The following is a 118,221-nucleotide window of genomic DNA, read 5'->3' on the forward strand; positions in this document are numbered from 1 at the left end:
ATATTTGTAATCTCTATAGGCATTGTGAATATGGCATTGCTGATACATTTGGCGACGAGGATGGGATGACTTGTTCAAGGTCATATATGTCAATTGGAAAAGGAGCGAACTGTTCCTCGGGTAATAACTGGAGAGATAGCAAGAGGAAAAGTCCCAGCCCAAATCTGGCAAATAGATTATATTGGTCCACTACCACTGGATAAAGGATGCAGATTTATATGTACTTGTGTTGATACCTATTCAGGTATACTAGTAGCTTGTCCTTATAAGAATACAACCCAGAAAAACACTTGTAAAACTCTAGATCTCATAAGCCTATATTATGGAACCCCAATGCAGATTCAAAGTGACAACGGGTCACATTTCAAAGGCAATGAAATGAAGAAGTATTGTATACTAAACAATATAGAATGGATATATCATATTCCATATTATCCAGAAGCATCTGGGTTGATTGAAAGAATGAATGGATTACTGAAAGGACAATTGAGGAAGTTAAGTTCCAATAATTCATATCAACATTGGAAGGATAATTTGTTCATGGCTTTGCGTAATTTGAATAATAGACCATTGGGAGGAAGTACACCTCTAGCCAGAATGATGACCCCCAATCTGCAAATTAAAAACAACAAACACACAAGATCCCAATTATTGAGTATTGGACCTTGAGGCCAGATGTCCCAGCACCGTACCCAGGACCACCTGGTTCAATGGGGTATGATTTACATTGTTTAGAGGACTTTTGGTTGGACAGAAAAGAAATAAGAAAAATCTCCACTGGGATATGCATAAGAATCCCTAAAAATCACTTTGGACAGATTTTACCCAAATCAGGATTAGCAGCTCAAGGAATACATGTATTGGCTGGAGTAATAGATTCTAATTATCAAGGAGAAATTGTTGTAACATTCCAGAATTTAAGTGAAAGGCCCATACAGATTCACAAGAATGATAGGATAGTTCAAGTGATTATTGTTCCTTGTAAAACAATGCCACTTGTAAAAACTGACCCTCCTTCCAAAATAACTGTCACAGGAACTGAAGGATTTGGTTCTACTGATAGAATAAAATCAGGAGCTAAAGTATGGGTAAAACGGAAGCCAGATGATCTTCCAAAGGCTGCAGAGATTATAGCATATGGGAGGGATAACACTGTAACTATTGTTTATTCTGGAGAAGATGATTACAAAATTGTACCCTTAACTCATTTATTCTACCGTGAGTGAGGCTACGATAGTCTGGTTATTGTCTCTTTGCTTTTTCTTGATTTTTTGTTTGTTCACCTTGTTTGTTAGATTTGTTTCCACAGGCTTGGTACCCTCCATCTGTAGATGCCTGATAGCTTAAGCTGGATGTCACCCCCTGTCTGCAACTGTGATGTGTCACCCTTGGACCTGGCATCAAGCATATTAAGAACTGACCTCTCAAATGGGACCCCTTAGGACAGGGACAGCTCTACATCCGATTTCAGCAGCAAGTAGCCATAGAAGAAGAGATCTTCACCCCTTACCACAAGATTTTGGGGCCCCATTTGTTCGGGGTGGGGGGGAATGATGGGGAGCTTGTGCTCAAGCGCCACCCTAAAATATGGTTTTCTGTGTTTATTGTGTGCTATTCTTGTTATATTGTTGTGAAATTTTTTTGACACCAGTTATTCCTACTGTATTTTTGTCAAGTAAGGGACATGAAAGATCTTGGGGCCGAATGTAAGGGTTATGGGATTTAAAGATCTTCCATGCCCCGTTGGACTTGCTGACGTAGCAGGAAGGGGCGGAGCAAGAGGAAGCGGAAGCCAAGCTAGCGTTCCTGCGGTGGCTGGCGGTGGTGGTGACGGCGGCAGCAGCAGAGGCAGTGGCAGCGCAAAGCCCTTTTTGAGTTAGAACTGCTAAGGACTTTCTGCTAAGGACTCCTGCTGAGGACTGCCAGGGGCCGGAGCTGCTGGGAGCGCGCTTCCAGGACGCTGGGTGGTTGCTGTGCGTGGGGAGAGGAGGACCTTTGCCTGAGGTAGCCTGTTCTGTTTTAAAGGCTTGAAAATGTGGGTGCTTTCTACTTTATCTACCTGTGCCAATGTCATAACTGCTCTGATGGCTTTCACTTTCTGGTTTTGGGACTCAGTCTTTTGGTATCTTAATAAATTTTCTAGTTTATTTCCTCATATGGCAAACATGACGTATTTTCTAATGGATAATTATATCAGCATATTTGTAATCTCTATAGGCATTGTGAATATGGCATTGCTGATACACTCAGCAACTCTCAAGAACACCAAATAACATAACATACATAACCACTCAATTGCAGGGGAGACAAGTCAGCAACTGCTAGTATAATATGGGGTAAACAATGGAATAGGAAACAAGTTTTCCTTTGGCACCATTCAATGACATTCACATTACTAATAAATGATTTCCTTTTCCTTCACAAGGAGATTAGTGTCCCTAAATTGTAACAACCAATTGAAAAATTTTCACCATATTTTTCATATGAAGTATAAAACTACAGGTATGGCTTGATAAAAAAAGACGAAAAGTTCTTTCTGTGTAAATCAAGAATTTTAAATGTACTGTGAATGTGATTAAAGGAAACCTAGCAAGTCGTTATCATGAAGTCCAAATAAATAGAACACTGTCTTTAACACTAAGAATTAGGTTCTTCAAATGTTACCAGAAATAATAGCTCACACTCATGTTATCATATCAAGGTTTACAAAGTATCCTCTCTATAACCCTAAGAGGTAGGTATTTCAAATAGCTCCATTTCACAGATTAGAGAACCAAGGTTTGGAAGGGATAAGTGACTTGGCTAAGGTTCAAACCAATTAAATAAACATTTATTAAATTCCTATCATGTACTAGCCACCACCGTGCTAAGTACTGGGGGTAGAAAAAAAGCAAGAGACAGCCCTTGCCCTCAAGGAGCTTACAATCTAAAGGGAGAGACTGAATAAAGAAATATATACAAAGCAGGCTATATACAGGATAAATTTGTCGTTGTCCAGTTGTGTCTGACTTCGACACTCCATTTTAGGGTTTTCCTGACAAAGAGATTGGAATGGTTTGTCATTTCCTTCTCCACCTCACTTGACAGAAGAGGGAACTGAGGCAAAGAGGGTTAAATGACTTGCCCAGATTCATACAGCTAGAGTCTGAAGCCAGATTTGAACTCAGGAAGATGAGTCTTCCGGACTCCAGGTAGCACGTAACTGAGTGGTCCTCCCCCACCCCCCACCCCTTTCCTTATACATAGGAAAAAATAAGCAGAGGGAAGGGAATCAAGGGGGTGGGAAGTTTTACAAAATGCTTCCTGTAGAAGGTGGGATTGAAGTTGGACTTAAAGGAAGCCAGGGAGGACAACAGAGTGGAGGAGGGGGAGAGTCACAGGCATGGGGGACAGCCAGAGATGCCCAGAGATGGAGTGTCTTGTTTGTGGCCCAGCCAAGAGGCCGGTATCACTGAATACAAGAGAGGGGGAAAGAATGCCAAACAGCATTTTGTTTTTGCCCCAGGAGGTGATAGGTTGCCGCTGGGGCTTATGAATAGTGGGTAAGGTAGTGGACCTGCATTTAGGGAAATTCACTTCCTTCAGGTCTGAATCCAAATGCAGATCTCTTCTAGACTCCCAAGTCTGTCCAACACAGTTAAGTTAAATGATTTGCCCGAAGTCAGGCATTTTGCTGATGACGTAGCTGGGTAGAGCTACCCAGCCTGTGCTCTTTTGTGAATTTTTCCATACTGCAGCTATTTCATGGGGAATCTAACGGGGATGGCCAAAGAGAAGAGCAGCCTTTGACATTTCTTTTTGTTCCCCATTTCCTCTTCGTTCCGTTTTATTAACCCTACAACACCTGCAAAATGCCAAGGAATCGATCTACTAACTCGTTTAGTGACAGGCAGGTGATCCAGTAGATCAAAGGACTGGACTCAGAACGAAGCAGATCACTGAGTTCGAATCCTGCCTCCTACTTTTTTTTACTGGTTGTGTGCCCCTTAACCTCGGTCTCAGTTTTTTCATACGTAAAATGGTTAATAACATCTCACAGGGTTGCTGGGATTACACGTGTAATGCGCTTTATAAACCTTAAAACTGCTAGCTATTACTACATATCCCCCGGGCAAGGATGGGATGAGGCAGGAAGAGCTTCTAGTGTCAATTCCCTGATTCAGAAAAACTAGACCCTAGAACTAGACAAACACAGATCCAGACTCCCTAGTTTCCCATTCCCGTTGGCTCTTCCGGTCACGCGACAAGAGTGGCACCAACCACTGAAGGAAGCGGGGAGGACGACTTATTAATTTTGTTCAGGCGTTTCGTAAGCGCCACCAAAGTATTTGGTGCTAGGCACACAAAGACAAAACTCCACTGTGCTCTCTCCTCTTTATATTTCAGATTTTTACTACGGCTAAAGCAGACGAAGGAATGAAACAAGAAGTCTCCAATTCCCTAACCCCGGAAAGTCAATGGAACAACCCAGCGGGCCCCGCCCCCGCCCCGCCCGCGGACCGGTGCCTTAACCTGCTCTTGTTCTTCACTGTCTCCTTCCACGGGATCCAGCTCGTCGAGACTCCAGCCTAGAGAAGCTGTCACCTCCTCCAGCGTCTTGTAGCAGGTCTCCACAAAGTCGCTCAGCTCCTGCTGTAGGTGCTGCCGCTTCTCAAGAGGCGGAGGTCCAACGCTTGGCCTTACCTCCATAGCTGCGTTATGGAAGAGCCAGCCGTGCGCAGGCGCCCAAGGGTGGCTGGGGCGTCGAAGGGGGCGGGGAGAGCTGTGTCACCCACGTGACTGGAAGAGCCAATGAGAAGGGGGCGGGGGGCTCTTGAAGGGAAAGTATCCTCGGGATGAATGAATGAATCCAGGTTCTAGCCTAGAGCATGGGGTGATTGCTTTTCGGTTATATTTTTATTTCGCCTCTAGCGAGGAGGTGGGAGGGGATGCCTTAAACTTCTTGGCCCTCTAGGAGCTTGCAGTCTGTCTATTCTTTTACGTATGCTGTACCTGCTTCTACCCAAACTGAAGTGGATAGGGAAATGTGTGTCCACTAGAGACTATAACCCTGCTGTTTCTCATCTCTTACCCATTTCAAAGGAAAGACCTTGGGCAGAGAGAGAAAAATAATACTAAATAATAATGGGATGTGGAGCTCTGGGCTATAAGGATGTCCGAGAACTAGCTTTTTCGTGACCTTGGGCAAGTTACTCTCTAGGTTCAGTTTACTGTCCCCAGACATTTGGTTCCAAATGCTGTGCTAGGTGCAGGAATTAACAAAGACAAAATGAAACAGCCCCTGCCCTCTGTTGTTGTTCAATCAGTCTGACTCTTCATGACCCTGTATAGCGTTTTCTTGGCAAGGATACAGAAGCGGTTTTCTATTTCCTTATGCAGTGAAGTAAGGCACACCAAGGTTAAGTGACTTGTCTAGGGTCATACAGCTAGTTGAGTGTCTGAGACTGGATTTGAATTCAGGTCTTCCTAACTCCAGGCCCAGGTCTCTATCCACTGGACGATGTAGTTACCTCTTCCTTACCCCCTAGGAGCCTATGTTTTAGTGAGGGAAATAATCCTCACATATATGCATTTGCAAAATAATAGGAATAAACTAGCTATGCTGGTTAACATGTTTTATCAGGTTTATATCCATATTATATACATAACCTGGAATAGCTATTCTCAGTCATTGAGAGGGATATTACTCCCACCTTACCACTAAGAAGCAGCCCCTGTGGAGATGCAGCTCAGCAGCTGCTCCTGCAGATGCTAGTTCATAACATCATTCATTCATCATTCATTCATTTCATAACATCTCATATCCCTATTTTCTCCAGTCACATAGCCACTACCCCTAGTTAAGGCCATTCTCACCTCTTGCCAAAACTGTTATAACAGACTAATTGATCTCCCTGTCTCAATCCCTCACCTCTCTAATCCATCTTCCACATAGCTGCCAAAGTGATCAGACCTAAGGTATAGGTCTGCTCATGTCATTCCCCTGCTCGATAAACCTCAATGGTTCTCTAGGACTAGATAAAAACACCTATATTTAGTATATCATATAAAATTCAACTCCACCCTCTCCTTCCAGGCTTATTATATACTCCCCTTCATGCAGTCTGTGTTCTAACCAAATCTGCCTTCTTGTAGTTATTCACATATCTTTGTCTTTTATGCTTTTGCATAAAATGCCTAGAATATATTCCCTCCTCACCCCTGCCTCTTAGAATTCTTCACTTCCTTTGATTCTCCTATTTAGGAACTTTATATCTTCCTCCTGCTGTTGCCTCCAACCTGAAATTATCTGGTAATTATTTTGTAAATATTATGAATGAATGAATATTGTCTCCATTTATAGAAAATCTGCTCCCTAATAATACCCCATAGGACAGGGAAGCCAGCCCAGTTGAAGCAGCAAGGCAGGCTGAAGCAGGGACCAGAAGCAGCAGGCAAGTCAAACTTCCCCATCTCTACCATTTCCCTTCAGACCCCAGTGGAGAAACCCTAGGATCCATTGCCTTCAGCCCAGTACCCTTAGTCTTCATCCTGAGAAGCAAGCCCTATGGAGATACAGCCTGGAAACTGCTCATTCCTGCATCACAGCTACACATACTGAGAACACAGAAAGGGAGTTCTTGCCACCAAGATCCATGACATCATCAAATGGTTTAACATCAGAAACTGATAGAATTTTGTCAGTGGAAATGACATTCAAGGCATTACCATCTGCTTTATTGTACTGTTAAGGACCATTGGACCTTTATATCTGACTTGCAGTGGAAACCTTTCCTATGTGTTGTCTCCCCCATGAGAATGTGAAGGCTTAGAGATTGAGGGCTGTCTCACTTTTCTGTTTGTATCACTGGCACTTAAAATGCTTCCAACATAGTAAGCATTTAATAAATGCTTCTACTCATTTATTCTTGTCTTGGAATCATCCATATCCAGCATAATGCCTGGGGTATAGTAATAGGTACTTAGGTTGAGGATGCTTTCAGTCACCCAGGTTCACAACCTTCTTTAGCTCCTCAGTCTTCCTCACACCACATATAATTTACTAAATCATCCAAGAAGTGTGGAGGGAATTCTGATTTTTATAATAATCAATATGATATGTGTAATGAATATATTACTAGATTCAATTTTGCAGAATTGCCTTTTCCAGCTTGTGAGTCAGACTCACAATGCGACTTGAACCGATCAAACCTTGACCAGGTGCACAGTCACAGGCATCCTTCCTGTGTACCTGAAGTGAAGGGAATCCAAGACTGTAGAACCTGTTCCTGTCACAGAACACTGGTCCCGTGACCCACTAAGTAACAACTTCAGGAGTATTGCTCCCACATGACTCCAGAATTGTTTTATTTATGTCTTCCATTTGTGGGTTTGTCAGTGGGAAACCATTCTGGCCCTGGGAACAAATATTTGTAATCCATCTCCCTTCCCCCTTGTGATTTATATATATAATCTCTGTCTTCACTTCAGCAAGGCAGAATTCTGATCAAGAGAATTGCCAATTTGTAAATCTGTTCCTCTTGAACTAATTAAACAGCTATCTGATTACTGGCCCTTTGTCGCTGGCTTACTGTTTTGACATTCTCAGGTTAGAGACTGGCTTAGTAAAATCCTGTTAACAAAGATAATACCTGCCTTCAAGGAGTTTATCCTTTGGTAAAATTGGTAAAAGGGGTTTAATTCAAAAGACCAGATATTTGGAGTCAGGGGTTCTTGGTTCATATCCCAGTCCTGCTACTTGCACCTGAGAGCTTGGGTAAATCATTGTAACTCTCTGGGTCTCAGCTTCCTCATTTATAAAATGAAAGATTAGAATCTAGTTAGAGGTATCAGACAGGGAAGCTGAACTCTTGTTAATGCTGCCCAAACAGATTAAAATGTAATTGGGAAATCTTTAACTAAATAAATAAACAATAGAACATAGATAGTGTGTTGCTGGGGTTTTTTTCCCCTCTAAGTCACTATGGGCCTGCAGGGACAGGGATCCTTACATATAGTTTAGTCTTGACACCACTGGACTAGATGACCTGTCATGGCCCTTACAACTCAAAATCTATGATCCTATGAACACACATAATTATAATACAAGTTACCAATGATTACTTGCCCAGGAGAGGCCAGATTCAGAGTAGTGTCAGCTTAGGGGGATGTGGGGGAGCAGCATTTTTTTTTCCTGCTGGCCAGTGTCAGTAAAAACTAATCCATACCTCTAAGTAGGCAATGTAAATTGAAGAGACCTAAAACAGTCCAACCACTTGGAGTTATTTTTCATTAAACAAATGCAACTTGATCCCTTTTGCCTTGAATAATTCTCTTCAGCTGCTGGTACCATCCTATTCGTGGACATCTGATATCTGCTTTGTATGAATCTTGTATATGCTTGTTTATCTGTAGTCTCCTCTGACAGAATATAAGCTCCTTGAGGGCAGGGGGCTTCATTTTTGTTTTTATATCATAGAAGCTTCTTTAAAAATATTTGTTAGATAATTCTTGATATTATATTAACTCATGCCTTCCTTATTCATGCAGAATCCTTTCATATTTTCCTGTGATTTAAAATATAATGCTGTACTTGATATTTTTTACCAGACATCTGGGAAAACTAAAGTTTTCTGGCCACCCTACTTCTCATATGATCAAGAAACTCCCTCAACTTTCCTAAATTTAAATTGAGTTCAGAGTTCTCTCCATCAGTGGTTCTCTAAATGTAGCCCAGATACTATGAGATCAAAATGATTCTCATAAAACAAGATGTTTTCATTTCTAATGTAGCAAATATTAATAAATATATAATGTATCTAAACAAAAGCTCTTTGGGGATGAGGAGTCCTCTTTTTTAAGAGTATAAAGGGGTTCTGAGACTAAAGTTTGCAAACTATTGTCCTGCATCACAATTTATGAATCAAAACAAAAACAAAAGCAGAAATAATATCTAAAATAGACATTCTGAGAAAAGTTAGTACATAATTTAGAAAATGTCTTAAATTTCTCAGATGAAAATGCTTATTGCTACGAAGTATTGTTATTTAACAAGAACTCACTACTAAAAAGAAATTTTCTCACTTTAAAAAATCTGCAATAAAAGAACACTAAAAACTTTTAAATACTCATCCTCTTTCCTCTCTACCATCTCTAGCAAGTTTCATTTTTCCTGTGGCAATTAGATAGCATAGAGACAGAGTGTTAGATTACATACAGTCAAGAAAGATTCAAGTTCAAATCCAGCTTCAGATGCCTAGTAGCTGTGTGACCCTGGGCAAGTCATTTACCCTTTGTTTCCCTCAGTTTCCTCACCGATATAGCACCTACCTCACAGAGTTAAGAGCATCAAATGAATTATAAAGCACTTAAGCACAGCACATAGTAAGAGTTTAATAGATACTTCTTCCTTTCAACAATAGCCTCTAAAAAAATCACCTGGTTGTGAAATTTTACTATGTGTACAGCTTCTGTCTTTAAACAGCTAGACTCTAAAAGGTCAGTTTTCTTAGAGAAGCCTAAGAATCGAAATGGTTGACCATTTTTTATAGCCCACTCTTAGATATATTTTAAGTGATCAAAAAGCTACTCCTAATTTTTCTCAGGTGTACAATCAGTTTTTAAATGAAAACACAAAACACTTTAAAAGTTTAAAAGTTTATTGCCAAACTTGCTGCAGACCCCTTTTTAAGATTACAAAGAAAAAGACAAGATTAACAGATGTCAGGTGAGGTAACAAAAAAGAAAGGCTACTGAGAATCATGCACTTCCTGTCGAGTTACAGCTGTAGCGAACAAATATATTAAAAGTACATCCAAATGCATGTGACAAAAAACTCTTAAGTATTTCATTTTAGGTCAGAGTCCATACTGAAAAACTAAAATACAAAATGCATTCCACGGTGCATGGGCTATTTGTTTGTTAATTTGTTTACTTTGCAGTTGTGAATCTACATTCAAGTTGGAGCTGTAACACAATAAATTGAAAAAAATTTAGATAAGCAACAGAATAAACTGTGATCTGAAAAATCTTAGTTTAATTTTCTTATTCCCAAGATGAGTAGCAGTATAAGGTATATCCAACAACAACAAAACCTTTTTCAGAATGAATTACTTAAAACTCTAAATGGGAAACAAAAGGAAAAATAACTCTAAACTCATAATTTGTGATATTCTTACAAATGATTACTACTACTACATACAGAGTATACCCAAAGCAAATTATGTTCATTTGAGATATGCTGAAAAGATAAATAGCCAGGAGTGGCTTCACTACTTAATTTTAGACATGGCTTCATCTTCTAGTAGGCCATCACCCTAAGAGTAAACTATATTATCACCACTACAAATGTTTTTTTTTATTTAACTTTTTATTTAATAAAAGTGTAGGTTCATACAATCTAAGATCTAGCAGCTACTGCCAACTGATTACTAATGCCCAATGGAGCTACTGCTGAATGTATAGGAATAAGAGTATGATGAATTCCCAGATGCATCAAAGCTTCCTCTCCTGGATCCACTACGTGAGCCAGAGCGAGATCCAGATCGAGACCCTGAACGGGAGCCTGGAGCAGAAGATACATTATATGGGCTTGGCAAACCCTTGGATGAAACTGAAGCTGCTTCCAGCAGACGTAACCCAGTGATATCCTCCACCATGGATCGATTCATAGCATCTTTGTAGGATATTTTCAGTTTGGTTTTGGGGCAGGTCAAGATCTTGGCATAGTTGCTAGTGTCGTGAAGCTTCTGAGCTGCTCGACCATCAATCAGCCCTTTTCTGATAGCTTCTTCAGAACTTATCCTTCCATGAACCTCTGGGTCAACAAGGCCTCCTGTGAGGTACTGGAATTCCAGGAAGCGCTGACCTGCCTCATAGGGTAGCCATTTCTCCTTAACTGCTTCTGCGGCTGACATCTTCTTCTTCCCCTTCACACCTTCAAAGCCAATAAATGCTTTCTGTGCTGGCTTCAGCCTGGTCGCCATATCTTGGTCAATGAGGCCCTGGGAGACTGCATCTTGAAGTGAAAGCTTCTGACCTGTGGTGGGATTGATGATGCCTCCTGTACAGGCTTGAGCTTCCAGCAGCCTCTGACCTGTGATGCTATCTACAATCCCTCTCTCTATACCTTCTGTAATTGAGATTTTCTCCAAGTTTTCTGTGTCAAAGATGGCTGCGATGGGGCTTGTCTCCTCTAAGGCATCAGACCAAGAGCTACTCCGAATGGTTAAATTTCTGATGCTGGAAATGCTGGAGGTCTTGCTTACAGACTCATGTCGAGAACTACTAAAAACTTCATCTCCACCACTACCACTGCCAATATTGCTGTTACCATTTTTTAAGGAAATCATATCAGCAAACTGAGTGAGGCTAAGGCTGCCAGAGCGGTATTGATCAAAGAACTTTCTGTCAACAAGACCTTTATCAATAGCATCTTGAATATCATACTGACTGCCTGTTTTCCTGTCAACCAGGACCACCCTAGTGGACCCATCTGATCCAGTGATGGTTATTTCTTCCCACTCACATTCTTGCTCACAGAGTTCTACAAAAGTGTCATAATCAATAAGACCCTTCTTGTAAGCCTCTTGAACAGACATTTCCTTGTTGGTTTCTGGATCTACTATGACCACTCTTCGTTTCCTGAGTGTATTCTTTTGTGATGTCTGGATTGGTTTCTTCTTTTCCTTTAATGGCAAAAGACAGAGTCCTGTTTCCTCATCCTTCATGCATCTTTCTTTCAGTTGCAAGTAGGTGAGATTTTCTTCTGTATTTGGATCAAAAAAGCCCTTTGTGTCATCACTGGGGTCTGACAAGATTTCACTTAACTCTTCATTAAAATAACCCCTCTTGTAGGCCATGTCGACTGGTAAGCGATGGCTCTCTTTTGGGTCAATGATTCCACCTGTTGCAATCTGAGCCTCCAATAAGCGAATTCCATGACCCTTCTCAATAAGCTCTTTGTTCATGGCTTGGAACAAGGAGATGATGTTTCCTGTTTCTGGATCTTTATACCCAGTAACTGCCCGTTCAGCTGACAGGAGTTTCTCTTTAAATTCAATGCCCACTAACCCTCGTTTGTAGGCTTCTTCTACTGGTAGCCTCAGGTTGCTGACAGGATCCACAATAAAACCAGTGGCTGCTTGAGCTTCTAAAAGTTCAAGGGCAGTACCAGGTCTGACCAAACCAATTTTCATGGCCTCATAAATGCCAAGCTTTTGTTTTGTGGTCTCATTGTAGATGCCCGCTATACAGCTAGAACCTTGGAGGAAATCCTTAATTCTTTCACCAACCTCATCATAGGAAATCTGGCCTGATTCAAGTTCGTTTACAGTGGATGGCCGCAGAATTCCAGAATCTACCAGTTCAGTGACTGTGACAGGCTGCCTGATCCCTTGGAATGACATGCTCCTCTTCTGTACTAAGAGCAAAAGCAAGCCAGTGTGTGGTTCAATTCTGCATCTTTCTCTCAGCTGCATGTAACTGACCTTCTTTTTGTTGATGGGGTCCACAAAGTTCTTCTGACTGTCTCGGGGATCATTAAGGGACCTATACAAGTCTCGGTCAATTAGCCCACGGGACAAAGCAACGTCTTTCGGCAAAAAGACACTGTTTACAGGATCTATCACACCCCCTGAGGCAATCTGAGCTTCTAATAGGCGCATTCCTGTTTCTCTGTCAATCAGATTTTTCTTGATGGCCTCAGAAACACATACTGTCTTGCCTGAAAATGGATCATCAAAGCCAGTAACAGCTTTTTCTGCAGTATAGATCTGCTGCCGGTCATCAAAGTCAATGAGGTCCCGAGCAATGGCACTGTCAACAGTCAGCTTCTCATTCCTATGGGGGTCAATCACACCTCCTGTAGCTGCCTGGGCCTCCAGAAGCATTACTGTGGATTCTGGAGTAATAAATTTCTTCCTCTTGGCTTCCACCAAAGAGTACTTTTCTTTAGGGGAAGCAGAAGCCCCAGCAATAGCACCTGCCCCACGAAGGAAAGGTTGGATTTCAGAAGCAACTTCTTCTACTGACTTCTTCCCCCTCAGCAATTTGTCCAAAGTGGTTTTGTCTATCAGCTGACATTCGTAGAGTTGCATTGCAGTCACCTTTTTCCTCAGTCCATCAAACATTAGTTTTGAGGGGTCAATGGACCACTCGTCTTCAGTCTGAGTCTCCCTATGAGATCCATATGGACGCTGCTTGAGTTTGTCAATCTCTCTCTGCATTCGACAACGTTCCGATTCCATCTGTGACTGTGTTTCCCTGGTGGAGTCCTCCAGCTTTCTCCTGCACCTGTCTTCAATCCTCTTGATCTCTGCTTGCAACCTTTCAATCTCACTCCTTAGGCAGTTCTTCTCTCTTTCACTCTTTTCTCTTTCAGATTCAATCTTCCTAATAGCCTCTTCCTTTCGGGAATACTGACTTTTCCACTGATTTAAGTCATTCTGAATTTGTTGTTTCTCACACTCCAGTCGCTGTTTCACTCTAATCTCTGACTCCAGTGTGGCTTTTGCACGATTCAGCTCGTCTTCTAACCTTTGCAACCTTGCCTTGTCTTGTTCCAGGACTTTGATTTTTACCAGCAGGCTCTCTCTTTCTTGCACAACTTGACTGCACTGATTCTTGGATTCATGAATCCTATTAGATGCCTAAAATTAAAAAGAAAAAATAAATGAAATAACAGTATTGATCATCTCTCTCATAATTCAATCTCTTTGGTGCTAACATTTTCACTTTACATATGCATGCACACCCTTTCCCTTCCTATCTGTGTCCTCAGTTTACTTTTAGCTTGTCATTCTACATGTTTTTTTAAATTTATTCCATTGCCACCCAACACTATTGCTTCATACTCACCACTCTTATTTCCTCAAAGGAAATGGGGAAGTTGCAACCCTAACTACCTTACCTTTATCTCTTATGTGAGTTTAAAGGAAGTCTAATCTTGTTAAAGCTGATCATACCTATTATGCTTACACTAAAATATTTAATATAGCAATGTAAATACTTTGCATTTGCACATTGCCATATATATGGATATATACATACTTCCACTGACATAGACACAGTTCTACCCCCACACAAATATTGTCTATAGCAGTCAAATATATTAGAAGTTAAAGAAATCAATTTTTTTAAATTAGGTGTTAAAAGAAATCAAACCAAAAAACAAACCCAGGAACACTAAAACTGACATGCAAAGAAGCAACATGCTGGGAAGGGTGAAAAGAAAAGAGAGTAATCAATAAGCAAGAAGAGAGAAGAAATATTAAAAACCTGCATAGAAAACAGCTTTATTGAGTGGATAATTTTTAATTCAAGCAAACTTGAAATCACACAGATATGTGTTAAAGATCCCTCTAAATATATAAAAATTTATACATATAAAGCATATGTTCAAATAAAGGGGAGGGGAACCTGTGGCCTTGAGGCCACATGTGGCCCTCTAGGTCCTTGGGTACAGCCTTTTGACTGAGTCCAGGTTTTACAGAATAAATCCTTTTATTAAGAAGATTTGTTCTGTGAAGTTTGGTTTCAGTCAAAGGGCCTCACCCCAGGACCTAGAGGGCCATGACCTCAAGGCCACAGGTTCCCCACCCCTGGTCTAGACTAGCACACAAAGCAAGACAGATGCAGTCCTGCCATCATAGGAAATTATCCCAAATGTCCCACCTGCTCCTGAGGACCCCAAAAAGAGTCACACGCAGGTTATATACATATTAAATTTTGGCTAAGGATCAGGGCATAAGGACAAATAGCACCAAAAGTTCTTGTCAAGCAGTTTTCTGGGTTATGATAGTCATGCTTCAGTGGATACACAGGAAATAAATATAAATTAGAGTTAGTTGGAATAGCAAAAGATTAATTAAGGTTAGAAGACAATATGAGTGAACTATTTGAGAAAGAGTAAAGCCATGATCAAATATTTGTGAATACCTCTATAGCCTGCTTTTGGAATTTTTCAATTTCCTGTCTCAAATTTTCCCTTTCTCTCTGTAAATCATTAATCAGCCCCTGTAGTTCCAAGGTTCGGTTGTTGCTGACTTGTAGTTGGCTTCTTAGGTCAGAGATAGCAGCATTTTTATCACTATCAGCTTCACTCCTTCCTCTTCGTAGCTCATCATATTCCAGTCTCAGGTTCCGTAACTCTTCCTCTAGCATCAAATGTTCCTTGGTCAGGTTCTCTGTGAGACACTGTAGTCTCTCTATTTCTATCTTACTCTCATTCAGACTCCTGCTCTTGTCTTCAATTGCCTTTTGGAAGTGCTCGTTTCTCAGGTGAGCCTGTTTAACATTCTCTTGTTCCTGGACCAACTGCCTCCTCAGGGCTTCTACCTCTGATGCCAGTTTTCTCAACTCCTCTTGAGTTCTCTGCTTCTCTCTCACATGCCCATCCAACACATCCCTTTGCTGTCTGAGGTCATCGTCACTTCTCTTCTTGCTAATGGACGCTTGCTCCAGCTGCTGCGTCAGGTTGGTGATTTTGATCGCCTGCTCTTTCAAGGATCTCCGCATGGACTCCAGTTCATCTTCTAGCTTCTTCCTCTTAGAACACTCATCAGAAGAGGTTTTCTTCAGCCTATTCAGCTCATCTTCTACTTTCTGTTTTTGGAACTGGAGCTCTTTTAGAGAACTTTGGAACCGTGAAATATCTTGGTCCTTTACTGTCCTCTCCTGAGAAACTCTCTCATAGTCAATTTTCAGGCGTGTCAGTTCTTGCTCATGAATCTTCAGTTTGCTTATTGTCTCCGTGGCACTGCTGTTTGCTTTCTGCAGATCGTACTGTGTTCTTTGTAATTTTGCATTTTCATCCTCCAGACATTTTCTCTGATTCGTTTCAGTTTCTATCAACTTTTTGAGTCTTTCAAGTTCTTTGTTTTTATCCTGAATGGTTTTGGCGGCATCATCAAGTGACTGCTTATATCTCATGCTCTCTTCTGAGCGCATCTGAGTGACCTGTTTCAGCTCAAACTCCAGCTGCTGCTTCCTCTGAGTGATCTCAGTGCCAGTCACCTTCTGCTGCTGGACATCTTCTTCTACCCTCCTAAGGTTCTCTGTGGTTTGAGCTAAAGTGTTCTTCAGCCTCTTAATTTCCTCGGATAAACTCCGATTTTCTCTGGTTAGATTATCTATCTGAGTTCGGTAGCCACTGGTGTCTTCTTCTTTTTGCTTGGTGAGCTGGTGGAGTGTGGTCTTGGTGATGTTTATCTCTGTTTCAAACTGGTTCTTTAAGCTAATAATTTCCTCGTCATAATTGTTTCTTACCTTACCTAGCTCGTTCTCATAGTCCCAGCGGCGCTTAGCCTCCTCCTGATACTCAACTTTGAGTCTTTCTATCTCTTTGTTTTTATCCTGAATAGTCTTTGCAGCCTCCTCAAGAGACTGCTTGTGCCTGGCATTGTCCTCTGAGCGCTGCTGAATGACTTGTTTAAGCTCGATCTCTAGCTGTTGCTTTTTTTGCATAATCTCAGACCCACATGCTTTTTGCTGTATAGCATTTTCTTCAGCCCGCCTTCGCTGCTCCGTGGTCTGCAAGATACTGTCATTCAGCCTGACAATTTCATCCTTCAGATCTCGGTTTTCTCTTGAGAGTCGATCAATCTGGTTTCTGAGACCTTTGGTATCATCCTCCTTTTGCATGGATATCTCCTTGATTGTGGTCTTCGTAATATTAATTTCTGTCTCATACTTGTTCCTTAAATTACTCATCTCCTCATTATAGTGGTTTCTTACCTTTGCCAGCTCATTTTCATATTCCCTCTTCCGGGCGCCCTCCTCTTGAAGAAGAACCCTCAATCTTTCTATCTCGTACTCCTTCTCCTTGATGGTCTTTTCAGATTCTAATCTTTGCCACCCAAGGTTTTCCTTTTCGCATTGCCTTGCTTTCTGCAGCTGGTCATAGTCATTCTTCTGTTGGTCAAATCTGTCCTCCACAGACTTTCTTTTCCTCTTTTCATCTTCAATTTCATAAGTGAGTCTTGTGATCTTCTCATTGAGCTCTTTTATCTGCCCATAGCACTTATCTAGGTTTTGTTTGGCTGATTTTCCATCCAGCTCAGCTTGTCTCTTCAGCTCCTCCAGGCTCACAAGTTTCGCTCTGAACTGGGAGCACTCTGCCTGGTATTTTTGCAGATTCTGGTCCAAGAATTTGTTCTTGTTACAGTTTTCAGAATTGGCATCTCTGGCAAGACGAAGTTCTTCTTCTAAAACTTCAATTTTGGTGTTTTTCAGCTGTTGGATTGAAAGCACAAAACATGTTGAAGTAAATGCATTCCTAACACAGGATTTAAATATCTCATTCTGTGTATGTGTGTATACATATGTGTGTGCATATGCATGACATGTTACAGTGGTTAGGGAGTTGACCTCAGAGTCAAGAAGATGAGGGTTCATCTTTTTGGTCCCACCTTTGATACCTACTAACTATGGGATCTTGGCAAGTCAATTAACTTCTTATTGGCCTCCTGGCAACTCCCTCAGATTGTGAATTACTAAAAAGGAGCTGATCTGCTTTGGATGAGGATGTTTCCTCACCAGGAGCTCCTTATACCAATAAAATCACAGATCTGCATAAGTAAAGTAGACAAGAAACAGCTATGTACAATATCTGATATTGTAAAAATTTTTCTTGTTTTGAACTTTCATCATTCATCTATTTTTTTTTTAAAAAGCTCAATTGTAAAATAAGGAAGATATTTGAAAATTGTGCCACATATTTATATGTATATGTATACATGTATGTATAAATGTTTCTCTATTAACTATTGTTACACTTTAGGTGTGCAAACTTTTGTTTATTTATTTGGGGGAGGTTGGGAATTTATTTATTCTTTTCAAATCTTGAACTCAGCAGTCAATCAATAAAAATTCATTAAATGCCTACTACATGCCAGTCACTGGGATACAAAAAGAAGCAAAAGATAGTCTCTGACCTCATGGAACTCCCCACAAATTAACGCCTCCCAACACAGAACCAAGCAGCACACAAGGACTGCTCTGAGATCACACACGTCCCTCAGGAAGTGCTTTCTCTTCCCTTTAAGCATGTAACAAACCCATGTACTTTCAAAGCTATCCAGTGCAGATCTGTGAGTTCATTCGGAAAGGGAGCTCCTGAGGAGGAGAAACTTCCTTTACCACTATAGAAACACTAAGCAAGAAGGAAAATGTATTAGACTCTCAAAAAATATAAAGAATTTTATCAGTCTAGTGCATAATGACTACAAATTTAAAAGAAAGAGATCAATGAATGTCCTTAGTCAAATGTTTTTAAAAATCTTTCTTAAAAATAGTTTGTGACCAAGATTTGGCTAATAACAAATGTAATGTCCTTCATAATCCTGGTGTTAAAGCACAAGATTACCATCTGCCTAAAAGGTGAAATGAATTTTATCAAACTTTTTACAAATATGGTTATATTTGATAAGGACTTAAAACTTTATTCATGTCATATCTAATTCCATGTGATAACAGGGCAACGATGACAAAGTTCTACTGTGTTTTGTTATTTATGTTAAAAGAAGTTATCCAAACAAATTACCTTCAGGTCATCTAAACTCTTCAACATTTCACTTAAGAATCTGTAATAATCTCCAGATCTTGTAAGTAGCTCTATGTACCGAGCATGAATTTCTGCAGCCTTAAGAGGGGAAAAACAAAGAACAAAACATCACATTCCAATGAGCCTTATGAAAAAAGCTTACCAGTACATCTTCTGAAATAATATACTTTAGTTTTTAGAATAGTAAGCACAGTAGTGCAAAAGTCCAGAGTTGTAGCAAAATAAAAGTCTGTAAAGAAACCCTCAGAGGTCATATAATGTAGCTCTATGCCTAAAAGGCTGTAAGGAAACCTTTAGAGGTCAAATAATGTATAGCCCTATGCTTCTAGGTAACCTCCAGGGATCCATGAAATGTATTTTAATATATATTTTAATATAACTAGTTTCTTTTCTAATCCTATGTATTTCATTTTATGCATTTAAACCAAGATGGGTTCCCTGGCCTTCCCCAGATCTGTCAAAGTATTTTATAGCACAAGAATCCTTCCATTATCCTATTTCAGATGTATGTTCTTTTAAGATTTTCTCGAAGAGAGATTCAATTCAGTTACCATTTATTACAAATAAATTTTGTGGACTACTTGTGTGGACTACTCAAAACTCTTTTCAACCGCCCTAATTTAAATACATTTTTTCAGGCTACAATATTATAAATGACAGTTTCAAACAACTGAAATACTTTATATTATATATACTATATATTATAAAAAAGGCTCCTATTAAAGGAGTCAAGGATTGTCAAAAGCAACAAATGTACCATGTCTTGCTTATAATACACCCCCCAACTCTATGTAATAAATTTTAAAGATTATTATAGACCTCTTGCAGGATGACCCCTGAAGGGGACTGAACCATAGTTCTCTTTATAGGTATATTGAGCAGTGTTTCCAGTCCTGAAGTGTATGATGCAAGCTGAAGTTCATAATCCTGAAGAAAAAAAAAAAGAAGAGGTTATGAAAAATAAATTCCTAAAGGATCTCAGAAAAATAATTTGTGTCTAAATTTCCTTAACAATTTGCATCCCTGGGAATAAATGCAAAACAGAGATCACATGAGGTCCTAAGCATGTAAATATGTGATATGACATTGCTTTCTCATAAGTGATATATATCCATCCTAAAATGTATGAAACAAAATTGAATTATTCCCAAGGAAATTGAGGATACATTCAAATTTATTAATAAACATTATAATTTTCTCTCCACCATAAGGAACAAGAACCATAATCTCTATCCTAAGAAATTTACATATGTTAAATATGTAAGTAAATGTAGCATGAGTAACAGTCTTAGTGAAATATTAATATGGCCATAAAGAACAACATACCTTAATGGAATTTGAACAGAGTTCTGCAATCTTCTGTACTTCTTCTGATTTGTCTCGTTTACCAGATATTTCATTATGCAAATTCTACAAAAGAAATGTAAATAATAATAAGGCAATTTTGAAACAGATATCATCCTCTAGCCTTCCTAATTAGTAGTCAAAGACTTTCAGGCTCATTCTTACTAATAAGTCTTTTCAGAATTACAATATGTATATGAAGGAATGTTTTTCACAAAGATATTTGCACTTCTATGCAATTATTTCAATTGATTTTGCCCTAAAGATTTTTTAATTACGTTAAAAAAAATACTAAAGGTTTAATATTTCAGACCACAGAAAATAAATACTCTGAGACCTAATTCCTGCCAGAGCAGATGGCTGTTTAAAACTATTACATCAAAATGGCTTGTACCTTTTGTTCATTCAAAAATTTCATAACTGTACTGGAATCTCCAAATTTCATGGATTCCAAAGAATCCTGACGACGTCTGGCATCATAGATCCACTTGCAGAATGCTTGGTAATTATCACGGTAATTTTTCAGCTGCTTAATTTGTTTTTCTAAATCCCATAGTCTGATGATAAGATAAATTAGAAAATTATTAAAATTTTTTCATTAAAATAGTCCATAAGTTATAATTCCAAAAACTTTTGAGTAAGATAATTAGCATTAGATTTTATTTACACAGGCTTTTTGGGAAAGACTGCACAAGTTTCCTACTACACCCCAACAGTCATATTCAGAACTTAAGATAGAATATAAGAGTATGCTGAATAAATAGTTCACTGGTGTGAGAATAACTATATCTTTCCAAGCACCAGATCAATTTAGGTATGAGGGAAAATAAGGTCCATGACATTTCAGACTAGAGTATGACATTCAATTCCATTCCATTCAATAAATAATTATTAACCAACTGCTATGTACCAAGCACCATGCTAAGCAGTAGGAAAGATACAAAGCTTAGACATGATGTAATCCCAGCCCTCATAGATTTCATATTCTAGATATATCCTTATTTATGATGGACTCCCTTCTAGTCACTTCAAGAAGAGTGGGCCACAGAGAGGAGCTAACAAGTGACCAAGTATTTTCAACATTTACTTACCCACAGAATCACATTAAAAAAAAACCCATCACTTTAAGAGTAATATCTCAGTAACAACCCAACAAAGGAAAAGGCCTCATAAGGAAGCTCAACCAACCTGAAGTCTATCTGTTTATCTATCCTTTGCCAACGGTCTGACAACTGGTTGACTTTGTCACTGAACTTTCCAAGGTCCAAATCATAAAGCGGATACTGTTGGGAAGTCTGGGAGTGGATCTGCAGAGCTTTCTGTAGCTCAGTTTTCATGGTAGCCAGCAATGACTTCTTCAGATTCAAATCATTTTTTATTTTCTGAAAAAAAAAAAATATGAGTATTAGTGAATCTCTTCCTTCAACTCCATGCTGTTGAATTTTGATAACAAAATCAAAATAGAGCAATTTTTAAAAATTATCATTCTAAAAATCTTGCAATCATGCCAATACTTCAATAGTTCAAATAATCTAGGCCCCCAATTTTTATTTTCTAAGGATACCTGCTGATAATGAGTTGACAGACAATATATTCAAATGAATCTAATGATCCTGAAAAAAAAAAAAACCCCAAAACATGGAAACCTAGTGAAGCTACCTTTAGCTATCTTTGTTTTGAGTGGGTGTGTGTCTATACACTCATATAGATGTCAATTTATGTATACATGCCTACATAGCTTTATAAATTGGCCTTTGCCATTTTTCATAAAGTGAAACAAAATACCTTCAGTCCACAGCGGTAAGCCTCCACTTTATCAAGGTCTAGGCAAACAGTTTCCTCTTCAGTGAGCCGGGCTTCATACACTTTCAGCATATCTTCTGTCTGGAGAGTAGCTTGAAGGAGACCTCTCACTGAGCATAAGCTGTAATAAGCAAAAGGGTTCAAATCAGGCTGCCAACAAAGTGGCTTAACGGCGAACAGCCTTAATACTATCACTAATAGCTGGAATTTATATAATGCTTTATAGTTTACAAAGCAATTTCACTTACATTAATTCTCATTTAATAATCAGAAAAACCATTAATTCTAAAAGGTAGGTAATAAAAGTATTTTAGTCCCAGGATGCAGATGAGGAACTCAGGACTTGGAGGTATGCCTTGCTCAAGGTCACCTAACTAGCAAATGGGTAATCATAACTTGAACTTGTCTATTTCCAGTTCTAACTTTAGGGTTCTTTCTATTCCACTCCGTTGCTCCCCAACTATAAATAAGAAATATAGTAATTTTAAAAATTTTACACAATTTATGAAATATATAGCTCATATACTATAAAGTTCTCCCCCCCCGCCCCGAGTGATTCAACCTAATATATTCAGAGGCAGAATTATAAGACCTAATCCTTAAAGCATGATCTCAGAGGGCATCTTCTAAGATGCATTAGGAACTTAAAATAATAAAGTTGAAAATGTGATCTGAAGATACTAAGGAATGTTAAGTAAACCTCTAATAGAGAAAAAGAACAGCTATGCATAAAAAGCAAGTAAAGATTATTTTTGAAAAGGAAGACATCTCAAACTATTAAATTAATAGATTTAACGTTCTTTACCTATTTAAGTAGCCATCTGTAACACCATTAATGTTTTCCAGTTTCTGAAATAGCCCAAATATCTCATTTTGCAAATAACAGTATTTTTCAGAACCTCTGAAATTAGCTAACATATCCTTGAGCTGGTTGAGGACTTCAGCAATTGCTTGTGAATCATTCTGTACACCCTGTCAAAAAAAAAAAAAAAAGGAAGGAATGCCTATGTCAACACATTTCAGGTACCTATGTCTGTTATTGTTCCATCTTTACTTCAAAGAAAGTTCACTGAATATTATTCACTCAATATTAGAAAAATAGTTGGCTTTTTCATCTTTCTTCTTCTAGAAAACTCTAAAAAGCAGCATATAAATGTGTCAGTCCATGGGTAATTTAGGTTATACTGATAGAATGCAGTCTAACTCCAAGAGTTTTGAGTTGAATTGAAAGATTTTGGTTCTAATCTCAGCTCTGTCACTAGATTTGTGACGATATACATATCATTTAATCTCTCTCTCTGAATTCCCTCATTTGTGAGGTGTGCCCTGCAAAGCCAGAATAAGAGAATCTGGATGAGTGTTATAAACTTATACACAACACTAAGACATATTCAGGATACTATAGATTTATCATCACTCTGATCCCCAGTTACCATGATGGTTCTGAGAACGGCTGGTACTTTGACAGCTGACATGGACACAGCAAAGATCTATGATATATGCATGGTGGTACTGTCGAAAGGGCACTGGAACTGGAGTCAGCAAAGACCTGATCTGAATCCCGCCCCTGACACACTTAACTGTTATCCAACCACAGGCCACTCAGTTACACTCTCTAGGCTTCAGTTTCCTCATTTGGAAAATGGAAACAATACTTGTAGCATCTACTTCACAAGGTTATTAAGATCAAATGAGATAATGTATCTAAAGTACTTTTGTAGATCTTACATGGAATGTGACTGTCAGCTGATATACTGTTCCAAAGTCTTAGTGCAGTTTCAAGCTACTGAAGCTTTAGATACCTAGTATTATTTTGATCAAAAGTTGGAAAGCAAAACTCCCAATAGGTAAACTGTCATTTACAGTCCAATCACATAATGAAGGCATTTCTAAACAGCAAATTTTTTAGTGAGCAAAGACTAGCATTATTTATAGAAATGTAGCAATGTGAAAATGGTAAGAGATGGATTTGAAACTCTTACTAATATTAAGTGAATTCAGAAACAGGAATAACATTGTCCCAAAGCATCCAGATTCCTCAGAAGTGGAGATTTGTCATCTTTATTAGGAGATGGCAAAAGGAATGCTACTTTTTTTTTTTGCTTATTGGAGAAGGGAAGGCAGGGCAATTGGGGTTAAGTGACTTGACCAAGGTCACACAGCTAGTGAGTGCTAAGTGTCTGAGGCCAGATTTGAACTCAGGTCCTCCTGACTTTAGGGCTGGTGTTCTATTCACTGTGCCTCCTAGCCACCCCCAGAATTCTACTTCTAATTTTGAAGACAGTTGTGTGCATTTTTTGGAGAGGAAAACATGCCAAATTTGGTCATAGATTAGACCATCCCAAGAACTGGAGGACATGGAAAAGGAAAAATTATTCCTTTGAATAAATTAAATTTATAAATAAAATATGGTAGGTATTTACAAGATATAAAATAACATCTCTCCCATATAAATACTGGCCCTCCAAATCCAGACTAGTATAGTAGTAACACAGTGGACAACTTCGTGTGGCTTTATAAGGTGAAACAAGAGAGAGTAGCTCTCACGAATGCAAGGGTACATATACTATACACCTTAAAATAAGGCATGGCCTGCCTATAACCTGTCATAGAGCAAATCAGTGGAGGTATAAGACTAGTGCTCCTGACATGCAGCTCCTCACCTTGACTAAATTATTCCATAGAAAGAGTTACAGTGCTAGTAAGAATAAATAATTATTATTAACATTTATGTAGTACTTTAAGGTTTGCAAAGCACTTTACATACATTATTATATCTTTTGATCCTCACAACAACTCTGTGAGGAAGATTCTATTATTATCCCCATTTTACAGAAGAGGAAACTGAGGCTAAGTTTAGTGATTTGCTTGTGGTCACAACGAGTAACTAAAAACTGTCAGAGGCATTTTTTCCAAACTGCAAGTTCAATATTCTATTGACTAAACCATCTAGCTGAGTAATCATGTTAATTGCAAAGGAGGCTTCATTATTATTCTTCTCTTTCCTAGTATCTATACAGCCAGAGTATATATGCTTGAGAGGCTAGAGTATTCTACGATGGGGCCAAATTGGGAACTTGGTCAGAAAAGAAAACATGAGAGAACAAAAAACCTTTTTACTGTCTCCTCTTCAGAATTCCCTCCTCATCTTCTCTATTGAAATCCTACCTCTCATTTAAAAACCATCTCAAATCCTCCCTCTTCCACAACTCTCTCCTGACCAAACTAGTTCCAAATTACCTGTCCTTTCTCTATACCCTATTAGCCTTTACTGCTTCAACTACTCCAATGACACTTAGCATATATTGTCTTAGAACAATCATTATATTCTCAAGCATGTCTTATATCTTGGGTGTAAGCCCTTATGCGGAAGAACCAGCTCATACATCTTTGCTCCCCCAACAATTATCTAACACAAGAATATGTTAATAGATATTTATTTTCTGATTGGAAAGGACAGAACAGAACTTTTGCCTCTTTGGCATCTTGTAAGCCTAAGAAGCAAGGAATGAAAGGAAGAAATGACAGAATTATCTCTTAGTGGTTGGGGAAAAAATGAAATAATACTAGAAAGAAATAACCATTAACTTTGAATAGCACTAAACTCCATTGTTTTATTATATAATTTCCTATACCAGTTGTTTTTTGCAATTGGTAACTTTAGAAAAAGAACATTTCTATAAAAGGTTTTATTTACTAAAAATCTTTTTCTCTCCTCTCAGTACTTCAGAAGAAGTACAAAATATTTCCTATACAAAGCTAGGATAACATAAAAATTATGATTTGAAAAAATTCACACTGAAATCACCTAGATTTCAATAAACTTGAGTACAAATGGAATTTACCAGAAAGTTTAAGAAAATGTTTAATATAATTTAACAAACACATACCTTTAGTTCATTTATTTTCATTGTGATGTGGTGAGAAGAGCCTTGGTCAGCTTGAAGGATATTTTTAAGAGTCATTCTACTCTCACAGTGCTCCATCTGCCGACGAACCTTCTGAAGTTCCACCAATATCCATGTTTCTTGCTTATCATTTTCTCTATTGATGTCAATGACTTGATTTTGATTTGGATCTTTGCCAAGATGAGTGATTTCAGTTGTAGTGACTTAAAGGGGGAAAAAATCATGGAATTAAAAACTTGAAAGATTCCAGGAAAAAGTAATAAAATCACTTGAAAGGAGTAAGTATTAGGACCACTCCCTTGTCCCCTTCTAGCAAAGGAAAATGAAAAACTTTTACATTTCCTCATATAAATAAATGTGACACAAAATCTATGAGCCACTGAGGCAGTTAGGTTTTATTGTTTCCTCACTGAAAAATCCATTGTTCTTTGCAAATTAACTGAGCCTAATTTTGAGATTGATATAAAAAAAACTTTTGACAAAAATTCCTTTCAAAGAAGTTTTCAAAATCTCCAAATACCTCCAAGAGTCCAAATGGCTAAGTTATATGAAATATTTCACTTATAAAGAGTCTATTTAGCTCATGAGAGAGAAAATGCAAACCTGTCTGATGCTGGTGGTGACCTGGAAGCTGTATAACCAAGGTCTGGTAATGTTTCTGAGCATCAGTAAACTGAGACTGTATTTTCCGTTTGTCATCATCTCCAAACATCTCTGAGCCTTGGCTATTCCTGATGAATTCTTGGTAATGTAATTCAAGATCAGATATTGTCTTCATGTAATCTTCCTGGCGCATTGTTTTCAGCTGAAAACAAAACAGGAAGAAATTGTTAAACAAGCAATCAAGTACATGGTCAATTCCACTATGCAATCAAGCCAAAGAGGAGATTGTTGAAAAATAGTCCCACTCTACTTGTGACTGAGGGGCTACCTATTTTGTATGCTCAATCTAATTGAAAGGGATCCTTGGTGATTTAGAGATTATTCTGTGGATACAACTGATCCTAAGAATCAATTATTACCCTATAATATGCTTTGTATGTTCTTGAATTTCACAGTTAATCATAAAGGATAAGAAAGTGGCCAATTGGGAGCAAGGGGGGACATAACCTCAGCTCTGTCTGTCTGATATCCAAGATGTATAGGGAACTAAGATAAATAGATAAAACCAAAATCTATTCTCTTAAAAGACAAGTTGTCAAAGGATATGAAAAACAATTCTCAAAAGAACTGCCAACTATTAAAAACAATTGCTCCAAGTCATAATCAATAAGAGAAATGCAAAGCATAATAATTCTGAAGTTTCACCTCATACCCAGCAAATTGGCAATAATGAAAAAAGACAGAAATAGTTTATGTTGGAATGGTCATGGAGAGACAGGCACACTAATACACTGTTGGTAGAGTGTGAATTGGTCCAACTATTGTGGAAAGTAAGTTAAAATTATGTTAAGAAAGTGAATAAAATGTCCTTATCCTTTGATCCAGAAATTCTACTGCTAGGCTCATACCTTAAAGGAAGTCAATGATAAAAAGAAAGATTCCAAAATTAGCAAGCAGTTTTTTTAGTAGAAAAAAAAAACCTGAGAACTAATTGGAGAATTGCTAAATAAGCTGTGGTATCTGAATGTAATGGAATACTATTAATATTGTAAGAAAAGAATACAATGAGTAGATAGAAGTATAAGAGGATATGAAAAGTACAAGATGAAGTAGACCAAGGAAATTAATATATACAATGTCTACAACAATGTAAATGGAAAGAAAAATACCTAAGCAAACAAAACTGAAAGCTGTGAAATTAAAATAATCAATCTTGGCCCCAAAAAAGAAATATGAGTAGTATATCTCCCTTCCTTCTTTGTAGATGTGAGGGCAAATTATGAGTGTAGAACTTGGTATAAAATATTGGATTTAGTTGATACACTCTTTAGTTTGCTGGACAACTAATTTTTTTTTTCCATTTGTGTTCTTGGTTATAGGAAGTGTTGCACATTTTAGAACATATAGGTTCTTTTTCTTTTTTCCTAATTATCTTTGGAAATTGACCTAGTAGTGGTATTGCTGGGACAAAGGATATAGGTAGTTAAATAATTCTTTAAGCATAATTCCAGATTTCTCTCTAAAATGGTTGGATTAGTTCACAATGCCACCAACAATGAATTAGTGTCCAGATTTTTCCACATCCCCTCCAACATTTGTCACTTTCCCTTTCTATCATTTTAAGTACTCTGGATAGGGGAGGGATAGAGATTTATTAATAAATATAAGCAATCCAAAAATAAAATATATTAATAAAACTTTTTAAAAATAAGAATCCTACAACCACTCTTTCTTTTGGTTAGTCAACAGCTCTAAAATACAAAGGTTTAGTCCTCAAAAGAGACCTGGCAATTTTAAGGCAACAAACACAATGGTTTTAATCATGAAGTAGCACAGTGATGAGTGCCTTTGGACTTTTTCTATTTGTAGTTCAGGCTCATCGGATTATTTTATATTTAGTCCCTCTATTCTCACAATTCCCAGGTTGCCTATCTCCCATTAGCAGTGTGCTTAGATCCCTACATCTACCCTGGCCCATCTCATAACAAGGCCAGTCCACATTAGCTTCTGTAATGGTAATAGAAATCTGAAGATCTTTCCTGCCCCTTGGCCCCTTGATAGACTTAAGTGACTCTGAGAACCTTCCCTGATTTGAAAATATACTCTGCCCCCTAATAGGCTGGGGTAACATGGAGCCTGTGGCAGGAGGCTTGTTTTTCAGGAATGCCCACACCTTGTTACTTTGTGATTGGGCAGTGGGTCAAGAGGGTTGTGACATTCTCTGAGCCAGGAGAAGGCTATACATACCCTGATGTGAGGTTTTGCTTTGGTGCTCACTTTGTGAAGAGTTGTGTGATTTGGCCAGATGAGACTCTGGGCAGCCATTGAGCCCCCTGGCTTTGAAAGCCCAGATGTTGGTGCTTCCCTGTCTGGTAACTAACTAGATACAGATGTAATGGTCAGACAGCTGTCTGCTGAATTGTGTTATTTTCTGTTGTAACTTCTGTTTGTATTCTCTGAAGTTCAGGGTGCTGACTTTTTCCCCTGAACTAGGTAAATGATACATGTTTGATTAAAGTAAGATTGTTAACCCATTTTGAGTTGCTTTCCTTTAGAAAAGCAGATCTAAGAACCTGTGCTAGCAGCCATTGCGGGTATGCTAGGGTGCTTGCTGCTATAGCTTCCAAAGCTCTCCAACTAGCCTGATAAAATGGGTAATCTCTTGAGAAGGTTAGGGTCCCATTCCAATCTCTCAAAAATACTTACCTTAGCAATAGTCATAGCTCTGATTTTCTCAATATCAATCATACAGTAATGCCAAGACACCAGACTCTTCATGTTGATATACAACTGATTCCACAGAGCCAAAATGGCTTCATAATACTGCTCAATCCTGGAATTAAAAGGAAAGAGATTTAAACTTTCAAATTTCATAGCAATAGAGAAAATGAAGGAACAACATATAATTAACCATGTAGTAAGATTCAAATCAAAATAATAGTAAATAGGGAGAATATAAGTATACTTTTCTAAATGTGTATCTTATGCAAAATAGGGAAAGTAACAATATTTAACTAACTTTTTAAACTTGGATATGGCCATTAAAATTCTCAAATTATCCATACTAATGGAGATGAGCCATTGCATGGATAATCCAAAAGCACTTTGCTTTGAAATATGTTGCATATTTGTATTTGTATGTATGTATTTTGGTCAACAGATTTTCCTAATTGGCAATGGGAAAAGATAATCTCAAAATATCCTAAACAGCAAAGTAAAATTTTGCCAAGAACAGTCCATTAATTCAATGCTGCAAACATCTGCTGAACAGTTATTTTGAATAAGGTACAATATTGGCCACCTTGGAAAACACAAATAATGACAGTAGCTGACATTCACATATCACCTTCCAGGTTATATCATGCTATATACATGCATTATCTTATTGGATCAAAGTGAATACTGAACATAGACTCTCATTCTTTTCCAGTCTATACTCTGGACCTTCTTCACCATTCTCACTCCAGTCCTGGAATTCACACATCAGAAGGACCCTCCACCCCCGAGGCCTTTTCCTCTGATTTGATGTCTTCTCCCAGGACCACCATTTAAGAAGGGCAACCAGGTCAGGCATGTCTCATTCCTTTCCAGGTTACACTCCAGAACTTTTTCTACCATGCCCCCTCACTGAGTACCTTCATTTTCTCCCCTCTTTTCATCTCCTTTTTATGTCTTTCACCATTAAAATATAAGCTCCTCGAGGGCAGAAGCTATCTTTCTTTGTGCTTGTATTTGTATTCTCAGCACTCAGCACAAAGCCTGGCACATAGTAAGTGCCTAATAAATATTTGTTGATTGACTGATAAGCTGATATTTCATTTGTATTTGTTGCCAAATGAAAAATTATTAATATGCTGGAAATATTCGTAGGTAATTTCTTCAAGAACAGAGTTTTAAAATATAAAAATAAAATAAAATGCTTTTCAAAAGAGAAAAAGAAATTTTTTTAAGTGTAGATGGAGTAAATGACAATTGTTACTGACTTCTCTTTTCACCCATAGCTGGACTGAGGTTTTTTTTTCTTCAGTAGTGTAATGCCTTCTTCACATCTTCTTCCAAAGCCCTACTATTGTAGGTATTATAAAATTTCAACATAAAAAAATCTTTTTTTTTAAAGCAATTGGGGTTAAGTATCTTTCTCAAGGTTACACAGCCAGTTATTTCTGGGTGTGGTGCTAAGTATTAGAGGCTGGATTCGATCCCAGGTCATCCTGACTCTGGGTCCGGTGCTCTTACTCACTGTGCCACCTGGCTGCCCCTAAGCAATTGGGGTTAAGTAACTTGCTCAAGATTACACAGCCAGGTGTTTCTGGGTGGGTGCTAAGTGTCTGAGCTCGGATTCGATCCCAGGTCATCCCAACTCTGGGGCCAATGCTCTTACTCGCTGTGCTACCTGGCCTCCCCAACATAAAAAAATCTTTAAGTTAAAAGCAGAGTTGTCTTTGTGAACTAATTTTTTTAAACTAAGCAACAGCTTCATAAAAATATCTTTTAACTTTTAGAAAAATCCCCAATTCCCAGCTAATAGCTGACCTAAATTAATAAGTGAGAGTCATAGAAAACTTACTTGTAAGAAAGGTCCACTGCTAATGGATTTGGAGGAGGGATAATAAGACCAACAGAGGGAACCAGCATATCTACGCCTCCTGGGCCAGTCACGTACCACTTGCTGCGTTCATTGTTGTCCTTTAAGATACATTCATCTCCCTTGTGCACTATTTTCTGTCACAAAAGCACAGAAGTATTTTTGCCTCTATTCATAGAATAATTTTTTTAAAAAAGCAGAATTGGATTTGACCTAAAAAGGTCATCTAGACCAGTTGTGTCAAACTCAAGTAGAATCAGACCCCTGAGGGCCACAAATTAACATCCATGTTTTACTGTATTTTTATTTATTTTGTTAAATATTTCCAATTGCAATTTAATTTGGTTCAGGCTGTATTCAGGAAAGTTTCAGGCCACATGTTTGACACCTCTGTGTAGTCCATAAGTACACATGACTTTTGTCCCTCTTTGACAAAGCTGTGGGGAAAGGGGGGAGGGGAGATTAAGAGATAAGAGGACAAAATGTTTCAGGTCATATGTTATGTAAGTATGTATGCGGGGGAAGGGTGGATAAAGTGGTCCTCCTCCATCAGTTATAGACATCATAATCATCTCCCTTTGAAATTAGAAATACCACCTTTTAACCCAATGCTAGCACATAATCGGTCCCTAGGTCCTAGAGCAGAGATGATAATTAGCTTTATTTTGATGTATATCAATCTCAAAATTCTTTCCAACTCCTCACCCTGGGCACCATACTTATTAATTTCCAAGTAAGCAGTCAGGACATTTCTGTTTAATAGATTAGCACTAAATTTCATTATTTTATTAGATATCACATTTTTCATACCAAAAAAACCAACAACACTGAAAGGTATTATCTAACTAATTGATTAAAATATGGAATTGCTCAATACTCAGTATCCTTACGTTTGCCAAGTAGCCTACAGAAAAACAAATATATTTAATTACTGCATACAATTTGTGTTAAACGCTCTTTTTTATTCAACTTAATAGTCTACCTCTCTATTACTTCTCTTTTAAGGTAATGTAGAAGAAAACATATATCTACACACACATTCAAGACTAATATTCCCTAAAGAAGTTCAATAATTATGTGCATCAGCAGAAAAAGTAAAACTACTTAGCTTATTTGCTAAATGACCCTTCCAGATATAAAAGCAAAACAATCCATTGTCAAGCTATTTGAAACTTCAGTTAAATGTTGGCCTCTTACTTGTGAATAGCCTATGCAGAAGAGAACTTTTTTTTTGCTTTTTTGGAGGGCAATTGGGGTTAAGTGACTTGCCCAAGGTCATATGGCTAGTTTTTGTGTTAAGTGTATGAGAATGGATTTGAACTCAGGTCCTCCTGACACCAGGGCTGGTGCTCTATTCACTGCGCCACCTACCCACCCCAAGAAGGGAACTTTTTAATCCTTCTCAACAATAGCCAGTCAGTACATACCTGGTCTTGTTTGTAGTCACATAGAGCCCTGAGGATGATGGGTTTATTGCTCCTGTAGTCTGGGTTCCGAGGTTTCAGCTGGACAATCTTCTTGGACTTGTTTACCAAGTTTTGTACCTGGCGCTTATATTCAAGGATCTTCTCTCGTTCTTTCTACAATTGTATTTTTTAAATCATATTTTGAAAATTAATAGCCTAAGAATTTTCTGGAAAAATATTTCAGATACATTAAAATAAAGTTATCATACACTGGCAAAATATTTACATTCACTATAAGATCACAAAATTTATTGTGGGTAGAATGAGAGCCTTTCACGATAAACCATCATATAAGCTACTTACCTGTGAATTAAAGGAGCAAAAAAGAATACCACAGTGTGGAAGGATTGCTTAAACTTCTAAGTATTCTTTTCCAAAGGATTTTTGAGGCTAAGAAATCACTGTTCTCTTTGTTTTCATTTTGGCATAAAACTTGCAAAGGGTCCAAACACTCTGAACCACATGACTTGTTAAAAATTGAACATGCAGAGAAATTCACATAATTTGATCTGTGAAAGATTAGGAATGCATGTATACCTAGGGATCTTATTTTATTTGTCTTGGGCTCTTTTACATATTAGTAATAGAACAGTAATCATGAGTAGTATGCTAAGTGAATGGAAGTCCTACTGCATTGCATTTTTTCTATTGCCAAAAATTTTATATTGATGATACCTCAAGTTCTTTGATCTGTTCCAATAAGCGCTGCAGTGACATATTCTTATCACAGGTATACTTCTTCCTGATGGAATCTTGTAGGCCCTTCAGGTAGGTTTCAGTTGCCTGAGCCTCTTCAAAAAACTGGAGAATGATAATCATAGTTAAATACTTTTTAAAGAGCATGAAAATGCAATAATTACTTTACAATAAATAGGATATAAATAGTTCTATAAGGTAATGTCCACATTTCATAGCATGAGAAAAGCAATTGATTTTTTTGTTGTTTATTCCTTTTTAGTAATATCCAACTCTTTATGATTCCGCTTGGGCTTTTCTTGGCAAAGATAATGGATTCATTTACCATTTCCTTCTCCAGTTCATTTTATAGATGAGGAAACTGAGGCAGGGTCAAGTGACTTGTCCAGGGTCACATTGCTAGTGTCTGAAGCCAGATTTGAACTCAAAAAGATAAGTCTTCCTGACTCCAGGTCTGGCACTCTATCCACTGCACCACCTAACTTCCCCAGAGCAATTGAAAGACAGCTAAAAAAAATATTAGCAAAAGGGGAATTTGTTTCAAGTCTAGATTGTCTACTCCTAATGTCTCAGAATGCCTTCCTTGCCTAAGAATCATTTGGTGACCTGGAAATACATACTCTTCAAAATCAAGAACAATTCATGTGTTTATGAATCATGGGTTTTTTTGCTTTTGCTCTTTAAAAACAGATTCAAGATATGAATCCCTAAAATAAGTTATCTGTTACTGACAAAGTGAAGCCTTACCTGAAAGTAGGCGCCATTTTCCTTGAGATGAACATCAATGCATTTGGTGATCTGAAGAATCCAACTCCACTGAGTCTGCAGAGTATCCATGTATGCCTGCAGAGAAAACAGGAGTGATTTAAAATGTCATTAAGCAGGCTAAAGCTGTTTTTCACTAATAGTGGCCAAAGGAACAAACCAGCACTTTTCAATTTGACTAGAAACTTAGGTAGTTGTTCATGATTTTAGTGCCAAATTAAATGAGCTTTTAAAACAAAAAAGAACTGTCCAACAGGCCCCAAATTTAACTTAGTTTTTAAAACCAGGCTTGATAAAGAGGTATAATATACTGGCATAGAACAAGAATTTAGAATATTTTGAATAGAGCTTTTATGTTAGTACAAGAGAACTCCACATATTCATCTTTTCCTTTTGTGGAGCTTATCAATTAGTCCCAGACACTGCAATATAAATGTCACATAAGAAGTCTACCTCTATTTTGTCTGAAGCAGGATGCTGGTTGAGGACGAGCTGGTCACTTTCTTGCTTAAGCTTGTTGAGTTCTTTTTCCTTAAGTTCCAACTGGCTCATTCGTATCTAGGAAGACAAGACCAACAACAAACAAACTCTTTAAAAGGAGTCATCCTTCAGCATTCCATTTCTATCATTGTTTGTTTGTTTTTTTTAAATAATGGTAGAGACAAACTGAGTTTTCTTAGCAACTTAAAAGCTCCTGAATTATCAATGAACTCTGAGTCAGTTCTTTCTAAATTTTAATAATAATAATAATAGCATTTCATTCACCTCCAGAGAAAGAACTGATTTGAGTTTGAATGCAGATTAAAGCATACTTTTTAGAATTTCTTTATTCTTCTTGGTTTTTCGGTCTGCATTTTCTTTTACAACATGGCTAATATGGAAATGTTTTATGTGCTTACACATGTATAATCTATATGAAATTGCTTGCCTTCTTAAGAAGGGGAATGGAGAAAGAGAATTTGTAACTCAAAATTCTTTTTAAATAAATTAAAAAATTTTTGTATACATGTAATTGAGAGAAAAAAATTAAACATAAAAAGTTCTAGACATCATAAGCGTGAATGGATCTTTCTTTAAAAAAAATAGCATTTAGGGGCGACCAGGTAGCACAGTAAGTAATAGCACCGGCCCCAGAGTTGGGATGACCTAGGATCGAATCCAGGCTCAGATACTTACCACCACACCCAGAAATAACTGGCCGTGTAACCTTGAGCAAGTTACTTAACCCCAATTGCTTAAAAAAAATAGCATTTATATAGCACTTATTACATGCCAGGCAATGTGCTAATTTCTTTTTATAAATATCTCATTTGATCCTCACAACAACCTTGGGAAGTAAGTTTTATTATTATTCTCTTTTTACAGATGAAGAAACTATGGCAATTAAATTTGTTACTCAAGGTCACACAGCTATTAAGTATCTGATGCTAAATTTGAACTCAAATCTTCTCTACTCCAAACCCATGGCTGTATCCCCTGAACCATCTAGCTGGCTAGATTGACTACTATGATATTAACCACTACCTTTTCTACTTAAGTCACCAAAAAGTCACATCAAGTGAATAGCTTTTTGATAACCATTAGTCTGGAATATAAATAGCTTAACCAGAGAGGAAAGGCATCTAGTGTCTATTATTATCAATTATCATATCCTTCTATTCAGCATTTCTAGGATGAAATACTGAGAAAATTTAGGCAGGGTGGGGAGGGGACAGTCAGAGAAGGGAAGTGCACTTACCGAGAAAGCCTCCTGTTTCTGGGCAATATTTGTGTTTTTATCACTCCAATCATAAAGTAGCTCCTCTTCCTCACAGTCATTGATCCACATGATCTCACGGGAAGTGGCCTGGATGATACTTTGAAGCTGACGAAGGTGATCCATCCTTTCAAAGGATGCTTTCTGCAAGATTTCAAAACACATCAGTTCAATGATTAAATGCAGAATTATACAAAACTTTCAGTTGATGACCCTCTTTGGGGTCAAAAACTCATTTAAAAATAACTGTGGCCTCACTCACTAATTTAAAAAATTAAGCTAAAGTGTACTAGGCAATGTCATACCATGGATAGGGTATATGACTTCATTGGTCTAGGGAACTCAGAAGAAGAAACACCCTCTACCAATTCACATGGGCATCTTTTCTACAACTTATAGTCTTTAGAAAGTTGCCTTGAGCACTAAGACCTGCCCGGGGTCACACAGCCATCTGTGTTGCTTATAAGACCACTATAAGTTTTAAGTCCATTATGCTATAACACTTCCCAGTGTCTAATGCTCACCTCAATAAGGAATGATGCTGTGGTTTTAAAAGCTACAAAACACTTCTGTTCAGTAGTATCTTTCTTCACTCATCTAGATTCAGCTACTGGTAAAATTCAATTACCCAGTGAAATACCATGTTTTAAACAACAAAAAGATGAATAGGCTTTGTAATATGGACTTCTCTGGCCATAAAATCACCTGTGGTCACCTGTACCATCCTTTCTCATTGCTAAAGAGGATATGCTGGTGTCACAAGACTGTTGCCATTGAGGAAGTGACCATGAAAGCACAAATAATAAGTACCTGCTTTATGGTATTCTTCAGGGTTTACAAAATACTTTGTATTATTTGATCCTCATAGCTCTAAATTTTAATAATAATAGCTAGCATTTATATAGTGTGTCAAGCACTTTTTATGAATATTATCTCAATGATTCTCACAACAACCCTGGAAGATAGGTGCTTTAAGTGACTTGTCCAAGGTCATACAACTAATAAGTATCTGAGGTTGGATTTTAATTCAGGTCTATTTTATAGATGAGGAAACTGAGGCATAGAGGGGTTAAATGACTTGTCTATGGGTTACATAGCAAGTAAGAGTTGAAGGTTAGACTTGGACCCAGGTTATTATGACTCCAAGGCAAGCATGCTATCCATTACACCATGTTGAATAGTGGGTATTATTGTCTTATAGAAAGACTATGAGAATCAAATGTAAACATTCCCTTCACTGTTAAGGAACATGTCGCTATCATGTAATGATGGTAAAATAAACCACACAGAAATCAGAAACTCTTTAGCTATTTTTTTCCTTTTCTATACAAAAGGACTAGGAATACAAGGCAAAGGTTGAAAAACTTCATTAACTTTATTTCACCTACCCATGGTTAGCAACTGTTTTAATAATCCCTATCATCATATTCATTTATCAAGTACCTAGTTAGAAAGAGAACTGTGTGTGAGCAATTTGCTCAAATTTAATTTCTGAAGTGAATTCTTCAATAAATACAAAATGATAATCTTTTTTTTTTTTAAAAAAAGCAATTAGGGTTAAGTAACTTGCTCAAGGTTACACGGCCAGTTATTTCTGGGTGTGGTGCTGAGTATCTGAGCCCAGATTTACAAAATGATAATCTAATAGAATTGTAAGACATTTATGATGTTCCCAATAGCAATACCCTCTACTGAACATAAACATGATTTACTTGTACTTGAGAAAAACATGTGCTTACCACAAGGTGTTCATATTCTTCCTCCAGTTGATATATTGCAGATTTCTCACGCTTGAGGAAAATAAAAGGAGTTATTATTCAATGCTCCCTGTGAATTCAGTCCTGGCATTATTCCTGATCTCCTCTTTCTCAGGTTTGGCTTCAGACTCTTTCCATCCAACAGAGTGTTGGTTCTATGTGTGAAAAAATCTTTCAACCACAGTTAAATTAGTTGTACCCAGATAATTTGCCTGAAATCACTTTCATGAGCCTAAATGCAATAAAGCACTTAGAGATTTATTTTTTCCAAGGTAGAAAACATGAGTAGGATTGTTTTCTCATCCCCTCCTATCTTAGAAAGAAGATGGACATATTATCTTGAAAGTATAATAGTAGCCAGGAAAGTTAGAATTCAAAATAATAATAATAAAAGGCTAAACCTTTAGTATCTCTTACCCCAAGTAAAAGTAGTAATTTAAATGGTCAAATGGAAGCAGACAAATATTTGTTTTAATTCCTTTTTATCCAATTAGTTTCTTCTAATTTTCAGTGAATAATGGAAAGGAGTTGTGAAAAGAGATTGTTTAGTATGAATACCATAGTCCCTACTAAGTAAAAAATTTGCCAAAGATGCAGAAGTAACCCATCATGCTCACTGTATGTACTTCATTTCCAAAAGTTCTTTCCTACTCATAAAACACTGAATTATTTGCCCAAACACAACAGAGGCAACCTGACTGTGTTTGTGACATTTAAAAAATTCCAATTTAAATGCTATTTGTGCCATGTGATATTAAACAATTCCACTTCCCCATGTGTGAAGTGAGATTCTACAAATACATCACCAGGTCAGAATGGTAATAATCATAAACTAATATTATTTACAAGACTTTGTAGACCTAAGAGACATCACCCACCCTCCCAATAAACATATTTTTAAAAGAAAGCATGTAAAAGGTAGTACCAGATCGGCCTTAATTTTATCCAGCTGCCAGCGGTAGTCTCCAATGGCATTGTGGATGACTCTGTGGCTATTGATATGTTGCTCTACAGATGCTAAGTCGACACCCCATTGTACTAAATCCATCTCCGCCTAGGAAAGAAAAAAAGGAACATGTCCCTTCATCTCGAGCTCCTCAAGTGAAAGGCACATCTTCCCTATTACAAGAAAGTCTCAAAATACATGGAGGAGTGGGGTATAGTAACAGGGAACAGGTATAGTAACAAAAACTTTACATAAAATAAGACACGTTTTTTTCATCCTTGAAGACAAGATACTTTAGAATATAAAATAATTTCTAAAACTAATATATTTAAATATCCCAGAATTCCCAAGGATTTTCAACAGTTACTGTGGGGGCTCCCTAGAACTTCCTAAGACAAACATGATCTCAACTTCTAGGGACTGCCCAGGAAGATCATTCACGAAATTGTCTCCACGGAAGAATACTTATGTTTCTTTGTTGTTGTTGTTTTTATTATTATTAAAATTTACTCTACCACTGATTCAGATATTATTGGTATATAATATAGATATATAGACATATATGGATATATGTAGGTAGAGGTCTATCTATAGATAGATAGGTAATATAGATTAAGTTATTATATGAAGCACAATATGAAGTTTTCCATCATAGCATGTAATTTAAGGTGCTGTCTGGTAATAAATTTATATACCTGTAATATATGAAACAGTGGCAGGCCAAAAGAATAAACCACATCATAGATACAGGATTCTAGTTGATTTTTTTCTAATATCTTCCCCTACCATATATATATAAAATGTGTATATTGTTCAGGCATTTTTCAGTTGTCTGACTCTTCATGACTCATTAGGGGTTTTCTTAGTAAAGATACTAGAAGGGTTTGCCATTTCCTTCTCCAGCTCATTTTACAGATGAGAAACTGAGGCAAACAGGGTTAAGTGGCTTGCCCAGGGTCACACAGCTATTAGGTGTCTGAAACCAGACTCTGGAAGATTCCAGGCCCAAAACTCTTATCTACTGTCCCATCTAGCTGCCATGTATATAATATATATTATGTAACAATGATGTAAAATAACATGTATAATTAAATATATCATATACATGCACAAACATGTGCATACACATATAATATGTAAACATATATAAAATATATACATGAATATGTTTGTGTGCCTGCATACATCATTTGCAAACTATCAAGTCATCATGACTTAATTTGCTATGCAAATCTTTTCAGTTGAGGGCTGAATTTCAGGATTTAGCAAAAACAACTTCCATACCCACTGTGCTAAGCCACACCTGTGCTCAAATAAACCTGGCAAGCTTTCAAAAAGTGGAGCCATTTCAGAGTCCTACATCTAAACATTACAAAGGACTTTGACCCTTTCTCAATGAGCTAGAGAAAGCCTTCAAAAGAGTCTAGCTGCACAATATACTAAAATGGTCATGCAGTGGCCCCATTCCAAGCTTGATCTTCTCAATAATTGCCAACCTTGGGGAATTTAACTGAGCCGCATGGAATCTGAGTCTTCTATCGGTGGAATACCAAATAAAGAAAGACAAAACAAAACCCTTATAAAGGGGAAAACGCCAAGTATGATCTTCCAGGAACTGTGCTGTTAGAGAAAGAGATCTTTAAAACTGGGCACAGAAACAGTCTCTAGGGACTGAAATACAGAATACAGAGCTGTGTTCTTGGGGAGGGACAGGCAAGGAAGTACAGCAAAAGAGAGAATGCTGGGGCAAAGCACCAAGTAAATAGTAAGATAACTTTCCCTTGGAGGTGGGAATAGTCTGAATAGTTATTCAGAGACTGACAGGCTCATTAGGTGTCTACTGATAATCCCAGTGACATTAGCCATTTTAAAAGAGGAAACAGTGTTCATTTGCTAATGCAATTTTCTCCAGCTTATAAAATGGTAGACTTTTGCTACAAGGGTATTTCTATAAAGTTAAATTAGACAGCTTGTAGAGGAGCTACTGCTGACTAAAAACTAAAGAACTGGGTCAGAATGATTATAGAAAATCAAATTTCTGTAAATTTCAACCTCACTTTCTAAGTTATATTCATGATATTGCCCATTACGGGTTAAGAAAAATATAACTAACCTACTTTACAGGGACCGTGGCCTGAAACTGTAATCAAAAACATTAAAATTGCTGCTATAGTCTGCAAGTGACTTAATGCACTACTTAGACTTTGAGCCCAGGGTCAAAGCCATCCATTTCCATGAAGACCCCCTTTGTTACTCTATATCTATTTACTGATTTATGACACTGATTAGTAACAAAATTCTCTTCTAGTTGTACACTAATTATGTTTGCAAGTGCTCAATTCTTCCCCTCCCCTTCTATTTATCACTATATATCTCTCCCTCTTCTGAATTCCTACAGTATTTGCTGCATGTAACACTCATTGGATAGCTGATCATACACCAAGTTATTTAGTTTTTCATGTATGTATTCCCTCTTTTACCTCTTTGTAATCTCCACAGTGTGGAGCACTATGCCATGCATGTTGCAGATGCTGAGAAAAACTGTGTTTTCAGTGGGGAGAGGTTTGACTGGATGAAAAGTTCATCGACCAGAGAGTATCACATCAGAACATTTTAAAATAGTTGCAGGTTGTTGTTGTTCAATCGTGCCCAACTCTTTGTGACCCCATCTGGGGTTTTCTTAGCAAAGATAGTGGAGTGCTTTGCTATTTCCTTTTCAAGTTCATTTTATAGATGAGGAAACTGAGGCAAATAGGGTTAGGTGACTTGCCACACAGCTAGTAAGTGTCTGAGGCCAGATTTGAACTCACGAAAATGAATCTTCCTGACTTCAGGCCCAGAACTCTATCCACTGAACCACCTAGCTGTCCCGGGTGCAGATTAACATCTGTTAAATTTGTTATGGGGCAGAGACAGAGACTGGACCTGTGACTTCATTGGTCTAGGTCACTTTAGGCTACTTAAAGTCCTCTACTCACTCTGGTCAACACCTTCTCTGAAATGCATTGTCTTAGAGAATTGCATAAAGCATTGAGAGGTTAAGTGACTTGCCTAGGGTCACATAATTATTATGGCAGATACAGGGTTTGAACTCAGATCCTCATGATTCAGAGGCCAGCTTTCTATGCTCTACACCATATTACCTCTTATAAATAGTGTCATGACACTGATTAATAACAAGATTCTCTTGTAGATATAGACCAATTACATTTGTAAATGCTCAATCTCTGCCCCATCGTTTCTGAGTTATACACCTATTTCTGAGAATTACAGTTCATCAACAGTAGATTGCCAAAAGAAATCCCCAACACCTTCATTATGGCAACTGGTTGATGATAACTGTGAAAGCAATGAATATTTAAAATAACAAAATACTAACAAGGGTAAAAACTCCTATTTTATAGACATTCCAGATCTAGGGAATGGGTCAGAGTATATTTTAATTTTCATTATTTTACTTCACTCCTACTCTAGTGACTTAATGACTGCATGAAAAAACAATGTCATATCATAAATATAAGGTAATCAACCAACAAGCCCAAACTAGAATATCTGTTTTTAATGCAAACTGAGCTCATCCAATTTGTTAATATCCTAAACAATCCTCTGCAGTTGTTTAAAAAGCAAACTCAAATTTATCATAGAAACAAAGCAAGGCAAACTCTTTAAAAAAAATTAGTGCCTTAAGATATCAGTGGGCATACCCCTATGACTTTTTTTTATCCTACAATCTGTGGTAGATAATTATGCATTAAGTATGATAATAAAATAATAACAATGATTCCATAAGCAATTCACAGAAATCAGTGTTCTCATATTATGTTAATGGACAGATACATACGGATTCTCCATGCATATATATATAAAATAGCAATGATGTAGGCTGATGCTAGGTCTATTTAAGTAGCTACATTTTTTAAAACAATTCCCCACCTTTATTCTTGATCTATAAAATCTAGACTTAATAAAGGGGTTTTAACATTGCATAGCAAAAGTTATCATTAACTATTCTAGATGGAGCTGAGCTAATAGTAAATAAAAATAAATGGAAAACAGGTCTTACAGATAAGACCAGAGCAGATTTTCAAGTTTACTATCCCCCTACATCAATAGTCAAACAAGGTCATTTCTACAGGACTATATAAGACTGAGACTTTGTATATACAAAAACCTCCTATGATTGATTCTGACATCTCTGACCTATGTACAAGAGGACAGATCTAGGTTAATATATTCTTCTTACTGGAAGTGAATTAAACTCATTTATAAATGGCTTGTAAAGGGAAGAATACTACAAGCTATAAACACTAAAAATCCCTGCTTCAGTATACAATCTTGATTTTGCTATATGATCTCAGCATTCATTACAATATATGCATGCACAATGTGGTCTCTGACCCTATTCAATCTCATTTACCAAAAAAATACTATTTAAGGACCCTGCTTTGTGGTTTATAAGGACCAGATTAATAAATTCCCACAGAAAAATTCTTACCCTTTGTTGTCTCATCCATCCCAAACAATCACTGGTGAGGCGCTTGGTAAATTCATCCCACCCGGAGCCACTCTGACAAGTGTATCCTCCACCACCCCTGGAGCTGGCCTTTCTTACTCGGGGAGCACTGATAGCTTTATAAAGGGCACGCATTTGCTCCTGAAGCTGGAGTAATCTAAAAGGAAAAGGAAACAATTAGGCAAGGTCAGGAAGATATTCTAGAGTCTCCTTCCTCTGAGCGCTAGCAATGCCTAAATTTGCCTATCCACATCATGAATACCTGAACTAAACCTTTCTCAAAATATTACAAAACTAAATCCTCAAGATAATCATTAAAGCATGAAGCAATATCACGGAAAAAATAACTGTCACTGGCCAAACTGGTGGAACCTTTTTCTCTTTAATCTCAAGATTCATTCTTTGGTCGTTTGTTCTCATGAGACACAAAGTCAGTCTATAAATCACTGGAATGACTTTTTTCAAATAGAAGAATCTCATTTTGTAAACTTCATTCTCAAGAAGTCAAGAGCAAAGAATGAGAAACAAAGTGTATCCCTTTAAATGGTGGAATTACTAAACAAATTGTGGTAAGTGAATGTAACTGTGCTATAAGAAGTGATAAATGAGGTATACAAAGAAGTATAGGAAGATTTACATAAACTGATGTAAAGTGAAGAAGCAGATCCAGGAAAATGACACACACAATGACAACAATGTAAATGGAGGAAGGAAAAATTAAACTGAATGCCATTTAACCTATGATCAAGCTTGACCAGAAGGAAGAGATGAAAAAAAAAAAAGGCACGTCCATCCTTTCATTGAAGACTAGAGAGACTACAAATATGAAACATTGTAGATACTGTCAGGCTCTGGTGGTGTGATGATGAATTTTTCAGACCTGATTTTTTTTTTCTTTTTCTCTCTTTTAAAAAATTCTTTGCTACCAAGGATGGCTGTCTAAATAGCAAAGGGGAGAGTGATATGTTTGGAAATGAAGGTGATATAAGAACAAATATATCAATAAAGATTTTTTTAATGTAAAAAAGAACTCAAGTACACAGTCAACAGCATCCACTGTCTTCTGAATAAATGTTTATAAGCTCTCTTATTAAAAATTAAACAAAACAAAAAGTGAGCCATTGTTACTTTTCAAATCTAAAAACCAGACTTTACCATTGGCACCTGAATCAAGATAAAGTGTTTGCCCCTTCTGGAGAAGTCATTTTAGTTTTATTTGAGAGTTGATTCACAACTTCACTGAAAAACAGATCCATTCTATGTCTATCTTAGGGGCATTTCAGATGATGTATGTTAAAGACATCCAAAGCAGATAAACATAAGAGAAATACTTCTTTCAGTCAGAATAGCTGTATACTAGAGGTTTTAACTTCCTTAAAGGAAGCATCCCTTTTCACTGAAAACATGTGCCATGGGAAAATTAACTATATAAATGAAGTTGCTAAAATTTCTTGGACTTTTTTAATGAAGGAATCTAGGACTTCTGAACACTCAACATTTGCAATACCTTTTTTGATAGGCATCACAAGGTTGGCCCATTTGCCGCATCTCTCTGATTAGGCTGTCAGTGATTTCCATTTGGTCATTGGCCTGAGAAAAACATTCATCCAATTCTCTACTTCGACCCAGCTGTATGCCATCTCCATATTTCAGCTCCTGAGAGAAAGAATGGACATAATTGATATAAACATCCCAAGAGGAAACTCATGTATGCTAATTTAAGCAGATAGCACTACTTAATTTGTTCTTTATAAGTATTGGCAAATGTCATATATTTTCCCCAGCTAACTGCACCAAATTCTTAAAAGAAAATAATTTTGGTGATTTGATAGGTGGGAGGAGGAGAAAGAAACCCAATTTTACACCATGAAAATTTATTAGCCAGCAACTTTTACATAGTTGCTTGAAGTTTCACTAGCTTTTCAAAAACGACTTATAACTTGAATATCTCCTGTATGTCCATGAGCTAAAGACTCATCTGTCATTCATTAGGATCTCCCACTGAATGAGATGGGGCAGCTAGTATAGAGTGCCAGACCTGAAGTCAGGAAGACTCATCTTCCTTACTCCAAAGCTGGCCTCTGACACTTACTAACTCTAACTCTGGGTAAGTCACTTAACCCTATTTGCCCCAGTTTCCTATTCTGTCAAATGAGCTGAAGAAGAAAATGGCAAACTAGTCCAGTATCTTTGCCAAAAAACCCTAAAAGGAATCACAAAGCATCAGACATGATTGAAAGTGACTAAACAAAAAAGCAACAAACAACATCAAATGAGAAATACACTGGAGTGAGGAGGACAACATGAAGGCTTCCTTGTAACTATGGGTGCCAATTCAACACAAGATTTGTTCATTTACTCTTATTTAGTGATCTTAGAATTCAACTAGTCCAATATTAGCATTCAAAGGGGAAGAAAAATTAAGCTTAACAAGGTGAATTACTTGTTCAAGGTCACACAGACAGTTAGTGGTCACATCAGCACTTGAATCCAGAGCCACTGACTCCAAATCCTAAATTTTTTCTATTGTATCAATAATAGGCATTATTGACAGACTCTTTAGCAGACAAAATCATCCCACTTCACTTTTATTTTTTAAATGTCAATAAGTCACATTTATTGACATCAACCCCAGTGGCTTTGATTCACTATTTATGTAATACAAAATCAATACATAAATCAAATGCGGGTAATTAAACAGTTCCATACATTTCTATTTTGATATCTCTATCCAATTCCTTCTACTGAATGACTTTTCCCCCCTCTCTACTAAGAAGTCATGCAGTATTTTATCATGCCTACAAGCTTTCCTAAGAAAAAGAAAATGTGCAGTGGTGTCACCTATACCAGTCATTTTTTACTTCTTAAACAAAAAAGCTGTCTCTCCCCTAAGTCAAAAGGGCAGACAGTTATGTCATTTCAGTGTCATGAATGACCTTATTTTGGAATTATTCTCTTCCTTGTTTTAATTCATATGTTTTGGACATATGCCAATGATAGATTTGGGGTGGAGAGAGAAGATAAATGAAATTCTTGACGTCCCTAAATGGAAAAGAGAACAGCCACAAAGAACATGTGACTGATTTCCACACAAGTCTAAGTAAATATCACTAGCGGCACACACGGAGACCTCAGTTTGATTGCATACTCCTCCATTCTACTATAAAAGAAAGATGAGCTTATATGTATACATAGCTGGATACATGGAAAAAGTACAATTCAGACTTGGAATTCTTCTCTTTTTTGAACCAAGCCTTACTTTTACATCTTTATTCCAAATTTAAACTTTAAATATATTAGTAACTACAGCTATTCATGATTCCTCCAATAAGATTGGGGGGAAATCATGAAAGACATGATGGCAGGTACATTTTTATTACCAAACACAGTAATACAACAATAATAGTCATGGTGGTTGTAAAGAATTTTTAAAGCTATGCTGTGTGTTCATCATTAAACCATCCCCAAGGACATTAGCTCCATCTAAAGGATAACATTCAGGAGGTGAATTTTGATATCATAGTATTATATTTCAAACTATCAAAGCAGATGCATTAATCAAAGGACAAATCCAAATCCATACCCATAATAGAATTGATTTGCTGCACTTCAAACTGAACCCAAATATTTTTTATGAACAAAACCAAAGCTGAAATAGTAAAAATAAAATGTTTTGTGAATTACTTAACTACTTAATGAACCATATCAATGTCTTAAAAATGTATTTTTTAGGATTTAACATGATCCAGAAAAAGTAAAGCATTCTCAACTGAAATTTCTGAATTCAAAGACATTGCCTGATCCTGAATAGCAGGTTAAATATGAAAAAAAAATTAGGCTATTTCTACAATGTGCTATAAAAGGTCAGGATATTTGGGGATTTGTTAGTTAAACATATAATTCTGTGTTAACAGCTTTTATTGATTCAAAAAAATAAACAATCTCACACTGTTTTGCTCAATCCCTCACCCACGAATGGTTTTGTTAACCAGCCTATAGTTGCTTCCTTCTTATATAGGGATTTTATGCAGAGAATGAATGTCCTCTCCTTCCTCTCTGATTTCCAGCAACCTATTTCCACTGAGGTCAATATATTCATGGGAAATAATGTAAGAATGAAGGATTTTTCAAATAATAAATGAAACCAATAAACCAGAATATCAAAATAGTCTCTAAACTAAATGAATATTTTATTTAAAGTTCTTTCCAGATGTAAAATTCTGTGAATTGAAACTGGTCTCATATTTGTTAGGCAATATATCAAACCTAGCACATATTTAGTTTAATGAGTTAACATGAAAACTTAAGTAAGAAGATACAAATTCCACTCCAGTCTGATCCATAAAAGGGCAGTTTCCTTTATGAGGTCATCTGTAAGAAGTCTGCTGAAATAGTTTGGTAATGTCTAATGGGACAGAGTAACAGAAGTTCCTCTACAGATTTTGGTAAAGATAAATAAAGAGAACTCACAGGTTGAACAATGAGCTCAGCTCGCATCAAGCAGTCAGCACAGTTCTGCAGAAGCTCCTGTATCGTATTCTGGTTCTGGTGTCTGGACATTGTGCCACCAGTTTGACTAATAAAGCAACAGAAAAAGGGAGAAAGGAATGATAGCATTAAATAAAAAAGGCAACAAAATTATTATAAATTATATAATACATATTCCCACATAATAAAGTTCTTCTTGAGATTAGATACCACTTTTCTTCATGGTGAATCATAATGTTGAATCCACAACATCATAAATCCCACTATAAGAACAGAATAGGCTACAATAAATAAGCAAGACAACTTTAGGAACAAAGGAACTGAAGAAAAATCTGACTGATGAGTGAAAAAGTGCTTTCATTCAACAATGGCAGCCAGAAAAACAAGAGTAAAAAAAATTGGGGAAGGGCAAAAGGAAAAGCACTGGCCAATTAAATTTGTCCTTAATGTAGAAAAAGTTATAAAATATTCTTCCAGATTCACCATAGGGTAAATATCTTTCTTTTAAGGGAACACCCACCCAAGTATACATATATTTCTAATTTGGCACTCTTTGGGATCAAATATATTGGAACCTGGTAATGATGCTACCAACTATATCTTTTAGTAAAATGTACCACTATACACAAGAGGCCTCTTTATCCCATTGTATAATTAAGACTATAGGCTAATATAGAGTTTTTACTTTTACAATTATTAAAAGACATCATGAAATAACTGCATCTGCTACAGTTTAATGTAAGAGGAATGCAAGGCACACCCCAAAATGGCTCAAGATGAATGTAGCATCTCATATTAGTAGAGCACAAATTAACACTATCAGAACAGCACCGACTATTTCTATTCACTCTCCTTTATGTTCTGCCCCTCCTATACTCCCAGTGCCAATCCTTCCACAAAAATCACATATACCATATAAAGAAACAGGACTGATTTTTTTCTTCATCACCAGGTTTTTGTCTTCCCCCTGGGGAATATATCTTTCCAACAGACTAGCAATAGTTGGATCCTCTAGCTAGGAACAACTGCACTTCTAAAACAATAAAAACAGACAAACTCAGACTGAGTTCATAATCAATCATCCACCAATAAAAGCCAAAAAGAAATCTCCATTAGTGAAGTGCCATGTAAGGGAATGGACAGGGATATAGCTGAGATTTCAAAACCACTTTAAAATTTTTTTTATTGAAATCATCCTTGATTTATTTTATTTTATTTGCTTTTTGGAGGGGGGAGGGCAGGGCAATTTGGGGTTAAGTGACTTGTCCAAGGTCACATGGCTAGTAAGACCACTTTAAAATTTGCAAAATATTTTACATATATTATTTCACGCAAGCCTCACAACAACTCTCTGAGATAGGTATTACTTATCGCTATTTTATTTGAAGCCTAGAAGGCATAGGTGGCTTGCCCATAGTGAAGTCAAATATGAAGACAGGTTTTCCTAATTCCAAGTTCAGTATTCTTCTACAGATCTTACTTCTCTGTAAATAACGAATAGACTGTTAAGTTTAGCTAAAAGAAAGCATAAACTACTGAAAAAAAATGTGCTCAAAAAATAGTCATGTGAAATGCAATGCTATTCCATTATAATCCAGTGTTACTAGTCCTAAATTTGATTTCTGATATTTTCTGGGGGAAAAAAAAAACCTTTTCACAATCACAATGGTTATCCTTAGCACACCGAAGAACCATGAAAAAACTGGACATCAGTCATGTTGTTTCATGATATTCAAATGACAATTACATCCATTCTATTTTCGTACTGGATTTTATATTATCCTTTTGTATCAATGAAGTCATTCTCCTGTATTCTTAGTTATATAAACTGCCTGGAAAATTTTTATCGCTGCTCAAAGCTAATAAGTCTGCACTTGCTGTCTCAACTTGCACAAAATTCCAACTGACTTCTGAATCATAACGCTTTCTGTTCTTCATAACAAAATAGACCTTTCATGTGAAAATCTTTTTAGTTCTTACAGAGATAAAGAAAACTGTTGAAGCCTGTCTTAGAGTGGTAGGAATCCAAAAGGATTTATGTAATTTCACAAGTCAAAGAATATTTACTTACTTTCCCTAGTAGAATGGGAGTCCCTTGAGTTCAATAATTGTCTCACTTTCTATATTTGAATCTCTAAAAACCTAATACAGTGCCTGGCACAAAATAGAAGTTTAATAAATGCTTGTTGGTAAATTACTAACTGTGGGGAGGGAATAGTGGTATCTTCTAGGAGTACTTTTAGAAATATCTTTATTTCTAAATTCTTTGCCTTATTATTTTTAGTGAATTATACCAGAGGTGCTATTTCTAACCATATAAATCAATCATGGCTGAAAAGACCTCTGAAGTAGAATTCTTCATTTTACAGATAAGGTTGTAGAAAGTCTAAATGACATCCCAAGTAAGATAGCTTTGATTGATCAACAAGCATTTATTAGGTATCTGCTCTGTGTCAAACAGACTCTGACTAGTGACTAAGGACACAAAGGCAAAAAAAAGAAAACAACCCCTCCTCTCAAGTAGAGCTTCCATCTATCCTCCAACTCTGGACCACAGCCCTGTCCACTGTATCATGCTGGGAAATGAAAGGGGGCTTTCATAGACTGGAACAGTCAAGGTCTCTTAGAAGATCAAAAATACTTTACTACTGAGTAAATCTTCTGAAAGAAATATGAGAGGCCCATGTCACTTGGGTGCAAATACTGGTAAAGCACCGGAATTCAATGGCTAAAAGTTTTTGCCACAGAGATAGGAGAGTGGATAGAGCACTGAATTAGGAGAGAGGACATTTAGCTTTTCATGTTGACTCCACCACTAATAATCTTGGAACATTTCCAACCAGCTTCACTCTGGGCCTCTATCTTTTGTCTTTTTAAATTTTATTACGAAACAACGAACACCAAATACAATGGGCATCTCCATTAACATAGTAAAAGAAAAAAAATGATCTCTATTACACACAATTTGCATTTCTTTTTAAGTATGGGATAAATGCAACAAGTAGCTTTCAAAACTGTCCTGTTTGTGCTTCTTTCTGGCCTTTCTACTGTGTGCTAATTTTTTTTTATGTCTTAAAGACCTTTGTCTCTTTTTTCTTTTATTACCTTTCCCCTATACTCTATCACAATTTTACCCCTTTCTATAAGGGAAAAAAGGAAAAAGGAAACAAAAAAGAAAAAGAAACAGGCCTCTGTTTTCCTATTTGTGAAAAAAGAGATTGGACAAAATGACCTTTAAGACCGTTCTGTGTCCTAATGTTCTTTGATTTATTTTACCAAGAGAAAAAGTCTCAAATTATGCAGTTTCCATCTCCCTGAAGAAAAGCCAAGTTTTAAGGTACATTAAGGAAAGAGAGAGGGACTCAAAGCAATTACAATGCTACTGGCTGATGTAGTCTTTCTGGTAACTATTTAAGGATTAGGGAGCAGAAGAAAGTCTTGTTTTACATATTAGCAGATTTTTATTTTATTGCTATTTTCTAAGCAGCTAATTTACTGCCAAAGACTAACGAGGTTTTAGTAAAAATTTTAGTAAAAATGGGGAAACAAACCCAGTTCTATCAGTCTTTATGCTTAAATTCCCAAAAATTCCTCGTGTCTAGAAAGGACATTTATATCTGACAATCCTTAATTTAAAATGCTCAGAAAGAGTCTCTACATATAATGATGTATATGGTTGTTCAGTCATGTCTGCCTTTTCATAACTTCATGGACCACACAGGGTTTTCTTGACAAAGATAATGAATTGGTTTGCCAGTTTCTGCTCCAGTGGATTAAGGCAAACAGAAGTTAAGTGATTTGTCCAGGGTCACACAGCTAGTAAATGTCTGAGATCAAATTTGGACTCAGGACTTCCTGACTCCAGGCCCAGTTTAATGTCATAATATTATATTTCATAGTATGTGTTTTATCCACTGAACCACCCAGTTGCCTGATAATGATGTATGTATGCACCAGTAAGATTATAAATTTAGATAATACTTCCTTTTGCTAGAAAAAATGGGGGGGGGGGAGAGGAAAGGGCCAGTAACTCAGGTTACCAGGAAATATATTGTTAGAACAATAAACTGATTAAGAGTAGAAAAAAAATCAATCATCAAATAAAGGCAGTTGATGTGCAGTGGAGAGAATCTGATCTTGAGAAACAGAAACACCTGAGTTCATATTTGACCTGAAACATTTACTAGCTGTATGACCCTGGGCAGATCACATAACCTGTTCACTTCAGCTTCCTCAGCTGTAAAATGGACGTAAATAATAGCACCTACCTACCAGGCTGTTGAGAAAATGTTTGTTAAAAGTGCTTAGCACAGTGTCTGACACATAGTAGGTACTATACAAATGCTTATTCTCTTCTCCTAAATATAAATTGTATACCTACTATGCACAAACCAATTACTGTAACTCCTTCTATAGTTTTAAAAATTGCTTATGTGGCAAAAGACTTGTTTGTGTCTATACAGCTATGTCTTCCCTACCCTACTCCAAACATATGCTCTGCCTCATCCCTCCATGAACACATAAATTTGTATAATGATGATTATTGATTATTCAGAGTTGAAAAAAGGTTTTCAAGGGCAGGAGTTTTTAATCTGGAGTCTGTGGACTTTATATGTGTATGTATATATAGTAGTGTATAATATTATATAAACATATATAGACAACTTTATTTCAAAATAATTGGCTTCCTTTGTAATCCTACATATTTTATTTCATGCATTTAAAAGCATTATTCTCAAAAAGGGCTCATAGGTTTCATAAGACTGACACAAGGATCTATGATATAAAACAGATTAAACACATCTGGCTTAAATAATGAGTAACCCTAACCCCAATTCAGCAGACTTAAGTGTTTGTGTTTTCTTTAGCTTGGGCACATTATTAACTGTCTGGATTTAGGGAATTAGGGGCAAAAGGTGGAGACAGGGAGGAGGGGAAAGCAACCTAAACTGTTAGAAGATCTAAAGCTGAAGTACATGAGAGGACTTGCTGAAAATACAATGCTGAGTCCACAAAAAAGATATGATCATGTTTACAAAAATTCCAATTTCCAAAAATTCTACCTTTTCAGGAATGGTTCTACTGCAAAAATGAAGATGCAACTGCATTACTTATTTGTCGTGAAGGATACCAGTACAGTTTGGGTTGCATACCAAGAATGGCATACAGGAAAGAAAACACAAACCCAAGGTTAGGAAAGGAACTAAATATACAACTTGGGATCCTATTACATTAAATCAGGAATGAGGAAGAGAGATTTTGATAAAGGGCACCAAAAGCTTCAAATCTTGGAGAAAACAATCAGCCCTTTGTGCATTTCACATTCAAATGTATTGCTTCTTAGAATCAACAAGCCATCATGCATTAGAATTTTTAGCATTCAAGTAGACCGACACTATAGAGAATGGCATGGTATCTATGTGACAGAAAGAGTTAATACTTGGGTTTCAGTCCCCAGTCTGCAATTAACTACTGAATGACCATAAACAAATCACTTCACCTCCCTAGGCCAAAACCTCCTCATCAGTAGAAAAAAAAAATAAAGGTAGACTAAATAATCTTTAAAATTCCTTCCTCTTCTACTAAAAATGTAGTGCTTTCCCCATTCAATCAAGTTCCATGAACCCTTGGGGCACAGCAAATCTCCTGTAATTGACAAATGAGGAAAAGTGTGAAGAAAAATGGTTTTACACAAAATAAGCATGGGGGGAGGGATTTTTATAAAGAGGGAAATTACAATGTGACCGTTTACATTATTAGATTTCAAAAGAAAATAAAATCTTTTTAACTTTCTAAAATTTCCTCAGTTTTTATTTTGGAAAATAGTGTCAAGCTCATTTATTTTAAGGTAAAAATGAAAGCTAATTTAATACTAAAAAATGCAGTGCTCATTCTTCCTCTGTACAACAGATGGCTACTCCAAATTGAAATGTGTACCCAATAATCTTAAGTCTAAAGCTTTTATGTTGTTACTTTGGTGTGGATGCTAAAAAATTCTACTTGATAGCTTATTCATGCCTAAAGATTTTCAGAAATAAAATTATACAGCACACAAATGTGATAATACCTTTTGAAAACTTTTTTATTTTTCTCTATTATGTATATAAACACGTAGGCTGTTAAAACTAAATTTTGTACAATGTTAAAATGAACATGGATTGAAAGCTGTATGAAGGTTAGGAAATAAAATCTTCAAGCTGTTCCATTGGAGAAGCAAATTTAAAATCCATTACTCTGTTTTGTACTTTGAAATAACAAGCTACACATTAGATTATAGGATCACAACAAAACTGGGATTTTGACATAAATCTTTTGAGACTATTTCCAGAGGTCTTTCCACTAAACCATATCATTTCTTCACATCAAAAGAACAGCAATTCATTAGTTTGAGCAAAGTAACAAGAACATGTTAATTTATCTTAAAAACAAAACAAATTACATAGCTATCCTAAAGAAAATAACTTTTTTTTTCCCTTTGGAAAAATGTTCTTTTAAAAATTGAATTCTAGGGGCGGCTAGATGGCTCAGTGAATGGAGCACCGGTCCTGGAGTCAGGAGGACCTGAGTACAAATTCGACCTCAGACACTTAACACTTACTAGCCATGTGACCTTGGGCAAGTCACTTAACCCCAATTGCCCTGCCTTCCCCCTCTGAAAAGCAAAAAAGTAAATAAATAAATAAATAAATATTGTATTCTACATAAGAAAGGGAAAAGGACCTATATGTGCAAAAAATATTTGTAGCAGCCCTTTCCGTGGGGCAAAATATTGGAAATTGAGGGGATGTCCATCAATTGGGAAGGGCTGGGCAAGCTGTGGTACATGAATGTAATGGAATATTATTGTGCAATAAGAAACAATGAACAGGCAGATTTCAGAAAAAATCCTGGAAAGACTTGTTCTAACTGATACAAAGTGAAATGAGTAAAACTAGGAAAACACTGTACATAATATCAGCAACACTGTGTGATGACCAACTATGAATGACTCAACTCTTCTTAGTAACACAATGATCTAAGACTAGTATAAAGGACTCATGAAGGAAAATGCTACCCACATCCAGATAAAGAATTGATGGGATTCTGAATGCAGATTGAAGCATATTTTTTTACTTACTTTTTTTTGTGCTATTTTTCTTTTTGATCTGTTCTTTTACAACTGTGGCTAATATAGAAATAAGTTTTACATGACAGCACATGTATAAACTATATCAAATTGCCTACCATTTTCAGAAAGAGAAGAGTGGAGGGAGGGAGGGAGAAAAATTTGGAATTCAAAATCTTGTAAAAGTTAACACTAAAAATTGTCTTGACATGTAATTGGAAAAAAATACTATTAAAAAATAAAGTTAAAAAAAGGAAAGAAAAAAATGGAATTCTATTTTACCCTCAGGCTCACAAAAGCAAATGATTCATAATTTAAGCAGCCTATACGTGTTAAAATTTTTAAAAGTTCACTTCAAACTTGTTTAAGCAAGGTTCCATGATTGTACCTTTTCTAATTACTAAAAGGAAAACCTACCCTGGAATCAAATCCAGAATGAATAACATGAACATGCATCTGAATTTTAACTACTTCAGAAGTTTTTACTTTTTCATTTTACTCCCTTTAAATGCATCACTCTTGTGTTTGAAAAAAATAAGATTCACATATTGGCAACTACAATGAGGTACAGTAGAAAGAGTGTACTCCTGATTTGGAGTCCAAAGCTGAGCACTTCTACTTGCTACCTGTGATGTTGTACAAGTGACTTAACCTCTCAGTTTTCTTATCTGTAAAGTAAGGAATTTGGACTTGGTGCATGTGTGTGGAAGGTTCCTTGCATATTTAAACCCTATTTTTAAATTAAGCATTTATTTTACTTTTCTTTTAAAAATAACTACTTATTGTTTGTTTTTTTTAATTAACCCTAAGCTGATAGGGCAATTGGGTGACACAATGGATAGAACACTAGGCTGGGAGTCAGAAAGACCTGAATTCAAATTTAATGTCAGTCATTTAATAGTTGCATGACCTTGGACAAGTCACTTAACCTGTCTGCCTCAGTTTCCTGAACTTACAATTGGGATAACAATAGTAGCTACTTCCTATGATTGTTGTGAGGATCAAAGAAGATAATAGTTGTAAAATTCTTAGCATAGTGTTTAGCTAGTAGACAATCTTTGATCCAATCATGAGTTTGCTATTCTAAGTAACAAATATTACAGGCTTGAAGAAAAACATCAGCTAAAATTCTTTCTCCTAATATGAAAATTCCCTCCACTCCTGCAGATTATCAATTTATCTAATACTAAGTCTTACAAAGCTATCTGGGGTGTCAAGGAGACATCACTTTTTTAAAGAGGAACATACAGCATTTTAGATAGTAGTTAAACATAAAAATGGATCTTTTCTCTGTTAAGTAGGCATTGTGTTGATCTCTGGTCTGGTCCAATTACTTCTCTTTATCTATATGTTTTATGCCTCGAATTATATTGTAAACCCCATGAATACAGAGACCTGGTGTCATGTCTCTTTACATCCTGTCCTGAGTGCCTAGGACAGTGCCCACAGGTCAGAAGCACTTGATATTTGTTGATAATAGTAATCATAATAATGATATAATCCATAAGGCACTTGCTTGAAAAATAGTACCATAAAAAGCACAGTTGTTTTGTTTAATGAATTATATATCTCAAAGCAATTTCCACAAGCACTTTCTTCATTTGGTTCTCCTTCTAAAATTCTTCCATTTAAAAAAAAAAGACTCCTAAAATGTATCCCTCGATTAGAGGTAAATTCCAGTTTGGTGGTGGCTAGGAACTTTTTCATGAGTTATCTTGGTTTAGGGGCAGCAGGTAATGGAAGAGTATTGATCAGAATAATTAGCATTACATCGACATGCTTACACTTGGCAAGTTTCTGAAGCTTTCATTTAGTTGGATTTTGTTCTGCTTTTTTTAGTTTCATCCTAATTTATGATTTTAAGCCCATCCTAAATGAAAACACAAGGCAAGTAAATGCCTGTCATTTGGGAGTTTCAGGAGTTTCTAAGAAAACCTAGTGATAGAAACTGGGCCTATGATTCAAATGATGCAGGTAACTTACAGATAAGGAAATTCCCCATACCAATTCAGTAATTTGTAGCCTTAGAGATTTGCCTACAAGACTAAAAAATTAAAATGATTTGCCCAGGGTCACATAATTATTGTGTCAGAACTAAATTTGATCCCAGGCCTTCCTAGCTCTGAGACCAGCTTTCTACTATGTATGGCCTTTGCTAAGTTGTCTCTCAAGAATATCTACAAGATATCAAATCAACTCAGATAATTTAATGAAAGTGATCGATTCAGTGTCAGGGTCTGGATAAAGTTTTAAGAACAAGGGATGAGAAAACTCTGAAAAGTGAGTTTTCTTTCTTTATTTTATGGTAAATCTATAATTATTTGCCAGAATCCTTCAACTCCAACACAACTAAAACCAGGGTTTCTATTTCTGATCACTTCTGTTGCATGAACTTAAATTGCTTTCAAACACTTACATTTTCAATAGACCTTCTTACACAATTATATACAAGCTGATTTTTTTTAATGATGCTTTTCATTAACTCATCCAACAAATATTTAGTGAGTACATGTAAGACATTGTATTTAAGCACCAGGTAAATTAATAGAAAGATCTTATGTAGATCATAAGAACTCTGATCAACACAATGACCAGTCATGATTCCAGAGGACAAATGATGAAGAATTCTACTCAATTCCTTACAGATAGGTGATGGACTAGTTAACTATATACTGAATTAGACACACATTTCTGGATGTGGTCAATATGGCCATTTGTTTTGCCTTACTGTATATTAATTACAAAGTTTATGTTTTCCTTTTATTTATCAGGGGTGTGAGGATATAGAAAGGAGAGAATATAAATACTCATTAATTAAAAAAAAAAAAGAAAGGATCTCATACTCAAGAACCAAACACTTGAAATACAACTTTAACAAGTCTTTCAGCTTGTCAATAAAGTTACATTCTTGTTAGGAAGAAACATATGCACAAAAAAATGAAAGACAAAATGATTTAGGGAGGAGGGAGGTGCCAGCAACTTGAGGATTCAGATATGTTTCAGGAGCTGACATCTGAGTTAAGTTTTGAAGGAAAAAAGGTTTCTATGAGTTAGAAGAAAGAAGTACATTCCACATTTGGGAGGAACAGGAAGATCAGTTTGGCTAGAACTCAGACTATAAAGGAGAGGGCAAAAAGTCTGGAAAGGAAAGCTGGAGTCAAATTAAAATGCACTCCAGGTTACCTAAGTAGGTCCTTAAGACCTAAAATTATGACAAGATACAAGATGGTGTTTAATTAATTAACTATTGATATTTTACTATCTCAAGAAATAAATGATCAAGTAAAATAAGTCTGAGGCTTGGAAATGTTTGTTTTAGTGGGATGCTTGTTGTTAATAAGACTTGACCTCTAGTTTTTAATAGTTTTAAATAGAAATATTTTGAAAATGCTTAAGAAAGGATCCACTGAGAGCTAACACTTGTAGTTTACTGAGTTTAGCTGCAATAGTGTTGCTTTTGAGCCCTAAGACCACTCAGGTCCCTCTCCCCAAATGCTGGTGGAAGAAAAGGAGAAATGGGAAGGATAGCTAGTATGTTCCAATCCAGTAGTGGCTAGCTTAGAACCAAACCTCAGTCTCTTGAAGACAGTGCTTCTAGAACCTCCTAATCTGGAAAGACTGGTTGGTTTACCACTTTTGGGAGGTGGAATCCCAAAGTCACACCCAGTCTCTCCTTAACCCCACCCTGAAAACTCAGCATTTTGGCACTGAGGCATCAGCAATCTTTTTCTTCTTCTTCTTCTCTTCCCAGGATATTTAAATAATCTGAGTAACAATTAGAATATGTCCATACTGAGGGGAAAGCCACTGGTGGAACTCATTAGATAGAATTAGCCCATAATTTAGTATGCTTGTGTAACACCACATTAAACACAAATTGCACTTCTGTCAAGTAGACTGGAGAAGTGGAGGCTGTGGAAGAAGATAACTGAATAAACGGAATGGATTTTTAAAAAATCAAATATTTAATGAAAGATGTAGCCAGAGAAAGACAACAGGAAAAACAGGAGTAAAATGGAAGTTAGGTAACACATTATTTTCAAAACAACAACAAAAACAATCCAACAACTGGTCTGATTTTTGAAAGTATATTTTGATCTTCAACTTAGTAATCACCTAATTGGTACATACTCATCATGAAAGGGTTGGTACATAGTTTTGACCACAGCAACTCATTAAACTGTCTAGGAAAACACAGAGGGGTTTCTCTCTGCCTTGGTGGATGGACAACACACAGATGAAATTGCAATGCTTGTGTGTTTGTATTTCAGGAGTTTGAACACAAAAACTCTTAAGTTTCTCCTGTTTGTGATTTTACTATTTCACTTAAATATTCACTTAAACCATCTCTAATTACGAAATTAAGAGACTGCCTATCTGAAGATCTAAAGCAAGACCGGGTGATATAAGAGTAACTAACTTGTTATGGAATTTGAGTTTGAATCCTAATTCTGCCACTACCTGAGTAACCTTAGACAAATAAATCACTTAAACTCTTTCTCTAGACCTGGGTTTCCTCATTTATAAAAATGAGAGAGTTGGACTAGATGACCTTGAGGTAACTTCTTGCTCTGTATCCATTATCCTATGATTCAGCTAGCTCTGACTAGCTAAGTGATTAAACTTTAGTAAATCACTTAACCATTCTGAACTTCGGTTTATTTAATTTTTTTTTTAATTAGAAGGTTGGACCTGGATGATCTCTATCACCTGTTCTGGTTCTAAGATTCTATGCTTATAGGTCTCATAAATAAGCTGAAATGACTTGTATATACCAAGCTAATAGCATACCTTAGGATTTTGAAACCATGGAAATTAAAAGAAGAAATATCAAAGAGCTACACAGGACAAAACAATTATTAACATTACACATGTCTCAGTTGTTCTGCTTTTAATCTTTGAGCAAATCCATCTTGACATCAAGGAGGGAGTGTGTGATTGAGCTTTCAGTCTAGCCTGGATGGTATTTACTAACTTGTTTTTGTTATGAAAAAATTGCATTGCACATAGTTTTGATTTCTTTTAGTGAAAACAATGTTAATTCTATTTTAAAGGAAGAAAATATTCAAGCAACACTGAATAAATGGAATTCAAAGTTGAATTTTCTAGGCATAGTGCAGTTTTTGTTAAATGAACATTTACTGAGCACTATAGCAATGTGCTATCAAACTATGGTGCAGAGAAAGGGTTATATACAACTCACACAGTCTTCGCTCAACCTAAAGATAGGAAAGGATTTGTTACTGAAATATGCTGCCATTAAAAAGGGGGGGAGGAGGCAGCTAGGTAGCACATTGAATGGAAGACCAGCCCCAGATTCAGGAGAGCTTGAGATCAAATCCGGCCTCAGACATTTGACATTTACTAGCTGTGTAACCTTGGCACTTAACCCCAACTGCTTTGCCTTCCCCACTCCAAAAAAAAATACTCTCTTAAAAATTGATACACGTTATAAAACTAAATTAGGATAAAATGCAATTATTTTATAACAATTGTAGAAGGAAAGGTGACCTTCAGTTGTTTCTACACAAACCAAATTTGAGAAAAGGTTAAATTCTGTTAAGTTACCCATTGTTTTGATAGTCACTAGTTTAGTTCAGTCATACAATTTGTAGTTTTTAAAACTGCAGCCTGTTTAACAGATTCAGCTCTTGATTTTTAAAGTAGTTTCTTCATGTATAAACTATACGTGTAAAACTATACACGTATAGTTTTCTATAGAGAAATATTTTGTGTCAAAGAATAGTCAGGAAAACCCCTAAGAAAAAACAATAGCTTATATTTATTCACTGTTTTATGGCTTGCAAAGCATTTAATTCACAACAATATTCCAAGGGAAGAGTACAGTTTGTATGTGAAAAATGACCTTCATGAAAACTAAGACTTAGAACTCAATTAAGGTCTAACTAAAATATGTTATTATTTACTGTTTTGAGGGGGGAAATTTTTTCAAAAAGATTTTCTAAGCCTGATATTGATACTGCCTGGGAAATACAGTGCTAGTAAAACAAAGTCAGATGTCCACTCTCATTACAGGAGTGAGCTTTACATTTTCCCACAGACTTAGGCTACATACAGCTTCTCTATTAGTGAGCTTTCCCAAATTTGCAAGCCAATGTTTACAGATGTATGGCTGAATCGGCACCAATCCATTGTCACTGCTAGAAAAAAAAAGAATGCCTATATTCACTTTTATGATTATATATATATACATATAAATATATATACATACATAGATAATTTTTGTACATAAAAAGTAAAAGTTCTCATTATTATTGCTTTTGTTGTTATTTGTTATTTTCTATCCTCCACTTTCCCACTCCTAGATAATCCCATCACCACTTCACTCTCACAAATACAAGTTAGAACAGGTCTAAGAAAATTAGATTACAAGGTCTAAAAGAATGAGAGCATGCTAATGCATGTCGAATAAAGCCTGTGATTGTGTGCACATTGAGCCAACTGACATCAAACCAAGCTGCATTACAGGTATCATTTTTTAAAGAAAAATCAATGCCAATGGGTAAAATAACAATGCTGCATGAAAAGTGGGTTGGTATATAGGGCTGTTCTCCCCACTAACAGGATATGTAAATTTTGCTATTATTAAAGGAATTCACAAATAGTTGTAATATAGGGGAAAAACAATACAAAAGAAATTGTTAGGCATTTTAAAAATGAGTTATCTCCCAGAACATTTTTCCATTAACTAATGACTATTAATCAGTATGAAGAATTTTGTAACATAAATAAAATAACACTTATCTATAATATTTTTAATCAGCAAAGAAAATATTATGTTAACATGACTGATTATTTTTTTTTTTTCATTTTAAAGGAGCATTTTCTGGGCTATTGATCTAGAGGAGAAAATTAAAACATTCACTATCTTTCAAGAAATAAAACTTTGCTAAATACTAAATAACCCTGCTACGTTGAAAGACTTTCAAGAACCTCTCTATAAATTTTGACTGAGTGCAGATTCATGGGTAAAAAAAAAAAGAATGTGTATCTTAAATATAGATAACATGACGGAAAAATGAGGAAGAGTGGGGAAGAGCAAGACTTTTAAAGCTGGCATGTTTCTTTTTAAAATTCAATAATCAACATAAAAATATCTACAGGAAAATCCCAGCCTCATTTCTCTTTTGCTTTGACTTCTTTTTCTTCGAAACATCCCTGGTTCATTTTGTTCAGACGATTGTAGTTTTAAGACGATTGACATCTTTGGCCAACCATAAAAATATCTTAGAACAAATTACTTTGAGAAGAAAGCAGACCCAAGTGAAAAGTAGTTGGAGAGTTTTAATAATCCCAATTTTAAAACTACTTTCAAACCAAAAATCTTAAGAGTGTTTTCAGGTTGGTTAAGCTCCACCCCAGCTTAAAGCCACAATGCTAACTACACTGAGCAAAGCACCCCAGATCCTCCTTTTGCTAAGGCATGGAAGGGGAAAAGAGATAGTTCAAGCTGGTAAAAGCGAAGAAATTAACAGAATACTGAACATACTATAAACTTCGCACTCCAAGAAACACATGAGAAACCCCATCACGAAAATCACATTAGGTGAGTTCATTCCCCACAAAAATCCGACTAGTTCGTCGCTTTCCAGCTCTGGAAGTGGCCCTCTCAGAGTCACCAGACGCCATTCCAGGAGTTAACAACAACGCTGGTGGTAGGTGGAGAGGGCCAGCGACCCATCCATTGCCTTGTACAACCATTTCTCAATAACTCTATCCACACTTGCTGGGGAGCTTCTACCGCCCTGGAAACCTTCCTTTGATGACATAGGATCTATGGGTACCAAATAAAAGGCACCCTGTTCACCAATTTAAAGCATTTCTCCTTTTCCTTATGGTTCATCAGTATTACAAAAGAGAATAAAAAGTCACCGCCTTCCCAGGGTGACTGGGACTTCGACTGTCAAAGACCAACTTGCCTCCGACAGCGGAGTTCTGCAGCATCTGGGGTCTTATGCCAGGCAGGGAGTGAGAGGTCCAGGTAACTTCGGGGTTTCCCAATTGTCCTGAAAGTCCCTTACAGGTTCGAGTCTCTCTTAATTTGAACACTCTGGTACATCTCTCCGAACCCGTGAATGGGTCCCGTTTCTTCTTTCAGCAGGGGAAGGGATAGGGGCAGCGCCTGACCCATTCTGGGGTTTATGAGGGGGAAAGGATGTGAGGACAAGCCCCGAGGCCGGGGATGAAGGAGAGGATAGGAAAGACACCAAGGGTTTCCTAGCAGATAGGTAAGGAAAAGACTCGACCACATCTATGTCTCCTACACTGGCTCTGCAGGAAAGCATGAGTGGAGATCTCACCTAAGGCGCTCTGGGAGGCTTCGTTAGGCTTTTCCGTGTGTGTAACAAACTTTTATCTATACTGGGACCAGGCACAAGGCAGATTAGCGACCAGTTACTGTTCCCTAAATCCAAACACCAGAGCTGGAGGGGGGATGGGAGGTGGGGGATCAGGAAACCTCTTTTCCTTTTGCAATGTTTAAAATATTTGCTTATTTTATGGGAGAACGATGAAATTTTGTTTTAATATCAATACCTAACTCTCCTAACAAAGCAATCAATCAACAACCATTTAATAAGCGCCTACTAAGTGCCAGATAAAGCGCTAGGTACTATGAAAACAATGACAAAAATGAAAGACGACCTCTCCAAACACAACCCAGAGGCAAAACCGTGTCTTTCTCAGCAAGTTCCTCCCTCTCCCTCTCTCCCTCCTCCTCCCCAATAGATAGCAAGTAGTTTAGCATGGGGGCGGATTGGATGAAAGATAGTTATTCCCCTCTCCCTCTCCTCCTCTAAACCACAGAAAAAGACAGATCCCCAGATTGTGCTCCACTCGCTGTAGGTAGGATAGGTGAGGAGGGAGCTGATCTCTTAATTTTAAACACCCACTAAGTCTGAACAAAGGCAGGGGAATCTCAACCGAACCAGTCTCCTCTCTAAGTCTGTAGGTGAAATAACATAAAGCGGCCTCCCACACCATTCCCATCAGTCACACTAGCAGGGTAACTAACTTCGCTCGCTTCCTACAAGTGACCCCTGCTTTACTTTCGGTATTCTTTTAATTTCCTTTTCTTTAAGTGTGGAAGGGGAAGCTGTTTTTTTTTTTTTTTATATAATTAGGACATCTAAATCCGTCTCTTAAGATACAGAAAAGATTGAGATCTCTTCCTTAGAACAGAGTACCCACGAGAGAGAAATCAAAGCTCTTTGGAATTATAATGGCAGTTGCCCCCGGTGTGTAACCAGTCCTCAGGCTGGGAAAAAAGAAAAGTTCAGTCCCCTCTCGAAACAGGTATGTGACCCCACAGAAACCCTCCTTCCCGGCCCCCAGCGAGTGCCTTGAAGGGCCAGAGTTCGCCCTTGCTGGTACCCACCAATAGCCGTCGGAGTTCTGGTCGTTCACGGTGCACCTCCGCATGTAATACATCTTGCTGCTGGATCCCCCGCCCACGCCGCAGACGCCACCGCCGCCGCCGCCGCCGCCTCCGCCACCGCCACCGCCACAGAAGCCACCTCCTCCTTGGTAGGTCATTTCACAGCGTAAGTCTGGGCCGGACTCAGCACGAGTCATTCGACCCAAGGTGTTGATCCGCGGATGGGATCCTCCGTTGCAACTCATCTTGGTCAAAAATCAATAGAGCGACTTAGGACTGAGGCATAAGCGAAAGTTGTGCGGGCAAGAAAGAAACCAAAGGAGCTTAATAACTAAAAAAAAAAAAAAAAAGACCAAAAGTTCCCCCAAGACCCTTGCAGGAACGGACAGCAGCTCTTTTGATTCTGGCTTTCTCTCCTCTCCGCCGCTCTGGGAGCAGTGCCAGGTACACTGAGGCGGTCGAAGTGGGGAAGGGAGAGTAAAGGGGGGAAAAGAAGAAAACCCCACCGGGGGGCCGGGCAGGGGTAGGGGTAGAGCTTGGGAAAGGTGCAGCGCCCAGCGGTGGTGGTAACGATGGTTGGCTTCCAGAGAGGAGGAAAAGTTGTTACTCTCGAGTGGATGTTGGAGCAGAGAAGCTGGGTACGCGCTGGGTGTTGGTGTTGGTCGGTGGTGGAAGGCTAGTCTCCTCCCCGCTGGCACAGGAAAGGCGAAGCCACACCTGCCAGGTTTCTTTTTCTTCTACCTCAGTCTTTTTTTTTTTTTAAAGAACACACCCAGGCGTGGAGGACCCGCCGAGCCGCGCCTCCCCCACCTACAAGCCCAGAACTCTCCCCGGTCTTGTTCCAGCTCCTCCCCCTTGCTCCTGGCGGTCTCGCGGACGCGCAAGCTGTCCAGGTCCCTTCCCACCGTTTCTCCCTGGTCCGCCCAGCCTGCAAGCCTGTCCTGGCTTCGTTTCTTCCGTTCTTCTCAGTACCTGAGCCCTGCCCAGGTAGCTCCGCCCTTCGAGATGGTGATTCTTGGAGGTAGGGCTGAAGCAAAAAATCCTAAAACAAGAAAGCTTTTTGCTGGGGGGAGGGGAGAGGCAGAGCGCGCCTTCTGGGGCCTCTCTTCGCCGTCCAGCACAATAAACGGAATATCCCAGCTTTAGAGGTTTACCCAGGGCTTTCCAAAACGGGAGGTGCCCATTCAAGAAGTATTTATAAAATGGAGGGGGGCGAGGGAGGAGGGAGTTCCTCTTTTCAAATTATCCTAGTAGCTGCCTTAATGTGTCTATTTTTCCTTGATTATTTTAGAAAGACACCAATCCCTGGAGAAGTCAATCAGTTTTGGCAATAATAACTAGCTTCCTTTGTGAAGATACTTTTTTTTTTTTTTTCAATAAGGTGCACTAAGAACACAGTGCAATGAGGTTTTTATCCTTCAAGAAAGTTATCTATTGAACATGAACAATGTTGAATTTAATTCTGCCTTTCCTAAGCACTTATGTGGACTGGAAACTGGGGACAGAAAGACAAAAAGGGAAGTTGTCTATACCCTCCGGGAATTTACATGCTATTGGATGAATATAAAGTAGACATGTAAATACAAAGTACATTAATTCCTAGAGAGACCTGGTGCTCTTAATTTGGGGAATGGGAAAATGCATCGATTTCAGAGAGAAATTAAAAAAAAAAACATCTTCAAGTTTTGAAAAGCTTGTAATGCTCTTATTGCAACCAATACCTCTCCATCCAAAGCTACCCATTTCTAAGCCCACTTTTTCTTAATGATGTGTGACCACAGTGGTTTGCAGAAGCATTCCTTCGACTGGCAATAGTGTTTGATTCTTAAAATTGAAGAGTAAGAAAGTATGTTTCTTCCTCTGCTTCTTTGAAAATATTGGACTAGTTGCTGTAAAGTTCCTTCCATTCCTAAAGTTCTGTGATCTGTGATCTTAACGATGTTGTTCTAATCTCATATTTACAGAGTAGGAAATTGAAGTCCCATTCCCCCCCCCCAAAAAAAAAAGAAATTGAAGCCCAAAGAAATTAAATTATCTGCCCACAGTCACTCTGCTAGTTGGTGACAGTAGAGCCCAGGCTAGTAATCCTTACTTTATCCTGGACTGCCTCCTTTCCTTCCATACAGAATAGTCTAAAAGTCCAAGCTATTCACCTTCTGGTTTTGTTAGTTTCATTGTATTTAGTATGTTGGAAAACATCCTAACCACCTGGTAATAAGCCCTAGATTTAATGATCCCTATAGTAATGTTCTCTCCTAAGTAACATTAGTTAATATCTAGATTCCAAGAAGAAAAATACCTATGATGAGTGTTTGTTATTTCTCCTGGTGATAATGTCCCTTTGTGGTCTTCTTTGAATGAGAAAAAAACAACAACAATATGAGTCCTTCCTCCAATAAATCTCAGAAGATATATATATGCAATAGTGTAGCTATTACAATGCAGCTAGAATGTCTGTGTATCAGTGATAGACTCTGCACACTCAGGACAACCCTTACTGAATACCATCTAGAAACCAAAGTCAAGGATTGGTAAATGTATGATCATAAACTCTTAGAATTGAATGTTTTAGGGGTTGACTAATGCAACCCATACCTCACCAACAATCCCTTCTATAACATCCCTAACAAGTGATTAAGCCTTCCTTCATTTGTAGATCTCTAGTGATCTGGGTAGCTAGGTGTAGAAGTGGATAGAATGCAATGACTGAAGTCAGGAAGATTCATCATCCTTAAATTCTAATCTAGCCTCAGATATTTACTAGCTGTGTGACCCTGGGCAATTCACTTAATCCTGCTTGCCTTAGTTTACTCATCTGTAAAATGAGCTGGAGAAGGAAATGCAACCCACTCCAGGGTCTTCGCCAAGAAAATCCCCAATAGTCATGAAGAGTTGGACACAACTGAATGACAACAAAAAAATGATCTTCTAGACCTTCATTTTTAGCCACTGCCTCCTGAGATACCTCATCCCATTTTTGGTTAGTACTAATTGTTAAAAAGCTTTTCTTTACATGATTCAAGCCTAAATCTGCCTCTGCATCTTCCACCCACTGCTTCCCAATTCTCAAGACAATTCAGAAGGAAATTTTCAGAAAAGGATAGAAATCTCCAAACTGTGTTGAAGCAATAAATGAAATATTTTCTACAACTGAATTGGTGCAGGATATCTCTGCAGGTGAACCAGTATTGACAACAATATGAAGTAGTTGAATTTGTTTATTCAATTCAGTATTCTAATAGGAAAGGGAAGAAGCACTAGCTAGGCTGCTTGCAATGGCAATACTACAAAAAAAAAGGATAAACATTGTCAAAAAGATAATAATTCTATTTACAGGTAACTTGCTCTTTTCTCTAAAAAAATCTGGGATGGGGCAGCTAGGTGGCACAGGGAGTAGAGCACCAGCCCTGGAGTCAGGAGGACCTGAGTTCAAATGAGGCCTCAGACACTTAACACAAAAAACTAGTCGTCATGACCTTGGGCAAGTCACTTAACCCCAATTACCCTACCTTCCCCCTCCAAAAAGAGCAATAACAAAAAAAAATCCTGGGATATCAAAAGAATAATTAATTTACAGCTACAAAGAGCTACTCACAACCCTCATGTCTTTTCAGTCTATGCATTTCCAAAGTATATTTGTGTATTGGTAGAACAGAAAAGAAGAAAAGGTAATGAATTGTCATTCAATAATTGACATTCAATAAATACTCGTTGATTAAAAAATAATAACACACTTCTTTGCTACTTTAAAGGAGGAAAAGTTGTTTAGGTAACACCATCCCCATTTTACAGGTGACAAAACTAATGCTCAGAAAGACCAGTCAATAAGCATTTGTTAAACACTTATTTTGTGCCAGGCACTGTGTGCTAAACTCTGGGGATGCAAATACAAGTAAAAAGAAAGATCCTTGCTCTCAACGGGTTATATTCTAGTGGGGAAAAGACAGCATATAGAAGGAAATTGGAAAAGAGGTGAAATAACTTGCTTAAAGTTATACAGCTAGTAAGTGTCAGAACTGGGATGGGAAACGAGGTCTCCTGAATCCAAGGCAGGCACTTGTCCCACTGCATCTCACTGCCTGTAAGTTCTTCTGTGTGATCCATCCTTTCCCAAGCTCATCACACCTCCATCTGCCTCCCTTGAGACTGGTCAGCTTCCTTTAGTATATGTCTCTGCAGAATGACTACTGAGGACCCTGAGATCCTACAGGGCTTTTTATGTGTCTGCCAAGAGTGGTGTAAGAAATGAGAGGAGATAATAAAGAAATCAGCAGCACCAAAAGATGGAATCCAAACCTTTTCATCCAATTCCAGATAGCTGTCATTTCATCTAACCTTCATGTGTACTGAGGCAGATTACTGATAGGTGTGTCTTGCCATACTTATTAAATCCTCTTATATTATCCCTTCTGTCCCTCTTCTATGTAGGTAGTAGTTAACAAAAGAGAGCAGTAAATAAGCAAAAGTGTATACACAAATCTACTGTGGAGTTAGGTCTAGTGAGGAACTTAAAAAAACAAAGTTCTATAGCAGACCAAGGTTGACATATGACAAGTGAGTGAAGACTAACCTATGTATCCCTTTAACTTATTTGAGGTTTAAAAAGTTGATGAAAGCTAGGCTAAAAGACATGTCAATTGTCTTTTGTCCCCACCTTTACCTGTGTCTCAACATCTAAGTGATTTTGGAAAGGAGTCTTATTTTTATAAAGAGGTTTGCATCAGTTTTGGTATTTAAATGTCATTTCCACCCTCATTAGAGGGATAGTAGCCTTTGTCCCTCTGAAAGTGGGAACAAAAAACTCCTCCCAAAGCCCAAATGGACTCAGAAGTCCATCCAACTCTTCATTTCCCACCAGCTACATTCCTTGGATTCAACTCCACCATTATCATGCCACTTTGCCCCAGGTACCTTCTACCACCACCCTCACCGCTACTTTTCAACTTCCTTTTGTGTGTTGTCTTCACCATTAGATTGTAAGGACAGGGATTGAGGACAGGGACTGTCTTTTTCTTATTTGTAACCCCACTGCTTAGCACAGTGGTTGGCACATAGTAGGTGCTTCATAAATGTGTATTGTATTATACTGTATTGTTTTGCCACACAATAATATCAGCAGTCATGGATTGTCTCTTTTCCTTTTCCCTTATCTATCTTAGTTCCACCAAAATATCCCAGGAGTATTCAGGAGTAACCTTTGGGACTTTGTTTTTATACTCATTAATTACAACATAGAAGTTTTCTTCATTAAGTTACCAGGCTACCTCCCAGAGGCATTATAATAGGGGGGTGGGGGAGGAGGAAGGTACAATTTAAAAACATTTGTGGTTTATAAAATGGATATAGTTCAAAAAAAGCATTGTTCTCAACATGACTATGTACATCAGAATGTTCATTCCATATTCTTAAATCATGGGCATCTTTGTTCAACAGCAGTATTCTGTTACTTTCTTATTCCTTGGATTAAATGATTAAAAATAAAATATTTAACTGGACATTATCACCCAAAAATGCATCCTTTAAAAGCACATGTATGCAAAGATATAAAAAGGTCCATGGGTCTTTGCATTTATCATTCAGTGTGCCATATTTAACCTAACTTTGAGTCAGGATGGAATAGTAGAAAGAACACAATTAGAAGACCTGAGTCCTAGGCCTAGCTGTTACTAAGTAAGAAGGAAGGAAACAAGCATTTGTTAATTATCTATTATGTGTTAGACACTATGCTAAGTGCCCTACAAATATTATCTAATTTGATCTTAACAACCCAGGGAGGTGGGTACAGTTTTACAGTTGGAGAAACTGAGGTCAACAGAGTTGAATGACTTGTCCAAAGTCACACATCTAATAAGTGTCTGAAGCTGGATTTGAACTTGGGTCTTCCTGACCCCAGGAACAGTATTCTATCCACTGCCATTTTAACTGCCTCAGTAATTATGTGATGAGTCAATGAGTAATTTTTCTGGACCTCAGTTTCCTCATCTATAGTAATAATAATGTAATAGGTAGCATTTATATATTGCCATAAGGTTTGCAAAGTGCAAAAAAAGTCTGGAAAAACATTTTCTCATTTTATCCTCACAACAACCCTGGGAAGTAGGGAACTGCTATTGTTATCCTCATTTTATAGATTAAAAAACTGAGGTCAACAGAGGTTAAATGACTTGTTCAGGGTCACACAGTAAGCATCTAAGGACAATACTGTCTGTGGGGTTTTCAAGGCAAGGATACTAGAGTGGTTTGCCATTTCCTTCTCTAATAGATTAAGACAAACAGAGACTAAGTGACTTGCCCAGGGTCACACAGCTAGTATCTGAGACCAGATTTGAACTTGGTCTGTAAACCTATAAACTAAGAGGTGTAGAATACATAATTGAAAAGTTCTTTCAGCTCCAAAGTTTTCAGATTCAGTGATCCAAGAGTGGTCAGTTACTCAGCATAAGGTATTAGGGTGTTATTGTTATTTTGGTCTGGACATGTGATTTCATCAGGGCAAGAAAAGTCAGTCAGGTTAGGAAACTACCTCTACTAATGCAAACTGATTACTAAGTGTTTTGCAACTTACACTCTTGCAGAGCTGTCCAGTCAAAAAACTGTAGATGCCTGTAGTTGGACTTGAGTTTGGGTCATCCTGATCCAAGACAGTGGGTCAGGCTGTCTCTCACCATATAGTTTTAAAAGTCAGTGATCTACAGTTTGAAGCTAAGCATTTCTTGACAAGCCACTCTACTAAAGTCAGCTATTTTTTCCACCCACTTATGGTTACCTCCCCTTGTGCTGATAAAAGCAAATCACTGGTACAGTCTCTCTGTTCTTGACTGACCGAAGAAATGACCTTGCTAGTCAGGAAAAAAGAATCAAACATGTTCTGGATTTATTATAGAGACAATATACCTTGAACATAGGAATTCCTTGTCCAAAATTCCAAAGGAAATTCTCTCTTGTACGTGAAGATTTTTGGCCCTAGAATTAACAGCCACTCTGCCTGGGTGGTAAGCATTTTCACAACCTCAAGATTACAAGGTTAGGGGAAAGGGATTGGAATTTAAGAAAAAGAACTATTAAGATTAAAAAGTTCATTCAAATTTTTTTTTTCCAAATGAAAATAGAATGTCAGTGCCTTTGCTTCTAGTATGTACCTTAATAAATGTTTATTGAGTTAGGTTCAATTGAATGATGATGTGTTTAATAGAAATTTGATAGTACATTTCATATCCCCATCACCTTCTAATTCTACCATGGTTATAAATAAATTCAAGTGCTCTAGAGATTATAAAATCCAGTCTTTATATGTCAACAAGTAGGAACTGTCCATTTTATCATTAGTAAAACTAATTATGAAGCAGAGGTTCTTAACCTGAGATCCAAGAGCTCTTTAAAAAAATATTTTGGTAACTATGGTCCAATGTAATTCCTTTATAGTCCTATGAATGTTATTTTATTCATTTAAAAAAAGAATTCTGAGAAGTACATAGGCTTTACCAGGCTGCCAAAGGGGTCTATGACACAAAAATAGATCAATGAATCCTGAATTGAAGGATTTTACATAGGTTGACAAGCTTGATGATAAATATTAACTTTCTTTTTCAGAAATGGAAAACCACTAATGAAACGTAATCAGAAGGAAGTACCCTTTTTCTTTAAAAAAAAAAAAAAGGAAAAAAGAAGGAAGAAAAGAAAGAAAAGATATAGCTGAGCTAGCAGTTTTTATAAAATTTGATTAGCTCAAGTTTCCTTTAGGAACAGGAATGTGGTATTTTGTTTCTTAAGTAACTGTTCAGAAGTTAAATAGTTGAGATGAATTGCCATAGAAATCTTGAAATTTTAGGTTAAATACAATTATTGGATTTTTTAGTTCATACATAGAAGGTGTAAAATAAAATTCAAGAAACATTTAAGCACTTCCTATAGGCAAGAGGCACTGTGGAAGATACAAAGATACCTTCAGGGAATTTAAATGATAGTAGGGTTGATAAGACAAGGAGGAACACATTTAACTATATTACAAATTGGAATGTAATAATTGCATAGGAGAGGTATGAAATGCAATTAGAGATTTGGAGGAGCAAGATCACAAGTGGCATTTAAGCTCTTTTATTCAAAAGCCTATAATATGAAGGAATATCCTCCATCTTTGACTGACTGCATGGAGTAATAGATTGAAGGATGGCATTGGTTTCAGGAAGATCTAAATTAAAATCCTGCATCTAACAGCTATCAACTTCAATGTGACTATAGTCACTTCCTTTATATTCTCAGTTACTTCAGCTATTCTCTAAGACTATAACTTATTAACACAGTGCCCATTTGCATTGGTAAGTTCCCTACACTAATGAAATCACAGATCCAGAAAATAATATCCATCATTAACCATCAACAAGTGTTAAGTAAATACTTCCTATGCCTCAGTACTGTGAACATAAATACAAAAGAATAGTACCTACCTTCAAAGAGCTTACACTCTACTGGAGAAAGATATAACATGTTCACAGATAAATATAGAATAAATAAGAAAATAAAAGGCATAGAGTGTCAGATGTGGTCTCTGTGTTGGTTGACTTAGGTGAACTATCTTTTTATTGTTCTTTATTTAATCAATCACTTTTGTTACAAGGGAAGGTTCACTGGGTTGGGAGAGAAGGGTTATTCAGAGAAGAATGTGATATGAAAGCAAAAGGCACCAAAAAAATCTAATGATAAAGTAAACCCCAAACAAAATAAATACAATATGATGGGGGGAGGGTGACACTAATAATTTGGGGCTTCTAAATAAGTAGGTGCCACTTGAGGTGAGCCTTAAGGGGAGGTAGGGTTTCCAAGAGGAAGAGGTAAGGAGAGAGGGTACTCCTTATGCAAAGACCTGAAAGAGAGAATTTGAATGTCACATAGGGATGGAATCCTAATAAAGCTGTCCCCAGCCGCAGTATTCTAACTTCATTATAGACCTGGCCCCACTGAACAGCAGGCCCACTGTACCTGCCTAGCCGAACCGCCACCCCCCCCACCAATGTCCTAACTTCTTCATATATGTATGTTTCACTGCTCAATGAAACAAGTGTGTCCCTGAACTCTTAGTTCCCACAGAAACAGCAGGTGTGTCCATGTGATGGGAACCTATCTTTTACCTGGTCACTGCCCCCAGACCCATTCCCACAGAAACAGGGGTGTTCTTGTATTCAATCACAATCACATCATCCATCTAGCCAAGACAGGACTGAAATACCTAACTATCTGTCTTAACCAGACAGGACCACAATAGCTAGCGAGTTGGAGGGCAGAATGACCAGAGTGTTTAACCACTGAACCATAGATGAAACCCCTCCTCCATTACCTAATCCCTTAACAAACTCCTCCTGTCTTTTTAATATTAAAGATATTCCTCTATTCTATGTACATTTCTGTTATGTAATTGCATCTTTACCCTATAAAAATCCATCTTGCTTTCTCTAAAGTTGCTGGTTCCTCTTAATTTAACCCACTTAATGAGAGGCGTCAATCTCAATAAATGCCTATACTTGGATTAGAGGTGGTCTGACTGAATTCTTGGAGATGGTTCTACCACAACACATCATGAAACTTCAACAGTTTTTGGGTGGGCAGAGCCCCCATCTCAACAGTTTTTCGTGTCCCTGGGTTTAAACCAAAACAATAGGACTCAGTAGCAAGAAGGATATTTTGACTGGAATGTCCTTACTGATCAAGTCATTGTACAGAATTGAAATATTAAAATGTATTTGCTGTAGAAAGTAACTTTAAATATATATTCCTACCATTCAAATAAAGATGTTGGCTATTTTTTTATCATCTCTACTATCTTTTCTTTATCCTTTTCACTATCATTGTCTTACAAAGTCTGCATTCAGGTTTTATAAGAAAAAAAGCATGTTTGGGAAAAGAATATGTCTCATACTGGAATCTGTAATAGGATGATCTGGAGAGTCCCTAATCAGTTTGATGAGCCTGTCAAATTCATTTGATAAGAATACAGGCACTTCCTGAAGAGCTAGACTTGGCCCCTTACTGAAGGACATGTGCCTTTCTGGAAGTCACCTTGAGTTTTTCTGATTGTTCTTAGTGACTAGAACTGTTTTCTGCTGATTGGCTGACTGAGAACAAGGAGGAGGAACTTTTCAGAGAAGTTCTCCCTCTATGGCCTATAAGACAACCAAGGAGAAATGGCTCCACCCATCTTTAGAGTATTTGTCTTGGACTAATTCTTGCATTTGCTAAAGTCATACTCTAGAAAAGTCTCCATAACGTATCCTATGGACCAGAGGCTTCCCAAAGGAGAATAGACTTGTAGACCTAGATTTGATCTTTGGAAAACTGATTCTTAAAAGAGGTGGGGCCAAGTTTCTCTTTTTTTGGCTCAATACCGTTAGGTACTCCCATAAAAATTTCTAAAAGAATACTCATGTCTTTGATTTCCCCTAAATGTGTGTAACAAGTTCTCTGTAGAAAAGGTACTCAGTGTACAATTTGGTTATCTGATTTAGAACATTACTTATTACTTCCACCATAGAAGCTGGACAAAAATGGACACAGCTGTTTCTCATTGGATCTCTCAGAGAAGGGCAGGTTTCTCCAGAGTCTGTCTTCAGGGACCTTGGTCAACCCTGAATCACAGAGATAATATTCTAGTTGATTTTGCTGTCTCTTGCTTATTTGTTGAAACGTCAGGAGACAGTACCAGTCTCTGGGGACAGTCGAAGCTCAAGATAAGAAACATGCTCCAAATTAAGGGGCCAAGTCCAGTACCATGGAAGTTTCTCCAATATAATAACATTCTACTCTCTGTTGCCTTATCAAGTGGATTTGGGAGACTCATCAAATCACTGAAGCTCTCACCGTGCCCTTCTAGCAAAACTACATGTCCTTCAGCAAGGTGCCAAATGTGCACGCCCACTCCATTGGAGGTATTTCAGTCTCACAAAGGTCCATTCTTCATCATCTCATTAAATGGATTTGGGTGACTCATCAACCTGAGCAGGGGTGCTTCTGATCACTTCTGCTACAAGCCAATATAGCAAATACTAGGATGTTCTGTCCTTCCCATGAGAAAATGACACTAGTTGCCTACCGTGGATAGGGCAAACTTGTTTTACAATTGTACTATTCAACTGTAGTAATCTCCCCCATCTATTTTTCAACCAGTAGTCCAAGTTTGTGAGATGACTGATTGGGCCTAAGTATGAAGTTTGTGGCCATAAAACAGAATGAAGCTACCGGGTTCATATGGGTTCAAAGCTATAACCTCTGCCTTATGCTTTGGTTCTATTAACAAAGTTCTAACAATTTAAGATACCCAATAACACAAATTATTTTTAATAATCAATATTATGTTGTCAAAAAACTCCTTTCAGTTCCAAATTTTATGATCCCTATGATAAATATAGCATGAGCTCATAAAAAAAATTAAATGCAACTCAAGAACCAAGTCAGCTCATTCTTTGCAGAAACAGGGTGAGTTATCAAAGTAATGTTCTATGTTTAGGGGACCTTAAGGAACTTGGAAGCCAAGTGACCAACCTACTAGTTATGATATGACCCTCTGGACACAGTGCCAAGTTGATCTTTGGATAGCAAAGTTTATGACTTGAATTACAGTCAAATTTCTTCACAGAGATATTTAAACATTTTGAAATATCATCAAATAACTAGGTAAAGAACCAAACAATGGATTTAAATCATACTAAACAACTTAGTTCAGAGTTCAACAGTTCAAAATTTGTCTTTGGTTTTTCTGAAACACTTAAAAGGATCTGTGATCCTACCAATGTGAATGTTCCATCAAACAATATAGATTCCCTTCTCCCACTGTGTGACTCTTGTCCATATCATTCCGGAAGTCTGTGAGGTGTGTTACCTTTTTCTTGACATCAGGAAGATACCAGGTAAGCATAGGAGCTATCCATACCAAGCCTATAGCAGAATGATAGAGTAGAAACACATTCAATAAATAACCCAAAGGTCAATGGATCAAGATCATTCCCTGCTAAGAACTTAATTTATTTGGTCAGATATAATGAGACTAATAAAATGAGACATGGCAGAATCCCAGTTTTAAATGCCAGTATTTAAAAAGATGCTAAACTAGTGGTAGTTATTTTTATTTCTGAAGAAATAAGTATGGTAGACATAGAACTTGTTTAAACATTATCATCTTAACAACTAGGAATTATTCCTCAGGAATACCTTTCATATTTGACAAACTCCCTTTTATCCTAGATCTCTCTCTCTCTCTCTCTCTCTCTCTCTCTCTCTCTCTCTCTCTCTCTCTCTCTCTCTCTCTCTCTCTCTTTCTCTCTCTCTCACCTTCTTTGCATCTTCTTGCTCTCATACAAACCTACCTCCTTTTGGAAGATACTACATTCTTCCACAAACAACACCTTTCATACCTGACCTCTTCTCTACGCTCAAAAAGTAAGTCAGGTTACTCCCTATAGTAACTGTTGGGGGTGGGGTCTCTTTGTGTGGGTTCAAGTAAGCTTAAAATGAGGAGACAATTTTTTCCTACCTATTTCAATTCCTACATTTGGCAGCAAATACCTCTCCAAAGAAGGGATTATATGGTAGTTCAGTGTCAACGCTAGAAAGAAAGAAGTCCACATTAAGACTTGTATGTCCAAGAGAGATACGTTAGGGGTGGGGTTTTTTTTTTGGTTTTGGTTTTGTTTGTTGTTGTTTTTTTTTACATGTGATTAGTGAAGAATGGGGAGAATGCTGCTCTGATCCTCCAAATCTGCATCCAGAATGGAGTGGTGCAATGATTTGGCAATATCTCCAAGATGGCTGCCTAGATTTCAGTTTTGACTAGGAAATTCCATCTCTGACATATGTTAAAGACAATCCATCCTTTTTATTATCTATTAATTACCTCCATTTCCCCATCTATGTTTCTGGGTCTCTGAGTACAGTAATTGGTTGAGGGCATGAGGAAATGTGATTGAAATCTTTCTCAATTTATTCAAAGTTGGCTATCAAGGGGAATGTGGAGAGTTATTTATGATCTCAGGTGTTATGAGCTTTTGGGGACCCAGATGGACCAGTTATATATGGAATTATAATTGTTGAAACAGGAGGAGATCTTCCAGGCTGATTTTAGGGGTAAAAGCAAGAAACAATTAAAACCACAAAGGTATACTGTACAGTAGACAACTAGCATAAATATGGGTTTTTCAAGGAGTTCTAAAACTTAAATTGCCTGGCCACTGCCAGAAGAATAGCCTTAGATTATTGTCTCAGTGAGCATCAAACATTTTATGGAGGCCCTAGCGATTTTTCCTCTCAGGATTCTTCTCCATCTGAATGCTAGCTCATGTATTATAGGAGAAGTGGGTTAAACTTCCAGTGCGTAAAGATCCTAACAATAATGGTCCTAACAAAAATAGTCATGAATAATGTGTATTTGTATATGTGTATATAAAAATATATGAATTATATATATATGTGTGTGTGTGTTCCATTAGCTAAGAGCTTCACCATTTTGTAAGAAATTAGGATGCCCATCAACCAATATTACTATTATCAAGATCAATGATTATTTATTGGGGAGAAAAATTGCATGTATACTTACCACTAAAGAGAACAATGGAAGAGGGTCTTAGTGAGGGGAAGGATAGGTACAGAGAAATCATAGTCCCTGCCTTCAGTGATCTTCACAGCTAAAGCAGGACACAAAATGGTAAATACACATCTACAGTGTAATAATTGCTCACATGCATATAGAACTTTACTAATACAAAGCACTTTGCATACATCATTCCATTTGATTCTCAGAAAAACACCTAGTAAATATTACTGGAAATATCATTCTTCATTATACAGATGAAGATACTGAGGCTTAGAGAGTTACTTGATTGATTTGTTCAAGGTCACACTGCTGACTAGTAACAGGCCAACTACTCCCTATATTCTGACCCCAAGTTCACTGTTCTTTCCAGTTACTTTGCTGCTTCAATATTGAACAGATACTGGTAGGACATCTTTCATGGTAAGAACTGGTGAATAGCTATTTCCAGCTTCAGTTCTTTTTTCCCCAATCCCTATGTAAAATGATTTTAGTGTTGGGTTTGGAAATAACAGGTCACACTAATTGGTTTTGGTGGTGGTTGGTTGGTTTTCTTTTTTTATTTTTTTATTCCCAGAATTGGGGGCATATGAATTCAGCTTGCAAATAGGTGTCAAATAAGAATACAAATTAGTACTTTGAACTAAGAGCCCAAAGGTATGTGTCTGTTTTCCCCTAAAAAACCCTAAGAGCCTAAAAGATTTATTTCACTGGGGCAGCTAGGTGGAGTAGTGATTAGAGCACCAGCTCTGGAGTCAGGAGGACCTGAGTTCAAATTTGGCCTCAGACACTTAACACTTACTAGCTGTGTGACTTAGGGCAAGTCACTTAACCACAATTGCCCTCCCTCCCCCCCTCCAAAAAGCAAAAAATAAAGCAAAACAGATTTATTTCAGTGTAGAAAGGAAAATTGCTTTCATTGTGCTGCCTTCACTTCCTTTAAAAAATTTAATTATTTTTATTCCATATTTAAACACCAAAACATGACAGCTCTACTGATGAGATCCTGGGCCTCAAGCAAAAAAGCAAAAAATCTCCACCCATTGGTCAATGATTCATTGGAATGGTGGTGTCCTGTGAGACTGGTATGCACAGCATAGTATAGAGAGGCTCCTGAGAAAGGGAGGGGCTGAGGCAATGGTGAGGCAGCCAGCAATCATCCTGATTAGAGCCTTTAAAACAATTACTGAACCAGATTCAGAAATGCATAGTTGCCCAGTGTGGGAAAAGGAATAGTCAATTGACGTCAACCCACACCCTCTTTGCACATGTTTTTACCTTTTAGCATGTTCTCTTAAAAGTTCCAGCTTCCCCTGGACCATCTAAGTTATGAGGCTCATATATAATGGGGCCAATAATAAATGGAATCAGGAACTTCTTTGTGAGCTCAAGATCCCACCATCGCATAAGGAAACATCCCAATGACTTTTAGAGAGATGTCCCCATGCAAGGAAGAAAGAATGTAAATCGATAAATAATAAGGCATAAAGGCAGTGATCTCAATAAAACCAGGTGAAGAGTCTAAAAGATTATTTCAGTATAAAAAATGAACTACTTTTCATGTGTAGGTTACATTTCTTTTTAAAAAATTAATTTTTTAAGGGATAGCTAGGTGATGTAGTGGATAGAGCACTGGCCCTAGAGTCAGGAAGACATGAGTTCAATCCGACCTTGGACACTTGCCACTTACTAGCTATGTGACCCTGGACAAGTCAGTGAATCCCTATTGCCTTGGCCCCCCCCCCCCCATTCATATTTTTATTCTGAACTTAAATACCAAAAAGAGCGTTTTCATATACAAAGCACAACACAAACAAACCAAAAAAGGTACATAGAATTATGACTATTCTTTTGATATAAGGTATATGGTAAATTCCGTGTGTTACTTTCAGAACACTGTCCTACTTATCTATGCTTCTATCTTTTCTCTTCTGTGCATTTTTAAAGATTTTTAAATGTCCTTCTGTCTCTTTTTGTTTATCACCTTCCTCCCTATTCCCCAACTACATCTTCTATCTAAAACAAATGAAAAACTGGAAAAATCAATTAACAAGCATTTATTAAGTACTTACTAGGTTATAGGCACTATTATAAGCACCAGAGAGACCAAAAAAAAAAAGACAAAAACATACTCCCATTGTCACATTCTCTCACTCTCCTAACACCTCAAAGAACTCACATTCTAATGGGGGAATCATGTTAACATATATGCACATATATATGTGTATGCATATACATATAGTATATACACATAATATAGGTAGGAATGTTTATACACATATATTCTATGTATACACACATATATGTATATGTGCACATAATATGTATTGTGATTAGTGCCATGTCCAAAACTTTCTCTCTGCATTTTGGATGTTGACTTTCCTTTTGGTGTCTGAGTATGAGGAAATAGAAGATGGAAAGGAAATTTTCTGCAGACAATGTCTAAATTGATAGCCATCTCCAGTAATAGAACTAATATTTATCCCAGCATTTTGTGACTATCTTGGATTATCCCAGAAGTAAGAATTTAGCCCATACTGACATGAGAGAGTGACTTTTCAAATTTCTGGGGGGAAAGTGCTAACCAGAGAGGGAGAGCAGTTTCAGTGAACCAAAGAAATGTTCTGTCTTGCAGAGAAGGGTGTGGAGAACTACAGCAGGCTTGTTAAACCTGATTGTCAGCTTCCTAGAAAAGTTTCAGCTACTTAGTAGTTTGGCTTCAGGTGGAGTCAAATAATTTAGCTCATCTTCTCCCACCATGAAAAATAGGGATAGCTATTTGTCATCTCTTAACAACTCTTTATTTTACCGTTTTGACTAAGAAGAAATACATGTGATGATTTACTGTTGGAATTACCATCCTTCTGAAAAAGCAATCAATATTTCCATGTCATGAATTCTTAAGTAAATATATATAATAGAAATGAGATCATTTTTAATTTTTCTGATAGAGAGAAACTTCTCAAAATCATGTTAAGATACAAAGAATCGAGTCATCATTAAAAATCTATTTTAAGATTGTATTCTGAAAATATCTATTAAAGCCACAATATCTCTTCAAGTTTTAAAAACCAATTTTAACCAACATATGACAATATGATAATTTACTGCCTTGAAAGTGCTTTCAGGAATATTATTATCACTTTGATCCTCACAGCAACAACCCAGTGAAATAGGCTAAGGGGATATTACTATGCTTTTTTTTCTCTGTCTCTCTCATTGTCACATTCTCTCACTCTCCTAACACCTTCACCTCTTCTACAAACATGGTCTATTCTTCTGTAGTCTTTAAAAAACAAAACAAAACACTTTCCCTGCTGTCTCAGTCCCTCAAGTCTTCATCCTAAAATTCTTCTCCCTTCCCATGAAAAAGCTCTAGGAAGAGTACTGAAGGTTTGTAACTTCTACTTCCATGTTATCCACTCTGTCTCCAAACCTCAAAGCTTCTAACCCCAAACCTTACTGCAACTTTCTCCATCATCACCAGTGACCTTCTACTTGCCAAATCAGTGACTTCTTCCTTGTCCTCATCTGCCTTGATCCACTTACAACAGTGAACTGTGTCGACCGTTTTTATCATTTCTCTCATGACAAAGTTTTGCATCCAGCCTGGTGCTGATGCTCAGAGGATCTAGGAGTGACCCTTGGGAACTAAGTCCGTGTAGTTGAGATGAAGGTTTTTCTGGCAGCAGTTCTGCTGTTGGAACTGAATTTGGTGGGACTAATGCTATGTAGAAATTGTGTCAAGTCTTAGGCCACTCTCCCCAGACATTGAAGTGGTATGAGAGAATAAGCACATATTATGTTAGAGAGAAATGTTCTGTTATCTCTTTGAAGAAAATATCCTTTTGTAAAGCCTAATTTATATTAATTGGTTCAATGGAATCTGAGTACAAGTTGTTGGATGCTAATAGTAGGGGAACTATCATTTTTCCCTACCACCAACAAGAATGGGGCTTGAGATAATAATAAAAGATGCCCCAATAGCTCAGGGGTACCCTTAGAATATTAAGGAGGAAATATAACCAGCTTGGCTCTGGAATTGTGAGCCCAGAGAATACTTACTAAGGGAAGTAAGAATTTCCCCCAGGTGAAGTTTTTAAATCACTGGAATGAGGAATAAAGGGAAACTGTTTCCCTTTGTGGAATCTCATCTTAGAAGTTGTTAAAATAGGATAGATAACAATCTGCCCGGAATTCAATTCAATTGAATTTAACTGATACAGGGAAAAGCTCACTGACTGCATTCAGAGACCTGGGAATCAAATCCTGCCCCTGTGTTTACCTTGGGTAAGTCATTTGACATTACTGGCTTTTAGTTTCCTCCTCTATAAAACGAGGGAGTTGAATGAGCTAGCCTCTGAGGTCTCTTCTAGATCCTAAGATGTAACTATCCCACTGGAATCAGGAAAATAGACTAAATGGATTCCCAAGTTTCCATTCATTCCTACAGCTCTACAAATTTAGACATCAGTCTTAGCCCCTTAATAATTTCAGTTTTATACTCTTTCGAGTTGACTACCATCTTTTTCTGGTGCCAAAACTTTTAAATACATCTCCCCCAAAAGCCAAATTTGTAGTCAAAGACCCTGATTTGTCAGTAGCCTCATCATTTTCTTGACCACATGGATTTAAAACTTGATCACAATGTTTAATTTTTCCCTCCATAGTGGACAGAGTGCTGGATTTGAAGTCAGGAAGAAATGAGGTCAAATTCTGCCCCAAACACTAAGGAGCTGTGTGACCCTGGTAAAATCACCTAACCTTTCTCAGCCATTTCTTTCATCTGCAAAATAGGAAAATGTTAGCACCTAATTCACTTGGTTGTTGTGAGAAGCAAATGAAATAATAGATCCAAAATGCTTTGTAAATTTTAAAGCACAAGGGGGCTGCTAGGTGGCTTAGTGAATAGAGCACCAGCCCTGGAGTCAGGAGGACCTGAGTTCAAATCTGACCTCAGACACAACACAAAAACTAGCCATGTGACCTTGGGCAAGTCACTTAACCCTAAAAAAAGGCAAAGAAATTTTAAAGCACTATATAAATAATTATTAATATAATTCTCAACATAGAATCAGTCACCAAATCCTCTTCATTTTCTCTAAAAGTATCCTATATCCATTTCTTTATATACCTACTACCACTCCTCTAATCTAGACATTTTGGCATCCTAACATCTCCTTCCTTAGTTCCAATCATTCCTGGAAAGTGGATCCCATGTGCTACCCCAGAAAGTTCTTCCCTAAGCACTGATTTCATTGTATCTGCCATCTGTGCCAAAATCTTCAGTTCTCCCCAAAGATGTAGTAGAGAAAATTCAAACTTCTCAACCTGGCATTTTGGATTCTCTACAATCAATCCCCAACCTATCTATCCAACTTTTTATGTCAGTACTCTCTAATTTAAACCCTCCACTCCAGCCTTATCAATCTTTTTGCCATCCCATTATTATACATATTCTCACCTCCAAGCCTTTGCTCATATTGGAATGCTAGTCCCCTTCCACTTGAAGTCCAGCTCAAATCCTATATGTTCAACAAGGTCTATTGTATACAAATTGGTACCTCCTTTCTCTAATCTCCTGATTATCACTTGCTGTCATTACTTTTTATTTCAGACTTCCTTCAATTGTCTCTTCACCATTTCATTGGTGTCTATATCATTTCACCAAATAGATTGTAAGGAGGGCAGGAACTATGTCTTACACTAATTGCTTTTGTATCTTCCCTCAACACACAGTAAGTGCTCAATAAATGTCAGATGTGATTAATAAAGTAAAGTGATCAAACTAGTTTTCTTCTTGTGGCTTATCTCCTCTTTCTGAAGTTTTCTCCTCTACAGAGGCATTCCAAAACTGAACACTCCTTCAAGTCCAAACAAAATAAGTTTTTTTAAGTCTCATTATTTAATACTGTGTCACACCTTGTATAAAACAATCATATGATTTTGTAGGCACATGTGCTTCACTTTGAATGAATTGATTAATAACAAAGACAGGTTTCCAAGTGCAACCTGCTCAGGTTTGTGAAGAAACACAAGATTCATAAATGTAGAGTTGGAAGGGACCTTAGAATCGTGTAGTTTCATCATCTTCTATTTATAGATGAAGCAACTCTAGAGAAATTAAATGACATGTTCTAGGTTTCACAGTTACAAAGTAGCAGAGCCAGGACATACTCTTTTATCTACTACTTAAAAATAGTCCTTCCACTTTCTTTTGCTGTGGTCTTGTGCAAGTCACACACTTGAAGTCTTAATCATTCCTTAGAATCTTTCAACATTCTAACCTTAGAAGTGACTCCCTTCCATTGACTACCTACACTGTATCTTCTTAGAGTTGCCTTCATCCAGCACTGCCATGTTCAATCACAACTCATTATTTCTTGACCATTTTGTTAATTTCTCTGCATCTTTTCATATTTTACCTTTTGGCCTCACTAGTGTTTCTAATTCTTCCCATGTTAAAAACAAGCAAAGTGTCAAGATGATGCTTTTTGCGAGGGGAGGGGTGGAGGAGTCAATATGGCAGAGTAAAAGCACAAACTTGGCATGAGCTCCAGCTCCCACCACCTCCAACCCCTGTAAAAAAAAAAAAAGTGACTCTAAACAAATTTTAGAACCCACAAAGTGACAGAGAGAAACAAATCTGCTGAAGGCAGCCTGGCAGGCCAACAGGAAGGGTCTATCACAGCACGCAGGGAGCTGAGCACAGTTCCATGTGAGCCACATGGTTCCAAGCCTCAGGGAGGTCCCAACCAGTGGTGGCCAGAGCAGACTTTGGGAGAGTTAATCACCAGAAGCTGTGGCAGTTTCCAGACTGTTCAACCCATAAATACCAAACAGAAAGTAGAAGGTCAATGGGGAACTCTGTTGGAACAGGGTGAAGGAAGAACACAATCTGGCCCCTGCCCCTGGGATGAGAAGTGACAGAGGCGCAGTGACTGCAGCTGCTGCCACATGGCTGCCTCCAAAGCTCCTGGCCTGCAGATAGCAGGGGGACCAAGCAACCATTCAGAAGGTAATCACTCTTGCTTTGACCTGCTTGGATCTGGATCATGGTCTTGGGTGGTGGTTCTGGGGTGTATAGCCAGTATGGCAGAGTTTGTGGGGGCTGTAGAGAGGGCACCCTTCTAATAGCTCTGGCAGCTGCAAAAACCCCAGCAATTTGCGACAAAGCTCTCTCCATTCTGGAAGCAGAGTTCTACCATGGCAAAGAGCTCAAAGGTCAAATATTTAACTGGCAAGATGAAGCAGAGGAAGCACTGTCAGACCATAGAATCCTTTTTTGGGGACAAAAAGGATCAAGGCATAGAGCGAGAGGAAGACAATGAAGTCAGAAGGGCTTCCAAGAAAAATATGAATTGGTTACAGGCTATGGAGGAGCTCAAGAAGGATTCTTTTTTTTAAAGCAATCAGGGTTAAGTAACTTGCTCAAGGTTACACGGCCAGTTATTTCTGGGTGTGGTGATAAGTATCTGAGCCTGGGATTCGATCCAGGTCATCCTGACACTGGAGCCGGTGCTCTTACTCGCTGAGCCACCTGGCCGCCCCAAGAAGGATTTTTAAAATCAAGTAAGAGAAGTAGAGGAAAAATAGGGAAGAGGAATGAGAATGATGCAAGAAAATCATGAAAAAAGAGTCAACACCCTGCTAAAGGAGACCCAAAAAATACCGAAGAAAATAACACCTTAAAAAATAGACTAACTCAAATGGCAAAAGAGCCCCAAAAAGAGAAGAATGCCTTAAAAAGCCAAATTTGTCAGATGGAAAGGGAATTTCAAAAACTCCCTGAAGAGAATAATTCCTTCAAAATTAGATTGGAGAAATTGGAAGCTAATGAGTTTATGAGAAACCAAGATACTATAAAACAAATCCAAACAAATGAAAAAATAGAAGGCAATGTGAAATATCTCATTGGGAACCTAGAAAATAGATCTAGGAGAGATCATTTAAAAATTATTGGACTACCTGAAAACCATGATCAAAAAAAGAGCCTAGACCCCATCTTTCAAGAAATTATCAAGGAAAATTGCCCTGATATTCTAGAACCAGAGGGCAAAATAGAAATTAAAAGAATTCACCAATTGCCTCTTGAAAAAGATCCCAAAAAGGAATAGCCAGGTGGTGCAGTAAGAGTGCCAGCCCCAGCGTCAGGAGACCTGGGATTGGTTCCGGCCTCAGATACTCCACACCCACACAAAAATAACTGGCCAGGTAACCTTGAGCAAGTTACTTAACCCCAATTGCTTAAAGAAAAGAAAAGATAAAGATCCCAAAAAGAAAACTCATAGGAGTATTATAGCCAAATTCTAGAGTTCCCAGGTCAAGGAGAAAATATTACAAGCAGTCAGGAAGAAACAATTTGAGTATTGTGGAAACACAATCAGGATAACACAAGACCTAGCAGCTTCTACATTAAGGAATCAAAGGGCTTGGAATATGATATTCTGAAGGTCAAAAGAGCTAGGATTAAAACCAAGAATCATCTATGCAGCAAAACTGAGTATAATACTTCAAGGGGAAATATGGATATTCAGTGAAATAGAGGAATTTAAAGCATTCTTGATGAAAAAAACTAGAGCTAAACAGAAAATTTGACTTTCAAATACAAGAAGCAAGAGAAACATGAGAAGGTAAACAGGGAAAAGAAATCATAAGGAACTTGTCAAAGTTGAAGTATTTACTTACATTCCTACATGAAAAAAAGATAATTGTAACTCATGAGACTTTTCTCAGTATGAGGATAGTCAAAGGGAATATATATGTATAGGAGAGTGTATGTGTGTATAAATATATATATATATATATATGTGAGTGTGTATATATGTGTGTACATTTATATATATAGACAGAGGGTACAGGATGAGTTGAATAGGATGGGATGATGTCTAAAAAATAAAATTAAGAGGTGAGAAAGGAATATACTGGGAGGAGAAAGGGAGAGAGATTAGGGTAAATTATCTCATATAAAAGAGGCAAGAGAAAACTGTTACAATGGAGGGGAAGAGCAGGAAGGTGAAAGGGAATGAGTCAACCTTATTCCCATTGAATTTGGCTTAAGGAGGGAATAACATACACATTCAATTGGGTATCTTACCCTACAGGAAAGTAGGGAGGAAGGGGATAAGAGGGGGGGGGTGATAGAAGGGAGGGCAGATTGGAGGAAAGGGTAGTTAGAAGCAAACACTTTTGAAAAGTGACAGGGTCAAAGAAGAAAATAGAATTAGTGGGGGTGGGATAGGATGGAGGGAAATATAGTTAGTCTTTCACAATATAACTACTGTGGAAATGTTTTACATAACTACACATGTAGAACCCATATTGAATTGTTTATCTTCCCAGTGGGAGTGGATGAGGAGAGAAGAAGGGTAAGAATCTGGAACTCAAAGTTTTAAAAACAAATGATAAAAAAAATTTTTAATTGTTTTTTTCTTTACATGCAACTGGGAAATAAAATATACAGGCACTGGGGTATAGAAATCCATCTTGCTGTACTAAAAAGTTGGGGGGGGGTAGATGAGGTAGGATATAAGACAGAACAGAATTAGGGAAGGGATATTCAGTAGGCTTGGTATTTTGGGGTGAGGGTAGGGGAAAGATGGGGAGAAAAATATGTAACTCATAATCTTGTGGAAATGAATGTTGAAAACTAAAGATAAATAAATAAATTGAGGGGAAAAAAGATAATACTTTTTGGACCCTGTCTTACACTTAGTGGGAGGATGGGGAGAGTGTTATTTGCATTCAAATATTTTAATAGCAGTTTCATGGAAGAACTAAAAGTATTCTATGAGTAATGGGAGGGACAGCTAGATGGAGCAGTGAATAGAACACTGGCTCTGGAGTCAGGAGAACCTGAGTTCAAATCTAGACTCAGACACTTGACACTAACTGTGTGACCTTGGGCAAGTCACTTAACTCCAATTGCCCTGCCTTCCCTTCTCCAAAAAAAAAAAAAGTACAGAGGAGTAATGGGTCCAAGTTACATGGAGACAGATTTTATTCCTATATAAGAAAGTTTTCTAACATTGAAGAGTTTTCTAAAAAGAGAATGGACTGCTTTTTGAGGTTATCAATTTCTTGATGCTGTAAGTGTTCATGAAGAGTGTCAATCTTTCACAGATTACAGAATGAGATAAGAAGTCAGATAATAATTTCCCCTATTTACATGGCACTTAATTTCTGTAAGGTACTTTATATACATTTAAGATATATGTGGTCATGTAAGATAAATCTATAGGCCTTCATGGGTTATGTAAATGTATGGGTGTGGCTCATGTAGAGCATAGATAAATACCTCTGGATTCTAAACCATCCCTCTCCACAGAGAAGTCCAGGATAACCATAGAACCAGCAAGCTAGTATGGGAGTGGTGGATGGGGAGGAACAGGCAGACTCCAGGAGCTCCCTGAGACTGCATGCTCTTTTCTTTAGTTTAGGAGAAGGATATCAGACTGGATTATATTTATCTCCCTCAAATATTTCTCTCTGGTCTAGAAGTATGATATTTCCAAGCTGTTCCTAGAGTTTCCAAGCTGAACATTCCCTGGTCTCTCTTAGGGGAGTATGAGCTCCAGTAGCTCTGAGTTCATATTCACCAACTAATCAGTCCCACAAAAGACACAATTACAAAAAAAAAATCACAAATAGCAGCCAGCATAATCCCATTTATCTAAGCAAACAGCAAAGAGAAATCAGAAAAGTTACTCTTATCAGAAGATATAAAAGAATACACAAGACTAATGAATTCTTTTGCTGGAAGTGAGATAAAATCTCAGCTCAAAACAAGAGGAAAGGCTTAATGTCATCTTAGGAAAAGTCTCCAAAATGTCTGGAAGGCAAACTGGAAATAAAAGAAGCATTGAGAAGCTGGTTTCCTTTGTATGTCTGCAGTTTTTCTATATCTCTAATTGCCTGTCTAGAACCACACACATCTCTCTCTCTCCCCTAGAAAAACAAAACAGAAACAACCATAGCCCTTACACAGGTACAAGGCCTCAACATTCTCTCTGCCAATCTGGAGTCATGTCTCCTTCCATGCAGGTTAGAAGCTTATTTACATACGACATCCCATTTTCTCTTTACAACAACCTTATAAGGTAGGTATCATTATTATCTCTGTTTTACTAATGAGGATACTGAGTTTCAGAGAGGTTTCGACTTAGCCAGAGCTATAAAACTACTAAGAACCTGAGGCAAGATTTGAAGTCAGGTCTTCAGCTAGGTGGTACAGTGAATAGAGTCCTGGGTCTGTATTCAGGAAAAACCCAAGTTCAAATCTGACCTCAGACACTTAACAACTATCTGACTCTGGGCAAGTCTATATGCCTCAGTTTCCACATCTGTAAAATGGGGATAATAATATTGCCCACCTTCCAGGGTTATTGTGAGGAGAAAATAAGATCTATAATATATATAATAGATGGCTATAGACATATTGTATATGTATCTATGTGTGCCTACATATATAAAATACTTTGTAAATCTTAAAGTACTATGAAAATACTAGCTATTATTTTTCTCTATTGCTAAAGAAGTCTATAACTATCTCTATTCATACACATGCTGTTTCTACATAAAGACAACCTCTAAATCGCTTATATGAATAAATGATTAATTGAAGAAATGAATAAAGCAGTTATGAAAACCTACTATGTGAAAAGCACTATAGATACAAATAGAAAAATGAAACAATCCCTGCTTTCAAGGATCTCATGTTCTACACAATAAAAAGCTCATTTATAAAACACTTCATTTTTCAAACTACTTTCTTTACAATAACATTATTACATAGATAGTACAAGTGTTATCTTAAGGTCTGTTCTACTAATGAAGAAATTGAGATTTTGAGAAGTCAAATGATTTCTCTCTATCTATAACTAGTTAATTTTTTTTTTTGCTTTTTGGAGGGGGAAGACAGGGCAATTGGGGTTAAGTGACTTGCACAAGGTCACACAGCTAGTCAGTGTTAAGTGTCTAAGGTCAGATTTGAACTCAGGTCCTCCTGACTCCAGGGCCAGTGCTCTATTCACTGCGCTTACCTAGGGGCCCCTAACTATTTAAATTTTAAAGCTGAGACTAGAACCCATGTCTCTTTTTTTCCCCCAATTTATTCATTTATTTTTAGTTTTCACCATTCATTTCCACAAGATTTTGAGATACAAATTTTCTCCCCGTCTTTCCCCTATCCCTCACCCCAAGATAGCAAGCCTACTGAATACCTCTCCTTCCAATCTATTCTCTCTTATATCCTCCCCCATCCCACCCCTAACTTTCTAGTAGGGCAGGATGGATTTCTATACCCCAGTGCCTGTATATCTTATTTCCCAGTTGCATGTAAAAAACAATTTTTTTAAACATTTGTTTTTAAAACTTTGATTTCCACATTCTTTTCCTTCTTCCCTCCTCACCCACCCCCACTGGGAAGACAAGTAATTCAATATAGGTTGTACATGTGTAGTTATACAAAACATTTCCATAGTAGTTATATTGTGAAAGATCTACTATATTTCCCTCTATCCTATCCCACCCCCCACTTATTCTGTTTTCTCCTTTGACCCTGTCCCTTTTCAAAAGTGTTTGCTTCTAACTACCCTCTCCCCCAGTCTGCCCTCCAGAATTCATGTCTCTTCACACCAAATCTGATGTTCTTCTCATGACAACACTTCCCATACAAAAATTGCTATAATCCTGTGATTAATGAAGTTGTTCGGTAGGATTGGATTTAAAATTGATTCCTACTCTCATCTTCCCCAATACTTACATAATTTTCCTTCAAACTACCATGTTCGTTATGACTGATGGGAGATGAATAATGAGAAAGAACAAAAGAAAGAAGGATTATGACTGTTCAAAATACTTTTAAAAATTATATAAACATGATACCAATCACAGCAAACGTGAGCAGCCAAATATTATACCTCAAGATCGATGATCTTGTCCGCAAGGTTCCTTCCTCAATCCATGCAACTCACAAGTCATCTATGATTCTCCATAAAACCTCCACAGAGGATGTATCCAATATGCTGGAGGTCTTCCTCTGGGTCTCATGATATTCCTTGGGTGTCAGTAGAGCATACAAGCTCTCTATTTATTAACATTTCCTCTCACCTCGTGCCTAGACCACCTCCTTTTCTAGTCACCTCTTTCCTTCACAGTATCCCTTACAATTTCAGTATAATCTAGGAGAAAAGGTTGAGGCCTACTTTTGCTCATCATACCTCTGTTGTCCTTTTGATCACCATTGACTTTGATTCCTGAGAAACTGTTGTATTCTAAGATTCATAATCATACAACATGGACAAGTTGTGTTTTTTAAAAGGAGGAAGACACAGAGAGAGGAGTCTTTGCACTAAGGGGTAGCTTGGTAGCAATACACTTTCCCAAATGCAACCCACCCCATTCTTTTCCTCCTGTTCATTTCGGGGACTAATTCACTATCCACATTCAACAGTTATTGTTCCAAACGCATGTCCTGATGTTGATTCATTTATCCCCCCCTGTTCTTAGCTTCCTTCTATTTCTGTAGGGATAGTAAGAAAGTGGTGGAAAAGATGGCCAATGGTGCTAAAACAAATAGTTTTGTAGCTGTTAATAAGCTTCATCTTAGCTGTTCACACTCAAAATGTGAGATCCTTGTCCATGACCAGTGAATGTATATAATACTGGAAGAACATAATTGTATCAGCCTTGACATTTTTCTATAGACAAAACCAGAAAAAAGAAGAAAGTTGCCTCTAAACGGAATAATGGCTCACAGTTTCTACTTGGCAAGGCATACAAAGAGCTGGTATAATTTCTTTCATCAATCCAAAAGCAACAAGAAGCCTTATTTCATGGAACATTTGGTCATTTTGAGTTGCAATGCTCATATTAAGCAATTGTTGAAAGACTGCTATGAAAATAATTACAACTTAAGTACCATCATCTATTTCAGAGTATGAAGGGGTACAGAAATGGATAGGCATGGGGAGATTATGGAATAATGAGGGGATACTAAAATACAAAAGACCCCAGATTCTCCAAAGAATGCTCTGTTGGAGCTTAGAGACTCACCACTTCATTAAAAGATAGAATCACCACCAGACTCTTCCACCAACCCAAGAATCCAAAAAGGAAACCCTAGAGTCCTGCAGAGATCCTGAGATAGACAAGTAGGCAAGATGAAGACAAAAGGCTTCCCCTGGAGCCTTCAAGGAAATTCCAGTAGTCCCTGGAAGTATCAACCAGATGAGCCCAGCAGGTTCTAGTTTGAGCCTTCTCTGAATCTCGTGGATGCAGGAAAATTACTTTGGGAAGGTCCAACATGGTGCTCTGAGAATGAATAAAACAGAAGCTAAAGCTAGCCCATTCAAAACAAAATCTGAACTGAGGTCTAACCTAATAGAGATAGGAGCCTCGGGGAATTCCAGGTAGGATACAGTGTGACAACAGTGGCTTGAGCCCACCTATAGGAAAAAGGACCTTTATAAAATCCATCCCAAATGATCCCTGTGATGTGAACCCAACATGGGAGTACTCCCAGAAGTCTGCAGCAGGGAAGAAGGACCCCCAACAGAACCCAGAGCATGTAAAGGTCTCAGAGTCCTCTGGTAAAGAGGGAACTCTAAGAGACCAGAACTGGAGTAGGCCTGGAATCCTTTAAAGGAAGAGCCCAGAGTGCCCTACTATACTCAGGACCATGCAGGTCATTCCTATAGTTAATTAGTTTTTCACTAAGTTGTGGAGATAGTTGTTGTTGTTCAATCATTTCAGATGTATCTGACTCTTCATGACTCCATTTGGGGTTTTCTTGGCAAAGATCCTGGAATGGTTTGCAATTTCCTTCTTCAAACTATACTTAGAACCAGGCAGGCCATGCCTATGCCACCATGGATGTAGACCCAAACATAAATCCCCTATTTCCCACCTTCCCCATCCGCTTACCACCACTACCACCACAACCACCACCACCACCACCACCACTACTACCATTCACCCGATGACCAAACCAAGGAAAATTCTAAGTACCATGAGAAAATACCTTCGTTTAAGAAACACTCAGGAGGTAAACCCTCAAGAGAATATGAACCCTACAACCCCACAACAGAAAGGGGAAAAAATGCCCTGGCCATTGGAATTATTTACTTGAACCCGTTAAAGGAAAATTGAAAATATTTACCAGGGGTGGGGACACATGTAGTGTCCTCAAGTATGACCTTTTGACTGAATCCAAATTTCACAGAACAAATCCCACACAGATTTCAGCATAGAAATACATGAAATTCAAAACATAATATAAATGTATTATAGTTAAATACAAGATAGTTAAGGAAAGAGTATACTAGTAAGAAAGGCTTCATGTAGAACATAGTGCTTAACCTGTGTCTTTCAGGAAGAGAGGGGTTTTATGAGGAGAAAGTAAAGAAGGAGAGAATTTCAGGTATGAGAGAGAACCAGTGAAAAGGTATGGAGAGAGGAGATGGAGGGCCATTTAAGGAACAAAAGAGTCAAGAACACTACAACAACCTAAGAATTGTAAATGAATATCACCCAGATGGCAATGAAGTGCATGGTGGGTATAAGCACAGACATTACAAATAAAGAATGATGAAAATGTGTAAAAAATGTTAACAAAGAAATGCTTGAGTGAAAAAAATGGCAAGAATAAAAGATAACCAATGGACAATGCATATACTCCATTGGTCTGTCTGAAATGTCAAAAGATAGGAATAAATCCCCTAGTATATAGGCTAGCCCCTTTAGTGGTGAGCTTATGGGAAGAAATGGATGAGAGTTGCACAAACCAGACAGATATAGATGGGTTGGGATCTACATCACTGAGGGAGATGAAATCACAGATACAGTTAAGTTGAGTATGTCTCTAAATGTTTTCTTGTTTGAATCCAAGTTAATCAGCTATCAATGCAATCCTGTTATTATTTTCAAAATCTCTATATGATGTTTAATTCTGTATCATCTCTCAGTATATTTTATCTGCATTTAGTTTTTCCTTTAATATGTTATAGTTAACTATTTCATTTTCTTTCTCAGATTTTCTTGGACTATTTCTAACATTGTTTTGCTAATTCCTTTTTGCTGCTTTTTATTCTGCTGTCTTTTATCCAAGATCAATCAGTTTGCTCATTCATTTTCTTATGAGAATGTTTAACAATGTCGTTCCTTTGGAGCATTTCTAGGGTCATTTTTGAAATAGATAATGAGGAGGCAGGCTCACTTGTGGCCTCTCATTCTACCACATCCTGAGAATCTTCTTCCCTTCCAAGTTATTTTACCAAGGGAGATTTTGATAAGATTAGGAAAAGTAGTTAGACAAAATGAACCTGGAGTGCTTGGTCACCTGTACAATTTTCTCTTCTTTCAAGACAAGTTTTCTCTTGTCTGACATAAAGTAGCTACTCAGGTCTTAAGGCTTACTAGGTTAGAAATGACACACTTGATCCAAGTCATTTGGCAATTTATTGAGTCAGGAGTTGTCTCTTTTAGATAAACCAAATACCTCTTGGTTCAGTTTGGTCTATTCCCTCTGATTTTATGAAATCAGAGGAAAGTTGATCATTTTTTTCTAATAACTTTGCAGAGCTATACTTACTGCAGGAATATTAGATATGACAAAACTATAGACTAAATTCCAGGGGTCCCTCATGTAGCCCATGAACCAGATTTAATCTTCCTGGACCTGTTATAAGGATCACCTGAAAATTTTAGCCAAAAAAAAATGTTTACCTATATGACTGTGGTCAAGGGAAAACAAGGGAAAGGGGCCTGTCCAGGACTCATATGCACCAGATTAATTCTTTGTTTCTCTGTCTCTGTGTCTCTTTCTATCTCTCTCTCTCTCTCTCTCTCTCTCTCTCTCTCTCTCTCTCTCTCTCTCTCTCTCTCTCTCTCTCTCTCTCTCTCTCTCTCTCTCTCTCTCTCTCTCTCTCTCTCTCTCTCTCTCTCTCTCTCTCTCCTGACCCCACACCCCAAAGTAAAACTCTAGGGAAATTTCTAAAAAAAACCTGAAGCATGTTTCATGTCTAGGATCTCCCCAAAAAGTAACAAGGTCTCTTCTACAACAGATATCAGACAGTGGTTTATGTACTCCATCACAGAGCATGCTTAATATGCAAAAGAATAAACACAGAAAGCAGAAAGTATCTCAAACAACCCACTGCAGCCATTATACTCACTCCTGAATGACAAAGGCCATTAGTGGGATGATAATAGAGATATCTGATGTTTGCCTCTGACCTAGCAATTTACAAGTTCCAGCTGTGTGACTTTCAGCTACAGGATGATCCTCCCAGTCATCATCTTCTCTTCTGAGAAGCCCTCCTCCATTTGGTTGGCTAATACTCAAATTTAGAACTTTGAAACTCTCAACTCATGAGATTACTGCCAACACTGAAAACATCCTTTTTTTCAGATTCAATGTTCCCTCAGAGAGATGGCATAGTAATAGAGTACAAGTGCTTGGAGTCAGGAAGACCTGAGTTCAAATTTGGCTTCAGAAATTTACTAGCTATGTACCCTGAGCAAATCACTTAACCTCTGTCCACCTCAGTTTCCTTAGTTGCAAAATGGGATAAAATGAGATAGTATTTGTAAAGTACCTGGCACATAGTAGGCATTTAATAAATGCCTATTTTCTTCCTACTTTCCTTCCTTCCTTCAAAAAGAAAGCAGCCAGACACTCAAGATCTCATCTTAGTTTCACATGTGAAAGCACAGACTGATTTCCATTGTCATGTATTTCTAAAGTAAGTCACTATTTGGGAAGATCATGGGAGAGAGAGTGCTAGAAAAGTCCCAATAGAGCCAAGAGCATGGACAAAACCATTTCTGTAGCTTTGTAGCTTGATTAGAGACTATCTTCTTGACTCATAAGAGTCTATCATCTTGGCTCTCAGTGACCAAACACCTTTGACACAATCCCTCAGTCACAGGAAGCAATCAGGAGTACCTTTGTCATCCCAACAAAATGCGTATCCCTCAACTAGAAACCAGTTTATGACTAGCTACATGGGAAATACTCCTTTCTGAAAAAAGCGCAATGTCTTATTATTACATTCATTGGATGGCAGGATTTAACTGATTAGGAGTTCCACTCATCAATCTCTGCTACCCCTCCCCTTATCTTTACTTTTTATGTTTCTTTTTTTCTTTCTTTCTTTTTGCCTTTTTTTTGGAGGGGGGAAGGTAGGGCAATTGGGGTTAAGTGACTTGCCCAAAGTCACATAGCTAATAAATGCTAAGTGTCTGAGGTCAAATTTGAACTCAAGTCCTCCTGACTCCAGGGCTGTTGCTCTATTCACTGCACCACCTAGCCACCCTACCCCTCCTCTTATACCTATAATCCATGAACTGATGGATCAACACAGTCTGACCATTGGCCTCCATGCCCATCATGCACTGCCACCATGTGCATCATGCCACTAAGAATCTTGGTTCAATTAGTAACTTGGATCAATTAGAACAAGAACATAATGAATTGTTAGCTAAATGAATGTAGACCATACAGATAATAGAATTAAAATCATATGGCCTGCTAATTTAAAAAACATGGCACCAAATAGATAAATAAAAATGAAAACAGACACCCTTAGACTAAGTGCTTTGGGGCTTATCATCTATCTCTCCCTTGACATCTCTAGTGTTTAACATCCCCTTCCAATGAAGAACCAGAGTCTGCTCTGATAGGGTGGCTCTGAACATATTTATTTATTCATCTCAGGGAAGAAGGGTAGAAGAGGGGAGGAGGAAAGATAAGATCAAGGTCAGCATTTTTGCTACAGTCATTAAAATTCCTTTAGCTAGAACTTCATATCAGAAATTAGCAATAACATTTATTCTCCTTAAGTTAAATTATTTTAACTCTTGGCACCTTTTCTAACTAGGGAATCATTTATCTTGCTTTCCTTAGCAGTCTTTCCATATTCTTCATCTCTGAGCTCATCCATGGAGCTCCAAATTAGTCAAACTATTCTAGTAAAAAGTTGACAAGTGGGCATAAAAAGAATGCTACTTTGTGGTTCTCACATGGTAGATTTGTTTGACACACACTGCACTTAACCATATTACTTTATCCAGCAGTTTTCATTATTGATCTAGAGTCAGATTTGGGACCACTTTGATATCTTGGTCCCTTTCTACTATTCTCATGTGTAGTCAGTCATCACCTGATGGGCACTAACATAACTTTGATTTACTATTAAAGGGTACAACTCCATACTTTATTTTGTAGTATTTTGGCTTTTTTCTGACTGTTTTCTCTGATCACTCCTGATCTTTGGGGTTTTTACTTCTTTTCTTCACAAAGTTAGCCACCACTCCCCTATTTTAGACACTGATTCAAATGGCTTGGCTCCATGACCTCACAGATGTGAATACTGACTCTCCTCCTCTCTCTGGTATATAGATCATGACCCATCCATACCTTCTTATCCTGCACTATTCTTGCCCAAGTGTTTCCAACAGTCCTACACTGAGGATATATCCAACAAACTGCAGGCCAGCATCTGGTTCTTTTAACATTTCATGAAAGTTAGCACAATACTCCCAGTATCCATCTCTTAGCTCTTGCTTTCACTATGTAACTGGTCAATGTCCTTCTCCTTTACTTCTGACTTTTCATTGAAGTGTTTCTATTATTTTACAGTCATTTCCTACTATGCCCCCCCTCTCAACGAACCTTCTGTTATAACGAAGAAAAACCATGTAATATAATCTATTTTCAGAGCAACCAAATTTTACAACATTTGCTATGTTCTTCACACACTTCTCGCCATTACTCTATTCTCTAGGAAGGACATATGTTATTATCTTCTGTTCTCCCATACCTCCTTTTCTAGTTATACTTTCCTTGATGATGTCTTTTTTTATGTTTTTTTTTCTTTTTGGAGAGCAATTGGGGTTAAGTGACTTGCCCAAAGTCACACAGCTAGTATGTGTCAAGTGTCTGAGGCTGGATTTGAACTCACATCTTCCTGGCTCCAGGAGTGGCACTCTATCCACAAATCACCTTGCTCTCCATGATTTACAGATGGTCAGTACTCCATCTTCAGTTTTAATAGGAAAATGTTCTCTCAGTAACTGAGAGTTTTTAGAAGCATGTTATAAACTGCACTAAGTGAAATATAACTTAAAATAAATCACTGCCTCATCTAGACTAACAGTGATTTTGGTTTTCACTTTTCTCTTTCTCTATGCTTTCTGCTATGTTGACCTGATTTCAGTTCCCTCCTCTTTTCCTAACTTATGGGGCATCCTTGAGTGAATCTCTTACTCTTAGTCAAAAATTTTTAAAATGAAGTAGTTAGAGTAGATGGCCTTAGAGTTCCTGTCCAGCTCTATAATTCAATGATTTTATATACCTGAGCCAAATTTCCTTACCCATTGAAATCTTTCAGGAAATTCCATTACTCTTTGATACTGATTAGTGGTGTCTTCTTTTAGAGATTTAAAACTAAATTAAAGTAAACTTGAAGTTCATTCATTAAAGAGTCAAGTGATTTCACACCTCTCCTCACCTTTCCAGCCATCTTCTTTTTTTTTTTTTATTAAAGCAATCGGGGTTAAGTAACTTGCTCAAGGTTACACGGCCAGTTATTTCTGGGTGTGGTGCTGAGTGAGTATCTGAGCCCGGATTTGATCCAGGTCATCCTGACACTGGAGCCGGTGCTCTTACTCACTGAGCCACCTCGCCGCCCCTACCAGCCATCTTCTGATCTGGCATATTTTAAGGTTTAATTGTTACTTTGACTGTCTGGCCTCTAACATAAGCCAGGGGCTATGTCCTACACAGCTCTGACACGTTAAGGCATAGGCAACACAGCTCTGACCACATTATCAGATGTCCAACCATGACTCTATTAACACATCTGCTATATTTTCCCTGTTCATCAAAAGAGAACTAGCTATGGAGTCAGAGGGCCTGGATCTGAGTCTTTATAAGTTTTATGTCCTTCAACAAACCATTTCACCTCTCTAAGCCTCAGTGTCCTCCATCTGTAAAATGGGGACAGAAAAAACTTGATTTACAGGGCAGCTAGGTGGCACCAGGCCTGGAGTCAGAAAAAAATTCTTCCTGATTTCAAATCTGGCCTCCAGCACATACTAGCTGTGTGACCCTGGGTAAGTCACTTAACTCTATTTGCCTCAGTCTTTCATGTGTAAAATGAACTGAAGGAAATAGTAAAAGACTCCAATATCTTTAGCAAGAAAACCCCAAATGGGTCATGAAGAGTTGGACATGACTGAAAAATGACTCAATAACAACACCAGACTTACAGGATTATGAAGAAAGCAGTTTGTAAACTGCTAAGTGCTATGTAATAGTATTACTAGCTGGTATTTATACAGTGCTTTAAAGTTTGCAAAGTGGTTTACAAACATAACCCATTTTATCCTCACAACAACCTTGGGAGGTAGGTGCTAATATTCCTATTTTTCAGATGAGGAAACTGAGGCAAACAGAGATTAAGTGACTTGTCCATGGTTACACAACCAGTAAGTATCTGAGGCTGGATCTGAATTTAGGTCTTCCTGATTAAAGGCCCAGCACTCTCTCTACTGTACCATTTAGCTGCCATATAAAGATGAGTTATGAGTATCCTAGATTTAACACTCAAAAGGTCCCTAGAGGTCATCTGGTCCAAAACCTCATTCAACAAAGGTCCAGCTACGCGGATTTAAATGGTAGAGTTGGAAGTTACATGAAGCCAATTCTCAGATTCTTTCCACTATACTATGATTCTCTTGATTATGATGATGGCAATGATGATGAATCACTTAAAATGTGGTTCGATTTAAAAGCTATTAAGTGACCATCTCTGTTCTATAAAAACCCCTGCTTACTCAGCCTTTTGCCCTGCAGAGATGGGCATATATTTCTTGTTATTTGATCCATTATGTGGCTAAGTATTTGAATCCAGATTATATGCTGGTTACTTCTAGGCTGATGGTACTTACTTTTTCTTTTCAAAGAGAAAGATAACACATTGGTCTTTTCCCAATATTCCTGGTACTGTATGATTCTCAAAATGATTGTGCTCCAGAGGACTTGACAACTTATTTGAAAATGGGAGTCAAGGACAACACTTAGCTTGTCAGCCTGGATGACTGGGAGGATGGTAGTACTCCTGCCAGTGATAGGGAAGTTAGGAAGAGGGGAGGATTTGAGAGGGAAAAAAAATCATTAGTTTAGTTTAGGAGATGTTGAGTTTAAGATGTCTACAAGACATCCAGTTCAAGATATTCAGTAGGCATTTGGAGATGTGAGACTGGAGGTAGTGAGAGAGATTAGGATTGGATAAATAGATCTGAGAATCATAAACATAAAAAATGAGAATTGAATACATGAGATCACCAGGCAAAATAGTATAGAGGAAGAAGAAAAGAAGGCTCAGGACAGAGCCCAAGGGAACACCCACCATAAGTGGACCCAACCTGGAAGATCTAGCAAAGGAGACTGAAAAGAAATGGTCGTGCAGGTAAGAAGGAGAACTAGGATAGAGTTGCATTATGGAAATCTAAAGAAGAGAGTTTCAAGGAGAAGAAGGTCATCAACAATGTCAAAGACTGCAAAAAAGTTAAAAACAGATGATAGAGAAAAGGGCATCCCTTCTGCCTTCCTTCCTAGCTATACAATTCCTACACTTCTTTCAAGGTCCAGTTTGAGTCTCAATTCTTCAAAACCTACCTTCACTATGCCATCACATAGAAGTTTCTCCCTGTCTGCATTTAGAACATTATGATTTACATTATTCATTTGGTATTTGCACACAATAGGCTCTTAAGAAATGTTTGCTAAATTAAATTGATCATACAATGCTTCATAAGATTCCTGTAATGCCAAGCAAAGGCAACTTCCCAAGGTTCAAAATACCAACATAGCTGCTCTCCATTTTATTCAGTGACAAATTAAGAACAGAGAAAATCAACATATAGCATAATTCAAAATACAGCATTCACCAAGTGTAATTCAATAATTTCCAAGTACTACTCTACCCCCTGGACATTACATTAATTTAGTCAATCACAAAGTCCTTCTTCGAAGTACTACTCCACCTCTAGGCAGTACATTCATTTAGTCAATCACAGAGCACAAATAAGTCAAAAGTTTCCCACCCTTGGATCACAACTGAATAGGCCATCTACCCCAGAGTTACAACAAGCTTAAGCACAGCATTTAATACCCCAAAGAGAGGTCTTTTCTTCATCTTGATCCGAGGCAAGTTCTCAGCAATCTTTGTTCCTGGGGAGACAAAGCTTAGCAAGGCCACAAGATACTTTGCCAGTGTCCTCATTAGTTCATTCTTTGTCTGCAGAACAGTCCTAGGACCCCTAGAAACCCTCTTCCAGGATTTCTGTAAACATACAACAAGAAAATCCTTCTTCAGGGCTTCTGAACCAACAGCAAGGTTCCAGCACCTCTGCAACAACAGCACTGTCCTTCACTAGTGGACGAATCTGGCAAAACAACATCAAAACAGACAAAGTACCAGTATAACAGCCATGTCTCCTCAGTCCTTAGCAGCTCTGGGTGGCAGCTCTCAAAAGTCCTGGGCAGTTCAACCTGGCCCTCAGCAATCCTCTCCATCTCTGCCTCCATGATGCTGCTTCCAAAAATTTTTTCTGCCTCTCTCTCTGCTTGTGTCTATCTAAATTCATGTCACTAGTTCCTCCCAGTTCATCCCTTTCTTTTCACGTCAACAAGTCCATCCCACAAGTGGGATTCACAAGCTCTGGGTTTTAACACTCAACCAAGCCAATACAGGGGATCTTTAAATTCCATTACTATTACAATTTCTCAAATTGTTCTTATGCTATTAAATGTTTTAGTGTTGATGTCTTGTCTCCCAAACTAGCTATAAGCTCTTTGAAGGCAGACATTGCCTTCTAAGCATAGTCATAGTATATCCCACAGCAATTAGATTAGTTCCTGGTAAGGGTTTGGATGAAAGTCCATTTTAGACTCTTCTAGCTTTATATGTTGAATGGCCTCCCTGAGTGACCTATTTTAAGATTAAAGGGTGAGGACACAAAAGTGGCACATTCAGAACTTACAAAAGAAGCTTAAAGTTTACTTCTTTAGGAGTTATAAAAAAAGTTCCTCAATCAAGTTTGATGAAATCATAAGCATTGCTAGCCTTTGATTTGCTGAAAATTCTCTGGTGGCTTTTGAAAACATGAGCTAGACTTGGTGAGCAAAGAGGTTGATGGTGTCAAAGATTGCTTCCAGTTCTAAATCTGTAATCCTATCATCCAAAGCCCAGAGAAGCCTGGATTTTTATAAAGTTGATTGAGAGTCTACAGTTGTGAACTATGTCAGAAATGCGGAATCTATCTCCTAACAACAACAATCCATCTAATATATGTAAGAAAATACCCAAGAACTTAGTTGTTTGAATTATCACCTGTCCTCTGAAAAAAAAGGGAATATTTTCCTGTATTATCATGGCTTAATCCTACAGGTCATTCATCTCCATTATGCACAGGTGACTTCAGAGCATCCACCAACAAGATGCCTGGAAGAAATTATTTGACACATAAAATAAAAACTTTAGCATAATGTAAGAAGGATCTTTATTTTTTGTCTCATAAATATTTAGCCCTTACATTGTACATTAAAGTTTACAAGATGCTTTTATCACAGCAACTCCTCATGGTAGGTAGTAAGGGTATTATTCCAATTCAGCAGATGAGAAAGCTGAGGCTCCAAGAGATTGTGACTTGCCTGAGGTCACATAGCCAGTAAGTGTTAGAGTCACATGTCTTCTAACTGATCATTCTGCTGCATTATGCTCCTGAAAACAATCTTCATAATTCAATCCAATTCAAGAAATATTTCTTAATCTCTTATATACCACATGCAAGACACAATGGGAGACCTTGAAGAAATAGGCAAAAATAAGAGTCTCTGCCTCCAACAACCCACTCTAAGCTATTAGAGAAAGGAAGAGAAAATAACTGTATGTGATTAGCCCACAAAGAAGCTGGTTATTTAGAAGACAAATTCTAGGCCACAGGTGATGAATGACCACAAAGAAAGTGTAACAAGAGAGTCAGGTATATTTAATACGATAATAAATAAGGCCTTTCTCACTGTTCTCAAAAATGTTTTATTAATGTTTAGTCTTTACATTGTAGTTATTTCCCGTATCCACTCCAGATTAAACCCTACCTTGTGACAAAGAAAAACAATGAAGCAACAACATGCAGTACAATAACGATCTAACAATGCATACAATGTTCTGTCCTAATGGTTCTCCACCTTTCTGTCATAAAGAAAATGTTTCATTACCTGTTCTATAGAGCATTTTTTTACTGGTTTTTCAATTACTCATAGTTTGAGAATGATTGTAGTAATTTTATATATTATTCTCTTACTTTGCCTATTTCATTCTGCATCAGTTCATATAAATCCACATTTCTGAGAATTCTTTATGTTTGTCATTTTTTACTGCACAATAATATTCTATGATCCATATGCCATAGCTATCAGTAATGGGACTGCTAAGTTAAAGTAAGAAAAAGTTTTGATTTCTTGTATAGAAATCTGGTATTAACACTACCATCATCTTTGTTCAAAAATATAGATTAAACTTCTTGGAAGTATGGCATAGTTCTAAACATTATTTTATTTTTGGAAAGAAGGAGTCCCTCTGATATGGTGTTCTTGATCCCCCAATGTCAGATCTCTCTCCAGGCTTCCAAACTACCCCTTATCCAAAAAGCTGCTATAAAACCCCTCCCTGTCAGAAACACATACATATACTAAGATACACATTTACTGCCCCATCTTTCAAAAAAACTGAGCCACTCTCCATCCAGCAGGATTTGTAAAGAGTAGCCCATTCAGACAGTGATTTTATGATTTACAAGCTATAAGCCATTTGAAAAAAGGTCTAACCATTTTTTGGCCTTTACTATCCAATTGGGGAGAGAAAAAAGTAGGAGAAAAAAAGTAGAGCTATGCATGAGAAAGACAGAAAGAATCAAGGAACCAGGATGGGTGGGTATATGGTAGAAGTACTCTAGAGATTACAATTTGTGGAAAGGGTAATATAGGAGGATACATCAGCCACTGGCATAATGAAAGGGTGCTGGGCTAGGAGTCTGGGGACTTGAGTTCCAGTCCAACTCTTGTATATACACCTTTAATGACTTTAGACAGGTCATTTATTATTTCTAGGTTTCAGTTTCTTCATCTGTAAAATGATGAGGTATAGCTAATATTTTAGATGATAGAATCAGGGTCTAAAACCTGGATGAATATAATAAGACTAAATTTAATGTAGATAACTGTAAAACCATGCATGTCGGTACAAAAAATCAATTACAAAAGAAAAGGATGAGGAGCGTGAGGTTAAAGAGTATGGAAGATTTAGGGCATTTCTAGCTCAAGGTAAGTGAACACTGGATGTAACGTCAAAGAAAACCTAATTTTTAAGTTGCATAAATTTTAAAAATATAATGCCATAGAACAGGGAAGTGATTGATAACCCTACTGGACATCTTTAGGAAGAGGCTAGATAACAGCTTGTCAAGGACATTGTAGACAAGTTTCATGTCTCAGTCAGAAATTTATCTAGATCACCTCTGGGGTCCTTTCCAGTTCTGGGATTCCTTGGTTTTATGGCTCTAAATCTATAGAGCTTACCAAAAGGTTGCTGTAATTATGATGAAAAAATAGCACTATATAAATGAAATGTATATTGAGCTAAACTCATTTCATGCTAAAAATCTGGGACCTGGACAGTTTGTGCTGTCACATAACCACTGATTTTCTCATTTTCCTTTGTGGTAGTACCTATAAGTAAGCAATGTCCTAAAGAACACACAATGAAAAAAATATTTACCTTATGGTAGAGAGGTGGGAGACTATTAGACTAGAATATCGTTAAAGTTACCATATTGGATGCTTTTGCTTGTTTTTCTTTTTTACAAGGAAGGATAAAATATGAAGTAAGGAAAATGACTGCAATGTAAAGACAAAAGACATTAATGAAACATTTTTTTAAAAGTTGTAGGCACCATATTTGTTATGTCAATAAATATTCTTCACTAATCAAAGTCATGGATTTAATTCAGCATGCATATCATTTTAGACTTATTAATAATACTTCAGTGTATGAGTTCTATGGAATTAGTGGAGTCATGAATGATAAGACCAGGTCAGACATCATTTGGGAAATTGTGTATCATTTTCAGTGCTCCCAAACTGATCTCTGCCATAAAACCCATCTTTTAATATTAGTGTTCCCCCAGTCATATTATATAACAATGTTAAAAGCAAAATACATTAATCTCTCAGACAGGATGTGCAAAGACAACTGAAAAATTATAGGTCTCCCTGAAGAACATGGCAAGTAAAAAAAAAACTGCACACTATCATTCAAGAAATAATAAGAAAATTCCCTAGAACTTCTGATCATAGAAAATGGAGTGCCAATCAAAAGAATCTGCAGGTTTCTTCAAAAACAACAACAAAACCTACCCTGTGCTACAAACTCCAAGACATATAGTAGTTAAGTTAAAAAATGACAATGACAAAACAAATTTTCAAGCAACCAGGAAAAAGACTTTCAAATATAAAGGAAAGGATATTCAGCTTACACAAGACCATTCTGCACCTTCTAGAAACCATAGTGGGGAATGGAACAATGTTTTCCAAAGAGCAAAGTAGTTCAAGTTGCAACCCAGGGATATATAATGCTAACCTGAGCTTAATCATTCATGGAAAAAAAATAGATCTTCAATAAAAAGAAGCATTTGAAGTATTCCTACAAAGAAAGCCAGACTTGAGTAGATTATTTGCTTTGTAATCACAATAGGCAGCAGAAGTATAAGAAAAGTAAACAAATACAGCCATGAAGAAAGACAGAGGTAACAAAATAAATTATCCCAGGGGAAAAAAATGAAAAAAAAAAAACTAAAAAGACACCTATGGGGTCAACAATAATAATAACAATCAACTAAAATAGCGACAGAGACCAATAAGATATCTTTTTCTAAAAATACACAAGGAGACAAAAGTGAAAGTGGAAATCAAATAGAAGTGACAGCAGAGGAACAGGCTTGAAACATCATAAACTAAAACTCGCAACATTGTGCCTATAGATAAATCAGTGGTTTTTTGTAGCACTAAACTGTTGAATGGGAGGATAAATAAAAGGTAAACCAAAAGAAAGAAGACAGAAAGTAACATGTAATGTATCCTAATCCAGTCAAATATTAACGATGAATGGAAAAATAACCTCTGCATTCTCCCAGGAAGAAGAAAGCTTACAGGAGAAAGAGTGAAGATGTAAAAGTAGGGATTTAATCAGAGGAAAGAAGAGGGGAAATCTTGTTTCAGTGATGAGGAGTCCCATGGAAGGAGAAATATACTCTGTAATGGGAAGTAAAGACCTTATAAGGGGTACACTCTGCAAATATTTGGTACTTAGAGAGATTACTCATCCTTAGGAGAAAGAAATCAACTACTGGGGACAATTGCTAACCAGAAGAGTGGGAAGACATAGACCCAGAAAGGAGATTTCATGTTAAATTTGGGGAAATGATCATCAGGTAGGAAAGGGATAGTAATAAACTTCACTATCAGTGGCATGAGAAAATTCTTACATAGGGCAATGCTTATATCCTCTCTATCATCCATAAAACCTGATATTTTGGGGGGGTTTTTTAAATAAAAATATCGGAAATAGTATGTCTAAGACAATAAAAATAATGGAGAGAGTTATATCTTAAAGGCAATAACATAGACACTATTTAGAAAAGGACCTCAAAAATAGTTACCTTAAAAACATTAATTCCACAAGGAACACAAAAACTAAAAAAGCAATTTATAAGCCCTCTCTCTGTCTGTCTCTCTGTCTCTCTTTATCTCTCTCTCTGAAGTAACTGGGGTTATTAAGTGCTGTTTGTTATAAAAAAAAAAAAGTCTAGAATAGACAGAAAGGGAAGAGAAATAATGAAGACAATGAGGGAAAGATATCTATTTTAAAAAGCACAAAAATAAATTTTAAAAGTTAACAAAACAAATCAAAGGGAAGGGGAAAGGGAATTTTACTTAGTTAATAAAGAAAAAAGATGGAAAGAATTAGAAAACTAAATAAAAGGAAGAAGGAAAGTATTTAATATTGATGTTAATAATAATAATAATAGCTGGCATTTATATAGCTCAGACCTAGTAGTGGTCTTGTTAGAGCAGAGGGTATGCACAGTTTTGTCACCCTTTGGGCATAGTTCCAAATTGTTCTCCAGGATTGTTAGACTAGTTCACAATTCTACCAACAGTGCATAAGTATCTCTATTTTTTCCACATCCCCTCCAGCATTTGTTATTTTCCTTTGTGTCATGCTAGCCAATCTGATAGGTATCTGAGGTGGTATCTCAGGGCTGTTTTAATTTGCATTTCTCTAATAAGTAGTGATTTAGCAAAAATTTTATGTGACTATTGTTAGCTTTGATTTCTTCTTCTGAAAACTCCCTGTTCATAACCTTTGACCATCTATCAAGGGGAATGGTTCTTACTTTTATAAATTTGCCTCAGTTCCCTACATATTTAAGAAATGAGGTCTTTATCAGAGAAACTTGCTGTAAATATTTCCCCTAGTTTCTTGTTTTCTTTCTAATTTTGGTTGCATTAGTTTTGTTTACATAAAAGCTTTTTAATTTCATGTAATCAAAATTATCCATTTTACATTCTATGATTTTCTCTATCTCTTATTTGATCATAAAATCTTCTCTTATCCATAGATTTTTTTCTATTCCCCCTAATTTGCTTATGATGTCACCCTTTATGTTTAAATCATTTATCTATTTTGACCTTATCTTGTCATATGGTATTTGTCATATGGTAAGCATATTGGTTTTATGCTTAGGTTCTTCCAAACTGTTTTTCAGTTTTCCCACCTAATCATCTCTTATCTGAAATATGGCTATAGCTTCCTAACTGGTGTCCCTGACTCAGTGCATTTCCCTACTCAAATCTATCCTTCACACACTTGCCAAAACAATTCCATAAAGTTCATGTCTGACCATGTCACTCCCCTACTCAGTAATCTTCATTGGCTCCCTATTGTGGTTAAGATAAACTATAAGCTCCTCTGATTAGCATTTAAAGCACTTCAAAACCTTTGAAGTCCTCAAAACTTACCTTACCAGACTTAATATGCATTTACTCTCTTTCCCACAAGCTGGTCCAACCAATTTGACCTTACACTTCCTTATACTTAATACTCGATCTCTCAGCTCTGTACCTTGCATTGGCCATACCCCGACATCCACCACAGTTATTTCAATGTCCAACTGACCAATGAAACTTCATTCATGACTAAGAAAAGCAATTAAGCAAAAACAAAAAAAAAACCCAAAACATTAAATCTGGATCACTTAGAATAGACAGGAAGGAATGCAAGAGACAAAAATCAAGAAATGATGACCTTAGAGAAAGCAATTATTGCATTCAAATGTGAAACTCATCTGAAAACAGACTGCGAAGTGATAATAGGCTAACATTATGTCAATATTCAGATTCAAATGTAAACACCTACATGGACAGTTTATTTCACATAGGTGTATGTGCCTCTTGGAAAAATCCTAGTGGAGACCTCTGTTCCAAGTCTAGGATAACCTACTCCCCTAGAAGATGGTCATAAGAGTGAATAAGTTGTACCAAGCAAGTCCCAGCTAAAATCCCACCTTTTACAGGTAACCTTTCCTAACCCCTCTTCATTCCAGTACCTTCCCTCTTTTATTTCCCATTTTCCTGTATATAACTTGTTTGTACATAGTTGTTTGCATGTTATCTCCCTAATTAGATTGTCTTTTACCTTTCTGTGTATCCCTATCACCTAAAAAAGTGTCTGGCACATAGTAGGCATTTTTTAAATGCTTATTGAGTGATCTACCTTAATTAGATCCAGCCACATTCAGAATCATGCTGAACTAATTTCAAATTGTGTTCCTAACACTTTTCTTGGGAAGCAGAGCTCATTGCTCACAGAATCATCTGTCCAGTACTATTTGCAAATACTGTAAGGTGTTTTAGGGAAGTGACACACACACAGCTATGTATTTGGTCCATAAAGTAGCATTTTCCTTTGCTGGTTTTGAGCAGGTCACGTTGCTTCCTCTTTAATAAAGAAACTTGCTCAAACTTGAGAAGTGGTTGTAAGAGGCATTTGTCTCATGTGGTGCTCAGGGTAAGGTGGAGCAGGTTTGTCACACGGTTTGAAAGTTCAGCAAGTCCATTTGTGCATTCATCAGCAGCTGGGGATTTTGCAAGACTGATGATGATTGGTGCCCATCTATCATCCTAAGCAAGATTAGATCAAGGAACACTGACCAAAGCTACAGTCCCAACAATCAGGCCTGTGTAGTAGCCATAGCCAGCCTTCCTGAGTTCGGAAGTGAGTTTCAATTCTATAAACATTTCTAAAGTGTAACTTTTGGCAGGGATCTTGGCTAGTGCTAAGAATAAAAAGATGAAATAGGACCCAGCCCCACCCTCAAGGAACTCTGAGCCCATGTGTGCTTGAGATCTTATGTAGAATGCATGTATGAAACACCCTGAGCAAATTTGGAGTTAAAGAGAGGTTGACTGTGTGGATCCCTGTATGTAGGGACTTGTCTAAAGTTGGTCTCCAACAATCATATGATCATAATCAAACTTGTGTCCCTGGTGTGCACACTATTTTTAAGGCAATTTCTAGTGTTCCAAATCTACTGTAAGTTTGTCTTGTTATAGACACTCCAAAGTGTCCACTTGGTGACATAACTGTTTTGATCAGGCCTGAGTTTTATGAATATGTGGGAAGTGCAGTTTGAGACTTTTCAGAGGAGTAGGTGATTATTTTTTAAATAGTTACTATGACTGTAGCTTTTCCAAACCTTGATTCCCACCTTGATCCTGAAACCACAAAACTGCTTCATATGTACCTCCAACTTTGAAGTTAAAAGGAAAGTCATGTTTGAACAAACTTCTGGATGTTGAGCAAGATAAGAAGCAGGCCCAGGCCCAGACGACAATAGTGAATACCTGAATACAGAAATATTGTATTTTCTCCCCTCCCCTCAAACTTGTTTTCTCTTCTACTCAAAATAGAATTTTAAAACCTTAAATCTCAAAAAATTTTTGTCACAGATAGAAAATAAATGCAGAATCTATTTTAGAATTTAATCATGTAAGTGTAGAAAGGTCAGGAAATTCCAAATCCTATAGAAATAGACATTTCTTCCCTATTATCACCTTCTTATCATCACCTCTCCTTCCTTTCCCTGTCCCTCTTTGTAACCTTTCCTACTAGATCCATACTTACTTCTTTCCCTTCTACACCTCATGTATTCACATACTCCAGACTACACAGGTACTTTTTAAGACTTTATTTACCAGAGAAAAGAAAATATACAAATTCAAAAATTACACACTAGAGTAAGGTGTATAATTAGAAATTATACATGTAAAAGACATCTAGCTAATCTCTGACAAAGGTAACCTTAAACCTCCAAAGTTATTATATGATTAAATTCCCTTAGGCCTAGCCAAGACATCCTAATTTCTCTATTGTTCTTGGGCCTGGAGTGGTACTAACTTTGTAGGCTCCCCTTGTGGTTTCAGAAGAGAATGATTTTTCTTCAGATGGATTATGCCCCAATCTGGGACTGGGATTTATCCCCTCTCTGCACCAAACTCATTGGTCCATTCTTCCAATCTTGGGTTTGCTCTCAGACCATCAGTTGGCCTTGTGATGGCAGGGAGGATATTTTTTTGCTTTTTGTTCAAAGGGTCATAGGATCATAGGGCTGCCAGGGATCTTAGAGGTCATTTAGTTCAAAGTCTATTTTACAGATGAGGAAACTGAGTCCCAAAGAAGTTAAGTGACTTGCACAAGAGCCAACTGGTAGTAATGATAGTGGCAGAAATGGAATTTGAACCCAGGTCTTTTTGGTTTTAGGTCCAGAATTCTGTCTACATTAAGCCTGAGTTATTTACCCTAATTGCTTGGGGTAAATATCTATCTAACCACTCCTTCCATATCAGGTGAGGTAAGAAAACACAAGGGATAGAAAAGTTTCTTTAACTTCAAAATCAGATTAATCCATCTTGACAAGCAAGTGCCTTTACATTCACAATCAAAAAAAAAAATACCACCCCCTCTAGCACATAGTACATTGTATAGGGGAGGGACAGAGACAAGTACAGAGGGTAAAGAGGAGGTTCCTTAATTAATTATAATTTTTGTGGGACCTCCGTAATTGGGGAAGCAAAGGGAATAAGCATTTATATATCACCTTCTTTGTGTCAGGCACTGTACTAAGTGATTTTTACTGTGAGCTACATGCTATTATTATCCCCATTTTGCAGTTGAGGAAACTGAGGCAAACAGTGGTTAAGTGATTTGCCCAGGTTCAACCAGCTTACAAATATTGAAGAGCAGATATGAACTCAGATCTTCTTGACCCTAGACCCAGAGCTCTGTTCATTGTGACACCCTTAGTAATCTCCTAAGGAATGAACAATAATAATTTATTTATATAAAACACTTGATAGATAGCCAGAGGTCTTTCTGATGACTGTGGACTTTTTTCAGCTCATAAACAGGGCAGCTCAAATGTATCTCAGTCCCAGTTGCTGTTTCTTACTGAGCACACATTTTAAATCACTGATGATAAGAGACAAATTCAAATAGATGTCAGCTGGGCAAGTGTGGAGTCCTGCCGAGTTAGACTCGTACATATTATCAGAAGACTACTGAAAACAATTAAGCTGCCTAAGGTCAATGGCAAGTCTTACTTACACGCATGTGCAGACATCAGAACCACACTTATTTCTTAAACAACAAGCATTTACCAAGTGCTTCCTTAGAGGTATATAGTTTAGATGTCATAGATGTTGCCCTCATTGAGCCCATGGTATAGTGGAGCACCAAGAAAGGACCAGAAAATCTGCAAATGACCACCTTTATCCTAGCTATCTTCCCTCTGGTTTTTCTTACTCCTAGTGACAAGTCTATATTGTATAAATATGCCGAATGAAAACTAGAGACAAGCATTTGGGGTATATTATACAACTTGGGGACTTGGATTGAGTATGTGACCAAAGGACCATGGGATTTTAGAATTTAAAAAGGACCTTAACAGGCAGGCATCTACTTCAATTTTACAAAGAATCTGAGACCAAGGGAGGTCAAGTGACTAGCCCAAGGCTATATAGTAAATGGTAAAATTGGAGTTGAGGAGGGGAAGAGCATGTCCAGGTCTTCAGATTCTAAATCTAATGTTTTTGTTTTCCACAAACTCCCTTTACTCTTTCTCTTAGGGGAGAGGGGAATTGTTGACCCATCCCATTCTTGTGAGTATCAAATTTTACTTTGCTTCTTACTTTCTCTTTCTTTTCTTATAAAGGTACGTATTTCCTTCCCAACATTTAGCAAACACTTAGAAATAAAATCAAGATACAAATTCAGGAAGAGGGGGAGCAGCTCATTTCAGTTCAATTAATTTTAATAGGAATTGCCCTGTTGGGAAACCAGTTCTGACTTGACTGAGGAGTTTGGCTTAGGCAAATGTTCCATCTGGTATTGAGAACTTGGGCGAAGAGGTGTGGCTTTCTAAAACTGCAGACACCAGTGACTCACACCTGCTTAGGATTTAAGAAGGGCCCCACCCAAAGGCGTGTCCCTTTCTCTGCCTCCCTCTTTCCACCTTCTGTCAGCTTCACTCTCTCAGGAGCTCCTGGCTTCCAAGGACTCTGGGAAACAGACGTTGAGATCACATTGTGATTAGTCATGTACTCTACCTGACCAGAAGTGTCATGGCAGCAGCTTTGTAATGACTCCTAGGGTTTGGGGGTCCCAGGTATCTAGCTTGTAAGTCATTAGTGCTTGGAATTACTTAGTTCCCAGGTCAAAGAGCTATTGTGCACTGCTGTTCAAGAGAAACTGATAACTGAACATGGATGAGAGCCAGTTCCAACCAAGATGCCAAGGAATTTATACTTATTTGAGCTTCGTCTCAGTTGGGTTTGGGGCATATCCTTTTGATTTAAAAAAAAGGACCTAATGTTGAAGTAATAAAATTACAGAATTTTAGAGCTAGAAGAGGAATTCAATCCCTTCATTTTATAGATGGGAAAACTGAGATCCAGAGAAATAAAAGGAGTACACAGGTAGAACTTAGTTCTCCCAGATCCAGTTTCATAGAGTGGAATGGATGCTGAATCCAGAGCCAGGGAGCCTGGATTTAAATTTCAACTCTGGTCTGTGCTACCTGTGTGACTTGAGCAGGTCGATTCACCTTTTTTGAGCCTCAGTTTCCTCAACTGTAAAATATGGGAATTGGACTAGAGGGCCCTTCCAGCTCTAGATCTGTGTTCTCCTCCTTTCCAACTTCCTAAATCAATGGTCTTTCCCCCAAGAAACCCAAAGTGACTCTGGAATAACTATATGGTACTGTATAAAGGAGTACCACACCTGGAGTCAGGAAGATCTTATTTCAAATCCAGCCTCAGACACTCACTAGCTTTGTGACCCTGGGCAAGTCACTTAACCCTGTTTGCCCCAGTTTCCTCATCTGTAAAATGAACTGGAGAAGGAAACAGCAAACCACTCCAGTATCTTTGCCAAGAAAATCCCAAATAGGGTGATGAAGAGTTGGACAAAACTGAAACAACTAAATAACAAAAAGGTATGGGGCTGGGGGGGGGGGGGGGGGGAGTGGGGGGGAGAATGATAAAAGATCATTTAGCCCACGTCCTTATATATCCTTGTACTATAGATACACATGACACCTTGAGGTGACTTATTTACCAAACTAGAAAGGAATGAACTACTTTTGCATCTTTTCTATGTCCCCATCATTATGCAAAATAGTATGAGGTGGGGATTGGGGCAATGGGGAAGTTTACAGGGGAAAATAATCCCTCTCCTCAGGGAAATTACAATCAGTTTGGGTAGACAAATGTTTTAGGTGTGCTAGAAATAGTTGGAAAGCAATAAGAGAGTAAAAATCAAGTGCTAAATTACATAATTCAGATAATAAATTCATTTGGGGTTCAAAGAAAGGACAAGTAAATGAAAATTAGCAGCCAGAGAAAACTTCATGGATGGAGTTGAATTGGGCCTTAAAGGATTGGTATAAATGAGTAGGGAGATGCCATTAAGGTGAGACAAGACATAAGAGTAAAGGCAAAGACTAGAGAGACAGAGAAACAGACAAAAAGACAGAGACAGAGAGGGAAAAAGAGAGAGCACATTTGTTGTGTCAAGTAACTATCCTAAGCTTTGAGGATACAAATACAAGGTAACAAGATTGTCCCTGACTCAAGGAACTTAGATTCTAATAATAGAAAACATGTAAAGGGGAACTGAAAGGGAGGGAGTGCTTTGAAGACCACATGATTTGGAACTGCCCCCTGGGAATTAAGGTGGAAGCCTGGTTCGGGCAAGTCAATGCCAAAGCTTACCTACCACAGCCCAGGGTGATTCCAGGGGCTGGAACCAGTAAGAGAGGGGATCACTGTGTTTGGGGGATTGGGCTGGGACTGGGATTAGGAGAACAATCTACAGAAATTTTGTTTTTGGAATCTACTGAGACACAAGATTAGGTAGGCAAGGTAGAGCTGGTTATGAGTCTTTCAGTGCTAGAGGATTAAGAAAAGTGTGTTTGATACCATGGGCAGTTAGGTTCAGAAGAGTGACATGATGAAAGTGTCATCTTAGACCAGTGAATCTGGCATTGGAATGAAAGATGGATTGGCATTCCTTTTCTTCACTTGAGTGTGGGAGGGTCATGGGAGGGAGAAAATGGAGGCTATTTTAGCAATCCCAGGGGTGAAGTGATGAGGGCTTAGAATAGGGTGGTGATAGTGAAGTAGAAACTATAGAATGGTGGGTGTGTCTAGTGACTATTCCAAACATCTTCAGTCACCTGATTTGTTGGAACACACTGCATTCCATCCTTCCTCAGGTGAACAAATGAGGCCTCTAGGAAACCAAGAGGCAATAGCAACAGCTGTTCATATGAGATGAGCTCATAAGGTCTGGGGCACCTGTGAATTAAGGTCCTCTCTCCATGACTTGGCCCCACCTTACCCAAACAACTTGATTTCCTTCCCACCTGCAATGTGATTGCTCCACTCTAAAGGCTGCCTCCTAATATCCACCAAGCTTAGGTCCCTTCTGTTCATGGCATGTCCCCTCCCAGAATGCCATCTTCTTCCTTCCGCTGATCCCCATCTTATCTATCCTTAAAAGTCCATAGGACCTTCCCAGAATACCTTAGCTCAGGATGGTCATACTTTTCACAGAACTTTCTACATTTATTGTCTATGCTATACTACATAGCCTGAAGCAGCTAGTGGTACGGTAGATAGAGCACTGGGCCTGAAGTCAGGAAGACCAGAGTTCAAATCCAGCTTCAGATACTTACTAGCTGTGTAACCCTAGGCAAGTCACATAACCTTGTTTGCCTCAGTTCCCTCATTTGTAAAATAAACTGGAAAACGAAATGGCAAACCTCTCCATTACTTTTGCCAAAAAAGCCCCAAATGGGATCACAAAGAGGCTGAAATGATTGAACAACAACAAACACTATATAGCACTTCATAGCACATTTTCAGCTCTAAGTGTTTCATTCTGTGGGTCTCATCCCCATTTTCTCCCAACTGCACTTGTAGAGATTGTAAGGTCTTTGAGCACTAGGACTGTACTTTATTCCATACTTTTTTCATGCCTCTGACTATAAGAACAAATAGTTCTTCATTCTGAAGATTTACAAGGTGTTTTTCTCACAATTTTACCAAATTGTTCACTTAAGTATTACTAGTACCATTTTATAACTCAGGAAAAGAAGGCTCAGTACATTTACATGACTTATCCATGATCACACTGTGTCAGACCTGGCCTGGGTTTTGAATGTGAACAGACCATACTGACTCTGAGTTCAGTCTTCTTTCCTCAGTGTACAACATGCTGCCTTGTCACATAACACAGGTGCTCTGCATACAGCAGGTGATCAGTAAATGCATGTTTGTTCCTCATGACTGATGCTGCTTCCCCAAGGAGACATGGATCATGGACAAGCATAAAATGTGTTTATATAGGATTTTTTAAAGTACTGCAACTTCATTCAGAAAGATCTGGGTTTATGATCCTGACTCTAATAATTACTAGCTGTGTGACCTTGGATAAATCACTTCTTATCTTTGAGCCTTTGTTTCCTCATTTATATGAGAAGGTTGGATTAGAATACCTCTAAGCTCTCTTTGAGCTCTAAATCCCCACTCCTTTAGGCAGAAAAAAAAAAGGATGAAGCCATAATTCAATGAAGACTGGTACCCTAGAAGGGAAGAGGAACTCTCAACCAGTGGCAGACTGGAGCTGGCTCCCACAGGCTGATGAGAACGGATTCTTAATTTTCTTTTTTTTTTTAGGGTGCCAACAACACTAAGGGATTCTTGAACCTCACTTTTTAGGGAGGAGGCACATGGGGTTAAGTGACTTACCCAGGGTCAAACAGTTGTTAAGTGTCTGAGGCCAAATTTAAAGTCAGGTCCTCTGACTCCCAGGCTGGTGCTCTATGCATTGTAACACTTGGCTGCCCCTGATTGTTAATTTGAAATTTGAGCATTTACATCTTGAAAATTGGCAAACTCTATGCTGGGGTTTGATTTATTGTTTTGTTGATTATCTAGTCCTAAACTGATGGAGAAAATATTAACAAAGTATATTGTGCTTATATTTTCCTTTGGAGGGCCAGTCGTTAAAACATTTAACAGTATACTCCTGTTCGCAGTGTACAGAGAGCCTCAATTCCTTTCCTTTCACTTCCACTTTTCCCACTATCACGACTTGCAGTCCTTTTTGATGCAAAGACTTTTTTGCCCTTCAGGAGGATTCCACACTGGTGGGAACAGAAGGTTGGAAGAAATCCCCATAGAGCTGTTAGAGATAAAAGGGCTCTGTGGACCACGCAGCTAGCAGTCTGCTGCCAAAGCTATTATTAAAGTACCTGGAGAGGTATGTAGGGTAAAGATAGGCGATATGGATCAGATGCAGAACCTGACTGGTGGGGGTGGTTGGGCTGACTGGATCTGCTGCTGGTGGCCCAGGAGGCGCCGGCTTGGCTCTTCAGGAGGAAAACAGCTTCTAGAGAGAGCCTATAGGAAGAGGATGGAGGAGATGATGAAACACATTATCAAGGACAGGGAAAATAAGATGAACTCTTTGAATAACTTGTTGAGTCTTTTCAGTTGCTTTTCAAAAAGGACCCCATTTGGGGGTTTTCTTGGCAAAGATAAGTATCTGTTGGGAAAATGAGAAAATGAGTAGTATGCTTTGCCTTTCTCCCCACCAAAATGATTTTCCTAAAACAAAGATGTGAACTCACCAAACTTAATTCAATAAATTCCGGTGATTCCAGGATCAAATATAAAATCCTCAGTTTGACATTTAAAGCTCCTCATAACCTGGCTCCTTTCTACCTTTGCAGTGTTTTTGCACCTTACTCTTCTCCTCAGATTCTGAGTTTCAGTCATACTAGATACTCCTCTAGGAACTCTCCTGCCTTTGTGCTAGCCGTCCCTCATGCCTGGAATGCTTTCCCTTCTCCCTTCTACCCTTCTGGGAATGCCCAGTATCCTTCATAACTCAGCTCAAGTACTAAGTTCATCATGAAACTTTTCCTGCCCCTTCAGTCACTCTCTCAAAACTACCTTTATTCATTTTGTATATATTTGATACATATTCATATGTATATAGTTTGTTTCCCCCATTAGTAGGTAAGTGCCTTGAGGGCAGGGATTGCTTTGCTTTTGTCTTTGTAATCCTAGGGCTGGCCATATGGCATCCCACATGGGAAGTGCAGGAAAAATATTTGTTCATTAATTAGTTGGTCACAGATAGTGGATTAAGATAGAGACCTAATGCAGGATTGATCTAGTGGGGGGTGTGGTGTGGTGAGGGGGTCCCTCATTGTAAATATACTAAAATAAAATGTAGTCATGCTTGCTATAGGAAACACAATAGATTTGATAGTCTTACCTTAGCTACCCAGCCTCCTGAGATATCCCAGGATGCCAAGAATATCTAAGACAGCAAAAGTTCTCAAACTGAGGTCCCAGGTTCTTTGAGAGTAGTTAAGACTCTTTCATAAAAATACTAAGACAATTTAACTTCAAATATAGCAAATATCAATAGAAAGAAACCATACAAACAAAAGTTCTTGGGACTCCTCAATACTTTTTAGGAAGATAAAAGGGTCCAAAAAGTTTGAGAACCATATGCAAAAGTTATTTCTAGTTCTAACATTCAATGATTTTATGTCAATTCCTTTCTCTCTAGTATCAACATTTTGGTCCTGTATGTATACTTACTCATATACATATAAAGATACATATAATTGAATACATGTATATTGATATATACATATATGTGTTTACTTGTCTCAACTAACAGGAGCCCAAAGACTTGCTCTACTAGAAAAGTCCCACCCAGTTCTCTTAGTCCCCATTGAATTTTTTCTTCTTCTTTAAAAATAGAGGCTCCATACTTCACTAACCTTTCTAATTTATTATTTAGGATAAGGCTGAAAAGCCAGTTCACTAACTCTTGAGATGAGTTCAGCCTTCTATTGTCCTCAGAGAAAGCTTCATTGATTCATCCTTTTCTCACACCTCCACCCTAGATCTCTCCCTCAGGTGTCTTCGGGAATTACCTTAAGAGCTGAGTTCTCTGTTCTGTAGTGACTGATTCAAAGCTTTTGAAATATTTCAGCATTTGGGAACTTGTTCCATAAAGTAATGCAAGATCAAATGGGGGGGGGCAGCTAGGTGCCACAGTGAATAGAACACCAGCACTGGAGTCAGGAGAACCTGAGTTCAAATCTGGTCTCAGATACTTAATATTTGCTGAGTGTGCGACTATGGGAAAGAAAGAAAGGAAAGAAAGAAAGAAAGAAAGAAAGAAAGAAAGAAAGAAAGAAAGAA

General features: G+C 37.6%; 2 protein-coding genes and 1 long non-coding RNA gene across 9 annotated transcripts in view; all 3 read right to left on the bottom strand.

Moving 5' to 3' along the window:
- SNRNP48 (small nuclear ribonucleoprotein U11/U12 subunit 48) overlaps positions 1-4,848 on the bottom strand; it is a 185,959-nt gene extending 181,111 nt beyond the window's left edge. For 4 of the 6 annotated variants that reach the window (XR_011171418.1, XR_011171417.1, XR_011171416.1 and 1 more), the window contains exon 1: positions 4,513-4,848. Coding sequence is in view for 1 of the 6 variants with exons in the window: in XM_069103526.1 (XP_068959627.1) it covers positions 4,513-4,689 (177 nt within the window). In the remaining 5 variants the exon portion in view is untranslated. The remainder of the gene's footprint in view (positions 1-4,512) is intronic. The other 2 variants (XR_011171415.1, XM_069103526.1) reach the window with 2 other exon arrangements.
- Positions 4,849-9,620: 4,772 nt separating this feature from the next.
- On the bottom strand, positions 9,621-64,378 carry DSP (desmoplakin). Of its 2 annotated transcripts, none has more exons than XM_069103525.1 (24): positions 63,674-64,378; positions 47,154-47,259; positions 44,191-44,339; positions 42,666-42,840; positions 38,150-38,278; positions 37,207-37,257; positions 35,450-35,611; positions 34,165-34,269; positions 33,694-33,789; positions 32,926-33,051; positions 32,212-32,364; positions 30,767-30,921; positions 28,906-29,032; positions 26,200-26,401; positions 25,579-25,799; positions 22,494-22,660; positions 21,671-21,809; positions 21,074-21,267; positions 20,280-20,442; positions 19,868-19,951; positions 19,361-19,468; positions 18,521-18,619; positions 16,714-17,211; positions 9,621-13,628 (listed from the first exon to the last, which is right to left on the bottom strand). In XM_069103525.1, exons 1-24 carry the CDS (start codon positions 63,916-63,918, stop codon positions 10,410-10,412), a joined length of 6,873 nt encoding a protein of 2,290 aa, XP_068959626.1. In that variant the 5' UTR covers positions 63,919-64,378; the 3' UTR covers positions 9,621-10,409. The 2 variants fall into 2 exon arrangements, with proteins under 2 accessions (XP_068959626.1, XP_068959625.1); XM_069103524.1 differs by having other exon boundaries at positions 14,917-17,211.
- A 10,590-nt stretch (positions 64,379-74,968) lies between these two features.
- On the bottom strand, positions 74,969-83,699 carry LOC138173508 (uncharacterized). Its single transcript, XR_011171414.1, has 4 exons — positions 82,708-83,699; positions 77,250-77,337; positions 76,191-76,262; positions 74,969-75,595 (listed from the first exon to the last, which is right to left on the bottom strand). It is a non-coding gene; the product is annotated as an uncharacterized lncRNA (long non-coding RNA).
- Positions 83,700-118,221: the final 34,522 nt, after the last annotated feature.

This window comes from Petaurus breviceps, unplaced genomic scaffold, assembly GCF_028583685.1.
Source record: "Petaurus breviceps papuanus isolate PSGF00001 unplaced genomic scaffold, PetGlider_PUasm1.0 582, whole genome shotgun sequence".
Taxonomy (NCBI): Eukaryota; Metazoa; Chordata; class Mammalia; order Diprotodontia; family Petauridae; genus Petaurus; species Petaurus breviceps.

Coding starts and splice junctions, on each gene's coding strand:
- DSP (XM_069103524.1), bottom strand. CDS start 63,918: ATGAGTTGCAACGGAGGATCCCATCCGCGGATCAACACCTTGGGTCGA. Junction 34,270..35,449: donor AGAAACAGGAGGCTTTCTCG/GTAAGTGCACTT, acceptor TTGTCTTCCTAG/ATACGAATGAGCCAGTTGGA. Junction 17,212..18,520: donor AGAGTTTAGATGACCTGAAG/GTAATTTGTTTG, acceptor TCAATCCAACAG/CTGAAAAACACCAAAATTGA.